Raw genomic sequence first — 135,000 nt, 5'->3', positions numbered from 1 at the left:
CCAAGGGTACAATGTAACAATATTAATATATATATATATATATATATATATATATGTATATATATATATATACATATATACATATATATATATGTATTTAATGTTATTGAAATATCAAATAAAAACAATAATAAAAATCTACTGTGTGTTTACGGTTATATCTTATTATGCTTCAGCGAGATTTGAATCCTGAGTTTTTTTTGTGTTTTTTGTCTTGTTTATCGTTAATATGTATAATTATCATAAAATTTGCCCCTCGCCCCCCCCCTACCTCTCTCTCTCTCTCTCTCTCTCTCTCTCTCTCTCTCTGGAAGCAGTACAGGCTAGGGCTACCAAACTATAGTCAATTTCTTTTAGCGAGGCTGATTTGCACCGACTCGCAGCGGTGCCCTTTGAGCTCGGAAACGTTTCTTGCTCTCTGATTGGTTAGAATTATCTTGTCCAAGCAATCAGCGATCCGGAAACTTTTCCGAGCTAGAAGGGCACCGCTGCGAGTCGGTGCAAATATGCTTCGCTAAAAGAAATGGACTTTAATTCCAACACTAAGGCAATTTGGATATAGACGGAGGATGGAACGTTTGAACTTAATTGACCAACAAACTCGACGATTAAGGGGACAGTTAATAGAGGCATTCAAAATTCTTAAAGGAGTAACAAATGTAGATTACAACAATCTATTCACGCTTAGCACAAATCAGTCCAGAGGTAACGGATACAAACTGAATTGAAAAGATGCAGCACCAATCAGTGTGGCAATTTCTTTACATACAAAATAGCTGCTGCTGCTTCCTCCGGTGCCTTAGATGACCGCGGAGGTAGCAGTAGTAGGGGAATCAGCATTATGAAGCTTCATCTGTGGTGGATAATGTGGGAGGCTGGGCTGTGGCACCCTAGCAGTACCAGCTGAACTCGGTTGAAGCCTGAAAACTTCAAATCATTCATTCCCTGGTTAGGCTGGAGGAACGTAGAGAGTAGAGGTCCCCCTTTTTTGTTTTGTTTCATTTGTTGATGTCGGCTACCCCCCAAAATTGGGGGAAGTGCCTTTGGTATATGTATGTATGTGACAAAATAGCAAATACTTGAAATAGACTTCCAGCGGATGTAGTAAACAGTAACACGGTAAATGAGTTCAAGAATAAGTTAGACAAGATCATAATAACTCTCTAAATGCTTAAACTAAATCGCTCTACCCAAGAGCAAATGGAGTCTCCGCGGATGGACTAAAAAGTCTTTGAGACATCCAAAGTCCTTGTAACTCTCTCTCTCTCTCTCTCTCTCTCCTCTCTCTCTCTCTCTCTCCTGGAGTTTTGAATCCTAGAATGGTAAACCTCTTTCTTCAAGGTAAAAAAAGAGAAAAATAAAAGTTAGAAAAACAAAGTTACCTAACCTTAAACTGTTGTAGTTATACAATGTGTTGGCATAAGGCCAACTTATTCTGATACAAATAACAATTGAATAATAACCTAGTTGTACAGAGAAGGTTACATCAGCAAATAATAATATATTTTTTTCCAAAGCCAAGCAGAAGTACGGGGTCTTTACAATAAGTAATTTTCAAAATAATATCTGTTATTATTATTATTATTATTATTATTATTATTATTATTATTATTATTATTATTATTATTATTAGCTAAGCTACAACCCTCGTTGAAATAGCTGGATGCTATAATCCCAAGGGCTCCAACAGGGAAAAATAGCCCAATGAGAAAAGGAAATAAGGATATAGATAAACTATATGAGAAATAATGAACAATTAAAATGAAATACGTTAAGAACAATAACAACATTAAGACAAATCTTTCATATATTTTGCCTTTTTCATCCTGAAAATAATTTTTCTTAAGTTAATGCATTTTAATTGCGTTAAACAATCAAGCATTACTGCTTGCTAGTAACACTGGGTCTGTTCAGTACTTGGATGGGTGACCAGCGTTTTGGGGAATAATATTTGCAATTTCATCGCGAAATCATTTTTTTTTTTTTTTTTTTTTTTTGTGGAATTTACATGGACGCAGAAAAAAAATATCACGAAATAAGTTATCTTGATCTATAAACACAAAGGGCTGGATTATTTCATGAAATGGCCAATCAAGGCTGATATTACATTGCATGCACACTTATGTCGACAACGCCCTCCTTTAGCGAGATAAGATATGATGATATGGATAATCACATCACTGTGCTTATATATAGAGGTACGTATAATAATGTATATATATATATATATATATATATATAATGTATATATATATGTATATATATATATATATATATATTGTATATATATATATATATATATAGATATATATATATATATATGTATATATATGCATATATATATAAATATATATATACTGTATATATATAAATATATATATATAATATATATATATTAAACACACACACACATATATACACTTGTATATATATATATATATATATAAACACACACACACATATATACACTTGTATATAAATATATATATATATATATATATGCATATATATATGTATATATATATATATATATACAGCATAAATATAACACACACACACACACACGTATATATATATATATATATATAAACATACAAATATATATACACAAAAAAATTAATCCCTCCAAACAATAACAACAAACGAATAGCACTAACCCCCGCTGCAGAAGCAAACGCAACCGCCATTGCAAGAGAGAGCAGGAAGTACCTCCGAGACTCCGCCATATTGCATCCACGAAGACGCTCCAAATGACACTAACGACAGTTCCTCGCCAGGAAGCTATTAAATAACCCTGATTGGAAACTGATCAGAAGGAGGTCATACGAACGTGTCATTAAGGACTGTATTTATATAAAAGCATAATTAATTTGCATTTACTTACAGGTGATGCATTAATTAAAGATTTTTTTTTTTCCGTTTCTAAATATGGCGACTGGTCGGATCTTTGCATAGCGGTGGTTTCAGCTCGAGAATTCCGTAAGGGAGAAAATATATAAAATATATATTCAATCAGGGGTTTATTTTTTATTTTATTTTTCTCTGAAGAAAAATAAAATATAGAATATAGATGCGCAATTCTTTTTCAATTAACATCATCTGGGGTTTATTTTTATTTTATTTTTCTCTAAATTTCAATATAGTTTCGCAATTCTTTTTCAAATTGTGACATACAGTTCGAATTTCATTCATATATACATAATTACTCTTAGAAAATTTTTAGAAATTGTGTGTGAAATGACTCTACTTAATTAAGCTTAGGAAATAACTCATTTTCATAATTCAAAGGTCAGAGTGCTTGCTTGAGGGTATACTCAGGCGCACTATTCTATCTGTTACCTTAATTCCTTTCCTAACAAAGCTGTTTTACCTGTTGGAGCCCTTGGGCTTATAGCATCCTGATTTTCCAACTAGAGTTGTAGCTTAGCTAATAATAATAATAATAATAATAATAATAATAATCATTTCCTACGCCTATTTAGACAAAGGGCGTCTAGGAGAACAAACCATTGTTCTCTAGTCTTGGGTAATGCCACAGCCTCTGTACCATGGTCTTCCACTGTCATGGGTTAGAGTTCTCTTGCTTGAGGGTCCACTCAGATACACTAGTCTATCAAATTTCTCTTCCTATTGTTTTGTTGAAGTTTTTATAGTATATATATTTATTTTAATATTGTTACTGTACTTTAAATATTTTAGTTTTCTTTCTTTCCTTTCCTCACTGAGCTACTTTCTTGGTTGGAGCCCCTGGGCTTATAGCATCCTGATTTTCCCAGAAGGGCTGTAGCTTAGCGAGTAATAATAATAATAATAATAATAATAATAATAATAATATCATTGATAGCAGTGGTTTTAAACTCGAGTTTCGTGAGAAAGGAGAAAATGTATAATAATTATCTATTTTTCTTTTAAGAAGTTCTCGAGAATTTATTCATATATTGAAGGATGAAATCCAGTCTGAAAGTCATTCATACATTCATTTTTTGAATGAAGAAATTCAGTCTGGATTGCATAAATTACTCTTCGAAAATGATTCGTACATAAACTATTGTCTGAAATATATTTTTTTTTTTTTTCAAAGTTCAAAGCTTTCCTCCTTAGCAATTCTCATTCTGGTTTGCCTTATGAAAATTCTATTTGATAATGACAATTTACGGATGCAAATTAAAGGGAATTTAAAATTGTGTTTTCTTTTAATTTTCTCACTAAGTGGACCTCTCTGGTTTAAAATTTAGGCTGATTTGTAATATCAAATTCCTTTCCTATTTGACTTATAGATGTAAAGATAAACTGTATGATGTATGAATAAATGAATAAATGAATGAATTAATAAATGAATAAACAATTTAACTCACTAGGCCTAGGTGGACTTCTTTGCTTTCAAATTTAGGCTGATTTGTAATATCAGATTCCTTTCCTATTTGACTTATAGATGTAAAGATGAACTGTATGATGTATGAATAAATGAATAAATGAATGAATTAATAAACGAATAAACAATTTAACTCACTAGGCCTAGGTGGACTTCTTTGCTTTCAAATTTAGGCTGATTTGTAATATCAGATTCCTTTCCTATTTGACTTATAGATGTAAAGATGAACTGTATGATGTATGAATAAATGAATAAATGAATGAATTAATAAACGAATAAACAATTTAACTCACTAGGCCTAGGTGGACTTCTTTGCTTTCAAATTTAGGCTGATTTGTAATATCTAATTCCTTTCCTATTTGACTTACAGCTATAAAGATTAACCGTATGATGTATGAATAAATAAATGAATGAATTAATGAATAAATAAATAAACAATTTAACTCACTAGGCCTAGGTGGACATCTTTGCTTTCAAATTTAGGCTGATTTGTAATATCAAATCCCTTTCCCATTTGATTTACAGATGTAAAGATAAACTGTTTGATGAATGAATGAATAAATAAATAAATGAATAAATAAATAAATAAACAATTTAACTCACTAGGCCTAGGTGGACTTCTTTGCTTTCAAATTTAGGCTGATTTGTAATATCAAATTCCTTTCCTATTTGACTTACAGCTGTAAAGATAAAGTGTATGATGTATGAATGAATGAATGAATGAATGAATAAATAAATGAATAAATAAATAAACAATCTAACTCACTAAGACTAGGTGGACTTCTTTGCTTTCAAATTTAGGCTGATTTGTAATATCAAATCCCTTTCCTATTTGACTTATATATGTAAAGATAAACTGTATGATGTATGAATGAATAAATGAATAAATGAATGAATAAATAAACAATTTAACTCACTAGGCCTAGGTGGACTTCTTTGCTTTCAAATTTAGGCTGATTTGTAATAGCAAATTCCTTTCCCGTTCGACTTACAGCTGTAAAGATAAACTGTATGATGTATGAATGAATGAATAAATGAATAAATGAATGAATAAATGAATAAACAATTTAACTGTTCATTCTAAACAGGCAGTTCAATCAGTGGAACTTCAACCATTCAAAACTTGTGTAAATGCTTTTCTGTTGAGCGATTTAACAGAAGTCTCGTCTTATACGCTTATAAATTGGGAGTTAAATGACAGGACAGGATTAGAAACGAAACTATAAAAGAGATTACTCAAGTATCTTCTAGGAAGACACTCCAAAATCAAACCATTGTCCTCTAATCTTGGGTAGTGCCATAGCCTCTGTACCATGGTCTTCCATGGTCTTAGGTTAGTGTTCTCTTGCTTGAGGGTACACTCGGGCACACTATTCTATCTAATTTCTCTTCCTCTTGTTTTGTTCAAGTTTTTAGAGTTTTAGTTTATTTAGGAAATATTTATCTTAATATTATTGTTCTTAAAATGTTTGATTTTTTCTTGATTCCTTTCCTCACTAGGTTATTTTCCATGTTGGAGCCCCTGGGCTTATAGCATCCTACTTTTCCAACTAGGGTTGTAGCTTAGCTAATAATAATGTATATGAGATCATGATGAGGGGTAGAAGGAGATGGTTTGGGCATGCCTTCGCACTCCCCAAGAGAGATTAGTTCACCAAACTTTCAACTGGGCTCTACAAAGCTATTGAAGAGTCGGAAGACCTAGACATACATGGATGAGGACTATGAAGCGTGAAGTAGATGATGATGAATGTAGAAGTATTGAATTAAAAGCTCAAGATGGAGACGACTGGGGAAATCTAACCGAGGTCTTTTGCGTCAATAGGCGTAGGAAGAGATGATAATATGTTCTAAAATGTTCATGCCATGTGCTTGCTTCTTGCATGAACCAAGCTTGAGTAATGTGGGAGTTCAGTTCGAACACTACTAACGGTGAGTGTCAATACATATTAATACTTAACAAATACGTAAACAAATAGTACTATAATATCTCAATACGTACCAATGCGGCTAATATTTGGCCGTATATTGCGTAGACTGCATAGCTTATGCACAAGGATTCACCCGTTAAAATACTACCTACCTTTTCAGTAACGTTCAGTTATTGGGTCCTTTGACTGGCCTGGCAGTAGTACTACATTAGATCCCTCTCTCTGTTACGGCTCGTTTTTGCTTTGCCTACACATACACCGAATAGTCTGGCCTATTCTTTACATATTCTCCTCTTCCATCATACACCTGACAATACTAAGATAACGGGGAAAAAATTCTTCATTTAAGGGTTAACTACTGCACTAATTGTTCAGTGGCTACTTTCCACTTAATAAGGGTAAAAGAGACTGGCCTGACAGTAGTACTACATTAGATCCCTCTCTCTGTTACGGCTCACTTTTGCTTTGCCTACACATACACCGAATAGTCTGGCCAATTTTTTACACATTCTTCTCTTCCCTCATACACCTGACAATACTAAGATAACGGGATTTTTTTTTTTTCATTTAAGGGTTAACTACTGCTCTGTAATTGTTCAGTGGCTACTTTCCACTTGGTAAGGGTAAAAGAGACTCTTTAGCTATGGTAAGCAGCTCACCTAGGAGAAGGACACTCCAAAATCAAACTATTGTTCTTTAGTCTTGCCTCTCGAGTAATACCATAGACTCTATACCATGGCCTTCCGCTGTCTTGAGGTAGAGTTCTCTTGCTTGAGGGTACACTCAAGGACACTATTCTATCTGTTTCCTTATTTCCTTTCCTCACTGGGCTATTGAGTGGCCCTAGCTAGTACAACTTTGCTGATCACGGCGATACACAAACCCTTTCACCACGTTAAGGTATCTCCACTCAGAAAGGGTGTACTTCGGTACACTGTTTTATCTTATGTCTCTTCCTCTTGTTTTTTTTTTTTAAGTATTTATAGTTTGTAAATGAAATAAGAAAAATATTTTAGTGTTACTATTTTTAAAATATTCTATTTCAATTGTTCATTACTTCTCTTGTAGTTTATTTATTTCCTTATTTCCCTTCCTCACTGGGCTAGTCTCCCTGTTGGAGCCTTTAGGCTTATAGCACCCTGCTTTTCCAACTAGGGTTGTAGCTTGTCTAGTAATAATGATAATAATAATACAAAAAGGCAATACAGATCTAGTCTCAGTGTTTGGGCTCTTTCTTACTTCCTAATTTTTCAAGTTTTTGAAGTTTTTTATCTTATTTTCAAGTTTTTATAGTTTATATTTGAAAGTTTTATTTTGATATTGTTCTTAAACTTCTCTTCTAGTTTTTCCTTATTTCTTTTCCTCACTGGGCTATTTTCCCTGTTGGAGCTCTTGGGCTTATAGCATCCTGCTTTTCCAACTAGGGTTGTAGCTTAGGAAATAATAATAATAATAATAATAATAATGATAATAATAATAATAGCGATACTACTACTACTACTACTACTACTAATAATAATAATAATAATAATAATAATAATAATAATAATAATAATAATAATAGTGATACTACTACTACTACTACTACTACTACTAATAATAATAATAATAATAATAACCTCCAGTAACAACTTCCTCCATTTCAAAAAATGTTGTAACAAACGAGTGACCCAAATTTAGGGGATAAATTTCCATTTCAAAGCATGAATATGAACTAAGGACTTTTGGCTTTACATATCAAAACCTTTTTGGGTTAATGCTGAAGCTTGAACATCGAACACAACATTATAAATCTTGAACCCTTAATCATCGTGTTCTACATGTAACTGTGACTAGTATTATTCATTTAATTATTCATTTTTGTAACTGGAACGGCGTTAATGCTCGGGTGAATATAAAAATATAACGAATAACATTTTATTTACAGTCAATTTATCAGATGTATTAAGAGAAATTATAGTGTATATTGTCACTCCAGAAATGTTATCATTTTTAATTCATTTCCTGCTTGAACTGTATTAGATGTATATCTATTTTCTTATTTTTCTTTCCTTACTGGGTCTATTTTTTCCCTGTTGGAGACCTTGGTCTTATAGCATCTTGCTTTTCCAACAAGGGTTGTAGCTTAGCTAATGATAATAATAATAATAATAATAATAATAATAATAATACTAATAATAATAAGAAGAAGAAGAAGAAGAAGAAGAATGATGATAATAATAATAATAATAATAATAATAATAATAATAAGAAGAAGAAGAAGAAGAAGAAGAAGAAGAAGAAGAAGAAGAAGAATAATATTGATAATAATAATAATAATAATAATAATAAGTAGAAGAAGAAGAAGAAGAACAACAACAACAACAAGAAAATAATAATAATAATAATAATAATAATAATAATAATAATAATAATAATAATAGTATCTAGATAAATTATAGCATACATTGCTATTTCAGAAACTTGATAACTTTTATTTATTTTCTGTCAGAAAATTTATCAGATGTATTAAGATAAATTATAGCATATTCTGTCATTTCAGAAACTTGATAAATTCATTTTATTTACTGTCAGAACTTTATCAAATATATTTCAATAAATGATAGCATACATTATCACGCCAGGAACGTGATAAATTCTATTTTCACTTCTATTACAATTTTATCAAATTTATTTGAATAAATTATAGCATACATTATTTCACATCCGAAAATATCATTAATCATAATCTTTGATTAAATTTGCCCATCTAATTATATAATTAAATCCACATTTTTAATATAATAAATGATAAATTTCATTGTTTATATGAAATGGCGACTCTGACAGATCATCTTTAATGAAATTAGGCCTACTCAAAGCCTATTACATCCATTTAAGAAGTATTTGCAGTATTCAGAAACATTAATTACAAAATAGAAAAAAGAAAATTATAACCTATTTTCAAATAATTTCTTATAAATCTTTTAAATCACTGAAATAAACGTCTAGTTTCCTTCCTAATTTTAATGCTAATAAAACATTTATATCAACAAACAACAAAAGAGATAATAGGCCTATAAGAGCAACTACATCCTTCATTAAAACTCATTATTTCATAATTATTTCCCAATTCTCAAATCTAAGGAGGACGTCATTGAAAAATGGACATAATTCACATTAGAAATATTTATCATAATTATCAGATAAGATCCAAGCAAGTAGACTGAGGTGGTACGGTCATGTCATGAGAAGAGATGAACGGTATATTGGGAGGAGAGTGATGGAAATGGAGGTACAGGGAACGAGAAGGAGAGGGAGACCAAAGCGAAGGTGGATGGACTGTATCAAGGATGACCTTCCATCAAAGGGATTGACCGGTGATGAGGTGTGGGACAGAGGTAGATGGAGAACGCTGGCCAGAAACATCGACCCCCCAGAAAAGTGGGAATAGAAGAAGAACAACAACAACAATTACCATATGAATGAATAATCTCGTTCGCAAGTTAATATTAATAAGCCAGGTGATGTAGTACTATTTCTATTTTTCTATATTTTAGAATGAATTGAAAGTTAGAATAGTTAGATAGTGAATAGTATTGGCGTATATTCATATATAATTAATTTATTTCCTTATTTTCTCACTGTGCTATTTTCCCTGTTGGAGCTCTTGGCCTTATAGCAACCTGCTTTTCCAACTAGGGCTGTGGCTTAGATGATAATAATAATAATAATAATAATAATAATACATCCTTTTCCAATCTATTCCTATCATGATTCGTGGTTTTATAATTACAAGTTTAATCCCTAGACCTATACGTCCACCTCTCATTGACAGACTAAACCATCTTCAAGAACTAAATCTCCATTGACTCTCAATCCTTCTGGATCAAATGGATGATTTAAATGTATAGTTACATCTAGAAGCTCCCCCATAGATTCAATCTCCCAAACACCCTTTTTCAAAAGCCCAGGATCTTCAATTTCCTCAGTGGAAAGTTTCACGTAGCCGTAACCGATGGCTAGACCGAGCGAAAATGCATAATCAGCTCTCCTGAGGAACCCAACGGGAGAGCAATCACGCCATATGCCTTCATTGCCCCACAGAGGCTTCGAAGGGTCCTTTAGAGTAAAAGTCATTAGCTTCTTATGAACCACAGAGGATTGTTGCCTCTCAAGGGCTTCACGACCTAAGAAATTCATTCTTGTGTTCAGTTTGCAGGATGAGGTTAGGCCAGCTTCTAGTGGAGTATCGTCAGGTCTGGTATCCGTGTGCCAGTTTCTCTCACCCTGTGAAGTGGTCAGTGAGAAAACTAGAGAGAAATTAATGCTATTATCTTTTTCCTTAAGTATATCTTTATTTTAGTCATCTTTGGAAATAATGAATCTGTTCTCGTAATCGTCATGAATATAATTTATATAGAAAATTATGTGATTCACTACTGAGTCGTGGAGTATGATATTGGTATTGTAATTATTAAGCCAACAATAATTTAAGATTCAGATTTCCTTTTACCATAGATGTATCTGCAAGTATAAATAATCAAATCTAAAGAGTATATATATATATATATATATATATATATATATAGAAACTATTCTAAACATCAATTGTGGAATTCAATTCTCTCCATCTGAATTGGGAGATTAGAGCAAACCTAACAGGTAGAAGTTCTGGGTTTCATACAGATCCTGTTTTGATTTTGAGTTTACAATAATAATCAAGCCAAAGGCAAATAGAAAAAGGAATGCTGAAAAATTTTGTAAGTTTTATATGATAATAGAACCATATTAATTAAATTAATAACAACCTTTTCTGCAGATAGAGATTCCAAGGCCCGATAACCAGCGTTGACTAGACCGAATGGTTTACCAACATCCATCAGTGCTTCGTATATCGGTTGAGCTGACTTATTTGGCATGTGGAGCTCCCATCCTGATAGCAAACATTTTGAAATCAAAAGGTTAGCATGGAATGGGCAGCCTTTGGTAAACAAAATGAGATTATGAAAAGTAAATCACCCTTCCTCTAAAACAGTTGATCCTATCAGTTTTAATTTATGCATCAGAGAAACTTGGAGCCTCATTAAGGGCTTAGAACATAAGCTAGTTATAACTCAGGGAGCTATGGAAAGAATAATGAAGGGAATAACACTAAGAGACAGAAAAAGAGCAACATGGATACGAGAGCAAACTAAAGTAGAGGATATTTTAATATGTAGGAAAAAGAAATGGACAGAGATTATGAAAATTAAATCGCCACTTCCTCTAAAAAGTAAAGTATCTAACCAGGTGATCCTATCAGTTTTAGCTTATGCATCAGAAACTTGGGGCCTCATTAAGGCTTTAGAACATAAGCTAGTTATAACTCAGGGAGCTATGGAAAGAATAATGAAGGGAATAACACTAAGAGACAGAAAAAGGGCAACATGGATACGAGAGCAAACTAAAGTAAAGGATATCTTAACATGTAAGAAAAGAAATGGACATGGGCAGGACATAATGAGAATGGTCATTAAGAATAAAACAGAATGGGTCCCTAGAGATTGCAAAAGAAGCAGGGGAAAGAAGAGAAGACAATGGGTTGACGAGTTAAGAAAATGTGTGGGTGTGGACTGGCATCGAAAGATCATGAACAGATGCAAGTGCTAGTACATGTCAGAATTCTTTGTTCTGCAGTACACTAGTAACAGCTGATGATGGGTCCCTAAAGATTGCAAAAGAAGCATGGAAAGGAAGAGAAGACTATGGATTGACGAGTTAAGAAAATATGTGGGTGTGGACTGGCATTGAAAGATCATGAACAGATGGAAATGCAAGTATATGTCTGAATCCTTTGTTCTGCAGTACACTAGCAATAGCTGATGATGATGATAATGATGATATACACCGTTGTTTCATGACAAATAAGACCCTACCTTCACAATACCTCTAATACCTATTTAACTTTTCCAGGTCTAACTCTTATTTTTTCTTTATCTAAGGATTCCAGATTATGTATCCTTTCCAACAACTTACTGCTCTCCATTCTTCCCACATAACCAAACCATCACAAAAAAATTTCCAACAACTTACTGCTCTCCATTCTTCCCACATAACCAAACCATCACAAAAAAATTACAATCCATTCATTCAACTTCAGTGACCTTTCTCCCAACTTCCATCTATCTTTATTCTTTTTTTATCTTTTCAGTATCCCTTATGCCAAATTGGAACAGAAGGAGTTCATCCAATCAGTCTCATCTTTCTTTCTTCACTTTGTATTCAACATCTACATCTACTTCCACAAAGGAGAGTTGGCTCAACGACTTCTCTCATTCCCACCTTGGGTTTCTTTAGGGACTCAAAGATTCTTCCAAATTTTCTATGACATACTTCTGATCTCATCCTACAACCATATGCTGCATTTACTTTAAAATACTTTCAGTAATCACTCTAAATCTTACAACAATCACTTCAGCTCATCAAATACAAGAATAATTATACAATCAAGTGTCTATTTACCCATTTCTCCAGTAGATGTCACCCTCCGTGCCAGAACAGTTTCGCCACAAACAGAAAGAACTTTCTGAGTAGACACTGGAAAAGAAGCATTGTTAAACGTTGCGTCAGACAGCCTCTGCAGTATCTGTCTGCTCTCCGGGCCTTGTACTGAAAGAACTGATATGTTATCTGTATGGTTGACAATCTCCACGTCCCATCGATGCGTCCTTATTTCTTTAAGTAAATGAGAGAGGACGTGGTACTCAACTTGGCAGTCTGATGTCAGGTAGAAACTTCTGCTTGTAAATGGCTGGCCAAATACAACTTCTTCTTCACCATTGAATATGCTCTGTGGTAGATGGATGAATTCAACACTGTGTGTAGGCTTTTGAGCTCACATATATGGGCGTTTGTGCCTTCATGCAGGCATATGTTGGTTAAAATGTCTCTATGACTCTGTTCTTCAATCCTTTTAGTTTCTGAGACCACTAACTCTTGTCTGATGGAAACTATAATTCAAACCTTATCTTAAAATATTAAGTTCTAATATTAAGATGATACTACAATGACTGCTATGATAAGGATCCTAAGAGATCTTAGTAACTATGAAGCATAAAAAACAAAATTTTACTGTAGAAAAATAGACACTTTACCACATTTAGAAGCCCTTCAACACCTCCCATCTTGTTGAGCAAGCACGTGTAAACACTCGTCCCTGGTTCCCTGCTGACGTCAGCTGTGAACAGCCAATCAGCGGCCACCTGAGCATCAGGTCCCGTCAGGCAAAACTTTGCCAGATGAGACAGATCAAAGATGGCAGCTTTGTTGCGGCAACTCAGACATTCTTTCCTTAGCTGTTAAACCATAGGAGAACTCATTAACATTAATTTTTCTATATCAAATATTCTATATGTTTTGTTCATTAATTATCATATATAATTTATTTATTTCCTAGTTTCCTTTCCTCTCCAGGCAATTTTCCCTGTTGGAGCCCTTGAGCCTGTAGCATCCTGGTTTTCCAACAAGGGTTGTGGGTTAGGTAGTAATGATCATAATAATAACCAGTATATTATTCTTTTATTAATATTGAAAGCACATGCATTATCAGTAGACCTACTCTAGTTGGTAAGAATGGAATTTTCAAATTTCGTAATCAATTATCAATAAATGGATATACCTAGTTCAATTTTTCACAAACTATGAAGATACTCTACCTTATTAGTGCAATTTAATCAATGTGTAATTTGGGTATTGCTCGTATATCAAATCTAAAAATTTAAGGCATACTTAGCTTACTACATCGTGATGCATTGGAAGATCAAAAGTATGGTCGTGTTTAAGAGCGTCGCAGTATCTCTGGTCAGTATTAACTTGCTTGTCATACGCTCCATACCAATCATAAGGCTGCACATGAGATGGATGGCTATTGAACCATCCAGGTTTCTCCCATCCATGACTTTCCTGGAACACACAGCCTTGCTTTTCCAAGACCTGGAAAGATATTCAATAACTGCATATCATTAAAATCTTCTTTTAGTATTATAGCATTATGACCAACTGCATGGCCACTCAAGCGCTCATGCGACTCTTCATAGGTATGTTGTACGGATTTTATCTAGACCGTGGTTGTACATATTGGGTCCTTTGACTGGTGAGATAGTATTACATTCAATCCCTCTCTAGTTATGGCTCATTTTTTTCATTTGCTTACACATACAAGAAATAGTCTGGCCTATTCTGTCCACATTCTCCTCTTTCCTAATAGCCTACACCTGACAACACTTAGGATAACCAAAGGGAAGGGGTTAACTAATGCAGTGTAATTGTTCAGTGGCTACTTTCTGCTTGGTAATAGTAGAAGAGACTCTTCGGCCATGGTAAGTATCTCTTCTAGAAGAAAAACACTTCAAAATCAAACCATATAGTTCTCTAGTCTTGGATAGTGCCATAGTCTGCGTAATACAGTCTGCCACTGTCTTTAAGTTAGAGTTGCATTGCTTGAGGGGTATAATCAGGAACACTTTACTTTTTTTATTTTCTTTCCTCACTGGGCTATTTTCCCTGTTGGAGCCCTTGGATTTATAGCATCCTGCTCTTCCAACTAGTGTTGTAGGCTAGGTAGTAGTAATAATAATGATATAAGTCTACACCTATTGTTTAACAAACGAATAAACGATAGATTTAAAATCGCATCCATATACTGCGTTCTGTACTTGACAGCATCACCATTAATCTTTCTTTTTAATTAGTATAAACATAAAATCTTTAATTAAATGACTTTTTACTCACCTCATGCAAAGGAGACAGTCTCTGACCCCGACCGGCAAGAGGTTCGTTATGTTTGTATTTGACAGAATAGCGATTCATGAAACACTCGTGGGATTTGGCGTGGACCCAATGTTTGTTAGAATTCAAGGGCTTGTGGAACCTACGAGGAGATAATAATAATAATAATAATAATAATGATAATAATAATAATAATAATAATAATAATAACTAGCAGAACCCGTGTAAATTACACGAAATGATATTTTCAATACTAATTATCTAGTTCCTAACCTATATATGTTTGAATAAAATGTCCCGAGATTAATTTTATAATCTAGGTTATGGATCTTGATAGAACTAAATTTTTTGTCTAATATTTAAAAAGTGTCAGGTGCTAAAGACAAAATTGGGAAAAATATATAAGATGTGCTTTGGTTAAGTCATCAAAGTCTAATGTAAATTTGTAAGAGTATACCCTGAAATTATTTCCGTTTTCTTTAAAGCGTGAATTTGTAAGAATATACCGTGAAATTATTTCTGTTTTCTTTAAAGCGTGACACAAAATAAATAACACACACGCTATCGTATTAATATATAGATAATAATAATAATAATAATAATAATAATAATAATAATAATGATAATAATGATAATAACATATTTTCTATATTGTCCTGTTACAGTAGTCTTATACTTAGCAACATCTTCATCTCCAGAGATTCTCTGGACACTGCTGTATCTTCACCTGCGAATGTCGTAACTAAACATATCGACCTCAGGTCGTCCATGAATGACCCATTTGGCCATCTGTTGACCCAATCCTCCTCCCAGCATCATGCATGTTCCATTTCCTCCGCAGAAGTGAAAGAAGCCTTCTACAGTTGGGTCTTCTCCTGACGAAGTAAAATGGCAAATGTCCTTAACAGGAGTAAGGGTGGGCTTTTCTTATGTGGGTCTGTTGGTTTTAGTTAGTTTACTACTCAAACAAGATATCTTTAAGATATGTGCGTAATTTGACGAGCAGGTTACTGGAATAAATACTTCTTAAATGTTGTACAGTATAATGGGATTCAAGTATATTTGAGTGCTAGACACAGGTGAATTTACAATGTCTATATTCAAAGTTATATCTATCCATGTAGTTATCAAAAAAAAATCCAAAAATAAGGCTGACCATGAATCATGATTCCCCAAACTGTAAATTCTAAGACATATAAAGCCCTACCTAAAATAGGCTTTATATCAGGGGTAAAGCTTTCTGGTCCACAGATCGTCGACTTTATCCCCGCAGATTCGAGTGCTGGTATCCGGTTCACACTCTTCTCAAAAACTTCGCCAAAAACGTCCCATTTCAGATCATACAGCATAAAAGGGGAATCAGTCGCTAGCTAGATTACAGAGAGTGCACAAGGCAGTTGTCAGTCCAGTAATGATATATGGATTAGAAGCAGTACTACTATAGTAAATAAAAGGAAGAAGGTTGGACACAGGGGAGTCAGACCTTGCTAGCTGGATTGCAGAGTGCTTAAGTCACTTGTCAGATCAGTAATGACATATGGATTGGAAGCAGTAGCCTACTACTATAGTAAATAAAGAGAAGAAAGTTGGACACAGGGGAGTCAGTCGCTAACTGGATTGCAGAGAGGGCATAAGGCATTATCAAACCAGTAATGACATACATATTGGAACCAATGCTACTATAGTAGATAAAAGGAAGAAAGTTGAACACAGGGGAGTTAGTTGAACACGGAGAAGTCAGTAGAGAGCTGGATTACAGAGTGAACAAGGCAGTTGTCAGCCCAGTAAATGACATATGGATTGAAACCAGCACTATTATAGTAATAGAGGGAAGAAAGTTGGAAGTAATTGACATGAGGATGCTTAGGTGGATGAGCAGAGCAACCAGAATGGACAGGGTTAGAGATGAACATACTAATTGGATGGTAAAGGTCATTGAAGCATCAAGGAAAGTGCAACAGGCAATGCTGAGATGGTATGGCAGCTTGATGAGAAGAGAAGAGCAACAAGTGACAAGAAAATTGAGGGAAGTGGAGGTGGATGGATCACAAAGAAGAGGAAGACCTTAGACCAGGTGGAAAGATTGCATTGATGATATGAGGGAGAAAAGAATACAGGAGGAAACGACACAGAAGAGAGGTAGATGGAAAATCTCATTAAAAAGGGTGACTCTAAATAGGGTTTCAGCTAGGAAGAAGATGATTATTTATGATACTAACACTAAACACTGGTTCCTCCTTAGAAGATAGGACATACAACCAAGCTAAAATCTCACCTTTTCCACTAGAACGGGACTTTTCTCAAAACCCGTAACAGCTAGTGAATCTCCGTGAACTTTCAGCACGGCAGATGCAGCCGGTTCGCGAACATTAGGCGTGTTTTTGATTCCCGGGATTTTCTCCGTGAAAATGATTGAATGTTCCACTATAGTCAACGGCAATTCTACTCCGACCATTTTGGCTATGTGGTTACCCCAGCTTCCTGGAAAAGGAGTGAGTGTGAAATCTTATAAACATATTCTCTACATTGAGTTAGTTTGTATGGAAGCATAAAAACTTTCTATAGTTTCATGTAATAATTTCTCAAGTATGTAGGCCTATATACATTTATGCTCATTTTTTATATTGAATGAAGATGAAAACAGAGTTTGGTGATAGTAGGCCTAAATGCTAGTTAGAAAATGAATCCTAGATTTGATGAAGATGAACACAAAATTTGGAGATAGTAAGCCTAAATGCTAGTTAAATGCTAGTTAGAAAATGAAGTTATAGATTTGATGAAGATGAACACAAAGTTTGGTGATAGTAGGCCTAAATGCTAGTTGAAAAATAATGTTATAGATTTGATGAAGATGAACACAAAGTTTGGTGATAATATGCCTTTATGCTAGTTAGAAAATAGTCATAGATAAGTCAATAATAAGTAAACTATTTTGACCGTCATCTGATACTCCTGTTTTGTATTTTATGTTTATAAATATATTCTTAGCCTGTTATAGGCCTACACTTGAAGTGTCTTCAATAAAAAAGGGGTAGGCCTATGTTATGAGGTTGTTACTTATAATTTAAGCCTTTCATACGATCATAAACCAAATGCTTATAAATGTATTTCTGAGAGAGAGAGAGAGAGAGAGAGAGAGAGAGAGAGAGAGAGAGAGAGAGAGAGAGAGAGAGAGAGAGAGAGAAAGAGAGAGAGAGAGAGAGAACTCGTCCTTCAAAATCAGGAACAAAAACGAACAAGACCTGGTCACTACAAAAACAGGTAATTAAGAGAGAGAGAGAGAGAGAGAGAGAGAGAGAGAGAGAGAGAGAGAGAGAGAGAGAGAGAGAGAGAGAGAGAGAGGTGTCTCACCAGCAGCATTGACAACAGCGTTTGTCCTGACGACCCCAAGAGGTGTATGTACTTCTGTGACTCTTTTCCCGCCAAGGAGTTTTTCAGCCGTGCAAATGTCCGTCACTGGGCAATTTTCGTAGACCTTGGCTCCTGCTCTCCTTGCAGCTCGTGTGAGAGCCGTGCAAAACCCACTTGGGTCCATTGTTCCTGAAGATAATGTTTTGTATGAATGTGTGTTTCAGTATTTCAACATGGGGCGTAGTATGACTAGGCCTAGGCTACAACATAAGTAGCCGTTTTAGTCCACTGGAAGACGAAAGCCTCAGACATTATTATTATTATTATTATTATTATTATTATTATTATTATTATTATTATTATTATTATTATTATTATTACTAGGCCTACTACTAGTAAGCAACAGTCCTCGTTGGAAAAGCAGGATGCTATAAACCCAAGGGCTCCAACCGGTTAAAAATAGCCCAGCGAGTTAAGAAAATAAGTAAATAAATAAAATACATGAGAAATAATGAACAATTAAAATAAAATATTATGAGAGAAGTAACAACAATAAAACAGATCTTTCTTAGATAAACTATAAAAAAAAAGATTTATTTCAGCCTATTCAACTTAAAATCATTTGCTGCAACTTTGAACTTTTGAAGTTCTATATAAACCATTCCATAGACTAATAATAAAAACATATTTTTAGTTATCTTATAATTAATACGTTTACTGTAGTGCTGTAAGCTCTCTCTGTATTCTAAAGACTTAAAATTACCATCTCTGGGGCTGTAGAGCGTTCCAACAATATCGCTGGTGTTCATCAAAGGATGTACTTCACTGGTTTCCTTTGGATCTAGGATGTAAGTTTCAATTCCCTGCGTCCTACCAAGGGACATCAGTCTTTTATATTCGTCCAGGCGATTCTGAAAAAGGTGTAGTGACAAATTAGTCTTTCATATTTTCTTGGTAGGCCTGTTTGTTTACAAGACCACGATATACTGCCAAATTTTGCAAATCTATTGTTTTCCTCTATTACTTTTTCATAATTTAAAACAATTCGCCACATGGGAAACAAGTTGAAATTATATATATATATATATATATATATATATATATATATATATATATATATATATATATATATATATATATATATAAATAACTAGAATTATATAAAAAAAAGTAGCCTGGTTTCCTCACTAAACGACCTGGGTGCCAGCGTATATTTGATACATATTGAAAATATATACTAAATTAAAAATAAATTAATTACTCAAAAGTGTCCATAAAAAATAATATTCACAAATATTGACACTTTTGAGTAATTACTTCATTTCTATCTAATATATATTTTGAATATATATCAAATGAACGCTGGCATCATGAACTGTTTGGTTGACTATGTTGACGATTTCAGTTCCAGGTCGTTTAGTAAAGAAACCAGGCTAGTTTTTTATATCATTCTATATTTCTTTATATTTTCAATTAGTTTCCCATATGCCAAATTGTTTGGAATTATGAAAAAAAAATAAGAGGAAAACAATAGCTTTGCATAATTTGGCAGTATATGTATTTATCATGAATGGTAGGTAAATCAGTTGTTGTTTGCGGATGATACTGTACTGGTAGCAGACACAGAAGAGAAGCTTGACCGACTAGTGACAGAATTTGGAAGGGTGTGTGAGAGAAGGAAGTTGAGAGTTAATGTGGGTAAGAGTAAGGTTATGAGATGTACAAGAAGGGAAGGTGGTGCAAGGTTGAATGTCATGTTGAATGGAGAGTTACTTGAGGAGGTGGATCAGTTTAAGTACTTGGGGTCTGTTGTTGCAGCAAATGGTGGAGTGGAAGCAGATGTACGTCAGAGAGTGAATGAAGGTTGCAAAGTGTTGGGGGCAGTTAAGGGAGTAGTAAAAAATAGAGGGTTGGGCATGAATGTAAAGAGAGTTCTATATGAGAAAGTGATTGTACCAACTGTGATGTATGGATCGGAGTTGTGGGGAATGAAAGTGATGGAGAGACAGAAATTGAATGTGTTTGAGATGAAGTGTCTGAGGAGTATGGCTGGTGTATCTCGAGTAGATAGGGTTAGGAACGAAGTGGTGAGGGTGAGAACGGGTGTAAGAAATGAGTTAGCGGCTAGAGTGGATATGAATGTGTTGAGGTGGTTTGGCCATGTTGAGAGAATGGAAAATGGCTGTCTGCTAAAGAAGGTGATGAATGCAAGAGTTGATGGGAGAAGTACAAGAGAAAGGCCAAGGTTTGGGTGGATGGATGGTGTGAAGAAAGCTCTGGGTGATAGGAGGATAGATGTGAGAGAGGCAAGAGAGCGTGCTAGAAATAGGAATGAATGGCGAGCGATTGTGACGCAGTTCCGGTAGGCCCTGCTGCTTCCTCCGGTGCCTTAGATGACCGCGGAGGTAGCAGCAGTAGGGGACTCAGCAGTATGAAGCTTCATCTGTGGTGGAAATGTGGGAGGTTGGGCTGTGGCACCCTAGCAGTACCAGCTGAACTCGGCTGAGTCCCTGGTTAGGCTGGAGGAACGTAGAGAGTAGAGGTCCCCTTTTTGTTTTGTTTCTTGTTGTTGTCGGCTACCCCCCAAAATTGGGGGAAGTGCCTTTGGTATATGTATGTATATGGAGAGCGTGGTCTTGTAAACAAATCCCATTTTCTTTATATGTGTATGTAGATGTCTTCTAATTCCATTAACTTGTTTTTGAGTTTAGTTGATGGTTTCTTGTCATTTTGTGATAATAGTCTTGAGATATCTTATATTTCTATTCATTATTTCTCATGTAGGCTACAGTTTAGTTATCTGCTTATTTCCTTTCCTCACTGGGTTATTTTTCCCTGTTGGAGCCCTTAGACTTATAGCATCCTGATTTTCCGATTAGGGTTGTAGCTTGATTAATAATAATAGTAATAATAATAATAATAAGTCTAGTTTTAGCTTTTTTATTATTCATGATTAGGCCTATATTTCCAGCTGACGTCGGAGACTTATAGCATCCTGATTTTCCAATTAGGGTTGTAGCTCAATTAATAATAATAATAATAATAATAATAATAATAATAATAATAATAATAATAATAATCATGTCTAGATTTAGCTTTTTTGTTATTCATGATTAGGCCTACATTTCCAGCTGACGCTGTGTGTGCATGACAATAAGTTATTAAAAATTCAATATTTGGATAAAAAATAAATCCAAAGCAACTAAATTTCAATAATAAACACACACCTGTCATCCACACGATATCCTATATCCTAAACTCGGATGTATTTAGACAGTTAGCCTACACAGGAGGAAACATATTATCAGAACACGTGTTTTATCTGGGTCTCACCCAGTGTTGCCAGGTGCATTAGTGTTAAAATCCCCAAATCTCGTAATAAAGATTCCCCAAACAAACCAAAATTCCCTATTTCCACAAATATATATATTCTTCTGATCTTGTAGGCTTTTATAACATAGAAATTACTCACTATACTTCACGTTAGTGCAAGTAAATTAATTGCAACAATGTAAAGGTTAATTATCTCTGTTGCTTTCTTCATAGAAATTTGTACAGAATACCCCATCAGACACCAAAAATTCTCAAATCTAGGGATAAATTCCCGTATCTAGCAACACTGGTCTCACCTTACACTGGGCAACCATCAACCCTCCATTCATGATCCATCCTGGATTGATACCTGTCTCGTCTTCCAATCCTAGAAGGAGGTCTCTCGTGGTGCGAATCAGTTGTGTGTCAACGTCAGAGTGTCGAAGTTCAAAAAGGAGTCCTGCTGTGTGCCATGTTGTTCCTGATATATATATATATATATATATATATATATATATATATATATATATATATATATATATATATATATATATATATATATATATATATATATATAAACAGCAAGGAAGAAGAAAATAGAGTTTAGGCCTACGGGTAAATTAAGTTTAGTCCTGGTTATTATTATTATTATTATTATTATTATTATTATTATCATTATTATTATTATTAGCTAAGCTACAACCCTAGTTGGAAAAGCAGGATGCTATAAGCATAAGGGCTCCAACAGGGAAAATAGCCAAGCGAGGAAAGGAAACAAGGATGAAATATTTTAAGAAGAGTAGCATTAAATAAATATCTCATATATAAATTATAAAAACTTTAACAAAATAAGAGGAAGTGATATAAAATAGAATAGTGTACCCAAGTGTATACTCAAGGAAGAGAGCACTAACCCAAGACAGTGGAACACCATGGTACAGAGGCTATGGCACTATCCAAGACTAATATTAGAAAAAAAAAACATTAACATTAAAACATAATTAATAGACTAAAAATAAAAGACTTATGTCAGCCTGTTCAACATAAAAACATTTGCTGCGAGTTTGAACTTTTGAAGTTCTACTGGTTATTCTTATTTAAGAGTATAGAGTATCTGTACTGCAATTTGTTCAGTGTACTTTCCTCTTGGTAAGGGTAGAAGAGACTCTTTAGCTGTGGTAAGCAGCTCTTCTAGGAGAAGGACACTCCAATATTAAACCACTGTTCTCTAGTCTTGGGTAGTGCCATAGCCTCTGTACCATGGTCTTCCACTGTCTTGGGTTGGAGTTCTCTTGCTTGATGGTACACTCAGGCACACTATTCTATCTTATTTTTTTTTTCTTCCTCTTGTTTTTTTGAAATGGTGTGTTGGGCAGGCTTAATAAAAGGGCCATGGATGCCTGGTGGTTTATCAAGAGGTTGTCTTTTCCTTTTTCTGATTCTTTTTCTTCTCAAAACCATCCTTACTGTCCTCCCTTCAGTTGAAGTGGCTATCCTGGAGGGTATTTAGCCTTGCATGGTGTATCGGCTCCTCCATGTTGACCAGTTTTTCCGACTTTTTACTATAGTCTATGGGTATCATCAATCACTTTGTTTATAATTCTGTACGTATTGTTTTTGTTATAATTCTTGTTAATCTAGTTTTTAAGTATGATGTCTCTTTTTTATTTCTATTAATTCTTATGCTGTCTGGAGACATTGAGCGAAATCCGGGACCAGTACGTCCTAGATTTCGTCAATGTCGTCTTCTGTATTGCAATATTCGTGGTCTTCATGCAAATATCCAAGACCTTACAGTTGCGTCCAGACAGTATGATATTCTTTTGTGCTCAGAAACTTTGGTTTCTAATATGAGGCACTCATCTGAGCTCCTTATAACTGGTTTTAAGAAGCCAATAATGTTGAAACGTGATGCCATCCCTAGGGCCAGGGGAATGGCGGTGTATATTAGGACCGAGTACCCTGCTTCTCATAAGTCCTGCTATCAATGTGGATGTCATGAGATTCAGGTAATAAAAGTTTGTGGCAAGCATAACAACTTTTATTTATGTTCGATCTACCGGAATCCAAACATGGATGATTCTATCTTCGATTGTCTTCTTACCATTATGGCTAAGATACAAGAAGATGATAGAAAGGCTTCTTTTGTCTTTGTTGGTGATTTTAATGCTCACCATAGGGAGTGGTTAAGTTCTATCTCTCCTACCGATCGCCATGGCTTAAGAGCTTTAGACTTTGCCTCTGAATCAGGCTGTGAGCAAATCATAAATGAAGCTACTCACAGGTCTGGTAATTGCTTGGACCTCGTATACACTGACTCCCCTGGCGTTATAACTGGTAAGGTTGGTTCTCCAGTCGGGACATCTGATCATGCCTTGATTTCATTATTAGTGAAGACTGAGCAGCCTGTCCCTGATATATCATATTCTTGTAAAATTTATATGAAATCCCAAGCAGACTGGAATGGGATTTTACATGATCTTTTGTGCTTGAATTGGTCACAATTATATAATAGTGTAGATCCTGTTGTCCCTTTGAATGAGAATCTAGTCAACATAATTGATAGGCGTATCCCTTCTCGAGTGCTAAGGTACCGAGTGAAGGACAAACCGTGGTTCAATGATGATTGTAGACGTGCTTTTTTGGAGAAGCAGGAGGCCTATCAACTTTGGAAGGGTAACAGATCAGATTTGACCTGGAACAACTATACTCAGCTTCGAACTTTTGCTCAGAGAGTTTATGCCTCAGCTGAAAAGGAGTACAATTTAACCATAAAAGAAACACTTTCTGGTACAACTCAGGAACATAAATGGTGGTCTACCCTTAAATCTGCACTCTTTGGTGTAGATGCAACAGTTCCTCCTTTACTTAAACCAGATGGCTCAGTCACTCACTGTCCAAAGGAAAAAGCAACCCTTTTGGCTGATGTTTTTGACAGTAAACAGAGTAATGAAAAACTTGAACTTCCTCATTCCTGTTTTCCTGAGGCTAAACTAACTAGTTTAGCTTTTCGATCTCGTGAGATTAAAGCTCTGTTGATGGACCTTGATGCTTATGGAGGTGTAGACCCAAATGGTATTTTTCCTTTGTTTTTTATAAAGACAGCAGATTTCTTAGCTCCAAAGTTATCTGTTATTTTGCGCAAGTTAGCAAGAAGAGGAGCTTTTAGCACTAGTTGGAGAATTGGTAATGTTACTCCTCTATGTAAATGTGTTTGTGGTAGCTCAAGTCCCACTGATTACCGCCCAATTTCCATAACTCCCATATTATCTAAAGTTTTTGAACGTCTTCTGGCAAAACGTCTTAATAGGTTTGCTGAAGGTAATCATCTACTCCCTAGTTTGCAATTTGGTTTTCGTAAAGGCCTTGGAGCATGTGATGCCCTTCTTACAATCTCCAATGCTGTACAGAAATCCCTTGATTGTGGTCGGGAAGTTCGTATGATTGGCCTTGATTTTAGTGCTGCCTTTGACCGTGTTAATCATGAGGCCCTTGTTTTCAAACTGAAACAGTTGGGAGTGGGTGGGTCGTTTCTTAGCATTATTATTGATTTTTTTAAGTAATAGATCTCAAAGAGTTGTTGTTGATGGGCACCATAGTGATTATAGGAATGTGATATCCGGTGTTCCACAGGGTAGTGTTCTTGGCCCATTACTTTTTATACTATATACACATGACATGTGGTTTGGCCTAGAAAACAAGCTTGTTGCATATGCAGATGATGCTACTCTGTTTGCATCAATTCCATCCCCTGAATGTAGATCTAGGGTTGGTGAATCCCTTAATAGAGATTTAGCTAGAATTAGTGGATGGTGCAAATTATGGGGTATGAAGTTGAATCCTAACAAAACTCAAAGTATGATTGTAAGTAGGTCAAGGACGGTGGTTCCTCAACATCCGGATCTCAGTATTGATAATGTTTCTTTAAATATGTATGACTCTTTCAAAATTTTAGGTGTGATTCTCGACAGTAAATTTACTTTTGAGAAACATATAAGGTCTGTGTCTTCTTCAATTTCACAAAAAATAGGCTTATTGAGAAAGTCTTTCAAGATTTTCGGTGATCAATCTATTCTGAAGAAGTGTTTTAATTCTTTCATTCTACCTTGTTTTGAGTATTGTTCTCCTGTCTGGTCTTCAGCTGCTGATTCTCATCTTAATTTGTTGGACAGAAACTTACGGTCTATTAAATTTCTTATTCCTGATCTAGATATTAATCTCTGGCACCGTCGTTCAATTAGTTCATTATGCATGTTGCATAAGATTTTTCACAACTCTGACCATCCTTTGCATTCGGATCTCCCTGGACAATTCTATCCTGTTCGTAATACTAGGCAGGCAGTTAATTCTAATAGCCAGGCCTTCTCCATCACAAGGCTCAATACTACGCAGTACTCTAGAAGTTTTATTCCAGCTGTGACCAAGTTGTGGAATGATCTTCCTAATCGGGTGGTTGAATCAGTAGAACTTCAAGAGTTCAAAGTTGGAGCAAATGCTTTTTTGTTGACCAGGCGGACATAGTCTTTTTATAGTTTATTTATGACATATTTGTTTTTGATGTTGTTGATAGTTTATTATATGACATGTCTGTTTTGACGTTGTTTCTTATTTTAGAATGATTTATTGTTAATTTGTTCTCTTCATTTATTTATTTCCTTATTTCCTTTCCTCACTGGGCTATTTTTCCCTGTTGGAGCCCCTGGGCTTATAGCATCTTGCTTTTCCAACTAGGGTTGTAGCTTGGATAGTAATAATAATAATAATAATATCTCATTCGTCTTCTTAAGAACAAAATAATTTATTTTTTGTTCTCATCTATTTATTTTCAAAAACATATCGCATTTAACTTTTTTTTCTATTCCACCGTTATCTCTACATTAAGGGATCTCTCATTTATCTTTGGCCCTCAATAATCGTACAATTGTATTTAGGCCTATGATTGTGAATTGTGTTATAAACGATAACTTCCATCTTTCTTTATTGTAAGGACTAAAGTTTTCGTTCTCCTAAAGAAAAAATATGTAAATTTAATAGAATTGAGAAAATATCATTCGTCAAACTTGTGATACAAAGAGTAGGAGGAAAACCTTGACGATAGTCCAACCTACATTTTATTTCATATAACTATAAGCCAATGTCTATGCAAATCTATTTCAGTGATTAGTCAATACGAATACTAAACTGCTAAATGATAGATTAGGTCTATGTCGAAATTATTTAGTAAGTTTCATTGTTCCATGCACTGATTCTACAGAAACAAAGGTACCAACAACCCGTTAAGATACTACCGCTAGAGTTATGGGGTCCTTTGACTGACCAGACAGTACTACATTGGATCCTTCTCTTTGGTTACGGTTAATTTTCCATTTGCCTACATATACACCGAATAGTCTGGCCTATTCATTACATATTCTTCTCTATCCTCATACACCTGACAACACTGTGATTACCAAACAATTCTTCTTCACCCAAGGGGTTAACTACTGCAATGTAATTGTGCTGTGGCTATACTTTCCTCTTGGAAAGGGTAGAAGAGACTCTTTAGCTATGGTAAGCAGCTCTTCTAGGAGAAGGACACTCCAAAATCAAACCTTTGTTCTCTAATCTTGGGTAGTGCCTTAGCCTATGTACCATGGTCTTCTACTGTCTTGGGTTAAAGTTCTTTTGCTTGAGGGTACACTCGGGCACACTATTCTATCTTATTTCTCTTCCTCTTGTTTTGTTAAAGTTTTTATAGTATATATAGGAAATATTTATTTTAATGTTGTTACTGTTCTTAAGGTATTCTATTTTTCCTTGTTTCCTTTCCTCACTGAGCTATTTTCCCTGTTGGAGCCCCTGGGCTTATAGCATCCTGCTTTTCCAACTAGGGTTGTAGCTTAACAAGTAACAATAATAATAATACACAGATTCAACTGCCAAAACCAGTCCATCAGACTAGGCCTACACATACACAAACACATCCTTTTTCTAAATAGCCTCATACCCAAACCAGGGGCCTATGTAGCCCAAACCCTTAAATCTAATCTGACCCTTTTCTACTTAGCAATTACACCGTGACCACTTTTGAAAAGTAACAGAAATAAGAGAAAAATCTATTTTCACCTGAGGTAAGCTGATGAGCCTCCAGAAGAATAACATTATTAATGCCAAGTTTTGTCAGATAATAAAGGACATTGCATCCTAGCGAACCCCCGCCTATAACGACCACGTCAGCCTCGCTAGGTAGAGTAGCCTTGTCTGCAGCCAAAGATGAGAGATTTTTCAGTTCCTGAAATTGAAAAATTATAGAAATAGACTTAGTGAGAACACGATTTGCCAGGCAATCGCTGCTATGTGAATTCTAATTAAGTCTGTAGTGAAAGGGACTATTATTATTATTATTATTATTATTATTATTATTATTATTATTATTATTATTATTATTATTACTTGCTAAGCTACAACCCTAGTTGGAAAAGCAAGATGCTATAAGCCCAGGGGGCCCCAACAGGGAAAATAGCCCAGTGAGGACAAGAAACATGGAAAAATTTAATATTTTAAGAACAGTAACATTAAAATAAATAGTTCCTATATCAACTAGCATTAAGTTGGTGTTTAAATTGAATGGGCTAATTTTGGTAAGAAAACGTTTAACTAAGCACTTACTATTATGTGAAATTTACATGAATATGCAGTAAAAAAGATTAGCAATAATTAAATTGGTGTTTAAATTGAATACAACAATTTTTTAAAGAAAACGTTTAACTAAACACTTACTATTGTGTAAAATTTACTTAAATTTATAGTAAAAAAGGGGCTAGTAATTATTAAGTTTGTGTTCAAATTGTTGAATTATATCGAAATATATAGACACGCCTTTGGAGTTGAAATCTTGCCCTTCACTAACCTTGCCATACGCTGGATAATGAATAGGCCTACCATTATACCTTACATCATTTGCTTTCATGAAAAGGTTCCTGAAAACCTTCCCAAACTGGATATGACTCCGTCTTTTCCGGAATATTAATGTAGGCCTATTCATCTCTGAAGAGGCACCTTTGAAAACACAAAAATAAAAATAAGATATTTACTTTAGAAACTGGTTATTTTCGACCTGAGAGAAAGATGGACATTAGTCTCTCTCTCTCTCTCTCTCTCTCTCTCTCTCTCTCTCTCTCTCTCTCTCTCTCTCTCTCTCAGTGTACAAGCTCGTGTCTTGCATAATTTATGCAAACCAATCTCTCTCTCTCTCTCTCTCTCTCTCTCTCTCTCTCTCTCTCTCTCTCTCTCTTAGTGCACAAGCCCGTGTCTTGCATGATTTATGCAAGCCAATCTCTCTCTCTCTCTCTCTCTCTCTCTCTCTCTCTCTCTCTCTCTCTCTCTCTCTTGGTGCACAAGCCCGTGTTTTGCATAATTTATGCGAACCAATCTCTCTCTCTCTCTCTCTCTCTCTCTCTCTCTCTCTCTCTCTCTCTCTCTCTCTCTCTCTCTCTCTCCTGCAGGCTTTCAATAATATTTCAATTGATTTGGCACTGTGAAAAATATTACAAAGTATTAAAATAATATCAAAAAAATATTACGTTAAGGAAAATAATATAACAATCACAAGGTTAAAATGGAAAACATGAAAGATGAAAAGCATGTACGCCTATAGAGAAAAATATATAATTTTCGTGAATTTAGAATGAATATTAAAATACATAAATATTAATTTTAATGATTGAAACCAACCACTTACCTGCACTTTTAGAAATTTCAGGAAACTTGAATTATTGAAACTAAATAACTTTCAGAATCAGTTAACATTTATAACAATGTCTCTTCGTAATGAAAATAAGTAGTTTAACCTCAAGAAATTTCGTTATTTACAAAATCGAGACTCAAAGTCTCTAGGAGATTAAACATCAACTAATTTTAAAAACAAGATATGTGAATATCTCACTCGCGAGATTAGATATGATAACAAGGAGATTTCGCGGAGAGGCAATTTTTATAAGCTATCTGTGAGGTGATAATATAGCTCAGTGGTTCCCCCTGGGGGGAAATTTGAAGCTACCAGGGTGGAAATAATTACACTATCTACTAAATAAAGAATATCAGATGCCAAAACGAGCCATATTGATACACTTGTGCACAAGAAGCAGCCTCAACCTTCTCACTAATTCAATTTTGAAGTAGAAGAATAAACGAAAGTTTTTAATTTGCTACTAGCCGCTCTCCTTATACTGATAAACAAATAGTTACGGAGTAAAATGGATAAGCGGTTAGTAAGAACTAACCGCATAGCTATACTGATAAACATATAGTTAAAGAGTAAAATGGATAGAGAGCGGTTAGTAACAACTAACCGCATAGCTCTATATAAACAAATGGTTACAGAATAAAATGGATAGAGAGCGGTTAGTAACAACTAACCGCATAGCTCTATATAAACAAATAGTTACAGAGTACAATGTCTACAAAGCGGTTAGTAACAGCTAGCCGCATAGCTCTATATAAACAAATAGTTACGGAGTAAAATGCATAGAGAGCGGTTAGTAAGAACTAACTGCATAGCTGTATATAAACAAATAGTTACAGAGTAAAATGGATAGAGAGCGGTTAGTAACAACTAACCGCATAGCTCTATATAAACAAATAGTTACAGAGTAAAATGGATAGAGAGCAGTTAGTAACAACTAACCGCATAGCTCTATATAAACAAATAGTTACAGAGTACAATGTCTACAAAGCGGTTAGTAACAGCTAGCCGCATAGCTCTATATAAACAAATAGTTACGGAGTAAAATGCATAGAGAGCGGTTAGTAAGAACTAACCGCATAGCTCTATATAAACAAATAGTTACAGAGTAAAATGGATAGAGAGCGGTTAGTGACAACTACCCGCATAGCTCTATATAAACAAATAGTTACAGAGTAAAATGTCTACAAAGCGGTTAATAACAACTAGCCGCATAGCTCTATATAAACAAATAGTTACGGAGTAAAATGCATAGAGAGCGGTTAGTAAGAACTAACTGCATAGCTCTATATAAACAAATAGTTACAGAGTAAAATGGATAGAGAGCGGTTAGTAACAACTAACCGCATAGCTCTATATAAACAAATAGTTACAGAGTAGAATGTCTACAAAGCGGTTAGTAACAGCTAGCCGCATAGCTCTATATAAACAAATAGTTACGGAGTAAAATGCATAGAGAGCGGTTAGTAAGAACTAACCGCATAGCTCTATATAAACAAATAGTTACAGAGTAAAATGGATAGTGAGCGGTTAGTAACAACTAACCGCATAGCTCTATATAAACAAATAGTTACAGAGTAGAATGTCTAGAAAGCGGTTAGTAACAGCTAGCCGCATAGCTCTATATAAACAAATGGTTATGGAGTAAAATGCATAGAGAGCGGTTAGTAAGAACTAACCGCATAGCTCTATATAAACAAATAGTTACAGAGTAAAATGGATAGAGAGCGGTTAGTAACAACTAACCGCATAGCTCTATATAAACAAATGGTTACAGAGTAAAATGCATAGAGAGCGGTTAGTAACAACTAACCGCATAGCTCTATATAAACAAATGGTTACAGAGTAAAATGGATAGAGAGCGGTTAGTAACAACTAACCGCATAGCTCTATATAAACAAATGGTTACAGAGTAAAATGGATAGAGAGCGGTTAGTAACAACTAACCGCATAGCTCTATGGCTATGCGGTTAGTTGTTACCAACCGCTCTCTATCCATTTTACTCTGTAACTATTTGTTTATCAGTATAGCTATGCGGTTAGTTGTTACTAACCGCTCTCTATCCATTTTACTCTTTAACTATATGTTTATCAGTATAGCTATGCGGTTAGTTGTTACTAACCGCTCTCTCTCCATTTTACTCTGTAACTATTTGTTTATCAGTATAGCTATGCGGTTAGTTGTTACTAACCGCTCTCTATCCATTTTACTCTTTAACTATTTGTTTATCAGTATATTTGTATGATGGAAAAATGGATTAGTAAGTCGCCACAGTGTGTTTCAACTACTCTTTCCCTCATACACATGAAGGGGGAAATCTAGAGGGTTGCACTGGGTGCAAGGGGAAATGACAGGAAAAAGGTTGGGAACCACTGGGACTATAGCTATAGCTCATCTCAGTAGCCCTGTCTAGTAGGCTATATGCCACAACAATATCTGAGTAATTGCAGATAATGTCTTTATGTTGAACAGTCTCACATAAGTCTCTTTTTTATATTTTATATAATATATTGTAATATTGTTACTGTTCTTAAAACATTCTATTTTAACTGTTAATTACTTCTTTTGTAGTTTATTTGTTTCCTTATTTCCTTTCCTCACTGGGATATTTTCCTTGTTACAGCCCTTGGGCTTATAGCATCCTGTTTTTTTTTCAACAAGGGTTGTAGCTTATCTAATAATAATAATAATAATAATAATAATAATAGTAATAATAAAGGCTTATATCATCATGCTTTTCCAATTAGGGTTATAATAATAATAATAATAATAATAATATCATCATCATGTTTTTACAACTAGGGTTATAACAGCTAATAATAATAATAATAATAATAATAATAATAATAATAATAATAATAATAATAATAATAATAAAGGCTTATATCATCATGCTTTTCCAATTAGGATAATAATAATAATAATAATAATAATAATAATAATAATAATAATAATAATAAAGGCTTATATCATCATGCTTTCCCAACTAGGGTTATAACAGCTAATAATAATAACAATAACAACAACAACAACAACAATAATAATAATAATAATAATAATAATAATAATTAACATAAAAAGGTCTCCATTACTTAATCAGAGCAAATAATAGATATTATTTCAACCTGTGGACACAGACAGACAAAATCACTCACTCCTATCCGGATAAAGATATAATTATTCCTTTATCCTTTAAGCCGTATAGAGCTATGCAGTCTGGTGAAGCTGAAAGGTTTATGGTAAAGCACGTACTAATTTGCAATGGAATATTGTACACTTGTTGGTTACCGGCTTAACGGTAAAGGAGAAATAAGGGATATAACTCTTTCTATGATTTGATCTCTCTCTCTCTCTCTCTCTCTCTCTCTCTCTCTCTCTCTCTCTCTCTCTCTCTCTACAGTTGTTGGTTACCGGCTTAACGGTAAAGGAGAAATAAGGGATATAACTCTTTCTATGATTTGATCTCTCTCTCTCTCTCTCTCTCTCTCTCTCTCTCTCTCTCTCTCTCTCTCTCTCTCTCTCTCTCTCTCTCTACAGTTGTTGGTTACCGGCTTAACGGTAAAGGAGAAATAAGGGATATAACTCTTTCTATGATTTCTCTCTCTCTCTCTCTCTCTCTCTCTCTCTCTCTCTCTCTCTCTCTCTCTCTCTCTCTCTACAATTGTTGGTTACCGGCTTAACGGTAAAGGAGAAATAAGGGATGTAACTCTTTCTATGATTTGATCTCTCTCTCTCTCTCTCTCTCTCTCTCTCTCTCTCTCTCTCTCTCTACAGTTGTTGGTTACCGGCTTAACGGTAAAGGAGAAATAAGGGATATAACTCTTTCTATGATTTCTCTCTCTCTCTCTCTCTCTCTCTCTCTCTCTCTCTCTCTCTCTCTCTCTCTCTCTCTCATATATATATATATATATATATATATATATATATATATATATATATATATATATGAATTACACACATATACAACACACACACACACACACACACACACACACACACACGAGTTTGGAATTTGATAAGAGGAAACGCACATATCCTTAAACGTCACATGTAAAAATAATCCACAATTTACTGGACTTTAAACATATATAGCCTATACATATCGAAAGACACATCCATACAATAAAGATATTAAAAAAACAAAAAAAAATATATATAATCATAAACAATATATTAAAAAATAAAGTATAAACATCTTCAATCAAGCAAACTTTCATCGTTTTTAATTATCTGGTCTGATTTAGTCTCACGCTAAGGTGGGGGGGAGGAGGTTGGGTTGGGGGTAGGACGTCTCACTTTGGGGCGAGGTGGGGAGGGGGGGTGTTATGGCGTCCCTACGGGATCAACCGTTTCATGTACATACCCGGAGGTGTTTCAAACGGTCTTGCACTGATAACCACTTTAATCAAAGTGCCTGACTACATACTTTGGCACTGGTTGAATTAAAACGGTTGGGGAATATGAAATAAGGTGGTTGGTTTGATTAAAATTCTCTATGAAGATGCGTTGAAAAATTGCAGACATACAGAGTATGTACTGATGCGATGGAAAGACTTGGAAAGACGCACTCAATTGAGCAATATACGCTGCATATATATATATATATATATATATATATATATATATATATATATATAGAGAGAGAGAGAGAGAGAGAGAGAGAGAGAGAGAGAGAGAGAGAGAGAGAGAGAGAGAGAGAGAGAGAGAGAGAGAGAGAGAGAGACTAGTCCACAGCAGGACAAAAGCCTCAGACATGTTATTCCACTCGCGTTTGTTTATCAATACTAATTCATACCCTTAAATTATCTTAGGTCGTCAATCCATCGTTTTCTCTTCTTTCCCTGCTACTTTTACAATCTCTAGACACCTATTATGTTATTCCTAATATCCTTCAACTCCTAATATCTGTCATTCGTATTATATGTCATGCCCATGTCTATTATTTTTCTTACATGTTAGAATATCCACTGCTTTAGTTTGCTCTCATATCCATGTTGCTCTTTTTCTGTCTCTTAGTGTTATTCCCATCATTATTCTTTCCATTGGTCTTTGAGTTGTAACTAGCTTATGTTCCAAGGCTTGAGTAAAGTTCCAAGTTTCTGACATATATGTTAATGCTGGTAGGGCTATCTGATAAATATTTTTCATTTTAGAGAAAGTGGTAGTTTACTTTTCATAATCTCATATTGTTTACCAAAAGCTCTCTATCCCAGGCTTATATTCTTTTAATTTATGTTACATGTCTCACATATATCAATATATATATATATATATATATATATATATATATATATATATATATATATATATATATACACATATATATGTGTGTATATATATACATATATATATACATACATACATATTTGAGAAAAAAACTCTCAGAAGGATATTGGTAGTTAAATAGCAAGACGGGATTAGAAGATGAAACTATAAGAGAGATTACTCGAGTGCCATATATAGATGAGGTCATAATGAAGGGTAGATGGAGATGGTTTGGGCATGCTCTTCGCCCTCCCCAATAGAGATTAGTTCACCAACCGTTTATCCGAGGTCCACAAGGCACTAGAAGAGTTGAAAGATCCAGGCCTACATGGCCTATATATATATATATATATATATATATATATATATATATATATATATATATATATATATATATATATATATATATATGACTTCATTTCATTTGAAGAGACTAGGTCTCGATCCTAGTATGAGGTAGGTAGAAATTTATTTTGATATAAGCAGGATATTGTGTTGATTTTCATCCATATATATATATATATATATATATATATATATATATATATATATATATATATATATATATATATATATATATACATTATGTATATATAAATATATATACATATGTATATATATATATATATATATATATATATATATATATATATATATATATATATATATATATATATATATATATATATAATTTATAATTATAAACCTTTGAGTAATTTAATCCCCAGGAAATTATTATTATTATTATTATTATTATTATTATTATTATTATTATTATTATTATTATTATTATTATTCTAGCTTAATGCCTAGTTATGAGCTCTGGGTTAATTTTTCATGGTATTACTATGGTTATCAATTTAATTTACTTTCTTTTTGAAAAAATATAGAGATAATATATATCTAATTTGTGGATATCAATATTGGTGTAGACCTAGGCCTCGTTAATTTTATAAATTTGTAATGAAACTCACTTTTGTGTTCATATTGTTTTTATGAATTTTCTTATTAAATTTATTTCATTTTTAAGTTGTTTTATTGTAAATATAACAGTTTAATAGCGTTTTTGAAATTAAAATGTGTTAGAAAGTGTATCTCCATAAATGGAAAACTATTTCGAGGCACAGCCGAGAAAAGTGCCATCTATCTAAACCGAGGACTTTGACAGTTAAAAATATATAAATATATAATATATTACCAAATATTATATTAAAATTATTAAAATAATTTAATTTATAATTACTATGGTATCATTATCTTTAAGTTAAAACAACTTAAAATACAACAAAATATGTAGATATGGCACAGATGGTCTTGTTGATATGTGACGTCACTGTGGCTCTGCGCCTGCGCAGAATAGGAAGTCAGTCAGTCGTTGAAGTTTAAATTGTGGTCTTGTCTCGTGTGTTTGAAATATCCTTTTAATTCAGCCAAAATGACAGATCCATTTGTCCAGGTAAGACAGCGGATGGAATTTATTGTGTGAAAGAGTATTATGGAGTAGATGTGATTATAATGTACCGTAATTCTCTAAAATTACATGGTTTAAACAAGGTGGCTTGGAGGCATGTCTTCAAGACGCTAATCAGGTATACGGTAACTCAATTGGTATTCATGACAGGGTTTATGATAGATGCGTTTTTATTGTTGTTGTTCTTTTATATGTATTAAAACCTAAACTATTATCTATTTAAAGAACCTGTATCATTTTGATCTTTAACTGGTTTCAACGTACGGTTAATTATCGTAGGGAATTCGTCTATAGTTCATTCAACTTGACAGTTATCAAATTAATTATCGCAAATTAAATCTCTATTGGTTGTTGATTATGTGCAGTAAAAAAACCCGATTCGGTAACAAATACCAAGGTACGTTTTTAGTCGAATTAAGATCCGTACATTAGTTAGGTTTTTCATAGGCCTATTGGCCTACTCTCACAAGGCACACAAGAACTCGTAATCTTATTTTCACTCAAGTTAATAATACCAAATTATCTACATATTTTATTCAAATTGTCACATCCTCAACATCAACCTGTTAATTATATTACATTTTCAAGTTAGACCTGGAAGTTTTCTTATGTTAAGGCACAATTGCTTACGCCCATTATGGAGCATTTGTATATCATCGGCCAGTTCCTCCCGCGTGTATGAAAAATAGACACTGTCTAACTTAGATTTTCATCCCCACCTAACCTAATGTACGAGCCGTGTTCCTACCTGCTTACCTCCCGGGGGGAGGCTAACGCCCCCCTGCGACCCCCCTTACACTACCGTATTCGTAGACAGCCGTCATCATACATACAGGTGGCCGCTATCATGCTTACATCCCCATTTTATTGATGAGTATATATATTGACTATAATTATGTGGGAATATGTTAATTTCCGTAGGTCTTCTGATTTATTCGTATCCCCTAATAGTTACTTCACTTACTTTACTTTAAGGGCTGCTTATTTGGTCCCATACAGCAGGGGAACCCTACTCTACAGGATCTCCACGGTCGTTTTATGATGTTCATTCGGGAGCATTTAACATTTGACAATGCGTATTGCTCGCTTACTGTTTGATCATCACTGTCAAAACACACTCAGAATAAGAAAGTATTTGTTTCCTCTTGAAGGCCTTAATATCTTCAATTATCCAGTTGTCTCGTGGAAGCCTATTGTATAGTCTCGGGGCTGCATATTTAAAGGCTCTAGGGACATGAATCTAGGTTCAATCCCATCTTGATTATTGGTTGACCTTTGGAGAATGCAAGTTTGATAAATCTAGGGTAAAGTAATATTTTACTTTGAAGGTTGTGATTGATAATTGACAAAAAAACTTAACTAAAGTGATTGAGATTGCTGTTGCATTAGAATTCAAGTTACTTTGCCATCGAAATTCAACTAGGCATGAAAGATAAACATTCAAGAAATAGAATTGATATTATTATTATTACAAGCTAAGCTACAACCCTAGTTGGGAAAGCAAGGTGCTATAAGCCCAAGGACACCAACAGGGAAAAAATAGTCTAGTGAGGAAAGGAAATAAGGATGCAAACTACAAGAGAAGTAATAAACAATCAAAATAAAATATTTTAAGAACAGTAATAACATTATATTAGATATTTCATAATTAAACCATGAAAAATTAAAAAAGAAAAAGGAGATAGGACAGCATGCCTGAGTGTATCATTAAGCAAGAGAACTCAACCCCAAGACATTGAAAGAAGTAGCATCATCTGCATATGCAACGAGCTTGTTTTCTCGACCATAGCACAAAATACACTATGGTAAATAAATTCCGGGTGTATATGTATGATGACGGCTATGGCCTACAACCCCCTTATTTTCAACCCTATCCCCAAGAATACGGCAGTTTCAGGGGGTCGCATCTCTCCTTTAGGTAAGTAAGTAAGGACACGACTTGTAGGTTAGGTGGTGTTTTGTACACGTGGGAGGTCCTATCCGTCCGTATACAAAGGCTCCTAAATTTATCATCAGCATTATTGTTAGGTTGATATGTATTTGAATTTCATGTGGAACTGGAAGTTGCTATTGTAAATAGATCAGCTCTGGCTATTTTTGCATACTTATCGACGACTAATGGGGGCTGGGGCATAATAACTCGCATATAGAGAGACCAAAATGTGAACACCATTTCATGATATAGGTCCAGGGTTTGCAATTTATTAATTATTATTATTATTATCATTATTACTAGCCAAGCTACAGCCGTAGTTGGAAAAAACAAGATGCTATAAGCCCAAGGGCTCCAGTAAGGGAAAGTAGCCCACTGAGGAAAGGAAATAAATAAATGATGAGAACAAATTAACAATAAATCATTCTAAAAACAGTAACAACGTCAAAATAGACATGTCATATATTAACTATTAACGTCAAAAACAGATATGTCGTATATAAATTATAAAAAGCAGCTCTTCTGCCTTTTGTGTAACTTAATTATGAACTGGATTTTTTATCCAATTAGGAGCTTATTTGCTATCAAAGCGATCCTCGGTGAAGCAAAAACCATTTGAGGGACATGTTATAAATTAAAGGTAGTTTCAAGGTTTAAAGGCCGCTCATGAATGGCAGGGGCAAGGGACAGTGACATTGCCCTATCGAGGAGGACTGGCCTAGAGACTGACCATATATACATGATCAGGTTGTCTCTCGGATGGAAAGAGGACTCGAGTGTAAGCATGATATAAAACTTTCCGCTTCTGAAAATCTGAAGGAATTTATGTATGAGGAGTTGCTGATTTACAAATTTCTTTTTTCAGAGGATGATGGCCAGAAGTCAGGCCCGTCGACAAAACAAAGAAAATGCCATAGTGACAGATACAACACGTTCACGTTTAAAACAGATAAACTCCCTCTACTCTGGTAAGTGAGAAATAGTTTTGTTTAAACAGGTTTTTTTATGCCAATCTGTATTATTTTCAATTGACAATTGATTTTAATTAAATTTTAGAGAGATTGAGTACCCCACTTTCAATTGTATTAACAGTTAACCCTTTTACCCCCAGGCTATTTGGAAATTTCCAACCCTTAACCCCCAGGGGGTTATTTTTTTTTAAATTGCTCTAACAGGCTTAATTTTTGTCATAGAGAGGTCAGGTTGGTCTCATTCTCTAGGAAAATGCCTGAATTTTCTCAAAAAATTATCAAAAATATATTTTTATAGCATTTTTTTGCAAAGACGAACCGGTACGTCCATGGGGGTAAAGGCATGGCTTTTGTGAAACGTACCAGTACGTCCTTTGGGGGTAAAAGGGTTAACAGTTAAGAGATACGGTATGTGTTAGTGTAAAAATTTTTAATGTAAGCAGAGTATGTGCGATACTTATAAATGACATAAAAGTAATAGTCACTGCATAGAGAGAACAGAACACTGTACTTAAAAGAAATCAGAGACATGAAAGAATGTGAAAGGATTTTTAGCATTTTGGTTTAAAAGAAATGCTAGACTTGTGAATGATGGTACAGTACAGTGATTGGAAACATGGAGGCATATAGTATAGGCAAGCTTTGCTTGACTGTAGCATTGATATTATCGTACGAATGATCTGTCATGTTTGTCCTGCTCGGGTATTTGTATCTTAACATATAGGACAAGATTTTATGGAAGAGAAGTAGGAAATGCTATGAGAAAAAGGTGTTCAATGTTGTATTTATTTTTGCATCCACTTTATGAATTAAAGTAACATTACAGCAAGAAGTGTAGATTGAAGAAGGCCACTTTTTAATTTATAAAAGCCACCCATTTCAATGGATTATTTACTGAAGTAAGGGATTGAAAATATAATGCACTGATGGGTTAGGGGTTAAAGGTTAAACTGAAAATGTTGTAGTCATGGTGAAATTTATATTTTGAGTTAAAGAGTTAAAGATGATTGACAGAAAGTGTCCCTTGCAGAATGAAGTCTCGGTAATGAAAAAGGAAACAAACAGAGTTTACGAGAGAGATTATACAGTACTTTTGAGAATACAGTCGATTCATTAGAATAGAAGAAAATCCCTGGATTTTTCATTGCTATGTTCATGTCAAGCAAATGGAAATCATTTAAGACTTGTTCATGCTAGATTTGAAAATGTTAAACAGGTCCACAACTTAGAAACATTTGGAAATACAAACACAAATCCAACTGAAATGACACATATAAGATGAAGACATGTTGTAATTAAACTATTATATCATTTAATACAGTAAGCAATATATGTTTCATATGAAACCCGACTATTTGTTGACTTGTAGCTGGAATTCATAGGCATGGGATTCAGGTTAGGCCTACCCTAGCCCAAAATTTATCAAAATTTGAATTGCAAATAGCTTTTTTGAAACCAATTAAGTTTGTAAGTTAAGGACCTGTACATGGATTTGAAATTAATTTGCCAAATTGCTTGTTGGTTTCCACTACACAATATTCATATCTCATGCATTTGTTTATAATCAAAGCAATTTCAGCATATTTACATTGTGTGCTAGTTTAGCTATCCCCGGAATTAATGCATTTATTTATTTTTCATGAAATAGAGGAAAACCAACCAACACTTGGTCCATTAAGATCAAGTAATAGTGATCTTAAACCCCAGCAAGAACTCAGCCCAAAGAAGGTTGCAATTTCGCCAGTGAAGGAACCTGTGTGTTCCCCCTCGAAGTCTGAAGTAAATACCTCGCCCTCACGACTACGGTTGAATGCCTTGGCGAGAAGAACTCAAGAGCTGAATAATTGGGAGGATGACTATTCTTATCATTCCACTAGTCAAAGACCTCAGGTAGAAGTAGATGGTAGCAAAAGCCTTTCATCCCCTTCTCAAAAAAGGCATGTTGCGACTCACACTTTGCATGCATCTAACACTGTCGTAAATGGTTCAAAATATCCAGCGTCGGAGAAAAGCTCCCTGAACCCCACCGTGCTGAATGTTCCCAGTTTAGAATCTGCTATAGAAAGTACAAAGCCTAGCTATTATTTTGGTGATGGGCCTTCGGTTGCTGGTACTGGCCTTGGCGGTAGGTCCCTGGGTACTACTAACAACACTGACATTTCCCCTGACCCTCATTTTCCAACTGCTATATCTACCTCTGCTTCCATCTCTTCGTCCCTTTGCCATTCAGTCAAGCCTCCTTCCAAACAAGAATCGCCCAGAACAAAGCTACCAGAGTCCAGAGCAAGGTGCCCTGTATCACCCACCAAAAGACTTGATTGGGACCAGAGCATGATAAGATCACTGGTAAGTGTAGCCGTTTATACTAAATATTGCGTTGATGTAGTTGGTTCTGAACATCGCATGGCCATGCTTATTAAAGATTAATCATTCCAGCAATACTTTGTGCATGAAACTTTTTGGTATCAGCTAATTTGCTATTATCTGTCTGCCAGAGTTATGTCAGTCTTTCACATGAGAACATTTTAATTTCCAGGAAGCAGTGAATGATGGCATACAGGAAGAACTTGTGAGTAAGGAAATCTATCTGAACCTATCTATTAGTTGCATTTGCATCACTGATTTTTAACAAACCAGGAATAAGTTTAGATCTTTTAGAAATAATTTCTTTGTACAGTACTCAGTTCCATTGCTTTCGCTGACTAAAATTGATGTTCTTACATTTCTGTGTGGCATTATATTGACCAGTATCTAGGGTGGGCTGTGGCACCTTAGTAGTACCAGCCAAACTTGGCGAAATCCCTCGTCAGGCTGGGAGGAGCAGAGAGAGGAAAGGTTCCCTTTTATTCCTTTGATATTTTGGGAGGTACTGCCTTGGTAACTAGAATAGACAGTACCTAGCACTGTAAGGTACTCTTAGTCTGAGCGTTTGAAGTAGTGAATCTTTATCACAATTGTATTGTGCTGGATTGCCCCTCTGTGAAGTTAGACTTCAAATGAGTTCTTTGCTAGTTTTTTACCTCCGCCAACTAAGTTGAAAGGAGGTTATGTTTTCGCTCCTGTTTGCGAACAGCTTCCTGGCCACAATTTTAATCGTAGAGTAATGAAACTTGCAGGAATTAACTTGTGTAAAAAGTTGGAATTAGATTTTGGAAGGTCAAAGTCACGGTCAAGCCAAATGTTCAATTCACGTAATCTGATATAAGTTTAGACATGATTATCACAGAGACTTCAAACTTGGTTCATATTTGAGTGTATGAAAATTCAAGCCATGAATGCATGTTAAGGTCAAAAGTCGAGATCGAGCAAAAAGTTGAGAAATAAGCTGCTGCGGCAGAGGTCTGCACTCTACTGAGTGCCCCTCTAGTTCGATTTTTCACGTGTAATTTATATCCTCATGTGTCTTTTTATGATCTCAGAGGCATTCCTGTACATTCGTACATGCAGTACTACTCCGATTGATTTCTTTCCTCCCTTTTCATGGTACTGTAGGCTCAAATTATCTGTTTATTTTGTCATTGTACTTTTACACGCAAGAAATGGGTCTTTTGACTGCATGATGAAAATTTTGCTGTTTCAGCGTGTATGCTTTAGCCATACCTTAAAGCTTATTTGTAAATATAATCCTAAATACAAGATAACTTTTAAGTTTGCATAAACTAATTTGAAAACCATAGGTATATTAATGGCTAGAATATTAACTTGATTTAGCACTTTTGTACAGAAATAGTTTATCACAATGACGATTCTTGTGGAACATTCAAAGTAATGATAATGATAAATAGGTCACTTAATGAAAAGTTTATAGATATTTATCTTGACAGATACCAGATACTATAATAGAAGCGTATTTACAAATATTATGGTGAATACTGTATATATTCCATGGTTCTGTACATTTTTTACATATATTTGTGACAGTCCTCTGTTTAAATTGAAAGGATCATGTGCTTAGGGTGAGAATAACTTAGCAGTCTTGTTCTGTTGTATGTCAGGGCAAATGTGAAAATCTCAGAAAAACAAATTTGCTGTATTCTCTACTAAGTTTCATGCAAAAGTCTTGCTAATTAAAAACTTTAATCTACTTAGCTTTTCTAATGAAAATAAGGGAATTAACCCTTTTACCCCCAAAGGACGTACTGGTACGTTTCACAAAAGCCATCCCTTTACCCCCATGGACGTACTGGTACGTCCTTGCAAAAAAATGTTATAAAATTTATTTTTTTTCATATTTTTGATAATTTTTTGAGAAAATTCAGGCATTTTCCAAGAGAATGAGACCAACCTGACCTCTCTATGACAAAAATTAAGGCTTTTAGAGTAATTTAAAAAAATATATACTGCACATTTGTGCTGGGAAAAAAATAACCCCCTGGGGGTTAAGGATGGGAAATTTCCAAATAGCCTGGGGGTAAAAGGGTTAATAACAGCATTGCATCATGAAGGTTGTATGTTGTCATCAGTACATGATTTTTTTGGTAAATGTTTAATTGCTTTGTGTCCTGGCTTGAACAAATGTATGTACATTTCTGTCTTGACTGCAGAGTTATAGAAGCTTATTTTTCTATCATACTAACCGCTTGAGAAGGGTTTTTTTCTGTTGCTACATATATTGTGTGGTTTTGTTGTTCATGTACAATCTGTTGTTCTTGTTCAAGTGCATCTACCACTATTTTTAGCATAATTTATTGTACAAAGCCAAACTATTGCCTTACTCTTCTAATTTAATTTAATTATAAGTCTTTATACTCTTCAGGTTTGAGACCTTTCTCTGTTCACAGTTGTTTGTGCAAACAGCGGTTTGGTTTTTATTATTATTATTTGCTAAGCTACAACCCTAGTTGGAAAAGCAGGATGCTATAAGCCCAGGGGCCCAACAGGGAAAATAGCCCAGTGAGGAAAGGAAACAAGGGAAAAGAGAATATGTTAAGAACAGTAAAAACATTGAAATAAACATTTCCTATAAAAACAAGAGGAAGAGAAACTAGATAGAACAGTGTGCCTGAGTGTACCCTCAAGCAAGACAATGGAAGACCATGGTACAGAGACTAAGGCACTACCCAAGATTAGAGAACAATGGTTTGATTTTGGAGTGTCCTTCTAGAAGAGCTGCTTACCATAGCTAAGGAGCCTCTTCTACCCATACCAAAAGTAAAGTAGCCACTGAACAATTACAGTGCAGTAGTTAACCTCTTGGTTGAGGAAGAATTGTTTGGTAATCTCTGTTGTCAGGTGTATGAGGGCAGAGGAGAATCTGTAAAGAATAGGCCAGACTATTCGGAGTCTGTGTAGGCAAAGGGAAAGAACTGTAGCCAGAGAGATCCAATGTAGTAATGTCTGGCCAGTCAAAGGACCCCATAACACTAGCGGTAGTATCTCAACGGGCGGCTGGTGCCCTGGCCAACCTACTAAATTAGTATAAGCCATGGAGCAGATTGAAATGTAAATTCCATTTGAATTTTGCAACATCAGTGCACCCAAACACTTATTAGTCCTATATTTCATAATCTATATAATGCATATTAGAATAAAATCCACTGTCATGCTTGCATTAGAAACAAACGGGGTATTGCAGTATGTCATTGGATATTATTGCTCAGCAGGCATGGGGAAATTGGAGTGTTTTGACAGTTCAAGCAAATCCATATAAAGAGATGTATCTTATCAGTTATCAGCATTAGTTATTTATACAAGACCATTGGATCAATTCTAAATACTTCTATACCACATCTCCAATCCTTCCACATTTTCATTGTCAGTATACATGATCAAATATTTAAGGTTTGAATGCCACTCATGAATGGCAGAGGCAAGGGACAGTGACATTGCTCTAGAAACTGACCATATATACATATGATCAGCGCCCAAGCCCCTTCTCCACCCAAGCTAGGGCCAAGGAGGACCAGGCAATGGCTGCTTATGACTCGGCAGATAGACCTATATGTTCCCCCAAACCACCCATTCTTAGCTCACAAAGATGGGGAAGTTGCAGCAACCAAAGAAACTAATGAGTTTGAGGGGGACTCAAACCCCGGTCTGGCGATCACCAGGCAAGGATGCTACCCCCTGGCCACCACAACCCTGATGCATTAAGTTGTCCATACCTTATTTACACAAGAGACATTGCACTCTCACTCTTGATGGGATGCTTTTATTTAATATTCTAGCTATATAGTATCTACACCTTATCCATACTGTAGTTACTCGCTGTCTTGCTGCCCTCTCAATCTTTGCCTTAGTTCAGTGTCTCATAGAGTAACAGAAATGCTCTATACCGCTAAGATTGGCCTAGCATCCATATTCTCTCTCTCTCTCTCTCTCTCTCTCTCTCTCTCTCTCTCTCTCTCTCTCTCTCTCTCTCTCTCTCTCTCTCCCTCCCTCCCCCCCCCACTGCATCCATGTATACTCGTATTTTATAATCCTGAACATGTTCCCAGGTACACAATACTAAATTGTACTTCCTTTACTTTTACCGTTAGCTTTTTTACATTGCATTGATTTTAATTTCTTTGCTTTTTATTTTTGCACTTTGTAGCATCTAACAATACTATTGTCCACAACAAAAGTCTTAGTCTTCACTCCAGATTTATTTTCATAGCAGAATAACATCGCACCCTTAATTACTATTCCAATTAAAACTGTCTTTATGAGTCCCATTCAATTGCTTGTCTTGGTGCTCTGTAAAGTATACCTTGGCAAGATCCACAAATTTATAGTTGAATCCTTACCTCATTAAGAAGACTGCTTTTTATTCTTAACCCCTCTGTAGGAAACGAAAGGACAACTAACGCCTTAAACGTTTTTTTCTTAGCCTATCCTCCCATTTATAGGCATCTTATTCTGCTAAATCATGCACATTGTGTGGTTCTTTTTACCATTTATAGGGTCCCATCTCATCCTTTTTTCCAGCTTTGCCCAGGTTTTTGTAAATTTGGAAATGATTGGTCTTAGGTTTTCCATTTTAAAACACTATGTGGGCTCTTTTTAAGCTCTTCATCTATTACATTCTTTAGCTTCCTCTAATTTATACTTTTTTTTTCTCATCTCGGAAGCTTTTCATAATACTGACTTGTTCTGCTGCATCTTTATTTTCACCTTTCATTTCCCAATTCTCATCCATTTTGTATATTATATTTTCACACGTTTTTCATCCCTGTTACTTCAATAACCTGGGTATTTTTTTTTCTTATTCCTCTGTTGAAATGGTCTCAATATCATACTAGAGGCTTAATTTTATTTAAAGGAAAGAATATTATGAAGTTTATTTTTTGGGTTATGCAAGCTTCAAGAGAGAGGCAATGTGAGGTTCGTAGAAATAGTTTTCGTTTGTCCCAGCTATGCTGAAAATGTCCACAGACCCAGTGCTATACCAGGTTTTCCAAGTTCCATATATTCCTCATTCTTTGTCCCACTTTGTCCTTCCATATATTCCTCATTCTTTGTCTCACTTTGTCCTTCCATATATTCCTCATTCTTTGTCCCACTTTGTCCTTCCATATATTCATTATTCTTTGTCACACTTTGTCCTTCCATATATTCCTCGTTCTTTGTCCCACTTTGTCCTTCCATATATTCCTCATTCTTTGTCCCACTTTGTCCTTCCATATATTCCTCGCTCATTCTTTGTCCCACTTTGTCCTTCCATATATTCCTCATTCTTTGTCCCACTTTGTCCTTCCTTATATTCCTCATTCTTTGTCCCTCTTTGTCCTTCCATATATTCCTCATTCTTTGTCCCTCTTTGTCCTTCCATATATTCCTCATTCTTTGTCCCACTTTGTCCTTCCATATATTCCTCATTCTTTGTCCCTCTTTGTCCTTCCATATATTCCTCATTCTTTGTCCCACTTTGTCCTTCCATATATTCCTCATTCTTTGTCCCTCTTTGTCCTTCCATATATTCCTCATTCTTTGTCCCACTTTGTCCTTCCATATATTCCTCATTCTTTGTCCCTCTTTGTCCTTCCATATATTCATCATTCTTTGTCCCACTTTGTCCTTCCATATATTCCTCATTCTTTGTCCCACTTTGTCCTTCCATATATTCCTCATTCTTTGTCCCTCTTTGTCCTTCCATATATTCCTCATTCTATGTCCCACTTTGTCCTTCCATATATTCCTCATTCTATGTCCCACTTTGTCCTTCCATATATTCCTCATTCTTTGTCCCACTTTGTCCTTCCATATATTCCTCGTTCTTTGTCCCACTTTGTCCTTCCATATATTCCTCATTCTTTGTCTCACTTTGTCCTTCCATATATTCCTCATTCTTTGTCCCACTTTGTCCTTCCATATATTCCTCGTTCTTTGTCCCACTTTGTCCTTCCATATATTCCTCATTCTTTGTCCCACTTTGTCCTTCCATATATTCCTCGTTCTTTGTCCCACTTTGTCCTTCCATATATTCCTCGTTCTTTGTCCCACTTTGTCCTTCCATATATTCCTCGTTCTTTGTCCCACTTTGTCCTTCCATATATTCCTCGTTCTTTGTCCCACTTTGTCCTTCCATATATTCCTCATTCTTTGTCCCACTTTGTCCTTCCATATATTCCTCGTTCTTTGTCCCACTTTGTCCTTCCATATATTCCTCGTTCTTTGTCCCACTTTGTCCTTCCATATATTCCTCATTCTTTGTCTCACTTTGTCCTTCCATATATTCCTCATTCTTTGTCCCACTTTGTCCTTCCATATATTCCTCATTCTATGTCCCACTTTGTCCTTCCATATATTCCTCGTTCTTTGTCCCACTTTGTCCTTCCATATATTCCTCGTTCTTTGTCCCACTTTGTCCTTCCATATATTCCTCATTCTTTGTCCCACTTTGTCCTTCCATATATTCCTCATTCTTTGTCCCACTTTGTCCTTCCATATATTCCTCATTCTTTGTCCCACTTTGTCCTTCCATATATTCCTCGTACTTTGTCCCACTTTGTCCTTCCATATATTCCTCATACTTTGTCCCACTTTGTCCTTCCATATATTCCTCATACTTTGTCCCACTTTGTCCTTCCATATATTCCTCGTACTTTGTCCCACTTTGTCCTTCCATATATTCCTCATACTTTGTCCCACTTTGTCCTTCCATATATTCCTCGTTCTTTGTCCCACTTTGTCCTTCCATATATTCCTCGTTCTTTGTCCCACTTTGTCCTTCCATATATTCCTCGTTCTTTGTCCCACTTTGTCCTTCCATATATTCCTCATTCTTTGTCCCACTTTGTCCTTGACATTTTATATTGTACTTTGAATAGTTTTGTTCTACAGTACTTGAAATGCCTTTCTACGAGGGGTAATGTCTTGCCAAGTAAGGTTGTGGTGTGTTATTGTACAATCTTGATTTTGTTTTAATAAGGATATTTAAGTAAATGGATCCATTGGCATAGATTGAGGCCATCTTTAATTATGCATAAGCATCAGTTTAGTAGAACTTTTTACTAGATCAAAGGATGAACAACCTATGGAGCCTAATTCGAAAGTATAGCAGAACTTTAGAATATTTTAAAACTATGTAAGGCAATGGTGGAAAACTCATAGTATATGTGTATTTTTTATTCTTTAAAATGTTTGCATCAAATGAAGATCTTTTTTTTGAAGATTTAAGAGAATTTTGATAAAACTAAGAAGCTAAAAATATTTGTCAAGTATTAGGTGTATGCCTATCTTTACCAACTTTCAGTATGTAAATTAAGAAATTGTTATTAGGTGTGTACAAGCCTCGGCACTACAAGTATTATTATTAAGAGGCAGCTTAACGGCATCACCAACTTAAAATTCTTGACTTTTATAGTGTGGACCCTTACGTGTAATGTTCATAAAATGTCATTTTATCTTAAATTCAAATAGATTTCTGATTTTTATTTTTAAGAAGACGTTACCCCACTTAGTAGTGTTAAAGTTTTAAAAGAAAAAGAACGCAATTTTATAGATTATGGATATTCATTACCTCGAGTCTTTCTATTTCATTTTGGCATATCATTTACAGGAAGCGCAGGGCTTTACTCCAACTGAGTCCCGTTCTAGGCTCTACTTTGACTTCAAAAAGGAACAGGGTGTCTCAACAAATGAAGGGCCAACACCACCTGTCAGTCCCTCCAAGGTAAAAGGCATGAGTTTAGCCGAGTTCATGAGGGGTAACGGCAGTCCAACTAAGGTAACAAGTCCAGCTAAAGAGAAGAATAAGATTGCTTCAAAGCCTTCATGTAAACAGCTTAACTCAGTGCATGATAACAACAGCATCTCTTCAACTGCTCCGCCTCCTCCGCCTGTCATTTTGTCCTGTCTCCCCAAAAGTCCTGCTTCAAGCCCTGTTCGTACCCTTTCTCGGGTACCTAGTCCGGAGCCCAAACCTAAGGTGAGATTGCTTAAAACGGCTTTTGCTTTCCGTTTGCTGGGCTTTACGTGTGACGTGTTTCCTCGCCTTTTATTTATTTATTTATTTATTTTCATAGCAACGTTTGTGTCTTTGGTCTTTTCTTTGCTGCTTCGTCAATGACCTTCAACGTCAGGATGCCAGAAAACATCAAATCATTCATTCATTCCTTTTCTTTGCTAATTTAATTTTTATTTGATAGGCAAATTATGCAATTTAAAGTACAGTTGTATTGCAATGGTAAATATTGATTTTGTGTAGATACTAGAGATGTGTAGATTTCTGGGGGTATATGCACCTTTCACATATTTTGGAGGAAAAAAAAAAACAAAGTATTGGATCCCTAAAAGTGGGATCTTAGACTGGGCTATTCGTAATAGCTCAAGTTACTAGAGTCTTTAGTAACTAAAGTTACTAATTGTAACGATGGTTAGAACCACAAGTAACAGTCACTTCTGTTAACCCTTTTACCCCCAATGGACGTACTGGTACGTTTCACAAAACTCATCCCTTTACCCCCATGGACTTACTGGTACGTCCTTGCAAAAATCTTTTTTTAAATATTTAACTTAGCCGGTGAATATATAGCTGCAACTCTGTTGCTCGACAGACAAAATCTACGGAAAAACTCGCCAGCGATCGCTACACAGGTTGCGGGTGTGCCCAACAGCGCCATCTGTCGACCAGATACCCAGCTCTTATGTAAACAAAGACTCAATTTTCTCTCTGTCGACGTGTCGACAAGACGTACTTTACTCGCTGTTGCTAAACTGGAGTTTTTCACATCATATTGGTGAAGTACTATATTCTGGTTTTGAGCTTTCGCAATGCAGGTGTTTTATCTTCATCTTAAATCTTGAACTCGTTTTGGATAGATTTAATTATGGTGACAAAGAGAGTATGGACTTTCTTTCACTTTTAAATGGCCGACCCTTCCCTTAGACGGAATTGTGTTTAGGCTTTTAGTAATTATCTTATCACGTTATAAATTATTTATAGATTTTCCTCTATATATTTTATATCTCTCCGCCTTTATTAGGCCTCTTCGATTAACTTTCCATTTATTATAAACATATAAAAATAAATTTTAATGTTTTGTTTATATGCGACCTTTCCTGAGAGTAGGCGGTCCTAACTTGGAAACCGAAGTTAATCAACGTTGAGCCCTTTATATCGTAAATAGCTTTTAAAAAGCTAAGGATTTAAAACTTTTTAAATGTAATATTTTATGAAAGATTTTCTTTGATAGTCTTCGTACTGTTTTCAAAGATGAACTAACGTTTAGTTTATTTATGCTACCCAGTTGTTGACGTTCAGGACGTTCAACATGCGCTCTATCGTTACGATAGAGAGAGAGTGTATCACGGTTTCACTTTGCAGTAAGAGTAAATCGATTCTGACGTTTTGTTCATTCTTTCTTAGCTTAAATGTTTTAAATTCTATTTTAAAGGAACTTTTTATTTGAAAAACCTTTCAGTTTTTTCCTTTAGTCAAATAACATGTTTTTTTTTGACGAGATATAATTGGGCTCTTCTCTTAGGTGCGAAATCAAGAGAGAGAGAGAGATAGAGACGGAGGGAGAGAGAGGAGAGAAAACGTTCCGTTCAAGCGGGTAACGTTGTTCTCGAGTTACTCTCGTCCCTAGTCTCTGTACGGGGAGGAAGGATAAAACGTTTTTAGTTTTTTATTCACGTCCCCAGGCTACGTGCGGTGAGAGATTGAAAACGTAGTTTATATGAACTAGTGTGTAGTCTCTTTCCCAGCCACTGAATTTATTATCTTAAAATATGTTTTCTGTTTTTTGCTGGTATTAATGAGCTTGCATTATACGACTGATTTCGCAATTACTACCTTTTAATGAAGGGTAGAATTGCGTGTTTCAGGTAGAAATCAGTAAAAGTTTCGATTTCAGTGAAATAAGTGCAAAACAGAAAATCGAAGTGATAAAGTGATATGCGCAAAGTGTTACAGTGTTGCGTCCGAGGGTTCGTCTGTTCGTGCCTGTCGTTCACCTAGTCCGGGACCTCTTGCATGCTCCCAAGCCCAGGGGAGAAGTAATGTCGAACGACTTATGGGTTCGAGAGGCCTTGATCAACGAACAGACGTTTTCCCTCTATGGTATCGGGTGTATCTTACCAAGATCTCCCCTACCATAAGACGAGAGAGACGTTGTTTCTCCTCGTCATCCGAAGGCTTTTCGCATAAGAAACCTGTCACAAGGTTTCGAAGCCCTTAAGCGAAAGTCAGTCCTTTCAGGACAGGTCCAGCGTCCTGGTTACAGCCATTAGGACCGCTCTGACCCTATGCAGTCATCGGATAACTGCTCGCCGCCTAACAAAAGCGTAACACAGACTCCGAGAGTCTTTTTTTGTTGGCAAAGTGTTGCGGTCACAGACGTTATCCTCGTCTCTTACCACAACCATTTCCGTTGATCCTTAATGGGTTGTATGGCAAGACATGCAGAATATGCTTGCCTCCCTTATGGAAGACTATTCTGCCGATTAGTCCGTTGAGTCTAGCCGTTTATCTCATCGATATCCTGGCTTTCAGCCAACCTAACGTTCCCTTGTGCTTACTGTTGACGTTGGCGTAGCTAAGTCACGTCAGTCAGGTTCTTTAGAACCACACTCGATACGGTCTCGTGTGGTTTTTCAGCCGCATTTGGACGTTAGGCCACTTGCTGATGCTCCTGTTGACGTTCAAGACGTTCACTAACAATCGGAGTTGACTTGTTTTGACGCTGTGCGTCAACCTCCGCATTCTAGAGTTGTTTTGACTGCTCAGTCTAGGCAGTCAAAGCAGTCTCGAGTGGACGCTGTGCGTCCTCACGCACCTGTTGTGGTTGACAGTTCACAGACTGTCAAGCAGTTACATGACGTTGCGTTCTGGTCCGCTACTAATGCACCAGTGAGTGTGGACTCTGCTTGTAAAGCATTGCCACCACGGTAGGTCTCTCCCTTGCTTGAGACTCAGCTTTTATCGGACAAGGTTCCTGTAGATGAGGAAGTTGCTGTTCCCCCTCCTACTGATATTCCCTTGAGGACTCTGTCAGATGGAGAGGAGCCTAAAGCTGCTTAGCCCCCTATGGACTTTAATTAAATCATGATGATTTTTTTTAAGGATCTTTGTCCGGATCTTTTTGTAACTGCTGCTCCTCGTTCGCCTAAACGTCAGAGCTTACACTAGGCCTAGCTACTTCGAAGCCGTTGTTTTTAAGCTAGTGCTCTCTCGCTCTCCTAGAGAGCTTTACGTTGGCTAGGCGACTGGTTTTTCACCAGGAGGAGTTTGGGGGATACAGCCTTTGCTTTCCCTTCTTTTAAACTGGCTTATAGAACGAGAGTCTGATATGACACGAGAGAAGTTCTCGGCTTGGGAGTTCCTGCCTCTGCCCAGATAGACTTCTCAAATCTCGTAGACTCTCCCTGGCGCCTGGCCAGGAGACGCTCCAAGTTTTTTACAGGTCAACTTCACAGCTGTTTTCGAGCCTTTGAAGTTTTGCTGTACAATTATGTCATGCATAAACAAGGCTTTCAGGGATGGAAAGCGGTACCGCCTCAGTCGCTAACCCCGTCTGTTGCCGCACCTGCTCCCGTAGACCCTAAATGGGCTTTGCTGCAAGACATGCAGTCCAAACTTGCGTCCTTGATAGAGGACTTTAATGCGGAGAAGGTTGCTACCGAACCTTCTGGCCAACAACCTTCCAACCGGTCGGTTGTGCGCCCTGTTGACGCTGAGGTAACCTACTCGCGTCTGCCAGTTGAGGTGGATCCTCCACCGATGCGACCCAGTGTGGGTTGCCAGCCGCACGTTGTCGTTAAGCGACGCTCGGAGGTGGTTGTTGACGTTCAGGACGTTCAACAACCAGCAGAGGTGACTTGTTTTGACGCAGTGCGTCAACCTCAGCAACCCGGTAGGGTGTTGACTGCACAACCCAGACGGTCTAGACAGTCTCGGGTTGACGCTGTGCTTCCTCGCGCACCCATGGTTGTTGACAGTTCACAGACTGTGCAGCAGTTCCATGATGTTGCGTCCGGCTCCGTCACGCATGCACCAGTGCGACCGGACTCAGCGAGCCAGACGTTGCCCACTCCGTTGCCGTTTCCTCATCAGTTTTCGGATGAGGAACCCTCTGATGAGGACGTTGCTGAACAACAAGACGATCAGCCCCCAGAATAGATCAAGCCCTACTATCTATCCAGAAGATGCTGAAGAAGGAACGCTGCTCAGTCAGGCTGTGGATGAGTCTGGTAGGGACGCTGTCATCCGTGGAACAAGTTGTATCACTAGGAAGACTACACCTCCGTCCTCTTCATACCATCTAGCTTTTCACTGGAAAAAGGACAAGACGCTAGAAGCGGTCTCGATCCCAGTTTCCGAAAAGATAGTCTTGTCTGACTTGGTGGAAGGACAATATCAACCTAAGAGAGGGTCTTCCCCTGGCTGTTCAGACTCCCAACCACGTTCTCTTCTCGGACGCATCGGACGTGGGCTGGGGCGCGACACTAGACGGTCGGGAATGCTCAGGACTGTGGAACTCGAGTCAGAGGAGCATGCATATCAACTGCAAGGAGCTGTTGGCAGTACATCTGGCCTTGAAAAGCTTCAAGTCTCTCCTTCGAGGCAAAGTGGTGGAAGTTAACTCGGACAACACCACGGCCTTGGTGTACATCTCCAAACAAGGAGGTACCCACTCACTGACGTTGTACGAGATTGCAAGGGACCTGCTCATCTGGTCAAAAGGTCAAGACATCTCCCTAATAACGAGGTTCATCCAAGGCGACTTGAACGTCATAGCAGATTGTCTCAGTCGGAAAGGGCAAGTAATTCCAACCGAATGGACCCTCCACAAGGATGTGTGCAAGAGACTTTGGGCCACTTGGGGTAAACCATCCATAGATCTCTTTGCAACCTCGCTGACCAAGAGGCTTCCAATCTATTGCTCTCCAGTCCCGGACCCAGCAGCTATACATATAGATGCTTTCCTCCTAGATTGGTCACATCTGGATCTCTACGCATTCCCACCGTTCAAGATTGTCAACAAGGTACTGCAGAAGTTCGCCTCTCACGAAGGGACAAGTTGCTTCCCTCTGGCCCGCGAGAGAATGGTTCACCGAGATACTTCGATGGTTAGTAGACGTTCCCAGTAGTCTTCCTCTAAGGGTAGACCTTCTACGTCAGCCACACGTAAAGAAGGTACTCCAAAGCCTCCACGCTCTTCGTCTGACTGCCTTCAGACTATCGAAAGACTCTCGAGAGCTAGAGGCTTTTCGAAGGAAGCAGCCAGTGCGATTGCTAGAGCAAGGAGAGCGTCTTCCATTAGAGTCTACCAATCGAAGTGGGAAGTCTTCCGAGACTGGTGCAAGTCAGTTTCTGTATCCTCGACCAGTACCTCTGTAGCTCAAATAGCTGTTTTTTCTCTTATACCTGAGAAAAGGACGATCCCTTTCAGCTCCCACTATCAAGGGCTACAGAAGCATGTTGGCATCGGTCTTCCGGCATAGAGGCTTAGATCTTTCCAAACATAAAGATCTGCAAGACCTCCTTAAGTCTTTTGAGACCACCAAGGAGCGTCGTTTGGCTACCCCTGGATTGAATTTAGACATGGTACTAAGAATCTTCATGTCAGACAGGTTGGAGCCGTTACAATCAGCCTCCCTGAAAGATCTCACTCTTAAGACTCTTTTCCTGGTATGCTTAGCCTCGGCTAAAAGAGTCAGTGAGATTCATGCCTTCAGCAAGAACATCGGATTTTCGTCAGAAAAAGCCACTTGTTCGCTGCAACTTGGTTTTCTTGCCAAAAATGAGCTGCCTTCTCGGCCTTGGCCTAAATCTTTCGATATCCCCAGCTTATCGGAGATCGTAGGCAATGAACTAGAAAGAGTCTTATGCCCTGTTAGAGCTCTTAAGTTCTATTTAAAGCGTACTAAACCTTTACGAGGCCAATCTGAAGCTTTATGGTGTTCAGTTAAGAAACCATCCTTGCCTATGTCAAAGAATGCTTGGTCAGACTTTATCAGATTGTTAATACGAGAAGCTCATTCACGTCTGAGTGAGGAAGACCGAACTTTGCTTAAGGTGAAGACGCACGAAGTTAGAGCTGTAACAACTTCCGTGGCCTTTAAGCAAAATATATCTCTGCAAAGTATAATGGACGCAACCTATTGGAGAAGCAAGTCAGTGTTCGCGTCATTTTACTTGAAAGATGTCCAGTCTCTTTACAAGCACTGCTACACACTGGGACCATTCGTAGCAGCGAGTGCAGTAGTGGGTGAGGGCTCAACCACTACAATTCCCTAATTCCTTATCCTTTTAATCTGTCTCTTGAAATGTTTTTTTTTTATGGGTTGTCCGGAAGGCTAAGAAGCCTTTCGCATCCTGGTTGATTTGGCGGGTGGTCAAAGTCATTTCTTGAGAGCGCCTAGATTAGGGGTTTGATGAGGTCCTGTTGTATGGGTTGCAACCCTTGATACTTCAGCTCCTAGGGGTCGATCAGCATCCTAAGAGGATCGCGAGGCTCCGTAAGGAAGACGTACTTAAAAGGCAGAGTAATTGTTCAAGTTGACTTCCTTACCAGGTACCTATTTATTTTGCTTTTGTTATTTTGATAACTTCTAAAATGAAATAAAAAACTCTTAGCTCATAAAATGTAAACAGATATTACTGGTCTCTACCCACCATCCTGGGTGTGAATCAGCTATATATTCACCGGCTAAGTTAAATATTTAAAAATGATATTTTGATTATAAAATAAATTTTTGAATATACTTACCCGGTGAATATAAATTAAATGACCCTCCCTTCCTCCCCAATAGAGACGCAGTGGGACGAGGAGAAAATTGAGTCTTTGTTTACATAAGAGCTGGGTATCTGGTCGACAGATGGCGCAGTTGGGCACACCCGCAACCTGTGTAGCGATCGCTGGCGAGTTTTTCCGTAGATTTTGTCTGTCGAGCAACAGAGTTGCAGCTATATATTCACCGGGTAAGTATATTCAAAAATTTATTTTATAATCAAAATATCATTTTACATTTTTTTTATTTTTTGCATATTTTTGATAACTTTATGAGAAACTTCAGGCATTTTCCAAAATAATGAGACTAACTTGACCTCTCTATGACGAAAATTAAGGCTGTTAGAGCAATTTAAAAAAAATATATATTGCAAAATGTGCTTGAAAAAAAAATGCCTGGGGGTTAAGGGTTGGAAAGTTCCCAATAGCATTGGGGGTAAAAGGGTTAACTACTCAAATCTCTTATATTTTATTTTTTAATTGTTACACAAGCCCAACCCATTTTATCTGGATTGGTTTTACTATTGTTTATGGTACTATGAATAGGTGTACTGTTCTTTGTAGGTAGCGGATTTGCTATGCTACTCTTATAATTCCATAGAATAAACAATACAGTACGTCGCTTTGAGGATTTTGCATTCTAGTGGAAACAAAGACCTACATTGGAACATTTCAGGGTATCCTACAGCTAACCTAAAGTTACCAGACAAAGATTTAACAAAAAATGCATCATAACTAAAAAGGTAGCCTGCCATGAAAAGGGATTTTGACGAAGGAAAAATCTATTTCTGGGCGAGGAACCTGTGTTGCTCCGTGAAATGCTCCTTTAGCATCATTTCAAAGGTATAAATACTGCTAAATATACCAGAGAATAAAAGTTGCATGTAATGCCAGGAATATACCCAGCTCCCTCACCCCTAAAAGGTGTCGGTATTAAAACTGGGGTGAGTGATACGACTACCAGAGGTCCCTTTCCAATTAGACTTCTCCCTCCTCAAAATCCCCCGTTACTACCAGGTGTCGTTCACTACAGAAACATCATGGTAACTAAGCAGAGAAGTAAAATGATCTGAGAGTCAAGCATATAGTAAATCCCTAAGATAAAATCATTCAACTTATGAAATTTCTCAGATCATAACCTGTGGCCAATAGAAAAAGAATATTTTAATTTGGTGTTTTATCATGCAAAAATAGCTGTATGAATTCTTGATGCATAAGTAGTAGTCTAGCTCAGCAGACTGAAAACAATGGAGATTAGGCAGTTGAGGGTCATGAATCAGATACCTAACTGATCATGTTGGACATGAGAACTTTAAGACTCGTAGAACATAAGTTGTTCATACATAGGGAACTTACTGCATTGGGAGTGATCAATAGTACAAGACCAGTAAGCATTCTAAGATTGGCTAATAGATTTACTTTAAGAAAATTGCATAAATTTGTAAGTCTCAACTTTTAGGATAGCATAAGCTAAGTCTCTTGACTTGGAGTGAAATGGCTTAATATTTTTTTTTTACCCTAATACATACACAAAGGTGATGAATCTTAGAGTTGATGGGAGAAGTACAAAGAGGAAGGTCAAGGTTTGTGTGGATGAATGGAGGGAAGAAAGCTCTGGGTGATGAGGATAGATGTGAGAAAGGCAAGAGAGCCTGCTAAAAATAGGAATGAATGGCAAGTGATCGTGGCGCAGTTCCGGTAGGCCCTGCTGCTTCATCCGGTTGTCTTGGTGACCGTGGAGGTAGCAGTTGTAGGGGATTCAGCATATGAAACTTCATTGGCGGTGGATAACAGGGGAGGGTGGGCTGTGGCACCCTAGCAGTACCAGCCAAACACGGCTGAATCCCTTGTCAGGCTGGGAGGAGCGGAGAGAGGAAGGGTCCCATTTTGTTCTTTTGATGTCGGCTACCCCACAAAATTGGGGAAAGTGCCTTGGTAAATAGAGTAGATATACATAATGTTAGAGCTCATTCATTGATAAGATTGAAATTACATTATCACTAATACATGTAGGCAGTTTGCACTTCTCTGAGGATTGGGCTCAGCCATGTATTATTATTATTACTAGCTAAGCTACAACCCTAGTTGGAAAAGCAAGATGCTATAAGCCCAAGGACTCCATCATGGAAAAATAGCCCAGTGAGGAAAGGAAATAAGGAAATAAATAAATGATGAGAATAAATTACAATATATCATTCTAAAAACAGTAACAGCATCAAAACAGATATGTCCTATATAAACTATTAACAACGTCAAAAACAGATATGTCATGTATAAACAATAAAAAGACTCTTGTCACCCTGGTCAACATAAAAACATTTGGTCCTACTTTGAACTTTTGAAGTTCTACTGATTCAACTACCCGATTAGGAAGATCATTCCACAACTTGGTAACAGCTGGAATAAAACTTCTAGAATACTGTGTAGTATTGAACCTCATGATGGAAAGGCCTGGCTATTAGAATTAACTGCCTGCCTAGTATTACGAACAGGATAGTGTGGATACTGTGGTATTGCAATTGGTAATGAAAGGAGTGTGCGTGTTTTTGTGAGGGAGGTAAATATGCTTGTTGACCACTTCACCTGATTGGTAACATTATTAGTTTCAATTATTGAAAGTAATAATGTTAGATCTGAATTGAGCATTGTATACAAGATGTCAGATTTACCATACTGCATAATTGCAATGTTGCTTTAACTTTTGTAGCATATCTATATTGGGCTTGATTTTGTAATAAGTTTGTGCAATTTATGGTAATAGAAAAAATTGCTTGCTGTACAGTTTGTTTGTATGCTTCATATGCTTGTGAAATAATGCATTTGTTTAAATCGTAAAATATACTAAAATGCCTTTTTTATCTAATAAACTTTATAGTTTGTTTGTGTAATTATACAAATAAAGTACAGTATTCGCAAAAATACAAAATATATTTTTATCATTAATGAAAACTGCTAATAACTAAAACCACGGATTTGGTCGGTCAAGTGTAATACCACTGGTGAGCTGTAGTAAGAAAATTTTCTCTTAGTTTGTAGTTTTTCTGACTTATGTTTCGTAATAATTATCTTATTCTTTTTATTTTTCATTAGGGAAACTAATGTTACATTTTATGTTTTCAGATTATGAAAGATTTTAAAATAAAGAGGATATCCACTTGAAAATTATCTCTCTCTCTCTCTCTTTTTTTTTTTACTTAAAATTATTTACTGTCAGTTTGTCATACTAGGGGTTTTAGTGGTAAACAATAATTTGCTTTTCGGGATAGTTTTCTGCTTTGATAAGACCTAGAAATTATTCTAGATTGAAGTGAAATCATTTTAAGTGTTTTATTGTAGAGTTATGTACCTTAATTTTGAATTTTTGGTTACTATCACTTACGTATTTGGTCGTGTGTCTTTGTTGATGGGGAAAATTTATAGACATTTAATGGATGTAATTTCTAATTTATTTGTATGACATCGCCTGAAATCTCTCTAAATCTTGGTTTCTCCTCCAGTCTGACAGACGCGATGTTAGTCCTTCAAAAGTAGGCGAGATGAGGAGTCGCTGGGAGCAGCACATCCGCGACGCCTCGCCCGAGCGCGTAGACCGTTCCAGGAGTCCAGTGAAGTCCTATTCCCGGTCAAGTAGTCCCACTAAATTTTACCAGTCTCAGAGCGGGAGTCACATACAAGCAGGGAGCTCCGTGAAATTATCGAGCCCCTCAAAAACTGGTAGTGTTTCAAGGTACGGAAGGTTGAAATTTTTTTTATATTTCATGTAAACCAATCTTTCATTTCTGGGCTCAACCTGTGTCGCTCCATGAAATGCTCCTTAAAGCACCATTTCAAAGGTATAAATACTGCTAAATATACCAGTGAAAAAAGTTGCATGGAATGCTAGGAATATATCCAGCTCGCTCACCCGTAAAGGCTGTCGGTATTAAAACTGGGGCGAGTGATACCACTACCAGAGATCCCTTTCCAATTAGACTTCTCCCTCCTCAAAATCCCCCGTTACTACGAGGTGTCGTTCACTACAGCTACTGCCCCCACCACCACCACCACTACCTAACCTTCTCCCATCATTCGTTGTTAGATACTAGATAGGCAAAAGGGAAATAGTGTTATGGTTGAACTTAATTGTAGTTAATAGTTGAATCTTCAGAAAATATAATTGGTGGTGGAAGATAGAAAGAACTGAAAGCATGAACAATGATGTATATTAGAGGGCCAGAACATTGATGCGTAGCCAGAGGTAAAGATTGAAGGTCATTGTCTTCAATGTATGTAAATTATAGCCATGATTAAGAAAAAGATCTTGAATACTTAATATTTACCAATTCATATTTTTCTACAAAATCATTTCGAGTATACGAAAAGCAGTTGGTTAATACAATCATGAGTTTGTAATGGACCATAACTGAACATCATACTAAAGGTCATACTATGAGGAATGCTTTCCTGTATGTATTACAGCAGGTCCCTAACTTACAAACACAAATCCAACTGAAACTAACAAAGAAAGATGAAGAAATACTGTAATGAAACAATATATTTATTACAGTAAACAAAATGAAATTTCTAATAATCTGATATCTATTTCATATGGAACCTGACTATTGACTTTTGTAGCTTGAAATCATAGGTATGGGATTCAGGTTAGGTTTACCCTAGGCCAGGATTTAGCGAAATTAATTTACAAACGGCATCTTAGATTTTTTTTTTTTGAATGAAAATTGAATCTTCTTTTTTATAGATAGCGATCTTTATACTGATAATATAGGCCTCTGTTCCACACAAAAGCTGAAAATCTTTATGGAATATGGAGTATGTTGTCTGAGTTATTTGATTGTTACCCTTGTATATGGGGTGTTATGACTAGATTTATACAAAATTTTATGTAAATTCTCAAAATAAAGATTTGATTAACCTATTATTATTTGAAAATTTCTAAAAGAAAAAACGTGTAGGTATTGATTGCGATTTTTAACAAGTCTTTTAGGTTCTCATAGCATCTTAGCCAGACTTTTTTTTAATGTATGTATGTAAAACTTGAGCACTCTTTTATCTCCTCAGGTTAGGATCTCAAGGAAGTAAAGTCACCGGTGATCAGTTTGTTCAGGAACAAACAAATCACTCCGACAGGAGCCCAAAGAAAGATCAAGGTCATTTTAGTCGATGTGGACCAGCAAGACGAAGCCACAGAGACCTCAGTCCTCACAAGCCGCCACCCGTAGGTGACGTCGTGAAAGGAGATGCACCAATGCCAGAAGCTGTCCCTCTTGTGGATCAACCTTTTATGTCCTCAGTGAGAGCCAGGGCTGCAGCATTTGATTCAGCTGGTTAGTATTTTTTTTTTTTCTTGTAATTATAAACTTATGCATCTTTACAGCATCTTTTTTATGCTAGATATTCTTATGATTTCCGAAACATTTTCGGGTCTTGAAGCGTGACCAGTGCTTGCAGGTGTGCATTATTCAAGGCTTCCTTGATTGTGCCTATTCCTTTTTTTTATGAATGGGTATCATTAAACAGACATTAGACCTATTTGATGTTGAATTTCTTATATTATTTTGCCATCCTAGTAAATACTAAGGTACCCTTGATGCAGACATTTGCAGATAGTTTTAATTGAATGTGTTGCTTAAAAAGGGTACAGGTAGAAGTAAAATTATGGAAGGGCAAAAATACACTAAGAATGGAGGAGGGAAAGAATCTTTACTGTTACATTTACAGTATTTTACTTTATACTGTAGTATTATCAAGGTAACACCAGAGAGGTACGATGCTGTTTACCGTAAGTCTCTTATTGATGTAGCACAAAAAGGTACTCGTATATTTTCTTGTACTATTCAACTTCCAGCTTCCTGATCCTGTCTTGTTCCAGTTATTATCTCTTAGAAATTGACTCCTTTGGGTTTTGTATGAGAGTTCAAAGGACTCATTAGTGCTCTTCAACTAGTTTTGAATAATAATGCAATTATTTTGAAAAGGAATTCAATAGAGCTTGATTGAACTATGGGTCATTATGAAAACACAAAATTGCCATCTGTCATCATCATCTTTGAACATTGCTCTCTTGAATATTCTTATCATACCTGTTGTTCCAATCAAAACATTCTTTTGTTCCTCTGTGAAAACTTTTAATTAAATGAAGTAGCCATAGTGTACTGTAAAAGGTTTTATTGAAACTAATATTTGGAGAGTTGTCATACGAAGAATCTTTTCTTCTGTATTTAATTGAATTTTGGTATCACTGTTTAGAATCAAAGAAGCAAGATTTATTATGATGTTTATTTCTTTTAAGATGTCTTATGGAAACCTCGACTCGGAGGTTTTTATGGGTACCAGTTTGATAGAATTTTGATTGCATGAACTGAACAAATATCCTATATTATGCATTAAAAATATTAGCCGAGAAATGTACAGTTATTATTATTACTAGCCAAGCCACTACTATAACACCTATAGTCTACAGTATGTCTTAATTTATTATGCCTCTGTTTATTTGATAACTTTCCCTTTCAACAGGTGGGAATCGTTCGCCTGAAAAGGACCCAGCCGAAAGAAGTGTTCAAGAGCGCAGGGCATTGTTTAACAAAAAACAGGGTGGTGTGCTCGTCCCAAAGGCCCCATTTGGACAATCAGTTCCTTTGAAGGTAGACTTTTTAATAGTTTAGTTTTCAAACCAAAAGGAATGAATAGCTCTAATCTCTGTGGATATTAATTTGAGCACCTGAAAGTTTTTAGCTTTTCTCATGTTAAGTTAGCTCCAACTTGCCTGATGTCAATATGATCCCATGTTTTTAGCTTTTCTCAGGTTATTAATCTAACTCCAACTTGGCTGACGTGGATATGATCCCATTTGTGTTAGTAGTTTAGTTTTCAAACCAAAAGTAATGAAAAGTTATGATCTGTTGTGAAGATTGAGAGCTACTGGAAGTTATTAGCTTTTCTCATGTTAAGCTAGCTCCAATTTGGCTGATTTAGATATGATCCCATTTATGTGTGCTCTAATATATTCTTTTCAGTTAGATATGCTAACTCTAAACATGCAAGAAATGTCTAGTTTTGAAATCTTATCTTCCGTCTTTTTAATAGGTCTTTGAAATCGATTTACCTAACAGCTATTGGATCATTTCAGAGCCTTCATACAGATAATTCATGCAACGTGGATATGCCAAGCAAGACATCAGTTGCTCATTCGCATCCCGTAACCAAGCCAACCAAGAAAATCGCGGTAGAGCCGTCACCTGCTATATCACAGAAATTACAACAGTTCCAGAGAGGTAAGTTATCCAGTATTTAATCCTCTCATCTTGTGACCTCTTTTTCTCTTTGAGACCTCTTTTTCCTGTGACTTCTTTTCTCTTTGAAGACTTTTCTTCCCTTTAAGTCCTCTTTTTCTCTTTAAGATCTTTTTCTCTTTAAGACCTCTTTCTCTTTAAGACCTCTTTCTCTTTAAGACCTCTTTCTCTTTAAGACCTCTTTTTCTCTTTAAGATCTCTTTTCTCTTTAGGTCCTCTTTTCTCTTAAAAACCTAATCCATTTTTTGTCTGGCACATTGCTGAATCTGTTATACCGCATCAGTTTATAAAATAATGCTTTTTAAATGTTTGACTTTTTTTGTTGCAATATAATTCTTTTTGATACACTAAAGTTCACTATACTTCTGTTGTTGCTACCATGTTATAATGCCTAAAGTTTGCCTTACGCCTCTTACTCAATGCATTGTGAAAAGTTCTTTTTATAACCCCTTTGGCACGTAATTGCATAGTCAGTCTTGGATTTTTTTTTTTGTTTCAAATGAACAATCATTCTTGTGTGACCAGCAAAAAAGGTCGGACTAGTAAGATAATCTTCCACAGAGTACAAGTCCTGTATATGAAAAGAGAAAGTAGGTGAAAATGGATAAAGTTAAGCAAATTTGAATTTATATACGAGAACAGAAATTCAAGTAAAGGGAATTGGGTATTGAAAATGTTACATTGTAGTGGCATTTCTGCTCATATTAATTCAACCCTTTTACCCCCAGGCTATTTGGAACTTTCCAACCCTTAACCCCCAGGGGTTATTTTTTTTTCAAGCACATTTTGCAGTATATTTTTTTTTAAATTGCTCTAACAGCCTTAATTTTCATCAGAGAGAGAGGTCAGGTTGGTCTCATTCTCTTGTAAAATGCCTGAATTTTCTCAAAAAATTATCAAAAATATGCAAAGAAATACATATAAATAGCAGTTTTTTGCAAGGACGTACCGGTACATCCATGGGGATAAAGGGATGAGTTTTGTGAAACGTACCAGTACGTCTTTTGGGAGTAAAAGGGTTAAAACATCGGCAGCAAAAAGTCTGCAAGAAGCCTCTTTTGCAGTTTTTAAAGTTTTCAATCATATCAAGCCCAAATTGCATTTGCAATGGTCCCAGACATCCAAATTCCGAAAACTGAGTAAAATAGCTACGAACAACTTTACGCCCAAGTGGGCGTTTGACCCATCTGTAGGCAGCAGCTGTTCAGTTTAATGTAACAATAACAATAATAATCACCAGGGAAAGATTATACAGATTTGCTCTGCCATGTTGTGATACTTTGCATTCATTTTCATTCACATATGATCTTACAAGTTCTTTCATATGTTTATCATTAAAAGTAAGTAATTGATGAATGTTTAGCAAATTTAATTTTGCATATTTGGTCTTGCTTTGCTCGTGTAATGGATGAATCATAGATTTCATTTATTGCTGCTCGTGTAATGGATAAATCATAGATTTCATTTGTTGCTACTCTATGATTTAAATTTTGATTAGTTGGTCCGTTAGTACTAGCTGCTTGATAAACTGCATGAGCTAGTTGGTACTAGCAGTATGAGGCTTCCCTTGTCTGTCCTAGGCCATGTACTGTAGTATTTTTTGTGTGTGCATCACAACCTATTTTGTTTGGTTGGTTTTCTAACGATCACCTGAATTTTGGCCAGATGTCAATCAGATGTTGGTATTTTCAGCATGAGATAGATGTGAATAATTTCTATTTTTCAGTATTGTAAGTGTATGCTCTAAATTGACTCGTTCAATGCCTTTATTTGCATGTACTGTAGTACATATTGTTATGCAAGTAGTGTTCGTGTTGTGGCTGTAAGTTGTATTGATTAATAATCTATGTTGTTCACTTATCATAATTTAATATGTCAAGGTTTACTAGATAAATAAAAGTCTGCTACATCTTTGTCCTTTATCGAAAGGTATCCTTGTCTCCTATTTATTACATGTTGGGCCTGGCATTACTCCCGGGATTTTCGAGTGCTACCAAGTTGGATTTTGTCAATCATTGATTTTTTTACTAGAACAAGAGCGCACAGGGAAAAAGTTGTAAAGCATTCTGCTTTCAAAATCTTGGCCTCATTTACTTGTGATTCCTGGTTTGCTGTTTGTTCTTTCTCTTTAGCCCTTTTACCCCCAGGCTATTTGGAAATTTCCAACCCTTAACCCCTAGAGGGTTATTTTTTCCCAGCACATTTTGCAGTATATTTTTCAATATTAAACTTACCCGATAATCATGTAGCTGTCAACTCCGTTGCCCGACAGAATTCTATGGAGGGATACGCCAGCTATCACAATACTAGAAGGGGGTGTACTTACCAGCGCCACCTGTGGCCAGGTACTCAATCATTTGTTGTTGACACCTCCTCAATTATTCCTCTGTCGTGCTTCCGGCTAGACGTTCTGGGATACGCTCATGGTCTTCGAGTTTATTCATGGATATTTGATGAAGTATTCTCTTAGATTAACGGCTGTCGCATACTGGAATCCTTTTTATATTAGCTAGTTAGCTTTTATATAAACTTTGATTAACGGTTAATGAATTTTTGCTTGTTTTTGGATCACCCTTTGACTTACTCTTTGAAACAAGATGTCTGACGTTTCGCAAGCTCCCTCCCATAGACGATGTAGGTCTTGCAATAGGCGTATTCCGAAGGTCTCGGTAGATCCTCACACCGCTTGTTCTGACTGTAGGGACAGGCCCTGTCTATTAGAAAATCGGTGTGAGGAGTGCGCCGGACTTTCGGAATTGGATTTTGTACGTCTTTTAAAATATTCATCCAAGTTAGAGAGAACTAGAGTTAGGAGAAGTTCTTCTCACTCTTCTATGTTTTCCTCACCTCATGATCCCCTTCCTTTTCCTACCCCTGTAGTGGCTACCCCCGAACCTACTGTGTGCCCTCCGCCTGATATGTCAACTGTTTTGCGTGCTATTCAGGCTTTAGGAGATAAAGTAGAATCAGTGGTAAGTGACCATAAGTCTCTGATGGCCGAGGTTAAAGAACTGAAGGTCAAGAGTGCAGTGGGTGGAAATAGTGCCAGTGCTGTGACGAGTGCTAGTGTCTGTGCAGTGCCAAGTGCTAGTGGTGCCAGTGTGGTGCGTGAGGATTTTTCTGTGCGAGCCAGTCGTCCTCCCAGTCCGGGACCTCTTGCAAGCTCCCATGCCCAGGGGAGAAGCAATGTCGAAGGGCTTAAGGGTTCGACAGGCCTTGTTAGGCGCACAGAATTATCCTCGGTGGTTGCGGGCGTGTCTTCCTTAGACCGTCACTCCCACCTGCAGACGATTGAGCCCGTCTTCTCGTCCGCTGATCTTCATGCAGGGAAGAAACGTTGGTCTCAGGTCTCGAGACCGCTTAAACGTAGAGTTCAGTCAGCGAGTGCTCAGCCAGGTTGTAGTCATTGGCTCAGCTCCGACTCGCCTCTGTCATCGGTCGACTGTACTCCGCCCAAGAGGAGTAAGGTTCTGCCTATACAGACCCCGACTGTGACTTTACCTCAGTCTGTTATCGTTTCTGCCGACCCCAAGTGGACCCTGCTTCAGTCCATGCAAGTTCAGCTTTCGGACTTGATGCGTGAGTGTCGGGCTGAGAGTGTTGCACCGCCTGCACTCCCTCCACCTGTTCTCGCAGCACCTGTGCTCGCCCAGCCTGCACCTGCTCCGCCTGTGCTCGCCCAGCCTGCACCTGCTCCGCCTGGTCGCAGCACCATCTGCCAGGCGTACGATGTTGAACCACTTTCGGAGTTTGCTGTTCACAGTGTTGTTCAGCCTCAGCCTTCTTTAAGGCAACCCTTGCTTTGGGATCAGGAGAGTTACACTCTTCCTCCTCCTCCCCTTGCTGCTCCACCAGTGGTGCAACTCTCGGTTGGGGTACAACAACCTCTCCCCTCCGTGAGTCTGTCTGCTCAACCAGCGCTGCACCGAGTTCAACCCTCATCTAGGCAAGCTCATCTACACCATGGACTTGCGCCTCAGGAACCTCAGCTTGCTAGAACTTTACCTTGTTCTGCGCAGCCTCAACCTTCTCATGCTCCACTCATCTCTCAGGAACAGGAACGGACTACTCCGCCTCCGTCCTCCGCTCAGCTGGTGCAATCCTTGGGTGCAACTCTTGCTAGGAGTCAACCTCCTTCACCCTTGCACCTGCCTTCTGCTCCGACTGTTGTTCAGCCTATGCAGTCTGAACCTCAGGTTTTCCCTCAAGTTGAGGAAACCTCTGTTGTTGTTCCTACCCGTTCTGACTCTGCGGTTCAGCATTCTGGTCCTTTTGCTTCGCTACCTTCTGCTGATGAAGTGTCGGATGATGAGGAGGCACATCTTGATCCCTCATCAGACGTGGAGGAGTCTAAGCTTTCTCCATTGTCTGTTGATTTTAGAAAGGTCTTGGCTCTACTCAGGGAGCTTTACCCTGACCACTTCGTCTCTGCTGTTCCCCGCTCTCCTCCATCTGAGTTTTCGCTAGGCGTACAACAAGCTAAGTCGAGCTATACTAAGCTTGTCCTAGCTAGATCCTCCAAGAGGGCCTTAAGGACCTTAGGGGAGTGGCTTCAGTCTAAACAACACCTGGGCAAGACTTCCTTCATGTTCCCTCCAACGAAGCTCGCATCGAAAGGTTGCGTTTGGTATGCCACAGGGGAAGCACCAGGCTTGGGAGTTCCTGCCTCTGCCCAGGCTGACTTCTCAAGTCTGGTGGACTCGCCTAGGAGGACTGCGATGAGACGCTCGAAGGTTTGTTGGACCTTCTCAGACCTGGATCATCTTCTGAAAGGGTTGTTCAGAGCTTTCGAAATGTTTAACTTTCTCGACTGGTGCCTGGGAGCCCTCAGCAAGAAAACATCTCCTGCGGACAAAGACTCTGCCATGCTAATTATGTCCTGCATGGATAAGGCTATCAGGGATGGATCGGGTGAGCTAGCGTCGTTATTTGTATCAGGGGTGTTGAAGAAGAGGGAACAACTGTGTACCTTCCTCTCAGCCAGCATTACACCGTGCCAGCGGTCACAGCTCCTTTTTGCTCCACTCTCAAAGTTCCTCTTTCCCGAGGAGCTAGTTAAGGACTTGTCGGCTGCCCTGATACAGAAGGACACGCACGATCTTGTAGCCTCATCGGCTCGTAAGTCTAAGGTTACCACCTCTGTCCCCAAGACTTATCGCTCTCCAGTGGCTGATACCCCGGCCACTAGGTTCATACCGCCCTTTCGTGGTAGAGCCCCCAGCCGAGGAAGCTCCCGTCCAGACTCTCAAAGGGGCAAGTCTAGGAAAGGACCCAGGACATCTAAGGGAAAGCACTGACTCTCAGATTCTCCAGACAACAGTAGGAGCCAGGCTCAAGATCTTCTGGCAAGCCTGGGAGAAGAGAGGTGCAGACGCACAGTCTGTCAGTTGGCTGAGGTACGGTTACAGGATTCCATTCTGCCTCAAACCGCCTCTGACCACATCGCCCATCAACCTCTCTCCCAACTACAAAGAAGAGGACAAGAGGCTAGCATTGCAACAGGAGGTGTCGCTACTTGTGCAGAAGAAGGCAGTGGTTATAGTCCGGGACCATCAATCCCCGGGCTTCTACAACCGTCTCTTTCTTGTGGCCAAAAAGACAGGAGGTTGGAGACCGGTGCTGGACGTCAGCTCTCTCAACGAGTATGTCACCAAGCAGACGTTCACAATGGAGACGACCAAGTCGGTCTTAGCAGCGGTCAGACAGGAGGACTGGATGGTCTCGTTGGACTTGAAAGATGCATACTTTCACGTTCCCATTCATCCAGACTCCCAACCTTTCCTGAGATTCGTTTTCGGAAAGGTTGTCTATCAGTTCCAAGCCCTGTGTTTTGGCCTAAGCACAGCTCCTATGGTCTTTACTCATCTGATGAGGAATGTAGCGAAATTCCTGCACTTATCGAACATCAGAGCCTCCCTCTACCTAGACGACTGGCTGTTGAGAGCCTCCACGAGTCGTCGTTGTCTGGAGAACCTCTCTTGGACTTTAGATCTAATCAGAGACCTAGGTCTATTAGTCAATATAGAGAAATCTCAACTCATTCCCTCCCAATCCATTGTGTACCTGGGAATGGAGATTCAGAGTCGGGATTTTCGGGCTTTTCCATCGGCCCCCAGGATAAACCAAGCCCTAGAGTGCATCATGAGCATGCTGAAGAGGAGCAATTGCTCAGTGAGACAGTGGATGAGTCACAGGGACCCTCTCATCTCTGGCCCTGTTTGTCGAGCTAGGGAGACTCCACCTCCGCCCTCTTCAATTCCATCTTGCAGCTCATTGGGACAAGGGCTCGACTCTAGAAGCAGTCTCTATCCCTATCAACCAAGAGATGAAGACCACTCTCCGGTGGTGGAAGCACAATCTTCTTCTCAAGGAGGGTCTATCATTGGCCATCCAGACCCCCCATCTTCATCTCTTCTCGGATGCATCGGACTCGGGCTGGGGTGCGACCTTGGACGGACGGGAATGCTCAGGAGTATGGAACAAGGAACAAGCTTTACTCCACATCAACTGCAAGGAACTGTTAGCAGTTCATCTTGCCCTGTTGAACTTCAAGTCCCTCCTGCTAGGCAAAGTGGTGGAGGTGAATTCAGACAACACCACAGCCTTGGCTTACATCTCCAAGCAAGGAGGGACCCATTCGAGGAGCCTTTACGAGATCGCAAGGGACCTCCTCATTTGGTCAAGAGGTCTAAACCTTACACTGGTCACGAGGTTCATCCAGGGCGATATGAATGTTTCAGCGGATCGCCTCAGCAGAAGGAATCAGGTCATTCCCACGGAATGGACCCTCCACAAGAGTGTGTGCAACAGACTTTGGACCTTGTGGGGTCAACCTACCATAGACCTGTTTGCCACCTCCATCACCAAGAGACTTCCGCTTTATTGTTCCCCTGTTCCAGACCCTGCAGCGGTTCATGTAGATGCTTTTCTTCTGAACTGGTCCCATCTCGACCTGTACGCATTCCCTCCGTTCAAGATTATAAACAAAGTTCTGCAGAAATTCGTCTCGCACGAAGGGACACGGCTGACGCTGGTTGCTCCCCTTTGGCCTGCAAGAGAATGGTACACAGAGGTACTTCAATGGCTAGTCGACTTCCCCAGGACTCTACCTCTAAGAGTGGACCTTCTACGTCAACCACACGTAGACAGGTTGCACCCAAACCTCCACGCTCTTCGACTGACTGCCTTCAGACTGTCGAAAGATTCGCTAGAGCTAGAGGCTTTTCGAAGGAGGCAGCCAGTGCGATTGCCAGAGCTAGAAGAATTTCCACTCGTAGAGTCTACCAGTCTAAGTGGGAGGTCTTCCGAAGCTGGTGTAGAGCCAATTCAATATCCTCTACCAATACCTCTGTGATCCAAATAGCTGACTTCCTTCTTCATCTTAGGAATGAGAGATCCCTTTCAACATCTACGATTAAAGGGTATAGGAGCATGTTGGCCTCAGTCCTCCGCCACAGGGGTTTGGACCTGTCTTCCAACAAGGACCTTCAAGACATTCTCAAGTCTTTTGAGACGTCTAAAGAACGTCGTCTTTCCACTCCAGGCTGGAATCTAGACGTAGTCTTAAGGTTCCTTATGACATCTAGGTTCGAACCTCTCCAGTCAGCTTCCTTCAAGGATCTTACCCTCAAGACTGCTTTTCTCGTTTGCCTTGCAACAGCTAAGAGAGTCAGTGAGGTTCATGCCTTCAGCAAGAACATTGGTTTCACAACCGAATCAGCTACATGTTCTTTTCAGCTTGGATTCCTAGCAAAGAACGAGCTTCCTTCACGTCCTTGGCCTAGATCGTTCGAAATACCTAGCCTCTCCAACATGGTAGGTAACGAACTAGAGAGAGTTCTTTGCCCTGTCAGAGCTCTCAAATATTATCTGAAGAGGTCTAAACCTATTCGAGGACAGTCAGAAGCCTTATGGTGTGCCATCAAGAAACCCTCGAGACCCATGTCCAAGAATGGGCTTTCGTACTATATAAGGCTTCTGATCAGAGAAGCACATTCTCACTTAAAGGAGGAAGACCTTGCATTGCTGAAGGTAAGGACCCACGAAGTAAGAGCTGTAGCTACTTCGTTGGCCTTTAATAAAAACCGTTCTCTGCAGAGCATTATGGATGCAACCTATTGGAGGAGCAAGTCAGTGTTTGCATCATTTTATCTGAAAGATGTCCAGTCTCTTTACGAGAACTGCTACACCCTGGGACCATTCGTAGCAGCGAGTGCAGTAGTAGGTGAGGGCTCAGCCACTACATTCCCTTAATCCCATAACCTTTTTAACCTTTCTCTTGAATACTTTTATTGTTGTTTTTATGGTTGTTACGGTAGGCTAAGAAGCCTTCCGCATCCTTGGATTTGGCGGGTGGTCTATTCATTCTTGAGAAGCGCCTGGATTAAAGGTTTGGTAGAGGTCCTTTAGTAGGGTTGCAACCCCTTGTACTTTGGCACCTTTGGGTTGATTCAGCCTCCAAGAGGAACGCTGCGCTCAGTAAGGAAGACGAACTTTAAATAAAAGGCAGAGTAACGGTTCTATTCGACTTCCTTACCAGGTACTTATTATTTCATTGTTATTTGAGATAACTGTTATATGAAATTTGGGATACTTAGCTATCCTTTAATCATGTACACTGGTTTTCACCCACCTCCCTGGGTGTGAATCAGCTACATGATTATCGGGTAAGTTTAATATTGAAAAATGTTATTTTTATTAATAAAATAAATTTTTGAATATACTTACCCGATAATCATGATTTAATCGACCCTCCCTTTCCTCCCCAGAGAGAACCAGTGGACCGAGGAATAATTGAGGAGGTGTCAACAACAAATGATTGAGTACCTGGCCACAGGTGGCGCTGGTAAGTACACCCCCTTCTAGTATTGTGATAGCTGGCGTATCCCTCCATAGAATTCTGTCGGGCAACGGAGTTGACAGCTACATGATTATCGGGTAAGTATATTCAAAAATTTATTTTATTAATAAAAATAACATTTTTTTAAAATTGCTCAAACAGCCTTAATTTTTGTCATAGAGAGGTCAGGTTGGTCTCATTCTCTTGGAAAATGCCTGAATTTTCTCAAAAAATTATCAAAAATATGAAAAAAAAAAAAGAAAATTTTATAGCATTTTTTTGCAAGGACGTACCGGTACGTCCATGGGGGTAAAGGGATGGCTTTTGTGAAACGTACCAGGATGTCCTTTGGGGGTAAAAGGGTTAATATAAATAGGCACTTGCCCCTGATTGATTTACAGCTAACCTTTGTTTGGCCTTCCAGTACCATTTGATTCTTTGTTGCGTTAAACACCTGTGTGGGATTTTACTTCAGCTATGTTTTAGGATGGAATTTTTTTTTTTATGTTGAGGAAAGTCTTGCTTTACCTATTCAAGGCTGCCATAGTTTTCAACCTCTTTAGTTATTCTGTAAAAGTTTTAATGTTCCTAGGGTCGTGGATATGTCTTACCACCCGCAGGTCCTATCCTTTTGTTGATTCTCTTCTTTCATCATTTGTAAATATAGAGGCTTTTGGCCTTGAAAATACCTAATATTTTATATACTATCCTGTGAATCTATAACCGTATCCTTTACATTTTGTACACAGTTTTAATCCAATTACTATCTGACTGGATTTTTCCTGTTTCTTTACTGGTTAGTCTTGTTCAGTCAACTTCTCATTCTTTAAAACATCTCTTTAGACTTGACCCACTGGATTTTAATGGACACTTGAACATGTCACTCCTTACACACAATTCTGCCTACAGTCTTGTCTGCAAGCTTATTATGCTATTACTTGTGGATGTCTCCATTTACAACATTTTTAATCTGTCCCTGGAGGTATAATGACCTCCATGGATACCTTTTTTGGTACATATCATTAACACCATGCTTCACAGCTATTAATATCTATAAATCTTCATTTGCAATGATTATTCATCCATTGGGAAATTATATATTTGCAATGATTTTTGTAAATAAGATTGAATAACATGCAGAGAGCAGAGGAATATCCAATGCTCTGATTAAGGATAATAACTAAAAAAAATTTGTAATGCAGACTGGTATTCTTTCCTTGATATTGAAGATATCTCTTTTTTTTTTTTTTTTTTTTAAACTAGTGTAATACATACATACATATACCAAGGCAATTCCCACAATTTTGGGGGGTAGCCGACATCAACAAAGAAACAAAAACAAAAAAGGGGACCTCTACTCTCTACGTTCCTCCCAGCCTAACAAGGGACTTAAAGGAGTTCAGCTGGTACTGCTAGGGTGTCACAGCCCACCCTCCCCCGTTATCCACCACAGATGAAGCTTCATAATGCTGAATCCCCTACTGCTGCTACCTCCGCGGTCATCTAAGGCACCGGAGGAAGCAGCAGGGCCTACCGGAACTGCGTCACAATCGCTCGCCATTCATTCCTATTTCTAGCACGCTCTCTTGCCTCGCTCACATCTATCCTCCTATCACCCAGAGCTTCCTTCACTCCATCCATCCACCCAAACCTTGGCCTTCCTCTCGTACTTCTCCCATCAACTCTTGCATTCATCACCTTCTTTAGCAAGCAGCCATTTTCCATTCTCTCAACATGGCCAAACCACCTCAACACATTCATATCCACTCTAGCTGCTAACTCATTTCTTACACCCGTTCTCACCCTCACCACTTCGTTCCTAACCCTATCTACTCGAGATACACCAGCGATACTCCGTAGACACTTCATCTCAAACACATTCAATTTCTGTCTCTCCATCACTTTCATTCCCCACAACTCCGATCCATACATCACAGTTGGTACAATCACTTTCTCATATAGAACTCTCTTTACATTCATGCTCAACCCTCTATTTTTTACTACTCCCTTAACTGCCCCCAACACTTTGCAACCTTCATTCACTCTCTGACGTACATCTGCTTCCACTCCACCATTTGCTGCAACAACAGACCCCAAGTACTTAAACTGATCCACCTCCTCAAGTAACTCTCCATTCAACATGACATTTAACCTTGCACCACCTTCCCTTCTCGTACATCTCATAACCTTACTCTTACCCACATTAACTCTCAACTTCCTTCTCTCACACACACTTCCAAATTCTGTCACTAATCGTCCAAGCTTTTCTTCTGTGCCTGCAACCAGTAATACCTTACAAATATTTTCCTGTACCTATATGTATCATAAACAAGTTCATGGTTGGTATGTATTGTGAGTTGATGGCATACTTATAATATTTATAATATTTTAATGACCTAATCTTGAATATCTATGCATTTCTTGGCATGTGAAATTCATGAATTAAATTTCTACCATTCAGGTCGCTCTCCCTCTCCAACCAAAGAGGATACCTCTGTTGGGATGCAGCGTATGCTCTTTGAAAATATCAAGGATAACTGGAGGGGGAATGAAATTAATAACAAGATACAAACCGAACGGCAAAAGGAAATGGATGTGCTCTTAAACAGGTTCAAAAAACCCAGAACAGGTGACAGAGCCCCTGGACCAACACAGCCTGTCCAGCGTAGGTTTAATATAAGGCTATAAGACATGTCTTGCTTATATATCCTTTTATAGTTAGAGGATCATTTTTAATCAGTAATTTTTAGTCCTGCTTTGCTTTGGGGGAAAACTAACTTTAAAAGAATACATGTGATGTGTAGGGAGCTTTATGACAAATATTGACAGTAATATGGGACTGGGAAGGGTACTGAATTTTACTGAGGTTGTTTTATTCTCGTCCCTGTGCTAATATTTAAGTCGGGGAAACTAATCTCGTCCTTACGTTGTTCAAATAATGGTTACCAATATCCTTTATTCTAGTCTATTGTAGTTAACCATCGTTTAAGTAAGATGTCAAAATATTTATTTGAGAAATGAGTAGTTGAGGACCCATTTTGTAACAGTACAGCAAGTTACAGATTAATGTTACAAAAGGGTAGTTTGAAGAGTATAGTATTTTGTAATTTAGATACATAGATAATGGCTTTGATTTAGGTTGTGGCTTTACTTTTCTTGTTTATCAGTTGGATTACCAAATGTCATGCCTATATTTTTACAAAAACATAGTAGTGGGCCTCATCACTAGCTACAATTGATTAAAGTTCTTGGTGGTAGGAACGTGATATGCGGAGAAGTAACTCTTTGGGGGATGAATAGTTCTGACTTGTTTTCGATTATCCACTCTTACGGACGTGAAAAACTATATACTTAGTTGCCGTAGATTTTGATAATCAACTTATATCATTACATTTGTAATAAGAGTCTGGCTGGAGGTTGTGTATGACTTGTGAGAGTCCATTTTGAATCTGATGATATTAATTTTTACAATTGAAAAGTTTATTCTCGTAGGAGTAACATGTCGACTGAGCTTTTTACTGTATGAATTACTTTTTTCTCGTTGATAAGTAATCTTTTATTGTTTTAACAACCAGGGCTTATAATCATCTTGTATTTCATCTAGTAATCGGGGCAGAATTTTAGCGATTATGACAGTTATTCTGGAAAAAGGAGTCATAGGAAGCTTGTATAGTATTTATTACTTGTTTATTTGCTTGAATGTTACACCCTTATGTGATGCCCTCCCTGAGAAGACTTATTGTATGATACTTTCTTTAGAAATTAAAAACTTTGTGTTTGAATATCCGCAACCTTTTTAAGCATGATAGTTTTGACTACTAATCCAACTTCCTGTTATAATGCCATTTTAACTTTTTTATTAACTTGAAACTATTGTTTTAGTAATGAATTATTAGATAACAAAACCCTAGTGATTGGTATGTTTTCCTTGGACATTGATATTGTGTTTTGATCATCCTTTTTTTTCTTTCGAGGCATACAAAGTTTAGCCGAAAATTGTCCATTTTCACAGTCATTGGTTGCGGAAACTACTCGTTTCTATCATTCCTTAAGCTGTTTACTTCTTTAGTAAATATAGTACAGTATTAGTATAGTTAATGTAAGAATCCACCTTAGAGAGGAATATCGCAAATTCCTTTCTCTTTTTCAGGCTAAATTCTCTCAAGCTTTCACCTTTGAATTGAAAATTGACATGTTTTCATTTCACTTAAGTTGAGATCTCATTCTTTCTCATTTTATGAATATTTTTTCTTTATTTACATTCTTAAAAATATTTGATTGAAGAAAAATACTTTACATTTTGATATATATATACCTTTGATAATTAGTTTCTGAGTATTTATAGCAATATTATTAGATTTACTTCCTCTTTAATTAATCTACTGTAGTTAGTCTGCAACTAATACTGAACCCTAAATTGGACCTTGCATTTATTGAGGTAATTGAGTAGTGTATAACTTTGCAGTGTTTAACAATTTCACAAATTCAGGTCAAACAACCTATCCCGCCGAGTCCGAAACCGAGTATGTCGAGAGTGACGAATCCTATGCGGACTCTACAGCGTCGGACGACACGCTAGTAAGAGACAATGCGGCAGGGCCACCCAAACCGCCTCGACTTTATCTCGAAGGGGGATCATCTGGATCATCGGGTGTGTCGTCCCCTACGCGCCAACAACAAAGTTTCTCAGATTGCTCTCCTGTGCTGAAGGTCCGATCTCCTGCTGCTAGGTTGAATTCAACGGAAATTGATGGTAAGGAGAGATTGAGTAGGAAGGGAAAGTATTAGTATTGGCTTTATTACGTCAACGAAGTTGGAAGGAGGTTATTTTTTCTCCCATGTTTGTGAACAGCTTCCTGGCCACAAATTCAATTGTAACGTAATGAAACTTGTAGGGATTAACTTTTATGTAAAAATCTGGAAATGATTTAATTTTGAAAGCCCAAGGTTATGGTCAAGCAAAATGTTACATTCACGTAATCAGCCATAAGTTTGGACATTGTTGTCACAGGGACTTGAAACTTGGTTCATATTTGAGTGTATGAAAATCCACGCCAATCAATACATTTTAAGATCATGGTCGAGAAATAGGCTGCCGCGCTGGAGGTCTGCACTCTACTGGGTGCCCCTCTAGTTACTGTATTGATTGACTTAAGAATTTATTTTATGAACTGGTGTATGAATTGAATGTTTGTATTTTAAGGGTTCTTTGGTTTTTCTTCTTTTTTTCAGTTGTATATATTAAGGGTTTCATTTGCTATGCTTTATTTTCAAGTAATTTATAAAGTATTTGTTTTTACCTTTGATCATTTGTTTCTTCTTGTTTTGTGCAATATATGAACACCTTAGAATTCATCTGGCGAAGTCTAACTGAGGCCCTTTGCGTCGATAGGCATAGGAGGAGATGAGGATGATGAATGGGCCTCTTGGAGAAGAGGTATTTTGATGTTTTCAAGGTGATCAAAGTAACTAACCAAAGAATAATTACTAGTCAAACCCATATGTCACATTACAGTCATCCACCAATGAAGAGAATGTTCATATCACACGATCTTTATTATTTAACTCTGTTTATTGGTTTTAGTATTTCATGAGTAATTGGGGAGGAGAGGAAAGTGAAAAACTTGTGCTGTGGTATCGGGGCAGGTCTTAATGAAATCGTGAAGTGTTAAGTAGGAGTTGATGGGGCAGAAAGCAAAATAGTTTTAGCATGGAATGTAGAGATAAGTGAATTTCTGTTTTATGAAACTTATGAAAAAGGGACTTTGTTGAAGGAAAAACCTATTTTTGTGTCTGTGTATTCCCTGTTCTAGCCTTTCTCAGCTAAGTCCTTTGAGACCACAAAAACACATTGACTTAAAAAATATCACCTTTTTAGAGAGACCAAAGGCGTATGAGAACTCTGTACCACAACATTGTTTCTGATTGTAAAAATTATTTTGAAAAATTATCATAGTAGCATGTCAAGATTCATTACTACAATAGGGCAAAAGTATTTATTACAAATGAAGGGTTGTCAGAGATGGGAAAATAGACTAGTACTTTAGCAGGATGAATACCTAAAGAGAGTTGTGGAAAAGTAGGATCGATTTAGACCTAGAACTGAGAAAGTATGGGCAGAGAAAGGAAAAGGGAACTTATTTTATGCATAATCCCGTAATGAGAAAAGCTTGCATAGTGACTATGATGATGATGAATTTAATTTTAAAGATATTTGTCGAGCTAGTAGCTTTCTCTCTCTATCGAGTTTATATTCCCAAAGCATACATGGGTACCTGCTGTAGGCTGTGTAGAAATTGTGACTTTGAAGAGGTTTATGAATGTTGTATTTTATCATCTTTCTGAACATTGCTGCTCGCTACCTGTTGATTGGCTTAGTGATAGTATTGCACTGTAATATTCTTGTATTGGTCAGTTTGGGATTTAAGTACCTGATCAAGACACTTCTTAAGTATTACATAGTGTTTTGCAAGATGTAATTGTTTTATTTTTTTCTCGTGCAATTGTATTCACTGATTGGCTGTTTGCATAGACTAGACATAGTTAGACCATGACTTTTGGGTAACCCAGCCTGGGCTAGCGTTGACTGTTTGCATTTTGGCCTTACCTGTGACCCTCTTTCCCCCACTTGGTTTATTGATATGGGTGATGGTATTGTATTAAAGGGGAAAATAGGCCTAAGTCAACAATAGAAGGCCAGGACTTTAGACCTGAAACAGTGAGGGTCCGGACTTATTATTATTACTAGCCAAGCTATAACCCTAGTTGGAAAAGCAAGATGCTATAAGCCCAAGGGCTCCAATAGGGAAAAATAGCCCAGTGAGGAAAGGAAATAAATAAATGGTGAGAACAAGTTAACAATAAATCATTCTAAAAACAGTAACAACGTCAAAACAGATATGTCCTATATAAACTATTAACGTCAAAAACAGATATGTCATATATAAACTATAAAAAAACTCATGTCAGCCTGGTCAACATAAAAACATTTGCTCCAACTTTGAACTTTTGAAGTTCTACTGATTCAACTACCCAATTAGGAAGATCATTCCACAACTCGGTAACAGCTGGAATAAAACTTCTAGAATACTGTGTAGTATTGAGCCTCATGAGGGAGAAGGCCTGGCTATTAGAATTAGGACGTTTTAAGGTTTATTGCCTTCATGAGGCTGCCTGGTGTAATCTGTTATTGTGTTAAATGGAAAATTAGTTAAGTACTTTTAAAGTTTGTTTCAGTTTAATCTTTATTATTCTTATAAATCGCTAAACAGGTTTGGTGTAGTGTTCAACTATGAAGTGAGGAAGAACAGGTATTATGTTCTTTTGTTCTTTCAGAATTACATACTTCGCCCAAGAGCAAGAAAGAGTTCATACCTAAAATAAAACCTGGTTGCATCTTCCCATCTCTCTCTGATATCGAGTCTCATTCTGAAGCCCCAGACAGTCAAGATGAGGACGATATTCAAGACTCAAGGTACGTTAATATAATGGAGAGTCAGTTTTATAATATATTGTTAATTTTTAAGGTAAAAAGCATTTAATCACGGTTCGTTTAGATTACCAGTGTTTCTACAAAGTAGGGTAATGACATAGCTTACATTTATAGACTTCAGCTTCTATTTGCAAATAAGACTAATTCCTTCAGGTGAATCAAAAATTTTTTACAGTAGGAACTGGATGCTCTAGTTCCATTAAACTGCATCATGATAATACAGCACTGTACAGTATTTTACTAAAAGTGGATAGTTCTATAGGTGGGAAAAGATCAATAGGGACATATTGAAGGTAAAAGTGAAATTAATGCACCTGTAATCAAATGGCTAATATCCTCGAGTACCTCGGTAGCACCCTTGCTTCAGTTTTCCCTGAAATCTGGGTAGTGGTGGCCAATATAATAACGTCCTTGCCTGTTGATCGCCAGACTGGGGTTCGAGTCCCGCTGAAACCTGTTAGTTCCCTTGGTTGCTGCAACCTCGCCATCCTTGTGAGCTAAGGATGTGGGGTTTACGGGAGCCTGTAGGTCTACCTGCTGAGTCATCAGCAGCCATTGCCTGGCCCTCCTTGATCCTAGCTTAGGTGGAGAGGGGCTTGTGTGCTGATCATATGTATATATGATCAGTCTGTAGGGTATTGTCTTGCTTGTTAGGGCAATATCACGGTCCCTTGCCTCTGCCATTCATAAGCGACCTTTAAAGTGTATTTAAGATATTTTTGAATTTTGAACAGAGACTAGATAGTGTAGGTTTTCTTTGCTGAAAGATGATATAAGGATAGTGACATAAAACTACTGTAATTTCATGTGTTATCTTGTATTAAACTAGAAAATTGAGTGTAATTCATCTTGAATTGGAGAGATGATAATGGAAAGAGGATCATATCCTTTGTAGTTTGGTCCTAAATCAGGCACTGAATCCGGAACATTTATTCGATAAGTTAGATTTCAGTTGTGTATAAGAGTGTTTATATTTTTGTACTTATATTAAGTGATTATAATAAAAAAAAAAGATCAACTTTTCACTACGGTTCTAAAATACATAGGTAAGTTATAAGTGTTTAATCATACCTTGTTAAAGATTCTCTCCTTATTCTTTTGATAGCATTTCCTATTGATTATTATTTTTTTTTTAGTTTTGCCGAAAGTGTGCTGACTTGTACATCCATTGAAAGCTTTGGTCAAAAGATTCAACAAATGGCACAAACCAATCAGACCAAAATACTCTCTTCCATAGCAGAACAGACAGAAACATCGTCAGGAGTAAGTATTGTTTGTTATTTTCAAACTTCATTTGTCTTATCTGGAAGTTATTTAAAATACGTAATAAGTCTTTATGATTGATATACGTCGGGCGTGGCAACGTGCGGCTTCCGACATGTTGGTTTGCAGCCCTTGAAACATCCTAAGTTACTGAAACTGTATTTATTTATATGAGTAATCATCATAAGAAAATAATGAAAGAGATGTCAGTTTTATGTAAACTTTCATAGTACATACATACATACATATACCAAGGCACTTCCCCCAATTTTGGTGGTTAGCTGACATCAAACAAGTGAAACAAAAAAGGGGACCTCTCCTCTCCAAGTTCCTCCCAGCCTGACAAGGGACTCAACCAAGTCCGGCTGGTACTACTAGGGTGCCACAGCCTACCACCTTTCATCGTAAGACGAAGAAAACAAGGAAGAATGGTAAAAAATAAATCAGTATATATTCGGGAAATAATTATCATGTGGCCCCCAGCTGACTGACAGTTGCCCATCGCTAATGTAGATTATAAGTTTCCACTTCAGTGAAATAATCCTATTTCCTTAGATAATGTATTTGGTGGCTTTTAATTTTTGCCAAGAATATGTTACATGATTGACTGATTTCAGATCGCCTAGCATTGTATTGGCTATAGTTAGTCATTGTGTATGGTCGTAAAGGAAATTTTTAGTTTAGGATATATTTTTTAAACTAATCTTATTGTAATATGGTTTTGTCAGGAAATGGCATTGTATTGATTAGTGGGTTATTAAATTTTCTACTTGATTTAAGGGATTTCATGGTATAGTTTTAAGCACTCAGTAAGTTTTGGTGGATTATATATATTTAAGATAATGTGTAAATACATTAATCTTTAGATGTGGGTTATTATTATTAATGTTTCGTAGATTTATATGGATGTTACTGTCATATCTGTAAAGATTTTTTTTCAATCTTCTAGATTGGAGTGAGCATGTCCGAGAGTACTATGGAGGCTATCGATGCCATTGATAATGCAATTGATGAGGCCTTGGATGAAGAGCCCACACCCCCAAAGAGGCAACGTACTCAAGAACATAGTGTAAGATGTGTTATTTTTCAGTAGAACATTGCTTATATAATTTTTCCCTACTTTTAATAAAAAGAATACAGATATTCAGTTCTGTTCCCAAACAATATGCTTGATATTTAACCGTCTGGTTGGTTGAAGGAATGTTAAGTAATTTATAAATGTTAATTGTCTTTAATAAAGTTCTTTTTCTTTCTTGCTTGGTACTTCCATTGAGAAAATATTGTATCTATCATTGTTCTGGAACTTGACTTCCTAATAGTTATAATTTTGTATCTTCACCAATTCATTATTCAGTGAATAAGATCATTAATTTTTTCTAATGAATGGTATATTTGCATTTATACACTACTTGTTCTGTAAACATTTTTAACTTATACATATAAGGAAGGGGAATTTGTGTTAATAACTGAATCCATGATAATGATGGTAAAATAGGCAAAGTTTCGATTCACTGCTGATAGTAAACTTTAACCTCTGTCGTGTTGTTTATGATCAGCCAATCCCAGATACCTGTACTAGCATAGTCCACTATTGAAAGTAAAATTCTCTGGGATATATCACTGTAGTTAAATATAACCTAGGAAGCTACTATGAAGGAACTTCCATCAGGACGACATGGCTACCTCACCCAAAAATAGATTTTTCGCTTCGCTCAAAATCCCTTCTTGAATGCTGTAGAGATCAAGCAAACTATGCAGTTCCATTATAGTACATATATAATTAATAAATCTTTTGTTTACAAAAAGTAGCAGGCGTTTACAATTTATTTTGGTTTTAATCTTGTGCACTTTTTAATCAATATATAGTAAGAAAATTACTTTTACAATCTTTTATATTTATTCTGTTATGTATGTTCCAGTCCTCCAGTGTTTACAAGACACCAAAGATTAATCCTGGGTCTCCTGGCAACAATCTTGAGGATGAAAATAATCTTGCTCATAGCATCTCCATGTACAGGAAGCAGAAACCAGTAAGTGTTCTGTTCTTTTGTTTATTTACCTAAAATGCATTGGGATTATATAACTTGTAACCTTTTAAGGTTGGTTTGTTATGGACACTCACAAAGGGATCACACTATATCCCTAATAATAGAGGTAGTTATTATTATTATTATTATTACTAGCAAAGCTACAACCCTAGTTGGAAAAGCAAGATGCTATAAGCCCAAGGGCTCCAACAGGGAAAAATAGTCCAGTGAGAAAAGGAAATAGGAAAATAACTAAATGATATAAAAAGTAATGTACAATTTAAATAAAATATTGTAAAAACATTAACATTAAAACAGATATTTCATATATAAACTATAAAAAGACTTGTGTCAGTCTGTTCAACATAAAAACATTTCCTGCAAGTTTGAACTTTTGAAGTTCTATTGATTCAACTACCAGATTAAGAAGATCATTCCACGACTTGGTCACAGCTGTAAAACTTATGCTTTATGTTATACTGGGCATTTGTTACTATGTATGGTATATTTTATACTTGGCTACATGTCAAAATTAAATCATTGTGGATATGAAAAATGAGTGTTTCATATTAGGGACATGCTAGGAAGATTGATGGCATCCATGAAACATTGTATTTATTTGTTTTTTTAATTATTGCCCACATAGTGCTTATGATATTAACAAAGATATTATGGAAACTCCTGCCCCTTGTTTTAAAATGAAAAAAGCTATGACTACAGAGAAAATATAAGTAGATAATCTTAACTTAGTCGGCATTGGCAAGCTATGAATTTTTCAGTGATACTGGATTTATTTATAACAAAGATATTATGGGAACTCCTTCCCCTTGTTTTAAAATGAAAAAAGCTATGACTACAGAGAAATTATACGTAGATAATCTTAACTTAGTCAGCATTGGCAAGCTGTGAATTTTTCAGTGATACAGGATCTATTTCCCAGCTTTAAGGGATGCAGCTTCAAAATGTGCCTCGTGTCCTTTTGTAGTTCTTCACATCTCTTTGGCCCCAGTTGTATTTCGTATACTTGTTTATCTATTCTTTAGTTTCTTCCGATTTGGCTGACCAACTTTGTACCTTGCTCCAGTTGGTTGAATAATAAGTAGCCCTTGTTAAATGCCATACTGTATAATTGATAATGCCTACAGCATAGGCCACTTGTAATCTTTAACAATAAGACTGTCATAAAAAGGATGATTAGTATAGAAGTTTGATTTGGATCTTGTACTGTATACACTTATGCTTAGGACACCACATTTATGTGTGAATTTTTGTATACCATGGAATTCATGAGGTGCCCTTAGTTTCAATCTTGTTATAAGTTATTTAGCTTAAAATATTACCTAAGAGGATGATGATCGATATTACGAACTTGGTGAGGCCATATATATATATAAATAGCGATGATCATTACTGATTGAATTACCAAAGTTCTCTTCAGGACTGCTTGCCAGTATGCTATGTAGACTTCTTATTGCCTCCACCAATGAAGTTGGGAGGAGGTTGTGTTTTACCCCTTGCTCGTGTGTGTGTTTGCAAACAGCTTCCTGGCCACAGTTTTAATTCTAGAGTAATAAAATTTGCAGGTATTAACTTTTATGTAAAAAGCTAGAACTGATTAAATTTTGGAAGGTTAAGAAATAAGCTGCCACGGTGGAGGTCTGCGATGTACTGAGTGCCCTCTAGTTCATATTTTTGTTTACTCATTTAAAAAAAAATTTAGGAGAGTTTGTTAAAGGCAATATGCATGTTATGCAATGAATTATTTTTGTAGATACATATATTGTTCAGTTAAATATATTTTTTGACAATTTTATTAAATGTAGTTACTCGTTTATCAGGATGTGGCCTACACCCCAGTTCGTCAGATTACTCGTCATCCTGATCTGCGCTCTCCTAGCCCTGAACCACCAGTAAGCCCATCTGTGACTGTTAGCGCTCGAATCCGGGAGCTTCAAGAAGAGGTAAGTATTATTTTTATTATTGAGATATTAACGCTAAAGAGTTATTGGGTCCTTTGACTGGCCAGACAGTAGAACATTGGATCCCTCTGTTCAAGTTTCATTTTTCCTTTGCCTACACATACTGTACACCGAATAGTCTGGTCTATTCTTTCCACATTCTCCTGTATCCTCATACACTAGGTAACACTGAGATCACCAAACAATTCTTCTCTTAAGGGGTTAACTACTGCACTATAATTGTTCAGTGGCTACTTTCCTCTTGGTAAGGGTAGAAGAGACTCTTTAGCTATGGTAAGCAGCTCTTCTAGGACACTCCAAAATGAAACCATTGTTCTCCAGTCTTGGGTAGTGCCATAGCCTCTGTACTATGGCCTTCCACTGTCTTGGAGTAGAGTTCCTTTGCTTGAGGGTACCCTTGGGGACACCATTCTATCTTATTTCTTTTCCTTTTTTTTTCAAGTTTTCATAGTTTATATAGTTTAATGATGTTACGGTTCCTAAAATATTTTTTCTGGGCTCGACCCGTGTCGCTCCGTGAAATGCTTCTTATAGCACCATTTCTAAGGTATGAATACTGCTAGTCCTTTCCTCACTGGCTATGATTCCCTGTTGGATCCCTTGGGCTTTTAGCATCCTGCTTTTCCAACTATGGTTGCAGCATAGCTAGTAATAATAGTACTAGATAAGTGGTAACCAAGTTGGAAAAGCAGGATGCTATAAGCCCAAGGACTCCAACTGGGAAAATAGCCCAGCAAGGAAAGAAAATTAATGAACTATATAAAAAGTAATGAATAAAGAATATATAATAGGTTATTTTTTCTTCTCAAATTTATAGAAATAGTATTAAAGAAAATTTTCAGATACAACAATGGAATTGTTTTACTTTTTTTATAACTCTGGGTAGGTAGTTTCATAAATGAAGCAAGGTAGGCTCTTTAAGATGGTACGCACATTGTTTATAGCCTTTAAATTAAAAGGAACAAGTTATTGTACAGGTACAGGTAACTTCGTTGAGACAGACTTTTATTGTCATCAATGACCATTACAGTTATGATACCAGATAACTTGTAATCAATCTATCTATAAAAAGAGCTTCAGCCTACGTTTTAGTATCAGGTTTATCCAAACTCATCTAGCCTTGTGATAATCTTTTTGATGAATTCAATTTATTTACTCTTACAGTAATTAAGTCATGGAAACTTGAAACAAGAACCTGTTATTGTTGCTGCTGGCCATGTTTATGGTCAGTAAAATATGAAAATACTATATTAATGATTATGTTACAAAGTTTTTTGCAAACTGGATTATTAAAATTTTAATGATTTTGAAAAGAGAAACCTAAACCTTTTAAGTAAATAAAATAAATGGAATTCTAAATGAGATATACAGTAGATATGTAGCAACAAATATTTTTATACGCCAGATTTAGGTGTCTTGTTTAGTAACGTCCGAAAAGTATCCAGTACGTAAATGTCATGGTCCTTAGCAAATTAGTTATTATTTTATGTAAATTACTTATGGTTTGATAAAGAAAAACTTGATAATAGATTAAAATTAATTTTATTAATTGATTGCTATCTATTAAATGAATTTATCAGTGAATGTTTTTGTTGGCAACAGATAAAACTGGTTATGAAGCAGTTTGTTGACCCAAAAACCACCAGTTAGATACAAAGTGGAATTCTTCTTCACAAATATAAGCTAATTCACCTTTTAATTTTGCATTTTGTCATTAATTCAATATCAGTTTTGTTAGATTCAGAATGTACAGAAGGTCCTCAAATTACAAACTCAATAGGTTCCAAGAAGCTTTTTGTAAGTCAAATTTTGTAAAAATTTTGGCCTAGGGTAGTCTCGACCATACCCCATGCCTATGATTTCCAAACTATGAAAGACTATGCTTCGTCAAGTTTCCTATGAAATAGATATTAGGTTATTACAAAGGGGATTTTGACGAAGGAAAAATCTATTTCTGGGCTCGACCTGTGTCGCTTCGTGAAATGCTCCTCTAGCACCATTTCTAAGGCATAGTTATTGCTGAATATACCAGAGAAAAGAGAGATGCTGGGAATGCCAGGAATAAACCTAGCTCACTCTTTGAGTGTCGGTATAGAAAACTGGGGCGTGATTGAACCACGGCCATAAATCCCTCACCAATTAGACCACCTTCATCAACATCCCCCTCCACCCCTACATCTCCCCACCCTTTATCTGCATTCCTCTATCAGCACCTGCGTTGGTCAGACGTGTTTTATTTTGCTCTGTGTTGTTTTGTGTCTTTGAAGATGTCCGACGTTTTAGAGATCCCTGCTCCCAAGTTGGAGTATTATACAGTATTTGTCTGTTTGGGATTTCTAGGTAGCGACACTCATTTATTCCAAACCTTTGCTAGCTGTATTTAGTTCTATTATATAGTTTTATTAGAGTATTTTCTTATCTTTATTATTTTCAGTTTGATTTGTGTTTGTAAGTTGGGGACTTTCGGTACCGAAAGTCCCAGACTTCTTTTTAACCTTTAAAATTTTAAATTTCTTAAAGACGACAAACTTTTGTTACATTGGCAGGTAGCAGAACAACAGAGGGTTATTTCTCAGGCTTCAAATGCTGTGACTGTGGTTTTGCAACACGTTGAACATCAAGGAACACCACAGCATGTAGAAGCTGAAAAGTTGTTGTTACTTGCTACTCAGAAGAGACAGACAGCCCTTGATGAAATACAGGTAAGGTTCATCCAACCATGTTTGATGATTTATGTTTCTGATTGACTTAGGTTTGCTTTTCAAATGGCCTGCTGTCAATCATGTATAAACATCAGATGATTGTATGCAGTATAAATCTTTGAATGTGTATTATTGCTGGAATGTACAAATGAAATGGGTTCAAAGAAATAAGGAAAGAAATAATCTAGACTTCAATACTGTGGGATTAATTTAGGGTAAATTTGTAATTGGAGATTTTTTTAGAGAAAACTTAAATACTAGAAAAGTAAAATAAGGAAAAAGTATATAAGAAGTAGTGTAACATAATGTAATAATCTTACAATTGACAAATGATTTAAAACAAAGCAAAGACAGTGACCATGGACAAAACTAAAAAAAAAAAAACATGAAGATATAAGGACCAAAGTTTTGGATCTTGTAGTGGCTTTGGCCTTTAGTGAGGTCTTTTCATCGCAACATAGAATGTGCTTTTGCATTAACCAGCGAAATGTCTTTGTAATTCTAATACCATTTTACTGAAAAGTAGTTCGAGGGATGAGATAGCCTAAAGAAGTCGGAAGGAAGGTGTGTCAAAATGTAGCTGATAGAATTGAAGCTTTACATGATGAGGGTTTTTATAGAATGAGAAGAGTATCATCAAGGCTTTTGCAACTTCCATTTGGTTCCCAACCATGTATCCCTTTAAATTTTTATTCTACCTTTTTTGTTTTTCATTCTTATCAATCCAGTATCCTTTTTTAATCTGTTGATCTTTAAGTAATGAATTGAGACCACTTATGACTTGGATTATTTATATGTAAATGCAAAAGGAGATTGTGATGGGTCGCGAGCGTATTGATTGCCTCGTCTACTTTTTTTTTAGTTGTAAAAAGTCTTAAACTTTATTATGAAAGCACTAAGGGTGATAAGTGAGGCCCTTTTATTGTGCATAAAATATTTATTTTGTATTAGAAATAATATTTAAATTCTTTATTCTTAAGAGGACTTCATACTTTCATTACTTCAAACAACGAGGACTGTAGTTCTCTTATAGTTGGTTATTTGCTTGAAAAGGTAATATTTATTCAATCTCCCACTGGGAGACAGCTGTCAGGAAATGAGTTGTTTCATAGATATTCATAATGAATGAGTTAGTACGTGTACGTAAGGAGTTGTTTCATAAGTTTAAGTCACAAATTAAGGGATAGAGAGACAAATGAAATAGGTTGCTTTTATAAAGAAAGAATTGAGTTTTATAGAGAGATGAGGGAGAGAGCAAACTAGAGGTTGTGTGTTGATAAAAATTTGAAGAGGTGTGCATTTCGGAGGACTTAGTACTGTAGTTACTTTTGTTTCAATATTGTTAGGCAGTCGGCATCACCAGTCTCAGCATGTCTTAAGTTCCAACACGTTGCGATTGCTGTTCAAATATCAGCCTCGTTCCCCAACTGAGACTTACTTTCTCAAATACTTTGTCCAAGATAAGTTGAAGTTCAAAATATGAGATTCAACTTAAGGTTTAGTCTCCAAAAACTTATTTTTATCATTTTTTGGCATGGATTCTTGGTTATGATATTGTGCAACCAAGATACTATATATTGAACATAGGATCTCTCCTTTGTGAATCATCCTAATCTGTATTTATCTATTTGTTTACAGAGACTGAAAACAGAAGGAGCTTTGTCCCAGCATAGCTGGGCTGTGTCAGAAGATTCGTGTAGGGGATCCATCAGTATAAGTAATATTTCAGTTCCCTTGAAGAAGGATTTCATTGAAAGTGGCATGAAAGGTAATTTTTATTTATTTTATTTGTTTCATCTAATTTGACTTATTCCAGAATTATTTAAAATTTTCTTAAACTTGAGGATGGGCCATTTAATCTTCACAGATTTTAATGATATATTACATTTCTTAACCTATGAAAGGTATATTTTCTCTCTTGTAATTTTATAATACACTGTAGTTACATTTAGATCAACTTTGACATTTATTGCATTGTTAACTTTTTAGGTCATGAGGTATACCACTTGATCGTTTTAGTGAAGCATAGGGAACAAGTAATATCGTCACAGCTTCTGGCCACTCCAGCTTGTGTGGTAGATGGTTCAGTGACATTCCCTAACTTGATGTCCCTACACAACCTAACATCTGATTTTGTAATATCCTTGGAAGTTTATGCACTCCGTACATCACAGGCTCGTTACTCAACGATTAAGAAGGTATGTATACATATTGGTTATATTCAGGAATTTTTCAATTGTTGGAATCAATGGTACAAATCCATATACATTTTTATTACAATTTTAATATGGTATTATGAAACCATTGAGTTTTGCCTAAAGAATGTATACAGTGAACCCTCGTTTATCGCGGTAGATAGGTTCCAGTCGCGGCCGCGATAGGTGAAAATCCGCGAAGTAGTGACACCATATTTACCTATTTATTCAACATGTATATTCAGACTTTTAAAACCTTCCCTGGTACATAGTACTGTTAACAAACTACCCTTTAATGTACAGAACACTTTATGCATGTACTACAGTACCCTAAACTAAAACAGGCACAAATATTAAAGGTGATTTTATATCATGCATTTCCTAAACATGCTAAAATGCACGATAAAAAATGGCAACCAATGTTTTGTTTACATTTATCTCTGATCATAATGAAGAAACAAACTGGAGGTAGAGCTTTGCTTATTACCCAGACATATTTCCCATACTTTTCCCTTAGAACTACATCACATCTTCCTACTTTAGATATATATATATATATATATATATATATATATATATATATATATATACTGTATATGTATATATATATATATGTGTGTGTGTGTGTATATATATATTTATATGTATACACATATACATACCTACATATATACATACCTACATATATACATAAATACATGCATACATATATATATATATATTACTGTATATATATGGGTTATGGAAAAAATCCGCGAAGTGGTGAATCCGCGATGGTCGAACCGCGAAGTAGCGAGGGTTCACTGTACTCTTAAATGTGGAAATTAGAACCTGAACTGGTACCAAACCCAACAGTAACAGAAGTAAAAAAAAACCATTAAAGGGCATGAAAAGAGGCAAAGCAGCAGGAGAAGATGACCTATAAAATAATTGACAAGGAAGCTTATTAAATTACGAAGTGATCTAATTGCATTTGGTGTTTTCCAGGAACAAAGTCGTATGAAGTTGACCCCTCTGAAGAGACTTCAAAAGAGTGAATCAAGAATGGCATCACCTTCAATACAATCCCCAGGTGGACCCTATGCTGTGAGAAGTTCTTCATTCCAGTTGGTGGGCTTCACTCATTTGAATATAGCAACATTAACTAGAAATGCTTGGACTCTTGAAAGGGTAAGAATTGTTACTAGAACTTACAGATGGTTATATTTTCTGAATTATCAGGGGGGTGCCTCAGTTGCTTGACATTAGATAGCCATACTGTATCTGAGAAAGGCAAAATTGTAGAGAAAAGTTCTTCTCTGTACAGACATGGAGGTTGAGACGCTGCACTATATCAAAACTGAATTTTTTACCATAGTGCTTTGCGGGCTACGGCCAGATGTAGCACACAGACTGCCTAGGTTTCAGTATTGTGTTGTGGTTTGCGGGCTACGGCCAGATGTAGCACACAGACTGCCTGGGGTTCAGTATTGTGTTGTGTAACATCCAAGCTAATGTAGAGATATTGATCATTTATCTGCATTTCCAATACTTAGTATCATCATTAAAGGTCTGCATATTTGACTTAATCTTGGCAAAGATTAGGTTCCGAGTTTCAGAATGAAGGGAGATTACAATGGTGCAAAGCTCTATTAAAAGAAAACTACTGTTGTCTGCTGATATTTACCTTGATACTTTGTGTGAAACTTTACTCTCACCATTACAGAAATTTGTCATGTGCCAAAGAAAAGATATGAAAGTTAATTCAAATTCCTCGGGTAGAATTAGTTCTTAGGTAGTTTAATAGAGAAACTTGATCGCCCCTGCTTTCAAGCCAAACCTTTCCAATCATTATTGTTATTGCACTATTCATAGCTTTAAGCTTACTGCAGGCTGCCAGTGCCATGAAGTTATGAATTGTCAAGTAAGCGCATCATCTATCCAAGTATTGGTGTTGGAAGTACTTACACCTAGCATTTATTTCACTACATGACCTAAGTTGTTGAGCAATGCTGCTACAAAATTTTCAAGTACATTTTATTTACTGTTTTGTTGCAAACGCTGTGTTTGGAATTAATAGATTATCTCTGCAGCAAGTTATGATAGAATTGTATTTCATGGGGTAAACAATTTTCATTTATCTAAATGTTTTCTTGTCATTTACAGGTTCCCTTTTCTTCACCGCTTGACGGTCATCTTTTGATGCGTGTCAGTTGTAGTTTTGAGGGAGGTATCACAGAACGAGGATTCCTCACCATGTTTGAAGATATTGGAGGATTTGGAGCCTGGAATAGGCGATGGTGTGTCCTCAATGGAATGTTCCTTCGTTATTGGCGTTACCCGGATGATGAATCTAAGAAAGTAAGAAAAGCGTAATCTTGTCCTATTGAGATTAGAGTAGAAAAAGAGGAAAAGAATAACACAGCATTTATAGCAAGTAATACTGTAGTAATTGTAAAGTACTTTACTATGTACAATTGATAGACTGTATTAAAAGGGTAAAAAGATTTTAGGAAAGATTTTTAAAAGGTTTCTTGCGGTACAGTACTTAGTTGTTTGAAAATAATGAAATTAAAAAAATAATAAATATTCCACTTTTTACTTTGTATTACAGAAATTACAATTATTGTTAATTTAACCTTCATATAATTATTACCCCTCACAGGAAGCTAATGGACAAATAGACCTACGTTCTTGTACCACAAGACGTGTTGAATTGGTTTCCAGAGATGTGTGCGCACGACAGCATACGTTCCAGTTGACTTGCTTGCGTCCGGCATACGGTGGAGATGTTTCAAATTTAGTTCAGGAAGTCCAAGGATCATCTGTAGTAACTAGGTAGGCTTGTTTTTTTTTGTTTTTTTTTATATCAAGGTGGAATGTTTTTGGTGGTATTGTTATTATATAAAATGACTTATGTATTTTCAGTTAGAGGGAAAAGAAAAGTACAATCTGGAACATAATACATCATTTGTGATGGTTTCACTGGTGCTAACAAGGAATGAGGGGAGAAAGATAGGTAGTGGTGGTGGTGGGGGGGCAGTAGCTGTAGTGAACGACACCTCATAGTAACGGGGGATTTTGAGGAGGGAGAATTCTAATTGGAAAGGGACCTCTGGTAGTGGTATCACTCGCCCCGGTTTTAATACCAACACCCTTTAGGGGTGAGCGAGCTGGGTATATTCCTGGCATTCCATGCAACTTCTTTCTCTGGTATATTTAGCAGTATTTATACCTTTGAAATGGTGCTTTAAGGAGCATTTCACTGGGCAACACAGGTTCCTCGCCCAGAAATTTTTTTTCTCCGGCAAAATCCCTTTTGTACTGCTGCTACTACTACTACTAGTTATAAACATTACACTTGCACTAAGCAAAGAATTATTCTGACCACAGTAGTATAGCCCCAACATTAAAACCAGGAAAACTTTGAGATGTACTAGGCAGAATCTCCTTATCATTTGTATCATGAAGCAACCATTTCTCAGCACCTGCCAACCTTTTAGGCATTCAGCATTTTCATACCTGGTTCCATAGGAACCTTATGATAAAACTATGCCTATGAGTGCTTAATTGACCTTGGTGTAGATACGATCTTAAAATCCTAATTACGGGAAGACTGAATAATATACCAACCACCCGTCTACAGATTTTTTCTTGGGCATGTTCACAAGCAGCTATTAGTGGAGCTGTAGTTGTGAAAGCATTGAAGCTTTCATTAATGATAGTAGTAATTGCCTATGATAAGAAAGTTATTGAAATAATTTTTTTAGGATAGGTAATGTTTTGTTCAATATCTGTTTTACCAAATTGATTTTGCACAGTGGGGTATATAAGTAATTGTTTTAATGTGGTTTTCTTGTTAGATTTTTAAAAATTAACTAGGTTGAGCTAATTATCAGCCCTTCATTTGAGACATAATTAAGTAACTCTCTTCCTGGGAGGGGTTGCTGCCTTCAGTGCATCTCATGCTGTGCACTGTAGGCATTAGTGTACTAAATGTAGTTTTCCATAGCCTTTGCAATTTATCCTTTCACTTTACATTTACCTTTCTTTCTTGCTATCTAATCCCTTTAACCATTATTTTATTGTACACTTGTGCACGTTTCCTTTTTGTTGTTAGTACTTCATCTTGTTTTTCTAATTTTTTTCTGTGTCCAACCACTCCTATAACACACATCAACTTCATACAGCAATGAATAAGTAATTCAGAGTCAGGGCCTCAGACCAGACTTTGATATTGGCTGCATTTCTCCAAGAGGCTGTGTGTGGCCAGTCAATCTGCATCAAGAGACCAGGCCTCATAAATCAAATTAAATTTCTTTCTCCTCCAGGCACCTCTTATCGGCTGACAGTAAAGAAGAAAGAATTGGGTGGTGTAACAAACTTAACAAATCCCTGGCAAATATAAGAGCATGGGACCCAGATGCACTTCGTCCTGAGGACTACCAAGTTTAATTAGATAACTGTATAACTAATTTACGTTAAGAGATAAGTTGGGAGTTTTGTAAGGAGTCTTTTACACAAGAAATATTACTTATGCTATACTGTATATTGTTCAATATTTTATACTATACCTTTTATATATAGTTTTACCTAAAGGTTGACAACTTTCTGATCATTGGTTGTATTGGACTGATTTCTTAAACTATAAACAGTGACAGAAACTCATTTTGATTAAATTACTGTTTTCTCAAAGCTTTTTGAAGGGAAGTATGGCTATACTATAAAATAATTTATGGACGTCAGAGGATACTACTTTCTGTTGAAATTCAGGACAAAATAGTTATGTAGTAGGATCTTTGTCCAAAAGCTGTTCTTTTGGTACCACTATATGGGAGAAATAATTAATTTGCTTCACATATCTTTGTTTAGATAACATTAAATGAGCTTCTAGACATTTATTAGTAGGTACAAAAGTAAGCTTTATAATTTTAACTTTCTGTAAATATAATGCTTTTTATTTTCTTATGTAATCTGTCATCTTTTCCTCAAGTGCATTTAGCTAAAACTTTATGCATTTGGTTACAAGCACATAATTCACACTGCCATGTATTGCTGGAAATACTTTTAGTACTGATTTAATACACAACTGGTTTACACTAAAGTATTATAATGTATCATTTTTCATACGCAACATAATGTTTTCCTATGCAGATTTGACAAATGTCACAATGGATTTATGACGCATATTTGTATATATTTATATATATTTTATATAGTCTTTTTATCTATCCCAATAAAATAATTTTTGTGAAATTTTCATCTTTATCCAGTAATAATCAGTACTTTGTGGCGAGTACCGTACAGTCAAAGTACTTCCCTAAACAATTTGTAGTGCAGTAACCCATAACTTTAAAATATTAAAAATTAAGATTACCTTTTTGAAAAAGGTTAAAAAACTCTCATAACTTAAATTTTCACTTCCAGATTCAGGAAAATGGAGTTTTATTTAGTACAAAAGTTTGAATGTGCCTCGTGTTTTCAAAAGAAAAATTCTGAAGGTGCAATCTTTAGATATTTTAACAATCTATAATAGAAGTAAATAATTAAACATTATTACAAGATTACCCTGGGCAAAATAATGAGATTTGAATGTTGACATGCCTTTTAATTACAAATTGCATTGAATGTTGACATGCCTTTTAATTACAAATTGGCATAAAATGTAATCAAAGCATGTTTTGTTACTATAGATAGACAAATTACTTAAAACACATTCATACAACAAGCATTATTCCAAAAAGTTCCTTCAACTAAGAATAAAAACTTAACCAGAATGAAGTGTCTTATCCTTCATAGAAGGTTGGTAATTCATTATGAAGGAATACTCTTCTGTCCACTCCATCCTTAGTAATGACAGCTACACGAACGACTCCTCCACTGCTACCATCTCTGGTCAATGCCAATGTTAAAGCTGGAAGGGAGAGAAAAAATCATTTTACTTTTGAATTATCACAAAACAAGGTACCTGCATTATTTAAACTTCATAATTAATAGGTTCAATCAAAAGTCATGCACAGTAAAAGTATTTAAATGGACTCACTGTAAATAAGTCTCAGAAACAATAACAAAAGAAACTTACTGTTTTTGACAAAGTCTACAGTTTCTTCCTTGTTCATATTTGGCTTAAAGGCCGAGTCCACATAACCCCAGACATAAGTACTTCCAGAACCTCCGATAGCTACTTGCTGACGTACAATCATACCTCCAAGTGGCATGGTATATACCTGAAAGTAAATATTCCTTTAGATAGTAGTAATTGTTGACAATGCTACTTGACCCTTTTTTTCCTATTTTGTAAAGTCCAACTCTAAAGTGTTTTTATGCTTAAAGATATTGCAATGTTTTACTTTCATAGCTAGAATAAATATGTATTTTTCATGTTATAATCCTGGTTAAAGTATAATTTTGAAATTAAATAGTTTAAATGACGGGTATGAAATGTTCAAAATTATAAAAGTGAAATGAGTCATAATACTGAAGGACTTGATAAGAAATTTATATTTTTCATACCTATACAAAATTCAAAAGTCCTTTAAAATAGGGACTCAGCAGAGCTGGAAGGGCTTTTAAAATTAACAAGGTACTTAAGATTGCTGAAGAGTGTGAGCGAGTAAACTCACCAGTGAAAGGCTCTTCACTTTTCACTTTCAGCTCAGGACTGAGAGGGGTGGTTGAGGTGGGAAGCTAACCATAGGACTGAGTAGTTTGAAAAAATATAAATGACTTTTAAAAATTGGTTATTTGTTCCTATACACATACAAAGAGTCCTTTAAAATAGGGAGGTCCACTTTTTGATTGGTTGGAAGTCACCCCCTACAACTGAACTTGGTTATTATTCATCCTTGGAAAATGCCAGTGTCCCTAGTCCTGTACAGAAACAAAGGAGATGACTCCAGCACCTATCAGCACACCCTGCGGATAAGTAGGTTGATAGGGCTCTGGCAGTAATTGGTCGATGAAGGAATCCTCCCAGATGCTGAAATAAAATACCTGGTGTATAATGACCAATTGATAGGTATTCATTCCATCATCCTCCTGCTCAAATCAGGAGACCTACTACTTACAGATCTACCAAGAGTGGTGCTCAGAAGAGTAGCAACAAACATGAATGACAGATTCAGCCCACGACAGTAAGAAAGCTTCGTCCCCAAGGACAAGGCAGAAGAATATATCATTCAACTTTTCCTCCATACTTGCATCAAACAATTTGCCATAGTCAAGATGTTGCCTGACCCGTAAGGGAGCAGGGTTGGTGACATAAGTTAACTACTAGAGCTGCCATGAAAGGGCCAAGAATAAAACTGTTGAAAGACTTAAGAAGAATGAAGGCTGCTTGGTGCATCTACCCTCCATCACCTATTTCACTTGCCCTTCTCCGGAGTCTAAGTAAGAACAATACCCAACTCTGTGAGCTGTAGATTGAGCTTTTAGCTCTACTCCCTTAAAGGTTAAAGCGTATGCTCTTAAAAGTGTCATCAAACCAGAAGCGACGTGTCTACGTAAGTGTTATGGAAAAGACGTTGGTATGTATTATGAAATAAAGGCTGGCATTTAAGCATTGGATGTCAAGACGATCCCTCATGGAACAGAAATGTATCTCCTCTCAATTACCACCTGACACTTCACATAGAGATGGGATGGAGGTCTCAAATCTTGGGTTGTGACTAGATGAGTTCCAAGTTTGGCCACAAACTTCGGTGAAAAACAAAGACCTACCTCCTACCCTCAGCAGTTGTTGTCCAAAGAGAGACAGTGTAACTGGCCTTCTTTCTAAACTAATGCTATGGCTACCAAAGAAACTGTCTCGAGTCAGATCTGTCTGAAGACAGAGTATGAATAAGTTTTGATAACAAGGGTCAAAGTCCCGAGATCCCAGGGTGGGAAAGTGTACTTGTAAGTAAATATATGTTTGCTTTCGTTCGTAAACATAAGCATGAGCTGATTCCATCTCACTGGGAACACTGTACAGGCTTAAAGGTATAGCCTCGATGGGTTATGTCACGAGTCCGTTGTGCTTTGAGGGCATGACGGAGTGAGGCGGAGATCGCAAGGGATGGGAGACCGATAACATGCGAGTATTCCGATAAGCTCTCTAACCCATAGAGAGAGGAGAAGTCTGAGATAATAACCCCGAAGGATTATGCTCCCTCACAACTTGTCTTCTGAACAACGGTGAGATGCTGTGGCTGCAAGCAGTTGGAAAGCATTCCTGTCTGCGGCAATAACACGGCAGGACTATAAAGTACCCAATGAGACTCGTGCCCTGGGTCATAATGGTGGCATGCGGCAGTCGCAAACGGTCAGTAAGCATCCTCAATTGCGGCAATAACCTGAGGGTTTCGTGTAACGAGAATCGTACAATCCCAGGTTTCTATCTTCCTGGCGAGGTTTGGTGGTCGTATGGATGAGCGAGCATGCGTTACCAAAGTAGATCATATAATCCATTTATTATGGGCATGTTAGCTTGGAGGGTAATGATACCAAATTCAAGTAACAAAAATGACTAGAGACAGGGAGAGGTGGAGGCAACTGACTGCCAATATCCAAGACACGGCACTTCATTACAGTAGTAGTAGTAGTTGGCGAGCACTTGTAGTTGCGCAGACCTTGTCAAAGAGAAGGGGAGTTCCCCATGCATCTTCATTAGTAGGGAAGGGTATCTCTTATGAAAGAATAGTCTCGCATGGTAGGATTATTTGCCTAAGCATGCAAAGAACACAAACAATCAGATTCCCAGAAGAGATGGTTAAGTGAAGCCTTGCGAACGTTGGTGATACTAGTCAGGTTCCCAGATGAAGTTAGTAAGTAAGGTCTTGCAAACATATTTTGTGAAGAGAACACTGGCGAAGCGAGTGTAGAACGTTGGCAAGGTGAACGCTGGCGAGTGCTGTAGAATGTTGGCGAGGTGAAAAATGGCCATACAAACATTGGCGAGGCGAACACTAAGAGCTGTAGAATGTTGGCATGGCAAACGCTGGTGAGGGGAGCAATAGCAAGCCAACCTTTGGGGAGAGGAACACTGGTAAGTGCTATAGAATGTTGTGAAGAGAGTGGTGTAAAACGTAGGCTGGAGTTGTAATTGGAGATGGCAAGTATGAGCTACCGAAGTAGTGTGTACAGTACTTGAGGCAACAGCAAGCTTCACTTCTCTGCCTTATGTCCTCCTACATAGGAGGTATTCGTTTGCAAGGAGACAAATAAGACTGTGCTGAACTTGTAGAACACCAGGTTCTTCCTCATGAGAGGCAGAACCTTGAGACGCTGATTGTGAAGGGCCTGGTCTCATAAAACTTCATGAGTTCTGTTGTGCCCAAACGGACACGAAGCAGATGTAATCTATGTAGACAATAGCCCCGAAGGGTTATCGCCTACAAGACTTGTAGATGGGAGAGGCGGCAGGCACCACCATCTGTAGCAATGACCACAAAGGGAAAAACTAACGAGACTCATTGGGCCTTGGGGTATGATGGATGGCTACCACAAGTGTCAGCAGGACCACTCTGGAAAGGGGCATCATACTCGTGGACGCGAAGGGCATTCATCGGCTGAAGATACTCGGTGTAGCAAACTTGCAAACTCTCAGCCTGCTGAGATGACTCAGACTAAAGACAGGCATTGTAAGCTATGAAATACAAAATGTGACCGAAGTCAGTTTCTGAGTTCTTGTATGGATAACCCGACTGGTACTAGTCTGCAACTGTTCTTGCTTATACACCAGAGCAGTAGCAACAAAGGGTGAGGAGAAGCAGAGTGCTACAGCTAAGGGCACGAGAGCCTCCGAGTTTCGGAGAAGACCATGGTCCACCCCTGGGGAGACAGGTGTGCACTCCCGTGGTGCCCCCAACTGTAGCAGCCTCATTATGCAAAGATAGCTGCAGCCAAAGGCACGAGAACCTTTAACAGAGTAATACCTCCAGAGTCTCTGTGCCTTTAACTGCTGCTCCCTCATAAGCCATTCCTTAAAGAGGAGACCTGAAAGCCCAAAGGAATGCAGGAATACAAGAGAGACTCTCTCGGTGGAGGGCGCCATTGCTTCGCTAAGGGAAGCAAAGGTGTCTGCACCTACGGGTTATCCAAGGGTCAAATGATCATTGTTCGATTCGTTCGCCCTGTAACAGAGTACGAACGAACAGAAACATTATTTCAAAGGCCAGTTTATAAGGATTATCAAGAGAGACAGAACGTCTATTCACTACCGAGACAAAATAAAATGTGTAGACATTTTACAGGTGTGTGCGCAAGTGGGGTGGGTTGGTAGGTTCAACTCTCTCTAAATAGAGGTGGGCTATTATACCTTGCTAATACGTCTTTTGGCTACTTTTCAGCATTCGCCAAAATCGTATCCACTGTAAAGAGCAACAGGGTTTGTTTACGTGTCAGAACAGTGTCTTAATTTGGCAGAACTGTTAAAAACTACTTTTGCACTTTCTTCATGCACTTTATTAGTGCCTTTGACGTTACTTATAACACATGCCTTTCTTAAAACCACCTGCAAAGAAGTAACCATGCCTCATCACTTCAAGTAAGGCCTACTCTTCATACCTTCACAGTTATGCTAAGTTTAGAAGATTTCACTTTTGTTATAACATTGTCATCATTCAGTCTAAAGATATTTAAAAAAGTATGGGAACACAGTCACATACACATACGACAAGTTGATAAGCACGATTACATCACTAAAAATACAATAGAATACTTTTATTGCTGTCGTGTACAATACTCACTTGTCCTCCTTTGGACTTGTCCCATCCAGCAACAATGATGCCTGCCATCAGCATGTCACGATAATTGTAGCAGATCTCCTTGAAAGTGTTTGCTGCAACTTGTACCAAAGGAGGTTCTCCTAGCTTCACCCTACGAAAGAAAGCATGCATCATGAAAAACAGAAAAAGTTACTCTTATTATCCCTTTCACCCCCAATGGACGTACCGGTACGTTCTTGCAAAACACTGTTATTTACATGTTTTTGCATATTTTTGAGAACTTTATGAGAAACTTCAGGCATTTTCCAAAAGAATAAGACCAACCTGACCTCTCTATGACAAAAATTAAGGCTGTTAGAGCAATTTAAAAAAAAAGATATAGCAAAATGTGCTTGAAAGTTAACCATACCTTGGGGGTAAAAGGGTTAAAATAAATGCTCTCGTCATTACACCAAAGTAATCCGACACTTTTTAGAAAACTAGTAACGTATTTCGTCTTAGTTCGGTATTCCCAATTACTTTATAACTTACAAACTTAACAGGTTCCAAGAAGCTATTTATAAGTCCAATTTTGTTAAATTTTGGCCGAGTGTAGGCCTAACCTGAATCCCATGCCTATGATTTCCAGCTACAAAAGTCAACAAAGTCAGATTTCATATTAAATAGATATCAGGTTATTACAAATCTCATTTTGCTCACTGTATCAAATAATAAAATATGGTTTTATAACATTTCTTTATCTTATCTTTGTCATTTTCAGTTGGATTTGTATTTTTATCTCCAAATGTTTGTAAGTTGGGGATATATTGCTCGTTTGCGACGTCGTCATAACTCAAAAATAGCTATTTTTCAGGAGAGCCATTTTAATCAATTAAAACTCTCTCATATCATGTTATGTCGTTAGGACATTTAGCGCCTCTAGCGATCAATTTTTTAGCTACAATTATGACACTTTTGCCAAAAAAATCAGCATTTGAAGATGAATATGTCTATATGGATAACTCAAAAATACATTTTTTTTGAGTTGTGACGTTGTCAAAAGTGCGTGATATGAGGACTTGTTAATATCATTAAAATGTCACTAGGTAGTGTAGAACCTACAGGTATACAATACCCTATTCATATTATTAGCAAACATTTTAATTATTATTAGTACCTAAACTACAACACTAAATGCTACAACAGGGAATATAGTCCCAAGAGGAAAATAAATAAACTACAGTATATATGAGAAGTAATGAATAAAGAATATAAAATATCTTAAGATCAGTAACAACACTGAAATAATAAATTGGAAGTAATTTGTATATTTCCTAGTATACAAACCTGGAGCTATTTATAGGGGTATTCTTTCAGCTACGCCGAAAGTATACGCCGGAACAAATAGATGGCGTCTATAAACTATGAAGAGAAAGAGACTTATCTCAACCTGTTCAACTTGAAAACATCTGCAACACATTTGAAACTTCAGAAGTTCCACCGATTCAACTGCCTGATTAGTTGAATCATTCCACAATCTGGTTACAGCTGGAATAAAACTTACAGAATACCATGTCGTGTTGAGCCTTATGATGGAGAAGGCAAGATTATTACAATGAAACTTCTGAAGTTCCACCGATTCAACTGCCTGATTAGTTGAATCATTCCACAATCTGGTTACAGCTGGAATAAAACTTACAGAATACCATGTCGTGTTGAGCCTTATGATGGAGAAGGCAAGACTATTACATTGAAACTTCTGAAGTTCCACCGATTCAACTGCCTGATTAGTTAAATCATTCCACAATCTGGTTACAGCTGGAATACAACTTCCAGAATACCGTGTCGTGTTGAGTCTCATGATGGAGAAAGCAAGACTAATTACATTCAACTTTAAACCTAGTACAATGACAAGATCAGTCAGGAAAGACCTGAATGTAAAGGATGGTCTAAATTATGAATAATCTTATGCAAAATGTGCTGCTTTTCCTTTGGACAGTGAGTGGCAGAGCCATCTGGTTTAAGTACAGGAGGAACTCTTAAAAACAATATCAAAGAGTGCAGCTTTAAGGGTAACCCACCATTTATGCTCCTGGGTTGTACAAGAAAAGGTTTCTTTTATAATCAAATTGCATTCCTTTTCACTTAAGCATGAACACCTCTTAGTTGAGTATAGTTATTCAAAGTTAAATCTGATCGACTAACTTTCGATGACAAGCCTCCTCTTTCTCCAAATAAGAGCACCTACGATCATCACTAAACCAGGGTTTGTATTTCACTTTAGTCTTTTAACACAAGGGATTTGCCTATTAGTTATGTTAACCAGATTCTCAATCGTCTGAATAACAGGCTCAACCTTTTTATATAATAACCAATTCAAACATGAGATCAGTCTGGTTGAGATTTCATATATATCTTACATGAGTATGACACATCTGGGATAGGCTGCTCAGTCTTAATTACTTAACCAAAACTCCTCTTGCTCAGCAACGCATAGGAAAATTACTAAAGTGGGAAATGAATGATTGCTGATTATTAGGAGGCCAGAGACCAAAAGTAAAGAATAAAAATATAAGGCATACTATCCCAGTACCGAGATCATTCTTGTTTTGTTAATTGAAGTTTCTTTTTAATATTCATGTTAAATTTTGTGAGCTGAAACACTGGTGTGAGGCACGTGGTACCATTTCACTTTTAAATATTTATGTAAACTGTGATATGGCTCAGCAAGTAATAGTAATAATAATAATAATAGTAGTACAGTAGTAATAATAATAATAGAATAAAAATTAGTTCCCTCTTTTTGTTTTAATATTTTAGTAAATCCAAGTTCAAAAAAAAAAAAAAAAAAGAGAGAGAGAGAGAGAGAGAGAGAGTGAGAGAGAGAGAGAGAGAGAGAGAAGAGAGAGGAGAGAGAGAGAGAGTGAGTGTGTGTGTGTGTGTGTGTGTGTGTGATTTAATCAATTAGAACTGTAGAACAAAAAATCATTAAAAGCAATTTTGTATTATTATTACACTACAGTACATACTTGCTAAGTTGGAAAAGCAGGATGCTATATCAAAAGAAAATAGCCCTGTGAGTTAAGGAAATACTGAAACAGTGTGCCCCCAAGTAAGAGAACTCTAACCGAGGACAATGGAAGACCATGGCACAGAAGCTATGGCACTACCCAAGACTAGAAGGCAATGGTTTAATTTTGGAGTGTCCTTTGCCTAGAAGAGCTGTTTACCATGGCGAAAGTGTCTTTTCTAACCTTAAGAGGAAAGTAGCTATTGAACAATTACAGTATAGTAGTTAATGCCCTTAAGTGAAGAAAATTTTTTTGGTTATCAGTGTTTCAGGTGTATGAGGACAGAGGAGAATGTGGAAAGAATAGGCCAGACTATTCGGTATGTGTTGGCAAAGGAAAAAAGCCGTAAGAAGAGACCCTCCTGGCTAGTACACTGGTAACGTGTTTGCTAAGCATTTGCATGGCGGCAGATTGATCCCAGCCCGAAACCTTGAGTTTAAGCTGTTTACTGGGGAGGCCACTGCTGTGGTTGGGCACCACAGTGGGAAGTTGAGCTTGCCCGGCCAATGTTCTGGTGAGCATCTATTTTGATGAAAGCGGGACTGAAACCCGACACTTTTACCTTCATGTAGTACAACCTAGCTAGTCAAAGGACCCATTACAGTAACTCTAGTGGTAGTATCACAATGGGTGGCTGGTTCTTTAGCCAGCGTACTACCTACTATAACATTAAAAGATCCCAAGAGGGGCCTTGAGCAACCTACAACCTACTATAGCAGATAGAAGGTCCTAGGAGGGCAGTAACATTGAAACAAAACTAAATATTTGATTCTGAATGTATGAATCAACCTGAATAACACAATATTGCATACTGGTCATACCACTGACATAAGTTCTTAAGGGGTCTTTTGTTTTTTCTATACAGTGACTTTCTTTCCTATTGCAATCCCTTTACTAAGTTTTCTCTTTACACCTTTTGGGTTTAAGAGGGGAACCAAAACAATATACACCACTGGGGATACTTGAGACATGTAATTGTATAGTGGGTACCATGGGGAGAGGTAGCCTTATATTTGAACTTCAACAAAAGCATGGAGGGCCCACCTGAAAGACGTCAGGAAGTCCACGACTTCTTTAGTTCAAACTTGTCAGCAGTCTGCATAGTCACGAGTGAATAGCTTCCAGTCTCCAAAGGGAAGCGGCGAGCACTAGAAGTTTCTCGTGCATCAGTGAGACCCGAAAAAGCTTGCCAATATACTTACAAGTACTTTGGACACCCAGTGTACTTGAGGGGACTGGTCTAGAGGCATATGCATAAAAGCGGCAGCAGTAGTAGCACCCCTGAAGAGAAAGAAGCAGTGAAAGACTTCACTGGAGTCTTCTTGGGCATTGCCCGGTCAGACCCCGACGAACGCTTCGTTCACTTTTTACCTTTCAGAATGTACACCTGCCACTGCACCAGAGGCCACAACTTATACTCAGCACATGGGATGCCTGCGGTCAGTCATACCCCCTTACAAAACACACCGAGGGAGCATGGATTTACAACCATAAACTTGTTGCAGCATCCACCCTTCCTCAGCCAAACAAGAACCTGTTTCCATTCCATTACTAATGACCATTCACTTCTTACTAAAGAGAATGAAAATCAACAAGTTAGACATGAACTGTCTGTATATCCATATGCAACAGGGGCCAAAACAAAAGTGAAGGCTCTCCAGCTGGAAAGGGAACGAAGCTTCTAACCTTGCACCCTCCCCAGCTGAATAACCACTTATCCAAATTTAATGACCACTTCCAGCTCGCGCTGAAACAATCTTCCTAATTAAAGGATGAGAGTTTGTATGACACATAAGAACAACTGTTTTACAAATCTGACATTACAAGCATATATAATTTTTACTGTTTTAAGCATCTACAGTACAATAAGTTAAACACACCAAATTATAGGTAAATTTTTAAAATTCAAATTCAGTCAAGTGAACAAACTACAGTATGTCCAAACTTACTCTAATAAATCCATGTGAGATGAAACAATATCAGCTATAGCCTGTGTATCCGCAGCAGAGCCTGAGCGGCAACAATAAATCCTATCCGTTACTCGTGTCAATTTGTCTGTGACTCTGTTCGATACGTAAGTTCCCATTGAAGTTCTAGAATCCGCTCCAACAACCACTCCCCCATCAAATTCCACTGCCATAATTGAAGTCTGAAAATAAAGAATATACAATGAATAAAAAAGTACTATAATTTTGGTAAAAAAACTTATTTACAAGAAATACATAATATGTTATTTTTATTAATAAAATAAATTTTTGAATATACTTACCCGGTGATTATATAAGCTGCAGCTCTGCTGCCCGACAGAAAAACTCTACGTTCAAAATACGCCAGCGATCGCTATGCAGGTAGGGGGTGTACATCAACAGCGCCATCTGTCTAGCAGGTACTCAAGTACTCCATGTAAACACAGAACCAATTTTCTCCTCGGTCCACTGGGTCTCTATTGGGGAGGAAGGGAGGGTCCTTTAATATATAATCACCGGGTAAGTATACTGTATTCAAAAATTTATTTTATTAATAAAAATAACATTTTTCAATATTAAACTTAGCCGGTGATTATATAAGCTGATTCACACCCAGGGGGGTGGGTAGAGACCAGCATTACTTGTTTACATTATTATGAGCTAAGTATTTTGTATTTCATTTTAGCAGTTATTCAAAATAACAAACATAAAATAAATAAGTACCTGGTAAGGAAGTCGACTTGAACAATTACTCTGCCTTTTTAAGTACGTCTTCCTTACTGAGCCTCGCGATCCTCTTAGGATGCTGAGCGACTCCTAGGAGCTGAAGTATCAAGGGTTGCCACCCATACTAAAGGACCTCATCAAAACCTCTAATCTAGGCGCTTCTCAAGAAAAGAATTTGACCACCCGCCAAATCAACCAGGATGCGAAAGGCTTCTTAGCCTTCCGGACAACCCAAAAAACAACAATAAAAAAACATTTCAAGAGAAAGATTAAAAAAGGTTATGGAATTAGGGGAATGTAGTGGTTGAGCCCTCACCCACTACTGCACTCGCTGCTACGAATGGTCCCAGGGTGTAGCAGTTCTCGTAAAGAGACTGGACATCTTTAAGATAAAAAGACGCGAACACTGACTTGCTTCTCCAATAGGTTGCGTCCATTATACTCTGCAGAGATCTATTTTGTTTAAAGGCCACTGAAGTTGCGACAGCTCTAACTTCATGTGTCCTTACCTTCAGCAAAGCATGGTCTTCCTCATTCAGATGGGAATGAGCTTCTCGTATCAACAGTCTGATATAATAGGAAACTGCATTCTTTGACATAGGTAAAGAAGGTTTCTTAATAGCACACCATAAAGCTTCTGACTGTCCTCGTAAAGGTTTAGTTCGTCTTAAATAGAACTTAAGAGCTCTAACAGGGCATAAGACTCTTTCTAGTTCATTTCCAACCAAGTTAGAAAGGCTTGGAATATCGAACGATTTCGGCCAAGGACGAGAAGGTAGTTCGTTTTTGGCTAGAAAACCAAGCTGTAAAGAACATGTAGCCGTTTCAGATGAAAATCCGATGTTCTTGCTGAAGGCGTGTATCTCACTGACTCTTTTAGCTGTTGCTAAGCAGACGAGGAAAAGAGTCTTTAAAGTGAGGTCTTTAAAGGAGGCTGATTGTAGTGGCTCGAACCTTTCTGACATAAGGAATCTTAGTACCACGTCTAAATTCCAACCTGGTGTAGCCAAACGACGCTCCTTCGAGGTCTCAAAAGACTTAAGGAGGTCCTGTAGATCATTGTTGTTAGAAAGATGTAAGTCTCTGTGACGGAAGACTGTTGCCAACATGCTTCTGTAACCTTTGATTGTGGGAGCTGAAAGAGATCTTTCCTTCCTCAGGTATAATAGGAAGTCAGCTATTTGGGTTACAGAGGTACTGGTTGAGGATACTGATACCGACTTGCACCAGCTTCGGAAGACTTCCCACTTCGACTGGTAGACTCTAAGAGTGGATGTCCTCCTTGCTCTAGCAATCGCCCTGGCTGCCTCCTTCGAAAAGCCTCTAGCTCTCGATAGTCTTTCGATAGTCTGAAGGCAGTCAGACGAAGAGCGTGGAGGCTTGGGTGTACCTTCTTTACGTGTGGCTGACGTAGAAGGTCCACTCTTAGAGGAAGAGTTCTGGGAACGTCCACCAGCCATTGAAGTACCTCGGTGAACCATTCTCTCGCGGGCCAGAGGGGAGCAACTAACGTCAACCTTGTCCCTTCGTGAGAGGCGAACTTCTGCAGTACCTTGTTGACAATCTTGAACGGGGGGAATGCATAAAGGTCTAGATGGGACCAATCCAGTAGAAAGGCATCTATATGAACTGCTGCTGGGTCCGGGATTGGCGAGCAATAATTTGGGAGCCTCTTGGTCATCGAGGTTGCAAAGAGATCTATGGTAGGTTGGCCCCATAGTCTCCTGCACACATCCTTGTGTAGGGTCCATTCTGTTGGGATGATTTGACCCTTCCGACTGAGGCAGTCCGCCATGACATTCATGTTGCCTTGAATGAACCTCGTTACTAGAGAAAGGTTTAGATCTCTTGACCAAGTGAGGAGGTCGCTTGCGATCTCGTACAACGTCATAGAATGGGTCCCTCCTTGTTTGGAGATGTACGCCAAGGCCGTGGTGTTGTCTGAGTTCACCTCCACCACCTTGCCTAGAAGGAGGGACTTGAAGCTTTTCAAGGCCAGATGAACTGCCAGTAGCTCCTTGCAGTTGATATGTAACGTTCTTTGATTCGAGTTCCAAGATCCCGAGCATTCCCGACCGTCTAATGTCGCACCCCAGCCCGTGTCCGATACGTCCGAGAAGAGAACGTGGTTGGGGGTCTGAACAGCCAGGGGCAGACCCTCTCTGAGGTGGATGTTGTCCTTCCACCAAGTCAGTGATGACTTCATCTTCTCGGAAATGGGGATCGAGACCGCTTCTAGCGTCTTGTCCTTTTTCCAGTGCACAGCTAGGTGAAATTGAAGGGGACGGAGGTGCAGTCGCCCTAACGCGATGAACTGTTCCAGGGATGAAAGCGTCCCTATCAGACTCATCCACTGTCTGACTGAACATCGGTCCTTCTTTAGCATGTTCTGGATGCATCCTTGGGCTTGACTTGTTCTGGGGGCCGACGGAAAAGCCCGAAAAGCTTGACTGTGAATCTCCATCCCTAAGTACACTATAGTTTGGGATGGGACCAGTTGGGACTTTTCCATATTGACCAGGAGACCCAATTCCTTGGTCAGATCTAGAGTCCACTTTAGATTCTCCAGACAGCGACGACTGGAAGCAGCTCTTAAAAGCCAGTCGTCCAAATAGAGGGAGGCTCTGATGTCCGCTAAATGCAGGAATTTGGCAATATTCCTCATCAGTTTCGTAAAGACAAGAGGAGCCGTGCTTAGGCCAAAGCACAGGGCTTGAAATTGGTAGACAACCTTCCCGTAAACGAACCTTAGAAAAGGTTGGGAATCTGGGTGGATGGGGACGTGAAAGTAAGCGTCCCTTAGGTCTAAAGAGACCATCCAGTCTTCCTTCCTGACCGCTGCTAGGACAGACTTTGTCGTCTCCATGGCGAACGTCTGCTTTGTGACAAAGACATTCAGAGCACTGACGTCTAGCACCGGCCTCCACCCTCCTGTCTTCTTTACCACTAAGAAGAGACGGTTGTAGAAGCCCGGGGATTGAAGGTCCCGGACTTTGACTACCGCTCCCTTTTCTAGTAAGAGGGACACCTCTTGCTTCAAACCTAGTCTCTTGTCCTCCTCTCTGTACCTGGGAGAGAGATCGATGGGAGACGTTGCTAGAGGGGGTTTGCGTATAAACGGGATCTTGTACCCTTCTCTGAGCAACTTCACAGATTGTGCATCTGCGCCCCTTTTCTCCCAGGACTGCCAGAAGTTCTTGAGTCTGGCTCCCACTGCTGTCTGAAGAATGTGGCAGTCAGACTCTGCTCTTAAAGGACTTGGTACCTTTCTTCTTATTCCCACGTCTCCCTTCGGCACGAGCACCTCCTCTGCTGGAGGCTCTGCCACGAAAAGGCGGAATGAACCTGGACGCTGGAGTGTCCATCCTGGGTCTAGACACGGTAGGCAAAGGGGTGGCTTTGCGGGCAGATGACGCAACCAGGTCATGCGTGTCTTTTTGAATCAAGGAGGCAGCAATCTCCTTTATCAACTCTTCTGGGAAAAGGCACTTTGAGAGAGGAGCAAACATAAGTTCCGATCTCTGACACTGGGTAACTCCAGCTGACAAGAAGGAGCAAAGGTTTTCCCGTTTCTTGAGGACCCCGGAAACGAACGAAGCCGCAAGCTCACTGGACCCGTCCCGTATAGCCTTGTCCATGCAGGACATAATGAGCATGGAAGTTTCCTTGTCAGAAGGGGAGATCTTCCTGCTCAACGCTCCCAAACACCAGTCCAAAAAGTTAAAAACCTCGAAGGCTCTGAACACTCCTTTCATCAGATGGTCTAAGTCTGAAGGAGTCCAACAAATCTTGGAGCGTCTCATGGCTAGCCTGCGGGGAGAGTCTACTAGGCTTGAGAAGTCGCCCTGGGCAGAGGCAGGAACTCCCAAGCCGAGAACTTCTCCCGTGGCATACCAGACGCTCGATCTGGAAGAGAGTTTCGCAGGGGGAAACGTGAATGCTGTCTTCCCAAGGTGTTTTTTGGACTGCAACCATTCTCCCAACACTCTTAAAGCTCTCTTAGACGAGCGGGCGAGGACGAGCTTCGTAAAGGCAGGCGCGGATGACTGCGTGGCTAAAGCGAACTCAGATGGAGGTGAGCGTGGGGCCGCAGAAACAAACTGATCAGGATATATCTCCTTGAACAGTGCAAGAACTTTCCTAAAGTCCAAGGAGGGTTGCGTGGTCTTGGGTTCGTCGATGTCCGTATGCGGGTCGTCAATGTGTGCAGCGTCGTCATCATCAGAGAGTCCATCATCTGAATACTGAGGAGGAAGCGGCAAAGGAGTAGGAGTTGGCTGGTCAGCTGAGTCCGGCAGCACGGGTGCATGCGTGACTGCACCGGACGCAACGTCATGGAACTGTAGCCCAGTCTGTGAGCTGGCAACTACCATAGCAGCGCGGGGGCGCAAAGCGTCTACTCCTGACTGCCTAGTCTGCTGTGGGCGAGTAGTGGTAACCACACTGGGATGCGGAGGTTGACGCACAGCGTCAAAACAAAACAACTTAGGTTGTTGTTGTAACTCGCGAACGTCAACGGAAGGTTCCGTGCGTCGCTGAACGTCAACATGCGGCTGGCAGCGCATGGGTGGCGGGACTCTCACAGCTGGAGTGCGGGAGAAGGTAGCCTCAGCGTCCACTGGACGCACAACCGTGGGAGGTTGTAGGCTAGCGGTTGGTGCAGCGTCAACCTTCTCCGCACGAAAGTCCTGCATTAATGACGTCAACTGAGTCTGCATGGTCTGCAGCAAAGACCACTTAGGGTCTACAGTAGCAGGTGCGGCAACAGACGGTGTTACTGCCTGATGCGGTACCGCTTTGCCTCTCTTAGGAGGTGTACAGTCATCGGAAGACTGCAGCGAGTCCGAACTGACCCAGTGGCTACAACTGGGCCGTTGGACTTGCGCGGAAGGGACCGACTTGCGTTTAAGAGGCCGTGAGACCTTGGTCCATTGTTTCTTCCGAGAAACATCTTCCGCAGACGAGGAATAAATGGGCTCTCTCGTCTTCTTGAGGGTGGGACGATCTTGGATAGATACGTCCGAAACCACGGAGGGAACGTCTGTTCGCTGATTAAAGCCTCACGAACCCTTTGGTCGTACGACATTGCTTCTCCCCTGGGCTTGGGAGCTTGCAAGAGGTCCCGGACTAGGAGGACGACAGGCACGAACAGACGAACCCTCAAGCGCAACACTATCCACAACACTTTCCACAACACTACCACTCACTTTGTCACTACCCACTGCACTCTTACCCTTCAACTCCTTGACGTCTGCCATGAGTTGGTTACGGTCACTCGCCAATGACTCGACTCTCTCACCCAGAGCCTGGATGGCACGCATCATATCTGCCATCGAAGGTTGTTGAGTGCTAGAAGGGGGATCAGGAGCAACCACTACAGGGGAAGGAAAAGGTTGTGGGGCATGAGGAAAGGAAATATCAACGGAGCGAGATGAACTTCTCCTGACTCTATCTCTCTCTAGCCTACGTGAATATTTCAGGAATTCGAGAAAATCGAATTCCGAAAGCCCAACGCATTCCTCACATCGATCTTCCAATTGACAGGCTTTATCCCGACAATTGGAACAAACGGTGTGCGGATCGATAGAGGCCTTCGGAAGACGCCTTGAACAGTCCCTAGCACTACACTTTCTGTATTTAGGGACTTGAGAAGGGTCAGCCATCTTGAATTAGTCAAAGGGGAATTCAAAATCTATCCAAAGTTGTCAACAAATAATCCAAAATCAATAAAAGAAAGCAAGGATGTATTGAAGATAACCTCTGCAAAGCAAAAGCTAATAACTAGAAATGTGTACTTCACCAAAAACTGTGAAAACCAATCCAGTAAGCAACAGCGAATTTAGTAGGTCTTGCCGGTGGCACGACAGAGAGAAAATTGGTTCTGTGTTTACATGGAGTACTTGAGTACCTGCTAGACAGATGGCGCTGTTGATGTACACCCCCTACCTGCATAGCGATCGCTGGCGTATTTTGAACGTAGAGTTTTTCTGTCGGGCAGCAGAGCTGCAGCTTATATAATCACCGGCTAAGTTTAATATTGAAAAACAGTAGTATACACAGTAGTGTGTTGGTTCAGTAATTTCATAGGAGTAAAGATACTTAGCAGCAAAAGCGTTTCATCTACTAAATACTGTAAGTGGAAGAATCTACTGTACTGTATCCCGTTAACTGCAAATTTTTTCGAACAGGTAAAAGCTTACGGATTATGAAACAATTGGCATACTGTTTTTATAGTTTATATTGGAAATATTTATTTCAATGTTACTATTCTTAAAATATTCATCTTAATGTTGTTACTGTTCTTAAAATATTTTATTTTTCCTTGTTTCCTTTCCTCACTGGGCTATTTTCCCTATTGGGGCCCCTGAGCTTATCTCATTCTGCTTTTCCAATTAGGGTTGTAGCTTAGCAAGTAATAATAATAATAATACGGGCACTTGTGTCTTTTCCAGTAGGAAGAGAGCCCAAATGAGCGCATGCAGCCAGGGGTCAGCTAGTGCGCAAGAGGACACACATAGTCAGAATAATGAACTCCTGGCTCTTGTAAGCAGTTAAGTCATGCTGAACAGGGTTCTTGTGCAAAGACATGCCTGCAAAACAGGCGAGTATAGCTTAGGGGCTCGCTATCACCAATCCCAGGTTAATTAAGGACATTGCTAGTTTGGCCAGGTTTGGTGGGGGACCAGTATGTTAATACATATCACCCTAATTTCCTTCTAACTGTCACACATTGCCAATCTTAAGCATAATAGAAAATGTGACTGCAAGACAAGATAATGTCTAAATATATACCAGTTATTCAACGAATCTATTTTTATACCGTTCTCTAATCTTAGATACAATAATAAATGATCTGTGTTGACTTCTTTACATGCGTCGCAAACATCATCAATGTATTTTCATGAAATTTTCTTTTAAGTCATATGTGCTTAGCCTAGTTTTCATGACTAGCATTGTCTTGATCATACCAGTGTCTCTAATATATAGTAGGCAACCCAGGAAGCCTTTATAGTTGGTTGGGACGGCCCGGATCAGTAATTGAGCTCTGAACAAGCCTAAGAACATCACATAACCTAAGGTTCCCTAACTATCCTATCCTACGAGCCATATTTTTACCTACTCACGATTCAGGAAAGGTGGGTTATGGCCCACGTGACCACCCTTTACACCGCTGTTTTGTTAGAATGCCTTAAGACCAAGTCTTAACCCTGCGTTTCAAATGGTTTCGCTCCTGGCAAGGTGATAGTAAATCATATAATTCCGTATATCATAAAACTGGCCTCATAATATCTTTAGACAGAGATGAACATTTTCCCCATGAAGAGAATCGATTTGACAAGTAATAATCAACTAAATACACCATTGACAGGGTCTTAATTCAACAACATTAGCGCCTTTGTATATCAGCGGCAAGTTAATAGAAAATGGACACTGACTAACCTAACCTGCAAACCGTGTCCTTACCTACTTACCTAAAGAGGGGTGGACTAATGCCCAGCGACCCCCATTACACTTCCGTATTCTTAGTCGCCAGTCATCTTACATGCAGGTGGCCGCTTTCATGCATACACCCCGCTACATTCTTCATAAAACGATTTCATTCAGCATAATTGGAGGATTAGTTATTATTATCTAAGCTACAACCCTAAATGGAAAAGGGAAAAGCAAGATGCTATAAGCCCAATAAATCTATCAGGGAAAAGTAGCCCAGAGAGAAAAGGAATGTCAAGTTAATGTGTTTAGTAAGAGGTTATGTATGATAGCGGCCACATATATGTATGATTACGGCTGAATAGCAATACGGCAACATAAGGGGGTCGCAAGGGGGAGTTAGCAGCCCCTCCCCGTTAGGTAAGTAGGTGAGGACACGGCATGTAGGTTAGGTTGGGGGGTGGAGAGTTTAAGTTAGTTGGGGTCTATATTTTACCATCGCTGGAGCAAATGGCCGCCGATATACAAAGGCTCCAATAATAATAATAATAATATACATTGAACCTCGGTACCTATACTCAGCGTATAATAGATAATTATTCATTGTTTCCTTCAATCCTAATTTCATACAACTTTCTGAATAAATCCTGACCTGAAGATCTCGAATAATGACATAAAACCCACTCTAATTAAATTTCCAGTCAGGAAAACACGATACATAAAAATGGCAATTTGCTTGACAACTGACAAACGTGATGGGTTCAATGGACTCCGGCATATAAAAGCTATAATAATTAAAATACAACCACATATTGAAGGTTAAATTAAAGTATTGATACTTACACCTGTGAGGACTTCATTTCCCATCCAATCTGGTAACATAGAAGAGAGATGAGAGGATTTCATTGGACCGGTAGTCATTGTAGCAGCCATGATGATTGTTTAGTTTCTAACAGTGTTACCAGATGGGTTAGTCTAAAAATCCCCAAAACTCACGATAAAAAAATCCCCAAAACAACACAAAAATCCTCATTTCCACAAATATATTTTCTTCCGATCAAGTAAGCTTTAATAATATAGAAATTACTCAATATACTTCATATAAGTACAATTAAACTAATGGCATCAATATAAATGTTGTGATTTTCACCAGTTTATTATATTTGCCCGATGTTCTGGGCGGATCGCAAGGCCTTGAAGAGGCAACACTCGCCAAAACCCTCCAGGAGTTAACTAAAATACGGCGATAAAATTTACAATTTTATTACAAAAATAAACTCTGATAAAGACAAACAACATTCTTAAGCATTCACAAAACTCACTGAAAAACAAGACTGACCCTAGTTAATGTAGCATGTGCTCTTCAAGCACAAAGTCCACACCGGACTCATTAACAAACTGAAAATAGTGCCAATTCGAATTCAATACACAACGAATCACACACCAAATATCCCTATTCTTATTTAACTTAGGATTCAGATCCCCAATCACAAGGATCTCTACACTAAACTGCGATATAAAAAAACTAAAAGTCTTGCACACAAACTTCTACTACAACCAACCTGGTACACAAGGTAGAGAGGAGAGATAACAATTAGAGGGGACTTACTTCGGTTGGGGACGTTGGATCAAAGAGGACGAGCTATTCTTGCAACCCCCGACGTCACCTTTTTGGCGCAATTTGCCTTGAACCTAAATTTCTACATTGGATTATTTCAACATGTTACAACAGAATGACTTTATTTTTCCTAATCTTAAATTACCAGCAATTGATTTTATTAGTCTCAGCGCCTTCCTACCAGGTGGTTTCCTTTTTTGGCTCTAAACGTTCACGTCTGGAACTACATTCATTCGCCCGCGAGTTTCTCCTCTCCCTCCAATTTGACGTAGTCGTAGGCGGAGTCAAATGGCGGGAATTTCGATTGATCGGGTCGAAATTCCCGACATCCTCCACGCCCCAAAATAAGGAGCGATGAAACGTCGGTCAATTGGATGGAGTTAGACTCGGGGTGAGGGGAGTGGCTTACTCCGAGACTCTGTTAGGCTCGCTGCGTAGCGCTCCGCAACGACTCGAACAGAGTACGCACAATATACTACAGCAATGTTACCCCGGGGTATAAACACAATCAATAATAAACAGTCATATAACAGATCAAAATAGGCAATGGGCCTAGCAATTCTAAAGCACTCGTGTAATACACATAAGGAACAGCAGAAATAAGTGATATGTACACACTTTACAATTCAATTGGCAAGCAATTAGGCAATGGGCCTAAGACAATTCAAGAAATGGTAGAAATGCAATCATAATAAGTCAAGTGCAACGACAATTAGGCAATGGGCCTAAGACAATTCAAGAAATGGTAGAAATGCAATCATAATAAGTCAAGTGCAACGACAATTAGGCAATGGGCCTAAGACAATTCAAGAAATGGTAGAAATACAATCATAATAATTCAAGTGCAACGACAATTAGGCAATGGGCCTAAGACAATTCAAAAAATGGCAGAAATACAAACATAATAATTCAAATTCAGTCTGTCTCAACTCACAATAATCGAGACTTCTATAGCGCTGCTACATGCAGGCTGTTACTTAATGGAGTACAAGAGGGAGGGGCAGGTTCTGTGCAACGCTCGGTCTGTACGCACGAGAGACCATCCCGTCCCCGTACTCCACCCCTAAGCACTTCCAACCTCCGCAGATTCACGCACACCTCACAAACTCCACCCTCCCTACCTTCCAGATAGAACACGCCCCCTTTTCACTTACAGTTTGCAGCTACCTTTATATATCGTCACCTTTCAGTAGACAGTCCATTAGTTCTCGCTGTTTCGCGGCAGCCCTTCTCAATGGGCGTGCAGAACGTCCTTGTGCGTTCGTCTGCTCTGATTCAGTTTCATTTTCATTTTCACTTCTTTCACTAACTGCATAGTTCTCTCCTTCCTCGTCGTTGTCGTCCGTTCCTGTGGCTGGTTGTTGAGTTGTCGTAGCTGTTGCCATACCCTGGTCGTTCCCAGACGTCTCCGCTATCCCTGGCATTCCGGCTGTCGATCTGTACGCACCCTCTTCTCCGTCATCGCCGTCGTCTCCTTCATGGTCATCCTCAGAGGGGGTTATTTCTAGGGGAACCAGGTGGCTGACAGCTCGCAGCGATTCGACACCCTCAAACAACACTTTCGCCGAGCGTACGACTCCGTTGTCGTCAGGATACGTCTCCACGACACGTCCCAGTGGCCAAGTCGCTCTCTTCTTATTGTCCTGCTTCACTAGCACGATGTCTCCGGGGTGCAGCTTGGAGGGTTCCCCGGGCCGACTGTCGTGCCGGGCCCTCAAGGCACTCAAGTATTCCTTTCTCCAGCGTTCCCTAAAGGCTTTGAGCGAATCTGTCAATCTTACGTAACGATCACGTAGCTTCCGAGAGGTGAAGGTTGCGTTCAGATGGTCGTCCGGTAAGATGGGGGCCATGAGGTGGACTTGGTGTCCTCTTATCAAATGGGAGGGGGTGAGGATTTCATCCTCGCGCTCGTCACCGCTGTACATGAGCGGTCGATTATTCACCACTGCTTCTGCTTCTTTCACGAGGGTTAGCACGTGGGCGTCCGGCAGGTACTTCTTTCCGAGGGCTATCTGGAGGGTCCGTTTCGTTACTCCTATCAAACGCTCGAAGAACCCACCTTTCCAAGGTGCACGGGGCGTCTGAAACCGCCACTTTATGCCAGTTTTCCTCAGGAACTGCTGGACTTCATCCTCTTCATAAAGTCCCTGCAGGAGGTGGCTGGCAGCCTTGAAGGTTTGATGGTTATCGGACATGATGAGCTGTGGGGCACCGTGGGTGGCGCTAAACCGTCTAAGTGCCAACACGAATTCTTCTGCTTCCAAAGAAGGACAGAAGTCAAGGTACACGGCTCTGCTGGCCATGCAAGTTACGATAAGTATATACCCTGGCCGTGTTTCCGTGTGTATAGCTGCTGTGTGGTCCACTCCGACCGCCGTGAACGGTTTTGTGAGGGTAATCCTTTCCTTTGGCAGGGGGGGTGGTGGTGGCTGTCTCGTTAGAGGCTGGAAGGCCAGCTTGCATTCAGGGCATTGCCGCACGGTTCGCTTCGCAATGGAACGTAGACCCGCCACCCAACATTTCTGTCGAAAGATACCTATTAGAGTATTCACCCCACAATGCAAATGTAACTGATGTAAATAGTTTAGATACATCCTAACCAAATGCCCTTTGGCTGGCAAGAGAATTAAATGATCAGTTTCTCCTACATGGGACACTCGTCCCCTGGTGCAGATGAGATTATCTACCAAAACTAAATTCAATTGTCTAGCAAAATTAGCAACTTCACGAGGGGGTCTGACTCCGCCCTCTAAGTAGGCATAAACAGTAGGCAAATAATGTTTTTGCTCTAATTTTACAACAATACTGAACGGATGCTGTTCTATCTTAGCAAACTTTAAAACTAGTCTGGCTACTCGTAACAAGAATTGGAACCCTACTTCCCTCTTCAGGACGTCCCAAATCTCGCCTGGGGGGGTAGGACACATCTCCTCCCTCAACTCCTGCACCGCCGCTACTACGTGAGTTTGATGTAGTAAATCTTCCTCCTCGCAAGGAACAGGCCTTCCCGTGGTCCTGAGAAATTCTGGACCGTTCCTCCACAGGGGGTTAGCTTGCAATTGTTGAGCCGTTGCGCCTCGGGATAGGATATCGGCAGGGTTCTGCTGACTAGGGACATGGTTCAGACTGAAACTACAAACCTGCTGAATAAAATTAATTTCCGCCACTCTGTTAGAAACAAACACATTTTTATTAGACCTGGCATCGGGCGATGCTACCCATGCCAATGTTACCTTACTGTCGGTCCACATTACTATTTCCCGTGGCTCGATCAGATCCTTGAGCGTTCTTGCTAGTCTGCTGCCTAACAACAAGGCCAGCAACTCTAGCTTAGGGATCGTCAGCTTGCTCATCCCTTTCGGAGTGATCCGGGTTTTACTTGTTACCAGACTTACCCGATTGCGTTCGTCCCTAGTATATGCTACTGCTCCATATGCCTTACTGCTGGCATCGGTGAACACATGAAGTTGTAAGCCTTTTTTTCCTATTGATCTTTGAAAGGTGATGTCGCTCACCGCTTTCAAATCATTCAACAATTCACTTGCCTCTTTAGCCCTCTCTTTTGCTAAAACATCATCCCAACCTACATTATCCTCCCATAGTTGTTGAAGGAAAAGCTTTCCCCTTACAAATAATGGGCTTATCAAACCTATCGGATCATATATGGAGACTAATAGGGAAAGTACCCTACGCTTCGTGGGCACCCATCCCTCCCCCAACTCACAGATCCTTTTGCTTTCTTTCACACACAATCTGTCCACGTCCCGGGCCCATCGCAGCCCGAGCACGTTCACACTCACAGGCTCATTCCACTGTCTCTCGCTATCGAAGGCCAAGTGATTGCTGGCCCACCCTTCTAAGGGCATACCCGCCCTTTTCAAGATGTTATGAACAGACTCATGCTCTTGCCTCATATGTTCTATATCTTCAAACGTGGCCAGATAATTATCAACATAAAAAGATTTTACTAAATCTGGGCGCCCTTCCTCTTTAAAATGACAGTTTAATATTTGCTGTAGCAAAAATGGACTAGCTGTGATGCCGAACACCACGACTCTAAAGGCGAAGGTAAGCGCTCGACCAGCTGCCTTGCGCCACAGAAATCGTGTGTATTTGGCATCACGAGGATCTAACAAAACACGATGGAATGCTTTACTTATGTCGGCTAACATGGCATATCGATTCAACCTAAACCTTATAATTAAACTATATGCTACTTCTACCAAATTGGGCCCAGGTAAAAGACATTCATTCAAGGACTTGCAACCTTGTGACTTGGCAGAGGCATTGAACACGATTCTAAGGGGGGTGGTACGGCTGTCTTTCTTAACACCAAAGTGTGGCATGTAATAACCTTCCACTACGGGATTTTTCACTTCTGATATGAAACCTGCTTCGAGATACTTATCTATCACTCCCTGATATTGTTCAAGATATTCCCTATCCTTTTTGAATTTTGTCTGCAACGACTCCAACTGCGCCATAGCGTTACGATAATTGGTTTCTGGCCTAGCATCCGATCCAAATGGTAGGCTAACCTGATATCCCTCAGGTTTTCTTACAACGCTTTGCGATACCTTTCGCACGGCCTCGGCCTCGCGAACAGTGTATTGCTCAGATGGGGCGATACCAACACGGTCTAATCGCCACCACTCATCTACATCATACAGATATGGCTCGTCCGTGATTCTGCACACTCTCAACGTTCTTACTTGTTCGACCCTTTCCCCTTGGAACAGCCATTGTGGCACCTTCCCGTACGGGGACATACCATTATGCGTTAAGAAAAGATTTATCCCATCTACTTTTTCTACACCTATGACAAAATAGCTAAAATAATCAGCCCCAACTAATATGTGAACGTTCTTCATGGTATCTGATTGGTTTGCTGGATCGGCTAACGTGACTCCCTTGGTCAACAGATGCTGTCTGACTTTGACATAACCCACGTTATGTATCGGGACGTCCACGTGTTCGTGTGCCACCAATTTCATACGCACGATTCTTTTCCCCATTTCAACCCTGCAACTTACTACATCGTATTGGCCGCTTATTTCCTCGGAACCAAACGGAGCTATATTCAAGGATACTCTTCCTACCACCGGTAGGCCTAATTGACGGGCAATTTTTGCAGAGATGAAGCTCCTCTGGCTTCCTGAGTCGAGAAATAGGCGGACTCGCTTACTACCTTGCCTTTGTTGAATACCTGCCATGGCTGTTGGCAAGATAGTGCATGGGAGGTCCACATCAGACCTCTGCGCGATCTTTGCGCTCGTGCACGGCTTAGATTCTACTTTAACCTTAGACGGACGGGGGGCATTTTGGTTCTGTGCAGGCGTCGCATTTACTACGGGGCGGGACGTTGTTGATTGACTATTACTATGACTAGGGATTGATTGCGGTCTACCCGCGTCGCAAATCGCAGTGTGATGCTTAGCATTACAGTTTCTACAGGAATTTGATACGGGACATTTATCGCTACGATGGCCTGATTTCGTGCAATTGAAACAAAGACCCCTTTTTAGTAAAATGCGACGTCTAGCAGCTACGTCTGTCACTTGGCGACATCCGTGAGGCGGGTGCCGTTCGCTACAAAATGGGCAGGAATTTTGGTGGATGGGATGGGTTTTCGGTCTTACACTACTGTCTGGTCTTTTGTCACTCTCAAGACTGTCGCCTCTCTGCAATGCATCGTCTTCTAACATTCTTACTATGAAATCTATTGCCTCAAAAAACTCGTCCAACGTATAGTCGCATTTCCTCAAATGCTCTACCACCTTGCGGTATAGTTTTCCCTCTGACAATTTTTGATTAATGAGGCTCATGACCATGCCCTGGCCTAAGTCATTGGTACTAAGTCTTTTGATTTGCTCAATAATGATAGTTAACTCAAAACGGAACCTTTTTAATTCTACTGGGTTTAGTGACGGCACAAAGATGTTTGCTAACTTGCGGTGCAGAATCACGAGCGTTTGGTGGACGTTGCCATACTGCTTATCTAATAAATCTAATGCTACTCTATAGTTCGCGGCGGTAACACTCAGGGATTTGATGATCCTGAGCGGCTCTTTGATCCAACGTCCCCAACCGAAGTAAGTCCCCTCTAATTGTTATCTCTCCTCTCTACCTTGTCTACCAGGTTGGTTGTAGTAGAAGTTTGAGTGCAAGATGTTTAGTTTTTATATCGCAGTTTAGTGTAGAGATCCTTGTGATTGGGGATCTGAATCCTGAGTTAAATAAGAATAGGGATATTTGGTGTGTGATTCGTTGTGAATTGAATTCGAATTGGCACTATTTTCAGTTTGTTAATGAGTCCGGTGTGGACTTTGTGCTTGAAGAGCACATGCTATATTACCTAGAGTCAGTTTATTATATTTGCCCGATGTTCTGGGCGGATCGCAAGGCCTTGAAGAGGCAACACTCGCCAAAACCCTCCAGGAGTTAACTAAAATACGGCGATAAAATTTACAATTTTATTACAAAAATAAACTCTGATAAAGACAAACAACATTCTTAAGCATTCACAAAACTCACTGAAAAACAAGACTGACCCTAGTTAATGTAGCATGTGCTCTTCAAGCACAAAGTCCACACCGGACTCATTAACAAACTGAAAATAGTGCCAATTCGAATTCAATACACAACGAATCACACACCAAATATCCCTATTCTTATTTAACTTAGGATTCAGATCCCCAATCACAAGGATCTCTACACTAAACTGCGATATAAAAAAACTAAAAGTCTTGCACACAAACTTCTACTACAACCAACCTGGTACACAAGGTAGAGAGGAGAGATAACAATTAGAGGGGACTTACTTCGGTTGGGGACGTTGGATCAAAGAGGACGAGCTATTCTTGCAACCCCCGACGTCACCTTTTTGGCGCAATTTGCCTTGAACCTAAATTTCTACATTGGATTATTTCAACATGTTACAACAGAATGACTTTATTTTTCCTAATCTTAAATTACCAGCAATTGATTTTATTAGTCTCAGCGCCTTCCTACCAGGTGGTTTCCTTTTTTGGCTCTAAACGTTCACGTCTGGAACTACATTCATTCGCCCGCGAGTTTCTCCTCTCCCTCCAATTTGACGTAGTCGTAGGCGGAGTCAAATGGCGGGAATTTCGATTGATCGGGTCGAAATTCCCGACATCCTCCACGCCCCAAAATAAGGAGCGATGAAACGTCGGTCAATTGGATGGAGTTAGACTCGGGGTGAGGGGAGTGGCTTACTCCGAGACTCTGTTAGGCTCGCTGCGTAGCGCTCCGCAACGACTCGAACAGAGTACGCACAATATACTACAGCAATGTTACCCCGGGGTATAAACACAATCAATAATAAACAGTCATATAACAGATCAAAATAGGCAATGGGCCTAGCAATTCTAAAGCACTCGTGTAATACACATAAGGAACAGCAGAAATAAGTGATATGTACACACTTTACAATTCAATTGGCAAGCAATTAGGCAATGGGCCTAAGACAATTCAAGAAATGGTAGAAATGCAATCATAATAAGTCAAGTGCAACGACAATTAGGCAATGGGCCTAAGACAATTCAAGAAATGGTAGAAATGCAATCATAATAAGTCAAGTGCAACGACAATTAGGCAATGGGCCTAAGACAATTCAAGAAATGGCAGAAATACAATCATAATAATTCAAGTGCAACGACAATTAGGCAATGGGCCTAAGACAATTCAAAAAATGGCAGAAATACAAACATAATAATTCAAATTCAGTCTGTCTCAACTCACAATAATCGAGACTTCTATAGCGCTGCTACATGCAGGCTGTTACTTAATGGAGTACAAGAGGGAGGGGCAGGTTCTGTGCAACGCTCGGTCTGTACGCACGAGAGACCATCCCGTCCCCGTACTCCACCCCTAAGCACTTCCAACCTCCGCAGATTCACGCACACCTCACAAACTCCACCCTCCCTACCTTCCAGATAGAACACGCCCCCTTTTCACTTACAGTTTGCAGCTACCTTTATATATCGTCACCTTTCAGTAGACAGTCCATTAGTTCTCGCTGTTTCGCGGCAGCCCTTCTCAATGGGCGTGCAGAACGTCTTTGTGCGTTCGTCTGCTCTGATTCAGTTTCATTTTCATTTTCACTTCTTTCACTAACTGCATAGTTCTCACCTTCCTCGTCGTTGTCGTCCGTTCCTGTGGCTGGTTGTTGAGTTGTCGTAGCTGTTGCCATACCCTGGTCGTTCCCAGACGTCTCCGCTATCCCTGGCATTCCGGCTGTCGATCTGTACGCACCCTCTTTTCCGTCATCGCCGTCGTCTCCTTCATGGTCATCCTCAGAGGGGGCTATTTCTAGGGGAACCAGGTGGCTGACAGCTCGCAGCGATTCGACACCCTCAAACAACACTTTCGCCGAGCGTACGACTCCGTTGTCGTCAGGATACGTCTCCACGACACGTCCCAGTGGCCAAGTCGCTCTCTTCTTATTGTCCTGCTTCACTAGCACGATGTCTCCGGGGTGCAGCTTGGAGGGTTCCCCGGGCCGACTGTCGTGCCGGGCCCTCAAGGCACTCAAGTATTCCTTTCTCCAGCGTTCCCTAAAGGCTTTGAGCGAATCTGTCAATCTTACGTAACGATCACGTAGCTTCCGAGAGGTGAAGGTTGCGTTGAGATGGTCGTCCGGTAAGATCGGGGGCCATGAGGTGGACTTGGTGTCCTCTTATCAAATGGGAGGGGGTGAGGACTTCATCCTCGCGCTCGTCACCGCTGTACATGAGCGGTCGATTATTCACCACTGCTTCTGCTTCTTTCACGAGGGTTAGCACGTGGGCGTCCGGCAGGTACTTCTTTCCGAGGGCTATCTGGAGGGTCCGTTTCGTTACTCCTATCAAACGCTCGAAGAACCCACCCTTCCAAGGTGCACGGGGCGTCTGAAACCGCCACTTTATGCCAGTTTTCCTCAGGAACTGCTGGACTTCATCCTCTTCATAAAGTCCCTGCAGGAGGTGGCTGGCAGCCTTGAAGGTTTGATGGTTATCGGACATGATGAGCTGTGGGGCACCGTGGGTGGCGCTAAACCGTCTAAGTGCCAACACGAATTCTTCTGCTTCCAAAGAGGGACAGAAGTCAAGGTACACGGCTCTGCTGGCCATGCAAGTTACGATAAGTATATACCCTGGCCGTGTTTCCGTGTGTATAGCTGCTGTGTGGTCCACTCCGACCGCCGTGAACGGTTTTGTGAGGGTGATCCTTTCCTTTGGCAGGGGGGGTGGTGGTGGCTGTCTCGTTAGAGGCTGGAAGGCCAGCTTGCATTCAGGGCATTGCCGCACGGTTCGCTTCGCAATGGAACGTAGACCCGCCACCCAACATTTCTGTCGAAAGATACCTATTAGAGTATTCACCCCACAATGCAAATGTAACTGATGTAAATAGTTTAGATACATCCTAACCAAATGCCCTTTGGCTGGCAAGAGAATTAAATGATCAGTTTCTCCTACATGGGACACTCGTCCCCTGGTGCAGATGAGATTATCTACCAAAACTAAATTCAATTGTCTAGCAAAATTAGCAACTTCACGAGGGGGTCTGACTCCGCCCTCTAAGTAGGCATAAACAGTAGGCAAATAATGTTTTTGCTCTAATTTTACAACAATACTGAACGGATGCCGTTCTATCTTAGCAAACTTTAAAACTAGTCTGGCTACTCGTAACAAGAATTGGAACCCTACTTCCCTCTTCAGGACGTCCCAAATCTCGCCTGGGGGGGTAGGACACATCTCCTCCCTCAACTCCTGCACCGCCGCTACTACGTGAGTTTGATGTAGTAAATCTTCCTCCTCGCAAGGAACAGGCCTTCCCGTGGTCCTGAGAAATTCTGGACCGTTCCTCCACAGGGGGTTAGCTTGCAATTGTTGAGCCGTTGCGCCTCGGGATAGGATATCGGCAGGGTTCTGCTGACTAGGGACATGGTTCAGACTGAAACTACAAACCTGCTGAATAAAATTAATTTCCGCCACTCTGTTAGAAACAAACACATTTTTATTAGACCTGGCATCGGGCGATGCTACCCATGCCAATGTTACCTTACTGTCGGTCCACATTACTATTTCCCGTGGCTCGATCAGATCCTTGAGCGTTCTTGCTAGTCTGCTGCCTAACAACAAGGCCAGCAACTCTAGCTTAGGGATCGTCAGCTTGCTCATCCCTTTCGGAGTGATCCGGGTTTTACTTGTTACCAGACTTACCCGATTGCGTTCGTCCCTAGTATATGCTACTGCTCCATATGCCTTACTGCTGGCATCGGTGAACACATGAAGTTGTAAGCCTTTTTTTCCTATTGATCTTTGAAAGGTGATGTCGCTCACCGCTTTCAAATCATTCAACAATTCACTTGCCTCTTTAGCCCTCTCTTTTGCTAAAACATCATCCCAACCTACATTATCCTCCCATAGTTGTTGAAGGAAAAGCTTTCCCCTTACAAATAATGGGCTTATCAAACCTATCGGATCATATATGGAGACTAATAGGGAAAGTACCCTACGCTTCGTGGGCACCCATCCCTCCCCCAACTCACAGATCCTTTTGCTTTCTTTCACACACAATCTGTCCACGTCCCGGGCCCATCGCAGCCCGAGCACGTTCACACTCACAGGCTCATTCCACTGTCTCTCGCTATCGAAGGCCAAGTGATTGCTGGCCCACCCTTCTAAGGGCATACCCGCCCTTTTCAAGATGTTATGAACAGACTCATGCTCTTGCCTCATATGTTCTATATCTTCAAACGTGGCCAGATAATTATCAACATAAAAAGATTTTACTAAATCTGGGCGCCCTTCCTCTTTAAAATGACAGTTTAATATTTGCTGTAGCAAAAATGGACTAGCTGTGATGCCGAACACCACGACTCTAAAGGCGAAGGTAAGCGCTCGACCAGCTGCCTTGCGCCACAGAAATCGTGTGTATTTGGCATCACGAGGATCTAACAAAACACGATGGAATGCTTTACTTATGTCGGCTAACATGGCATATCGATTCAACCTAAACCTTATAATTAAACTATATGCTACTTCTACCAAATTGGGCCCAGGTAAAAGACATTCATTCAAGGACTTGCAACCTTGTGACTTGGCAGAGGCATTGAACACGATTCTAAGGGGGGTGGTACGGCTGTCTTTCTTAACACCAAAGTGTGGCATGTAATAACCTTCCACTACGGGATTTTTCACTTCTGATATGAAACCTGCTTCGAGATACTTATCTATCACTCCCTGATATTGTTCAAGATATTCCCTATCCTTTTTGAATTTTGTCTGCAACGACTCCAACTGCGCCATAGCGTTACGATAATTGGTTTCTGGCCTAGCATCCGATCCAAATGGTAGGCTAACCTGATATCCCTCAGGTTTTCTTACAACGCTTTGCGATACCTTTCGCACGGCCTCGGCCTCGCGAACAGTGTATTGCTCAGATGGGGCGATACCAACACGGTCTAATCGCCACCACTCATCTACATCATACAGATATGGCTCGTCCGTGATTCTGCACACTCTCAACGTTCTTACTTGTTCGACCCTTTCCCCTTGGAACAGCCATTGTGGCACCTTCCCGTACGGGGACATACCATTATGCGTTAAGAAAAGATTTATCCCATCTACTTTTTCTACACCTATGACAAAATAGCTAAAATAATCAGCCCCAACTAATATGTGAACGTTCTTCATGGTATCTGATTGGTTTGCTGGATCGGCTAACGTGACTCCCTTGGTCAACAGATGCTGTCTGACTTTGACATAACCCACGTTATGTATCGGGACGTCCACGTGTTCGTGTGCCACCAATTTCATACGTACGATTCTTTTCCCCATTTCAACCCTGCAACTTACTACATCGTATTGGCCGCTTATTTCCTCGGAACCAAACGGAGCTATATTCAAGGATACTCTTCCTACCACCGGTAGGCCTAATTGACGGGCAATTTTTGCAGAGATGAAGCTCCTCTGGCTTCCTGAGTCGAGAAATAGGCGGACTCGCTTACTACCTTGCCTCTGTTGAATACCTGCCATGGCTGTTGGCAAGATAGTGCATGGGAGGTCCACATCAGACCTCTGCGCGATCTTTGCGCTCGTGCACGGCTTAGATTCTACTTTTACCTTAGACGGACGGGGGGCATTTTGGTTCTGTGCAGGCGTCGCATTTACTACGGGGCGGGACGTTGTTGATTGACTATTACTATGACTAGGGATTGATTGCGGTCTACCCGCGTCGCAAATCGCAGTGTGGTGCTTAGCATTACAGTTTCTACAGGAATTTGATACGGGACATTTATCGCTACGATGGCCTGATTTCGTGCAATTGAAACAAAGACCCCTTTTTAGTAAAATGCGACGTCTAGCAGCTACGTCTGTCACTTGGCGACATCCGTGAGGCGGATGCCGTTCGCTACAAAATGGGCAGGAATTTTGGTGGATGGGATGGGTTTTCGGTCTTACACTACTGTCTGGTCTTTTGTCACTCTCAAGACTGTCGCCTCTCTGCAATGCATCGTCTTCTAACATTCTTACTATGAAATCTATTGCCTCAAAAAACTCGTCCAACGTATAGTCGCATTTCCTCAAATGCTCTACCACCTTGCGGTATAGTTTTCCCTCTGACAATTTTTGATTAATGAGGCTCATGACCATGCCCTGGCCTAAGTCATTGGTACTAAGTCTTTTGATTTGCTCAATAATGATAGTTAACTCAAAACGGAACCTTTTTAATTCTACTGGGTTTAGTGACGGCACAAAGATGTTTGCTAACTTGCGGTGCAGAATCACGAGCGTTTGGTGCACGTTGCCATACTGCTTATCTAATAAATCTAATGCCACACTATAGTTCGCGGCGGTTACACTCAGAGATTTGATAATCCGGAGCGGCTCTTTGCCCAACGTCCCCAATAAATACGTGAATTTAGACACTTCGTCTAAATCCGCTCTTCGATCCACGTGGATCGTGAATAATTCACGGTACGATGCGTACTCTTGCACTTCCCCTTCAAACGTGGGGAGAGGCAGCGGCTTCAACCTGGGGAGGGCAACATTCCCCGTTGAAGGGCCTTTCACTTTATCTATTCTATTGTACAATAGTGTGGAAGCGCGTGTCGCTTCACCTAACATATGCCTAATTCGGGCTTCGATACTAGACTCTAATTTAACTCTCTGGTTTTTGTACAGCTCTTTAAGCTGTCGGACCTCTGCCTGCAACTCCGTTACCAAATTCTGGTAAACGGACTCGGAGTAGGTCTCAATCAGTGCCCTTTGCGTTTCGCTTAGCAAATCCTCCAGTAGGCCCATCGACGCCTCGATATGCACGATCGTGGATACAGCCATCTTAATTACTTTACTTTACGTTTGGGGGGTTGGACAAGGCAAGGAAAAAGGGATAATTTAACGTTAAGGGACTCAAAGAACTGACCCACGTGTGCGATCGCACATCGGGACGTAGAGGACCTTAATTGTTAGTCTCTCTCTCTCAAAGGCTCATATTTTAAATTAGTCCTGTCCGGCTCTGGGAAGCGCTTGCGATCCGGTTCGAAGGACCAAATGTTGTGATTTTCACCAGTTTATTATATTTGCCCGATGTTCTGGGCGGATCGCAAGGCCTTGAAGAGGCAACACCCGCCAAAACCCTCCAGGAGTTAACTAAAATACGGCGATAAAATTTACAATTTTATTACAAAAATAAACTCTGATAAAGACAAACAACATTCTTAAGCATTCACAAAACTCACTGAAAAACAAGACTGACCCTAGTTAATGTAGCATGTGCTCTTCAAGCACAAAGTCCACACCGGACTCATTAACAAACTGAAAATAGTGCCAATTCGAATTCAATACACAACGAATCACACACCAAATATCCCTATTCTTATTTAACTTAGGATTCAGATCCCCAATCACAAGGATCTCTACACTAAACTGCGATATAAAAAAACTAAAAGTCTTGCACACAAACTTCTACTACAACCAACCTGGTACACAAGGTAGAGAGGAGAGATAACAATTAGAGGGGACTTACTTCGGTTGGGGACGTTGGATCAAAGAGGACGAGCTATTCTTGCAACCCCCGACGTCACCTTTTTGGCGCAATTTGCCTTGAACCTAAATTTCTACATTGGATTATTTCAACATGTTACAACAGAATGACTTTATTTTTCCTAATCTTAAATTACCAGCAATTGATTTTATTAGTCTCAGCGCCTTCCTACCAGGTGGTTTCCTTTTTTGGCTCTAAACGTTCACGTCTGGAACTACATTCATTCGCCCGCGAGTTTCTCCTCTCCCTCCAATTTGACGTAGTCGTAGGCGGAGTCAAATGGCGGGAATTTCGATTGATCGGGTCGAAATTCCCGACATCCTCCACGCCCCAAAATAAGGAGCGATGAAACGTCGGTCAATTGGATGGAGTTAGACTCGGGGTGAGGGGAGTGGCTTACTCCGAGACTCTGTTAGGCTCGCTGCGTAGCGCTCCGCAACGACTCGAACAGAGTACGCACAATATACTACAGCAATGTTACCCCGGGGTATAAACACAATCAATAATAAACAGTCATATAACAGATCAAAATAGGCAATGGGCCTAGCAATTCTAAAGCACTCGTGTAATACACATAAGGAACAGCAGAAATAAGTGATATGTACACACTTTACAATTCAATTGGCAAGCAATTAGGCAATGGGCCTAAGACAATTCAAGAAATGGTAGAAATGCAATCATAATAAGTCAAGTGCAACGACAATTAGGCAATGGGCCTAAGACAATTCAAGAAATGGTAGAAATGCAATCATAATAAGTCAAGTGCAACGACAATTAGGCAATGGGCCTAAGACAATTCAAGAAATGGTAGAAATACAATCATAATAATTCAAGTGCAACGACAATTAGGCAATGGGCCTAAGACAATTCAAAAAATGGCAGAAATACAAACATAATAATTCAAATTCAGTCTGTCTCAACTCACAATAATCGAGACTTCTATAGCGCTGCTACATGCAGGCTGTTACTTAATGGAGTACAAGAGGGAGGGGCAGGTTCTGTGCAACGCTCGGTCTGTACGCACGAGAGACCATCCCGTCCCCGTACTCCACCCCTAAGCACTTCCAACCTCCGCAGATTCACGCACACCTCACAAACTCCACCCTCCCTACCTTCCAGATAGAACACGCCCCCTTTTCACTTACAGTTTGCAGCTACTTTTTATATATCGTCACCTTTCAGTAGACAGTCCATTAGTTCTCGCTGTTTCACGGCAGCCCTTCTCAATGGGCGTGCAGAACGTCCTTGTGCGTTCGTCTGCTCTGTTTCATTTTCATTTTCACTTCTTACACTAACCGCATAGTTCTCACCTTCCTCGTCGTTGTCGTCCGTTCCTGTGGCTGGTTGTTGAGTTGCCGTAGCTGTTGCCATACCCTGGTCGTTCCCAGACGTCTCCGCTGTCCCTGGCATTCCGGCTGTCGATCTGTACGCACCCTCTTTTCCGTCATCGCCGTCGTCTCCTTCATGGTCATCCTCAGAGGGGGCTATTTCTAGGGGAACCAGGTGGCTGACAGCTCGCAGCGATTCGACACCCTCAAACAACACTTTCGCCGAGCGTACGACTCCGTTGTCGTCAGGATACGTCTCCACGACACGTCCCAGTGGCCAAGTCGCTCTCTTCTTATTGTCCTGCTTCACTAGCACGATGTCTCCGGGGTGCAGCTTGGAGGGTTCCCCGGGCCGACTGTCGTGCCGGGCCCTCAAGGCACTCAAGTATTCCTTTCTCCAGCGTTCCCTAAAGGCTTTGAGCGAATCTGTCAATCTTACGTAACGATCACGTAGCTTCCGAGAGGTGAAGGTTGCGTTCAGATGGTCGTCCGGTAAGATGGGGGCCATGAGGTGGACTTGGTGTCCTCTTATCAAATGGGAGGGGGTGAGGACTTCATCCTCGCGCTCGTCACCGCTGTACATGAGCGGTCGATTATTCACCACTGCTTCTGCTTCTTTCACGAGGGTTAGCACGTGGGCGTCCGGCAGGTACTTCTTTCCGAGGGCTATCTGGAGGGTCCGTTTCGTTACTCCTATCAAACGCTCGAAGAACCCACCTTTCCAAGGTGCACGGGGCGTCTGAAACCGCCACTTTATGCCAGTTTTCCTCAGGAACTGCTGGACTTCATCCTCTTCATAAAGTCCCTGCAGGAGGTGGCTGGCAGCCTTGAAGGTTTGATGGTTATCGGACATGATGAGCTGTGGGGCACCGTGGGTGGCGCTAAACCGTCTAAGTGCCAACACGAATTCTTCTGCTTCCAAAGAGGGACAGAAGTCAAGGTACACGGCTCTGCTGGCCATGCAAGTTACGATAAGTATATACCCTGGCCGTGTTTCCGTGTGTATAGCTGCTGTGTGGTCCACTCCGACCGCCGTGAACGGTTTCATGAGGGTGATCCTTTCCTTTGGCAGGGGGGGGTGGTGGTGGCTGTCTCGTTAGAGGCTGGAAGGCCAGCTTGCATTCAGGGCATTGCCGCACGGTTCGCTTCGCAATGGAACGTAGACCCGCCACCCAACATTTCTGTCGAAAGATACCTATTAGAGTATTCACCCCACAATGCAAATGTAATTGATGTAAATAATTTAGATACATCCTAACCAAATGCCCTTTGGCTGGCAAGAGAATTAAATGATCAGTTTCTCCTACATGGGACACTCGTCCCCTGGTGCAGATGAGATTATCTACCAAAACTAAATTCAATTGTCTAGCAAAATTAGCAACTTCACGAGGGGGTCTGACTCCGCCCTCTAAGTAGGCATAAACAGTAGGCAAATAATGTTTTTGCTCTAATTTTACAACAATACTGAACGGATGCCGTTCTATCTTAGCAAACTTTAAAACTAGTCTGGCTACTCGTAACAAGAATTGGAACCCTACTTCCCTCTTCAGGACGTCCCAAATCTCGCCTGGGGGGGTAGGACACATCTCCTCCCTCAACTCCTGCACCGCCGCTACTACGTGAGTTTGATGTAGTAAATCTTCCTCCTCGCAAGGAACAGGCCTTCCCGTGGTCCTGAGAAATTCTGGACCGTTCCTCCACAGGGGGTTAGCTTGCAATTGTTGAGCCGTTGCGCCTCGGGATAGGATATCGGCAGGGTTCTGCTGACTAGGGACATGGTTCAGACTGAAACTACAAACCTGCTGAATAAAATTAATTTCCGCCACTCTGTTAGAAACAAACACATTTTTATTAGACCTGGCATCGGGCGATGCTACCCATGCCAATGTTACCTTACTGTCGGTCCACATTACTATTTCCCGTGGCTCGATCAGATCCTTGAGCGTTCTTGCTAGTCTGCTGCCTAACAACAAGGCCAGCAACTCTAGCTTAGGGATCGTCAGCTTGCTCATCCCTTTCGGAGTGATCCGGGTTTTACTTGTTACCAGACTTACCCGATTGCGTTCGTCCCTAGTATATGCTACTGCTCCATATGCCTTACTGCTGGCATCGGTGAACACATGAAGTTGTAAGCCTTTTTTTCCTATTGATCTTTGAAAGGTGATGTCGCTCACCGCTTTCAAATCATTCAACAATTCACTTGCCTCTTTAGCCCTCTCTTTTGCTAAAACATCATCCCAACCTACATTATCCTCCCATAGTTGTTGAAGGAAAAGCTTTCCCCTTACAAATAATGGGCTTATCAAACCTATCGGATCATATATGGAGACTAATAGGGAAAGTACCCTACGCTTCGTGGGCACCCATCCCTCCCCCAACTCACAGATCCTTTTGCTTTCTTTCACACACAATCTGTCCACGTCCCGGGCCCATCGCAGCCCGAGCACGTTCACACTCACAGGCTCATTCCACTGTCTCTCGCTATCGAAGGCCAAGTGATTGCTGGCCCACCCTTCTAAGGGCATACCCGCCCTTTTTAAGATGTTATGAACAGACTCATGCTCTTGCCTCATATGTTCTATATCTTCAAACGTGGCCAGATAATTATCAACATAAAAAGATTTTACTAAATCTGGGCGCCCTTCCTCTTTAAAATGACAATTTAATATTTGCTGTAGCAAAAATGGACTAGCTGTGATGCCGAACACCACGACTCTAAAGGCGAAGGTAAGCGCTCGACCAGCTGCCTTGCGCCACAGAAATCGTGTGTATTTGGCATCACGAGGATCTAACAAAACACGATGGAATGCTTTACTTATGTCGGCTAACATGGCATATCGATTCAACCTAAACCTTATAATTAAACTATATGCTACTTCTACCAAATTGGGCCCAGGCAAAAGACATTCATTCAAGGACTTGCAACCTTGTGACTTGGCAGAGGCATTGAACACGATTCTAAGGGGGGTGGTACGGCTGTCTTTCTTAACACCGAAGTGTGGCATGTAATAACCTTCCACTACGGGATTTTTCACTTCAGATATAAAACCTGCTTCGAGATACTTATCTATCACTCCCTGATATTGTTCAAGATATTCCCTATCCTTTCTGAATTTTGTCTGCAACGACTCCAACTGCGCCATAGCGTTACGATAATTTGTTTCTGGCCTAGCATCCGATGCGAATGGTAGGCTAACCTGATATCCCTCAGATTTTCGTACAACGCTTTGCGATACCTTTCGCACGGCCCTCGGCCTCGCGAACAGTGTATTGCTCAGATGGGGCGATACCAACACGGTCTAATCGCCACCACTCATCTACATCATACAGATATGGCTCGTCCGTGATTCTGCACACTCTCAACGTTCTTACTTGTTCGACCCTTTCCCCTTGGAACAGCCACTGTGGCACCTTCCCGTACGGGGACATACCATTATGCGTTAAGAAAAGATTTATCCCATCTACTTTTTCTACACCTATGACAAAATAGCTAAAATAATCAGCCCCAACTAATATGTGAACGTTCTTCATGGTATCTGATTGGTTTGCTGGATCGGCTAACGTGACTCCCTTAGTCAACAGATGCTGTCTGACTTTAACATAACCCACGTTATGTATCGGGACGTCCACGTGTTCGTGTGCCACCAATTTCATACGCACGATTCTTTTCCCCATTTCAACCCTGCAACTTACTACATCGTATTGGCCGCTTATTTCCTCTGAACCAAACGGAGCTATATTCAAGGATACTCTTCCTACCACCGGTAGGCCTAATTGACGGGCAATTTTTGCAGAGATGAAGCTCCTCTGGCTTCCTGAGTCGAGAAATAGGCGGACTCGCTTACTACCTTGCCTCTGTTGAATACCTGCCATGGCTGTTGGCAAGATAGTGCATGGGAGGTCCACATCAGACCTCTGCGCGATCTTTGCGCTCGTGCACGGCTTAGATTCTACTTTTACCTTAGACGGACGGGGGGCATTTTGGTTCTGTGCAGGCGTCGCATTTACTACGGGGCGGGACGTTGTTGATTGACTATTACTATGTCTAGGGATTGATTGCGGTCTACCCGCGTCGCAAATTGCAGTGTGGTGCTTAGCATTACAGTTTCTACAGGAA

At 39.0% G+C, this 135,000-nt stretch overlaps 4 protein-coding genes across 11 annotated transcripts in view; 1 reads left to right on the top strand and 3 right to left on the bottom strand.

Moving 5' to 3' along the window:
• The window catches only part of LOC137640311 (protein SpAN-like), a 20,540-nt gene extending 17,806 nt beyond the window's left edge, over positions 1-2,734 (bottom strand). Inside the window, exon 1 of the mRNA XM_068372944.1 lies at positions 2,658-2,734. Within this exon, the coding sequence (XP_068229045.1) occupies positions 2,658-2,726 (69 nt within the window). The 5' untranslated portion in view covers positions 2,727-2,734. The remainder of the gene's footprint in view (positions 1-2,657) is intronic.
• Positions 2,735-9,406: 6,672 nt separating this feature from the next.
• LOC137640308 (sarcosine dehydrogenase, mitochondrial-like) lies at positions 9,407-29,586 on the bottom strand. Its single transcript, XM_068372941.1, has 15 exons — positions 29,435-29,586; positions 28,604-28,752; positions 27,820-27,985; positions 22,032-22,195; positions 19,166-19,313; positions 18,403-18,591; positions 17,327-17,532; positions 16,259-16,421; positions 15,779-15,926; positions 15,055-15,193; positions 14,062-14,256; positions 13,419-13,619; positions 12,787-13,114; positions 11,094-11,218; positions 9,407-10,572 (listed from the first exon to the last, which is right to left on the bottom strand). The coding sequence occupies exons 2-15, from the start codon at positions 28,736-28,738 to the stop codon at positions 10,111-10,113; spliced, it is 2,769 nt and encodes a 922-aa protein (XP_068229042.1). The 5' UTR covers positions 28,739-28,752; positions 29,435-29,586; the 3' UTR covers positions 9,407-10,110.
• Positions 29,587-36,047: 6,461 nt separating this feature from the next.
• LOC137640306 (anillin-like) lies at positions 36,048-95,785 on the top strand. Of its 7 annotated transcripts, none has more exons than XM_068372936.1 (23): positions 36,048-36,159; positions 38,973-39,075; positions 40,727-41,424; positions 41,615-41,647; positions 49,061-49,174; positions 59,735-59,964; positions 61,296-61,561; positions 62,751-62,878; positions 63,364-63,508; positions 74,827-75,030; positions 76,855-77,118; positions 79,701-79,839; positions 80,994-81,120; positions 82,070-82,189; positions 83,040-83,150; positions 84,986-85,108; positions 87,673-87,828; positions 89,467-89,596; positions 89,818-90,026; positions 91,011-91,193; positions 92,169-92,363; positions 92,668-92,840; positions 94,334-95,785. In XM_068372936.1, the coding sequence occupies exons 1-23, from the start codon at positions 36,139-36,141 to the stop codon at positions 94,455-94,457; spliced, it is 3,996 nt and encodes a 1,331-aa protein (XP_068229037.1). In that variant the 5' UTR covers positions 36,048-36,138; the 3' UTR covers positions 94,458-95,785. The 7 variants fall into 7 exon arrangements, with proteins under 7 accessions (XP_068229037.1, XP_068229034.1, XP_068229039.1 ...); XM_068372933.1 differs by having other exon boundaries at positions 49,061-49,429; XM_068372938.1 differs by lacking the exon at positions 41,615-41,647 and having other exon boundaries at positions 40,727-40,968.
• On the bottom strand, positions 95,412-114,857 carry Prosbeta1 (proteasome beta1 subunit). Of its 2 annotated transcripts, XR_011044330.1 has the most exons (6): positions 114,726-114,857; positions 105,708-105,907; positions 100,730-100,859; positions 96,085-96,229; positions 95,642-95,916; positions 95,412-95,606 (listed from the first exon to the last, which is right to left on the bottom strand). XR_011044330.1 is itself a non-coding variant. In XM_068372940.1 (5 exons), the coding sequence occupies exons 1-5, from the start codon at positions 114,813-114,815 to the stop codon at positions 95,789-95,791; spliced, it is 693 nt and encodes a 230-aa protein (XP_068229041.1). In that variant the 5' UTR covers positions 114,816-114,857; the 3' UTR covers positions 95,412-95,788. The 2 variants fall into 2 exon arrangements, 1 of the variants encoding a protein (XP_068229041.1); XM_068372940.1 differs by having other exon boundaries at positions 95,412-95,916.
• Between the last annotated feature and the right edge of the window lie 20,143 nt (positions 114,858-135,000).

The sequence above is a fragment of the Palaemon carinicauda genome, chromosome 4 (assembly GCF_036898095.1).
Source record: "Palaemon carinicauda isolate YSFRI2023 chromosome 4, ASM3689809v2, whole genome shotgun sequence".
Classification (NCBI taxonomy): Eukaryota; Metazoa; Arthropoda; class Malacostraca; order Decapoda; family Palaemonidae; genus Palaemon; species Palaemon carinicauda.
The sequence above is the reverse complement of the archived record's forward strand: the minus strand, read 5'-3'. Positions and strand labels throughout refer to the sequence as shown.

Excerpts from the sequence above, each read along its gene's own strand:
- LOC137640306 (XM_068372933.1), top strand. The coding sequence starts at position 36,139 with ATGACAGATCCATTTGTCCAG. Across the intron at positions 83,151-84,985 it reads TGTACAGGAAGCAGAAACCA|GATGTGGCCTACACCCCAGT; the intron begins GTAAGTGTTCTG and ends CTCGTTTATCAG. Across the intron at positions 91,194-92,168 it reads ATGCTTGGACTCTTGAAAGG|GTTCCCTTTTCTTCACCGCT; the intron begins GTAAGAATTGTT and ends TGTCATTTACAG.
- Prosbeta1 (XM_068372940.1), bottom strand. The coding sequence starts at position 114,815 with ATGGCTGCTACAATGACTACCGGTCCAATGAAATCCTCTCATCTCTCT. Across the intron at positions 105,908-114,725 it reads GAAATGAAGTCCTCACAGGT|ACTTCAATTATGGCAGTGGA; the intron begins GTAAGTATCAAT and ends CTTTATTTTCAG. Across the intron at positions 96,230-100,729 it reads ACAAGTCCAAAGGAGGACAA|GTATATACCATGCCACTTGG; the intron begins GTGAGTATTGTA and ends ATTTACTTTCAG.
- LOC137640308 (XM_068372941.1), bottom strand. The coding sequence starts at position 28,738 with ATGAATAGGCCTACATTAATATTCCGGAAAAGACGGAGTCATATCCAG. Across the intron at positions 17,533-18,402 it reads CGCTGTTGTCAATGCTGCTG|GAAGCTGGGGTAACCACATA; the intron begins GTGAGACACCTC and ends CTCCTTTTCCAG. Across the intron at positions 13,115-13,418 it reads TTGAAGGGCTTCTAAATGTG|AGCATATTCAATGGTGAAGA; the intron begins GTAAAGTGTCTA and ends CATCTACCACAG.